Here is a 144179-nt window from a genome sequence, read left to right as displayed (position 1 = left end):
AAGTGTAAAAAAGCCAAAAATGTATGAGAATGTAAAAACCGGATGGTAAAAGACCTCAGATTGCAGTGATGATAGAACGTCTTGACATTCTAAACAAAGAGCTCTCAACAATCCTTGTGTAGCCCTGTACAGGACTATTTTTTTTTTAATCCCACTCCCACCTACAAAAACCTTAGATCCCGCAAATCCTGCAAGAGAGAGCAATTGATTCCCCCATGCTACTAAAACAAAAACGGTCAGTTAATATATTATATATATAAATGGAATTCAGACAATTTTTACCACCAAAAGAATAAAACAAATATTGCTTAAACCAGGTTAAAAAAAAAACAAAAAAAAATTTTATAACTTCTTATATAGATAACAAAGCATTCTATCCCTCACTTAAATTTAAGTATTAAATACTTTATTTAAAAAAAAATTGCTTTACATTGCTGAAATTCTATTTATGACAAACTGCTGTCGTGTATATCACAGTTGTCAACACAAATTGCACCACAATTTTGCCTTAAAAGGTGCAGATTTTTTTTAAATGATTATAAAAAGAAAGTTGTTTTAAAAAAAACAGGAATTTTTTAAACCGCTTAAGCACCGTTTTTGGAACTTTGAAACATACCATTCAAATTATTTATATGTCAGGATTATTATTGCTTTTTGAAAAACATTTACCGGAAAACTGCTCACAGCACTGACAGCAAGCGGATACAACAGTGACAGTCTGCGTGTATGTGACGTCACAGAACAATAAAACCAATGAGTATGATTCTCTGACCTGACTTGAGCCAGAGTACTACACCAGATTCAGAGCGAGAGAAATAAACATGTATAGGAAAGAGAAGCTCAAACAAAGTAATTAGCAATTTCTCAAATAAGGTACTCTTGGTAAACTAATGAGAGATTTAGTGTTTCCCCACAAATTACCACAGTCTGTATTTTTTGCCCACTCAATCCCGCCCACAGCAAAGTACATTTTACCCATTCCTGCTATTATGGCAGCGGGTCCTGTGGGACCCACGGGATCCCAATCCCACTGTAGGGCTCTAGCTTGTAGACATTCTAGGCTTCAGAGTGACACAGAGTGACAACCCTGGAATCTTATTAGACAGATGGTGATTATCGGTCAATGGAATGAACTTCCACAGCTGGAGGAGCCAAGTAGTATCAATGTATTTAAACAAAATCTGGATGGCTACATGGACTCTAATACATTACAGGGGTATTAGTCAGTTTTGTGCTTGAGAAGTAGCTAACCATGTTTTCTGGAAGTCAGGAAGGAATCTTCTGCTAATTGTGCTTTTCTCTCTCCAGATCAGCTCTGGAAATTTTTGCTTTAGGACATTTTGGCCCTCTGGAACAAAGAGACTAAAAAAAGATTCAATTTATTTAAAGCAACTTTCAATCTGAATTTTGTTAGAAGTTATATAGGCTAGAGATGGCAGTATTTTCAAAGTGTTTCAGACCTCAGGGCCTATGGCCTGCTTCTGGGCCTACATGACCTGTGTGTGCATTATCAAGTCCCTGGGAATACTATGTGTATGTGACAGCTACACACCAGCAGATACAAGGACATGCTATAGGCACACAAGTCAGCAGCACTGAATTTTGAACTTTTGGTAGACAACGGTGTTTTAGAAGTACCTCTTATCTTCACTTTTATTTCTACTCATCAGGAAACATCTAAGGGGCCTACACAGACTTTAAAATCCAATGTTGGAATCACCTTTTGATACTAAGATCACGTAGGGTTGATGATGAAACATCTTGCATTTTATTCGCACTGTAATCTACTTGTCAGAGTGGGTACACCTACACTGCAGCTAGGAGGTGTAATTCCCAGCTTAGGTAGACATACCACGCACTAGTTCTGCTCAATCTAGCCTGCAACAGTACAGCAGTGTGGCCACAGTGGCACGACAAATGTACAGACGCTCCCCGACTTACGCAAGCATTCCGTTCCGGAACGCCTTACATAACTCGAATTTTGCGCAAGTCGGAAACGTATCTCCAACCATTACGCCAAAAAAAAAAAAAAAAAAAAAAAAAAAAAAAAAAAAACACTCCTACTTCCAGCTTACCGAACTTTTTCCATAAGCTCGGATTTGCGTACATCGGGTTTACGTAACTCGGGGAGCGTCTGTACCTAGGATGGGATTGCACTCAGGCACCTAGCCTGGGCTGCGGCCCATGACGCTGCAACCACACTGCTATTTTTAGTGCACTAGCTCGAACTGGGAATTACATCCCCCAGCTGCAGTGTAAACATACCAACAGTGACACTCGCTGGGTTTCAAAACTCCATTTGCTCACTCACCCACAGCAACTAGAAATTTTGGCCAGGCAAGCAAGACGAGGGAACTACTGACTCCTTCCATGGAGGATGGGGGAGGAAGAAGGTTGAAAGGCAGCAGAACAGATCAAGTGCCACTGCTCGTATTTTCTCAGAAGATTGGGGGGGGGGGGGGAAGGAAAAGGGGAATGGGAACAGAAGCCCTACATGCAGAGGGGTAGCCAGAAGATCAAGGACTTCCTGCATGATCAGGAGAGCAGCAGTCCTACAAAGAGGCAGGGCAGAATTAATTCATGGTGTGCTGTGTGTGAGAGAGACGAACTGATTTATTGGTGGGAAATGAAGATGGGACAATATAAATTAAGTAAGCAAGGCTTTGTTTTAGAGTGGGTTTTCTTGGGGGGGGGGGGAAAGAGAGAAGTAGCACAGATATTTTTCAACAAGACTAATAGGTTTGTCATAAGAATGGTCATACCAGGTCAAACCAAAGGTCCGTCTAGCCCAGCATTCTGTCTTTCAACAGTGGCCAATGCCAAGTGCTTCAGAGGGAATGAACAGAACAGGCAATCATCGAGTGATCCATCCCCTGTCGCCCATAGCCAGCTTCTGGCAAACAGTGGCTAGGGGCACTTCAGAGCATGGTTTTGCATCCATGCCTATCCTGGCTAATATCCATTGATGGACCTAACCTCCATGAACTTATCTAGGTGTCAGGGAATTTTCCAAGCCCAAGATATTCTGAGCTGACTGTATGAGATGCCCCAGATATTTATGGCAGTCATTTTCACCGCTTCATTTTACTCACTAACTTCTCCCCCAGAAACAGCAATCTCCTTTCCAAACACTCTATACCAGTGGTTCTCAACCAGGGGTCCCCAAGGGGGCCGCGAGCAGGTTTCAGGGGGTCCGCCAAGCAGGGCCAGTGTTAAACTCGCTGGGGCCCAGGTCAGAAAGCCAAAACCCCACCGTGTGAGGCTGATCCCTAGGGCACTGAGCCCCGTCACCTGGGGCTGAAGCCAAAGTCTGAGCAACTTAGCTTCGGGGGTGGGGAGCGCTGTGGCATGGGGCCCCAGGCAATAACGCCGGCCCTGGCTTTTATATGCAGAAAACCAGTTATTGTGGCACAGGTGGGCCGTGAAGTTTTTATAGCATGTTGGGGGTGGGGGGCTCAGAAAGAAAAAGGTTGAGAACCCCTGCTCTAAACAACTTGAACTTCATCTGTTGGGTACCTAACCTCCTACAGTTAAACAGGTTAGATCTGAGGAGGGTGGGCTGAAAGGCCGGAATTGAAATGGTAAAGGGTTAAAAGGGGTGGGAGAAAACATGGAGCTCAGAAGGCTGGATAAAGAAAAGGGAGGCTTATGCGAGTTCCAGCAGCAAGGCTGGTTCTGATTAAGCTCGTATGATTGTGGAGCCACACAGGAAGCGCTCAGGGGGCCCTCAGTCAGCACCATCCCAAACACACTGGCAATCTTTGTGTTCCAGCAGCACCATCTGGAATCAGTCAGAACCAAGCAGCTCCCAGGCCCGCCCTAAAAAATCATTCCCTCTTTTAAAACCACTGAGCCTGGCCCCCTTCATTCCCCTCCTGGAAACCGCCTCTCCCTGTGGCTGCAGCAAACAAAAGGGCATCTATATGAGAGAATGAAACCCCTCAAGTGAGGCTCACACAGTGCAAGGGCCCTCTCAGCTCACAGGAGTCATCACGAGATTGCAACACAAGGGGAAGGAACAAAGATAGACAAATCATTAAGGCAGAATGGGTTATTTCTCAGCTCAACCATCAGTCATCTGTAAGAATCACTTCTTCAAAAGTAACATTAGTAACCAAGTGTCCAGTGCACTAATCACTTGTAAAGAGATAAAGAGAGAACTTGGACGCTAATCCCAACTATCTGTCAGTGGATACAGCAGCCCTAAAAAGGAGTGAAACACCCAGAAGACCTCTCACGCTGCTACTTGCTCTTTTGAAAGTTCCAGGCCAGTGCCAAATTGGCATGCAGATTTGAGAAAATCCACTTAGCTGAACATAAAGGAATATTCTGCAGTATCTGCATAAAACAGAGAGTCTCAGTTCAGTTCTTTATGGACTGGATGATCATATAAAACACACACATACCCATTACAATTAGCACTAAACTGGCAATCTCAACAGCAGTACCAAGGACTGAATGGGTCCATGGAGAGGGAACTACCCCTTCTTACCCTTAGAAAGGTTCCTCCCAATCAGGGCTGGGATATGCTGGCAGGAAGTGGTGTGGGTGCAAAGCTGCTTGTAACTGCTAATCCTTTTATATCCGCTCTGAGGATAAACAGATGACTTCAATCTCCAGGACAGTTAATATTGCACCTTTCACCAATACCACGTTCACATGTATTAATTTGTAACATGTAGAGGGATAGGTAGTGACTGTGGCATTTTACCCAGCCAACAAGCTGTTAATGCATTGATATACTTAGAGCGGTAAATCCTTCTTACAAGTTTGTAACAGTTTACTAGTTCCAGAACAAAGAAACACGTGCCTTGAAATCTGCCCCATCTTCATTCAACTCCCTCTTCCACATCAACTTTTTTCAATTAATTTTCCAGCGCTGACCCCTATTGCTACATTGTTAGTTTAATGTAAGAATTTTTTTCAAAAACATCGCTAAACAAAAATAAAGCAAAAACCAAAACCTACCACCTGTTCAGATATCAAACCAACTACAAACAGAAACTAACATGATAAACAAACAACATCACAACATTCTATAGAGTAATCTTTGCCTTTCCCTTATGTCCAGCCTCAGATTTGGTGCTATTTAGATTGCAAGTGGCTTATACCAGAGCCCCCATCTTACTGTTTTTGTAAAGGCACCAGGCACACCAATTGTGCTATGTAAATAACTAATAAATGTTTTCAATCACACACCCAGAATTCTTTTGGACACACTTCTCTGTCTTTCCGACCTCTTCCTCCTTTACAAGGCTGGCTGCTGCTAAACACAATTAGCTCCTCTGCCCTGAGATCCCTATACTGGACGAGCACGGGGGTTGCATGTCATCACTCAATATGTCACGAATGAAAAACATCAGCCACAGATAGATTGTCCATTATGACAGGTTATAGTCAATAACCCATTAAATCTAGTAATTGCCCCTCGCTGAGACTCACTAGGTCTCTATGCAAAGGGCAGGACTGAGTCACCACAGTGCAAATGACAGTTGCAGCCACTACGGCGTTAAAAGCAGGAAAAGCCACCAACAATATGGCTGTCTCCCCCACTCCCATAGGAAGAACAGCACCTCCCCAGAATTGCTCCAATCAAACTGCAGAACAAACCATAAAATTAAAAGGAGAAAAACAAGACCAAAGCTTCATTCAGGGGAGACTGCAGGCAAAGCAGGGAGGGAGTGCTGGGAGCAGAGGATTTGAATCAAGCCTGCTACAGGGAAGAAAGGAGGAAGTGCCTCAGGGAAGCAAGACAGGCCACTATAAGGAGAACTTGCAAGGTGCCAGCAGCCTGAGACCTAGAAACTTGTCTTCACTGCTTTAAAAAAAAAAAAAAAAAAAAAAAGGTGTGTGTGTGTGTGTGTGTGTTTTTAACCTTGTGGTAACTACATGCATGAGCTCTCTCAAGGTTAACAAAAAAGGCACTTTAGTTTTACTGCAAGGGCAGTTTTCCTCTCTAAGGGCAACAGCAGGCAGGAGCATAGGGTTGATGAGTTTACCTCACAGTAAAACTAAAATGCCTGGTTTTCACTATTTTTACACCTCAGGATAGCTCATGCACATTAGTTACCACAAGGTAAAAAACCCAGCTTTTTAGCAGTGTAGACAAGCCCTACGAGAAACTGTATTACAAGTGGAGAAAAGCAGGGACTTGGAGAAATCAAATTTTTGAATTGCTCCGCTCCGGCACCAATAGTGACTGCTAAAGCTCCACTCCAGCTCCGGGCAAAAACCTGCAGCTCCACTGCTCCGCGCTCCAGCTCCGGGCTCCACTCCAAAGCCCTGGAGAAAAGTATCCACCAGGTAACTATCCAGCCACCCAAAGCAGGACTTTTCTCATGTTTGATCTGCACTGGAGTGCTAGTCTTGCTTTTAAGGGAAGAACAGCTGCTGCTAGAAATTCCCAGGAGAAAGCCCAAGAGTTTGATTCATAGGTGACAATGAGATTGGGGAAGGAGATAAGAGACTACCAGTGGCACAGGGGAGGTATTGTACTCTCCTTACACCTCTAGTTCAAACCCTGTCCTAGACTGCAAGAATAAAAAAAAAAAAAAAGCAAAACTAAATCTAGTTAGAGAATTCTTCACAAAAGTTATGCTGTTTGGCACAAATACTGGGTCTTTGGAACATATCGGGATGGGAAAAGCAAAAGGTAGTGATGGCCAGATAGGCATTAAGAGGATCTCTGCAGTTAGCCCAGGACTGGAATGCCAAGCAGCTGCACGGACAGAACTGCGTGAAGGCTCAGAACTGAAGTAGTAAGGACTGCCATAGGTCAGGACTGAGGTGCAATCAGCAGACAGAAATTTTGTACAGTTCCTGCTTGCATCACAAGTCAGTACTATCAAGCATTCTTTTTGTACTAGCCCTAAGATTTGACTAATCTTCTTCTCATTAATAAATGGATTTCCATACTTGGTCCGAGTTCCACTCGCCTAACTTTAAACACACCAGAAAAGACAGAAGAGACTCCAAATTCCTGCAAGTACTGCTGAAAAGCTTCAATATTATTTTGCATCTTCCTGCGGGACAAGGCAAAAAAAAAATCCTCTAAAATCCCTGGAGATTTATTTGCATCAAGAGGTTAAATCCCCTCCCTGAACATACAGATGAAATACAAGAGAGAAGCATTCTGAATACACTAGGCTCCTGAAATTAAAGCATCATAATTCCTCCTGGAATGTGGCAAGTTTATCTGGAGGAGACAGAAAAGGGAGCTGGCCCTCTCGCTATATACACCAACATCTTAAATTAGGTACAGAGAATTTGGCAGGACAGCAGACTCCAGAACTGGGGCAGCCACAAGGCACCATGGCAAACAGCAGCTGATGGAGCCAATCGAAACTTCAGGCCACAATAAAGCATCATTGCTTTTTATAAAACAGTTTTGTAAACATAGCCAAGATTTTTATTCAAAGCCCCAGACAGTTGCAATCATGTACATTCAGCTTACTTGCTCTTCCTTCTGCATGGCTGGTAAAAAGATGTTCAGCCCAGGGAGCAAGATACTGGGACACAATCTTAGGTCAGTCACATGGTGGTGTGGAGTACTAACCACTAAACCTCCTTCTTGGGGAAAAAAAAAATCTATCTACCCTTAATATGCGTTTCAGAACAATTTCTACTGGGCCCTTAAAACTGCTTCAGGGTAAGATCGAGGACTCTGTTCTCTTCCGCAATTCATTCATTCCATGTGACATCTTTCACCTCAGGCAAAGAAAAAAAAAAGGAATCTACTTCCCTCCAGTCACATTTCTTGGCTCCCCTCCGTGTGCCAAGACACTCCCAATCCAACCCATACTGTACAGAACCACCATGTGAGAGACAGCTGCTCATACTGCTCCTTCCCCCCTCACCCATAAGCCGGGGACAGCTGGATATAATATAATGCAGCTCTATCAAGGAGTGGAGGTGCTCAAACTGAGTCAACTCTCATGAATGGAAGGGAGTGATGTCAGCAGTAGCTCTGACCTCAGCTGGGTGCCAGGAACCAAGCTCTGTTGTGCTCACTCAGTTAATTATTGACAGAGCCTTGTGCATCGGGAGGAAACGGGCATTTCTATCAATTAAATCCATCGACACTTGGGAGTTTATTTCCAGCTCACCAATCAGCGAGGGTCCAAGGGGAACTGAGGCTGCCAGTTTTGCACTGGATTTCACACATACACACACTGATTTCCTGCCTTTTGCTTCTTCATGATGATGATAGTATTATGGCTTGTTTACCAAGCACCTAGAGTACTAGCCAAAGCACTAAAGTTTCTAGCCAGCAGCTAACAGGATAAATGGCTCCCCAAGCTTGAGCAGGGATCGGTAGCACTGATTTGATGGGCAGGGTTCAGAAAATCCACTAACTCATGGAGAGTTTTGTTTTGTTTTGTTTTTTTCTAGTAAATGGTCAGGGCTTAAGCCATCAACTCCTGCATTAGCAGCATTTAAAGGTTCACATTAAGAAGTAAAAAGGTTCTAGTCCTTCAGATTGGAAAAAGAATCTCCCAAATAGAAAGACAATCTGATGCAGTGCTGAGTCTACAAAAGACAGCTCCAGTCCCTGGCAGGATGGTCACACTTTGAACAGCAGCAACAGAGTGAAATTTAAAAGATGCTGGTCAGCTGACAGTTTCATTACAGCTGTTCAGAAATCTATGGGTAGCAATAAAACTGCCATGAATCACATACATTTTACGCTGATGCTACTGCTGAGAAAGACTGGAATTATTCAGGAGGGAAAGGGACTCAACCCATGCAAAATACAGACTTGAGGGAAGAACAGGAAATTTTCTGAAAGAGACTGCTTTTCACTCCCATCACCCTTGAAGCATCTAGATGTATGGGGGGGAGGGAGCAGGAGATCTGCTCCTTCCTGGCATTAGCCAGGAAACTCATGGAGGCAAAGGAGGGAAGGAGGAAGAACAAGTTCCTCCTCTCTTCCAGTTAGAGTGGGGAGGGGGGGCTTCAAAATTTAATCAGACACCTACACCTAGAACCTGATACAAAAGACTGAGCAAGCAGAGTCCAGGGACAGCATCCTAGTAGCAATCCCAGCACTCTCCTACTTCCTAGAAGCTGGGGATGATAAAGAGGCTCAGCTTCTCACCAGGGTATTGCGCCTAGACCTTGCTAGTGCGCAACCCTTTCCCCCCCACCATCTTTTGCATTTACTTCTGGCTGGGATTCGTCCTTTTACATGGTAAGTGTCTAATACGTCTTTTAAGTCCTGACAGATAATAGGTAACCAGATTCCCCCCCCCCCCATTTCTCTTGGCTGCTGGGAGGATGGCAGCATTGTGGATTTCCCAGAATACTGTTTCTACAACCTGCTGTGCCCCCTTCCATTCTCCCAACGTTTTTATGTTGTGTGGGAGGGAAAGGTTGTGCTTAACTGGTCTCAGAGTAGTAGTTTTCCTGTGTTTGGAGGTCCCCCTTCCCTCTTTATAGTTGGAAAAGAAATGGCGTTTCTCTCCATCCACCTCTCAACTCCTGGTTGTTAGAAAGTGTACAGGCAGAACCACTCCCCATTCTCCTACCTATTTGGCTCTTTCTTCAGCAGTCTCTTCTCTGTAGATATATCTGACCTTCCACTCCTTTTTCTGGCTTGTGTTTTGTTACCCTCCCCACAGAATCATACCTAGCCTCCTCTGCAGTTTGCTATAGACAGTCATAGCAAAGTGACACTAACATGATTTCTTCAAAAGCAACAGCATCCTCCAGCAGTCTAGGCACAGGAGTGGGGAAGGAAGAAAAAGGAGAAATCTCTCTTTCCCCTCCACCTCCCTCTGGATTCCAAACAGCAGCAGGAGACTGAATCTAGTCTCTGTGGCTCCTGCTTACAAGTCTGATAAATTTCATCATTGCTAACAGGGCCCCATGCACCAGGAAACCTCTCACCAACCAGCAGAAGAGTATGCTTATCAACTATGGCCAACTTACTCCCCAAAAAGTTTGTTTAATTTCCATTCTATATTTGCTTTGATGTGAATGGTTTGGATTCCTCTCTAGGATAGACTTCCATTTTCTCTAGCACTTTTCATACCCTAGGGTCCCCAAAGCACTTTACAAACCACTGAGTAAGATCTCAGCAGTGCAGCAGCTGCACAGACTAATGCATCAGCTATTCTGTGCTCAGAGATCATTCACACATCACCTCAAATATTAGAATCTGTTTTACCGAGAGGGAATATTGGCTGTAACCCCGGGGGTTATTCCTGTTTTATTCTTGTCAGAAATACCATAGACTTTAAATTCCACTCTGGCAAGACTGATAGTATATCAATTCAATGTCTATAGGAGCTAAAGGGAGTCTCTGGACAAAGAGGATGAAGCATACACAAAGAAAGGGTTGAGTTACATTACGCACTACTTTATCCAAGCAGAGGGAGGGGCCTGGAGTTCCCTCTCCCCCTGCTAGCATTAGCCAACAGCTGAGAACAAATTCAAGTCACAGATGGCTTCTCCGGGGATATTTTGCAGCCATCTGAACTTTATGGCTTAAAAGTCAGAGGGACAAGGCAAAATAGGGACCACTAAGTGACAAAGATGGCTCCTTTTCTCTTTGTCTCCCCCATGGCTAAGTGCATCAGTCTGGAAGTTCCCAGCAAGAAAAGTGATACTCGTCACTAACTATAAACTGCACCTCTGTGTAAGTAACTGGGAGCGCTTTAGCCCTGTGGTGCTGTGATCAACAGACAATTAATGGACAGAATAAGAACTTTGAAGAGGAAACATTTAACAGTAATTTTTTTCAAACTGCTAAAACCAGCATTACAACTAATGGGAAACGGTTTCCATTTCGACAGTAGGGGAAACTCTCCCACCAGATCAGAGATGGGTAATGACTGAAGTTGCTTTGTAGCACACTGGCCCTTGAAAACAGGGGATATGGGCAAGAGATGCTTCATCTCAAATTGCAATTAAGGAATGACAAGGATAGGCTTTACAGGGTAGTATTTTCCATGAGGATAAAATAACTACAACGTAGGGTGTCATGTCGAATGTGAGTACATAAAGTGAGGAAATATGGTAGGAAGGAGTAAAGAGCATGCCTCAGGAATCCAGTTGGCCTTCAGAACAGAAACCAGACATGTGGTCCTTGCTAAAGAGGAAAGTGTGTCTTTATCCACCAGCCTCTTTACACAGATCAAGAGACTAAAAGGCCATCAGATCTTTTTTGACCTGTAGTTGAACCTCAAGTTGCATACTCACATGTACAATCAAATGACCCATCGTCATTCTCCCCCTCCTCAGAGCTCATATACACAGAGCACTGTGCCTATACAGCACACAAAGCAATGGGATCAATCACCCTAGGGCCTGGCAAAATGCCCCAGAGCCACAGCAGGAATTCAACCTGAACAGCAGGACAAGGAGGAGTGAATAATTCAGACATCCCGATGCATTTACAAGAGGCTGTCAAGGAAAGATAAAACCAACGTGCACTGACGTCAGCCACCCCATAATAATTTGCAGGTAGGGGTTGAAACCTGAAGTGTGGGGGGACACAAATTTCAAATGGAGTGCTTGTTTCATTTCACTGCAGGGAGCCCAACCAGCCAAAAAAGCACTCCGCTTTCCAGGAGAGGAACTAAGCACAACAGTCCTGCCAGCCAATGTGTTCTGAACCAACGCACACTTACAGAAACCAGCAACCCCGACTGACTACCCCACTATAACAGCATCAGAGTCAGCTAATTACACACAGCTGGTTGTTCCCTCTGCACATATCTTCCTGGGGCTTACTGCAAGGGGAAAGAGACTAAATCACATGTTCCTGTACAGCCCAGTCTCTAGAGCTTTACACAGAAGAAAACAGACTATTCCTAGTCATTCTCCCTCTGCAACCTACAGCCCTTCCATGTGGAAAACACAGCTACTCTGCCGCTCCAGTAAATATGCGAAAATCAGAAGAAGAAAAAAAACACGCGACGGGGAGGGATGGACGGGAGGGGAGAAGATGAGGGAAAGAAAGGTTCAAAGGACAGAGAAAGGGGAAAACAGTTTCAAAATTTTCAACCTCAAATATAGTTATTACCTGAATATGGCACTATCCTGCAAAGGGAATTGAGTTTCTAGAAAAGAGGCACAATCAGCACATTGGGCAATCACAGGGGGACTGGCCCTTTTAAGCGCTTATGGGGAAAGTTATTGCAGTCACATGACTAGTAGGCCCTGTGGCTAAATCGGTCCCAGGCCTAGGGATAAAAGAGAAGCTCCCAGAGAGCCAAAGGAGGAGAGAGTGAGCAGACAAATAGAAGCCTGCCTGCCTAGGAGGAAAGGACAGATGTCAGCAGGGCCAGCTCAAAGAAACTGATAAAGGGCTGCAGCCAGCCGGAGTTGCCAACACAGGCTCCAGAAGGAGAGCTGTAAGACTCCTGACACAAGGAAGAGAACATTTGCCTTAATCATAGCACAGGCCCCAAGGAGGGCTGTGGGATTCCTGTCTTATGAAGGAACAAGGTTAGGGACTAAGGAGCCAAAGGGTCTATATTCTGATAACACTTAATAAATAAGACTCCACAAGGGGGATCCTACTTTAAGTATTCTTGCACATGAACCCTGAGAAAGCCAAGGGGAGAACACCTGCAGAACCATGGTGTGTCACCAGAGGGTAAGATTCAGAATGGCCCCCAGTTGAGGGCAGCAATATCTAAGTGAACATGACTGCATACAAGTTTGGGATGTGAGAGACTCCAGCCTGGGTATGCTGCCCTCTCCACTCAGGTAGTCAGGCTGAAAGTGGGTGACTGCCCAGACCCCAGCACATCCCAGATACCTTAACTAATGGAATTATTTGTAATTTTGCCGCACTGGTAAGGATGGGAGGACATTCAGAAGGGGGCAGCAAATGTTATGATGTCTCTAGAACTCTCTTCCTCTTCCCACTGCAATGGACCCAAATCTGGAAACATTCCCAAAGGTCTGGATTCTTAAACCCAGAAAAGTTTAGACAGTTCCAAGTTTCCAGGCACTCCCATCTTTAGTGTCTATTCAACTCAGCACACCCTGCCACATCTGCCTCATGACAAAAGTGCCTCAAGGATTTCCTGAGCTAAGAAGTCTCTCTCAGCCCAATCCGGTTGCCATGCTTTTACATATCCCACATGTTACCCAGCAACCCTCATTTGGTGAGACGATGTGCACAAGCAGCAGTTATAGCAGCTGAGGCAAACGGTAGCGCCCCCTCACCATGTGCTGAACTGATAGCCTCAAGTTGGTCTTGGCCGGAAATAATTCTTTACATATCTTATACTCACAATGACTCTTCTATTAAATTATTTGTGAATGAGTATTTTAAACCATGGTGGCACCAGGCTTGTGTCAGTGACCTATACTTCTCCATTTCCATCCCTGACACAGTACAGGAACAATCACTGTTCTGTATACACAAACACATAGACTCCTACTCTAGCATCTGTCCGGAAAGTGAACTGGTACCAGAGAAGTGCTGCTGAATGGGCAGATGAAAGTGGATGGGGTCCATTGCACTTGCTGGAAGCTCTAGGGAAAAGCTCATTCTCCACCTTCATCCCTTCTCCACAAACAGCAGACTGACAATGCATTGCAGTTTGAGCACAGATGTCCATCCGGTTGTGAAGATTCCTCTGGGGCCTTGAAAAGAGTTGGGTTGCAGTTCACTGGACAAAAAAATCCCAACCTGATTTCAAATCCACAAATAACTCTCTGTAAAATAAGAAAGATAAGGAAGCTCTCTCTGGAATCCTAAGTATTCCCTCTGTTGATCGTTATTCTAGTTTTCCAGGGCTAGGGCCCATGAGGAGTTGTATCGATCCGCATGGGATCTTTGGGAAACAGCAAAGTCCATGTTAGACAGAAAGCACTAAAATTAGCTTTTAAAAACTGAACAGAAAATTGATAATTTGCACATTTAGATCAAAGAGTTTGAAAATTTAGATTCCACTGCAAGAACAGCAGCCAGCCCGTTACATTAACTCGTGAATTGTAAAGGAGGGGAAAGAAAAAGGAAGATGAGAGGAACACGAAGCTAACTTCTACTTCGGAACACACACACACACACACACACACATACATACACACACACACCTTTTAATTAACAGGAATTACTGCATCACTACATCCAGCAATTTCTCAAATGGCATGTTGGCTGTTCCGAACGAAAAGAAAGAACAGACTTGGTGAGGGAAACAAGGAAGCTTACTCATATGGAACTATCCCCACCCCGACCTTTGCACCACTGCCTCCTGAAATATTATTCACTAAGCTCATCATCCACATTTACTACCAGATCAGATCCCAGGAGATAAAAACCTAAATGTAGAGAGGAAAGTACTTTTTCAATAAGTTAGACATAGAGCAATCCTGACTAAGAGATTTAAAACAGGGCACCAAAAGTCTTCCTCCTCTTCCTGATGTACTCATCTCTAACAAGCAAGAATCAGACATACTGTGGAAGTCATCCCAACTGAGTGAGTCATTACAGCCATCCCAGAAGGGTAAGATCCAGAGGGCAGCTGGAAACAGCTGTTGTGAGAGCAACTGAAACGGGGATTGGAGAGAGAGATCTGAGAAACATGGATTTAAGGTCCAATTTTGCCCATTCTGAGAGGGCTGTTTTATTTTCTTGGTTTGGCAGAAAGATATCCCTTCCCCAATCCCCAGGATTGTTTCCTCATCCAAGTGGAACAAAACCAGAGCTGACACCATGATGAATTTCTGATCCCAAAAGAAACTCTTACACGATGGACCTTCTGCCGATTAGAGGAGACCTCCTCCAAGTGTCTCCAAGTCACGAAATGGCATCAGTTTCCCAGAAGAGAAGGGAGGAAGAGCCTTCAGAGAGGTGAGGGAAAGCCAGTGTTTTGATATCTAGAGGAGCAGGGCTTTGACAAGTGTGAATAAACTACTTCCTGTATATTACAATTCTGGGATAGGAAGCAGAGTTTCCCCCACACACACACACACACACACATTTTAGAGAACTATTGATTCTGTATAGTTTAAAACTGTTCAGCACATGGCTCCGATTCTGCTTCTATACATTCTCTTAAAGTCAGAAAGAAGGGAAGTTTACTATCAAAAGCATAAGAAAAAAATAGGTATTGGTTGCCTTTATGACCACATGTAATCTGTGGAGAGACAGAGGACTACAGTCACCAGTCAAGGTGTTTCGGCCTTTACACACACGAGATACCATGTCAAAAGTCTAACAGGGCTAGAACAGGCTGCTGCTGGGGACAAGGTGACCTGCTTGAAACCCACTTTTCTATTCCCAGTTCTCACACGACATTCTTTCCACAATAAGAAAATAGGAATTAATTTTCATTATAACCTTCAGCCTGTTAGGCTCAGCAAAAGAAGAGAAGAGGGATATTTATGGAGAAGAGGAGATGGCTGGAAAGAGGCCAGATTCATTTCTTCAACATGTATAGTTTTCTACCTTCAAGACTCAATTTTTGATGGTGCTTTAGTAACAGAGGCTAGGTCTACACTGGGGGGCGGGTCGACCTAAGATATGCAACTTCAGCTATGCGAATAGCGTAGCTGAAGTCGGCGTATCTTAGGTCGATTTACCTGGCCGTGAGGACAGCGGCGAGTCGACCACTGCCGCTCCCCCGTCGGTGGAGTTCCGGAGTCGACGGCAGAGCGATCGGGGATCGATTTTATTGCGTCTACACTAGACGTGATAAATCGATCCCCGATAGATCGATCACTACCCACCGATCCGGCGGGTAGTGTAGACGTACCCAGAGTCAGATGAGCAGATCTGCCCTGGACGGAAGTAAATCTGAATCTAAAATGAGAGATGTCCCTTCCTAATGATAGGGGTGTGAATCTTTCAATTTGGATTAGCTCATGAGCTGGAAAATAGAACACTCTCAGCCAAACCTTATTAGAAGATATCTCCAGCCTCTCTCCCCTCCATAGCTTGTTCTCTATGACAGCCAGTCTATCAGTCACACAGCTAATCAGTATGGGATACTCTCTCTCCCTCCCCCATCAGTATGCTCCTCCGATGTGCAGCAGTAATTGCCTTTCCTATTAGCCCACAGCGACAACGGCTGCCATGGCAACTGGCAATGATTTTAATAAGTCCAGTCTGTTTTCAAGGGCAGCACGCGCGTGCCGGCGGACGAGAGCATTGCAGACATGCGCTGAGGGGGAGGGGAGCCTGTCATCAGCTGGAAGGTCAGAGTTTAAAACTCAAAGGCAATCAGGGCAGCCACCAAAACAAATATTTTCTCCTCTTTTGCCACAGAGGGAAGAAGAGAGTCCAAATAACATTTTTTTTTAAAAGAGTGTCTATATAGACTACAAAGGTGGGCAGAGGAATACCAATGCCGAGTGAGCAAGGAGCCTCTGCCTACAAGAGCTATGCCCCCCCTCCATTGTTCTGCACTGAGGCTAAAACCAGTATTCAGCTGTGCTGAGTACACACACACACACACACACAGTAAGTGTAGATACCGGTTCTCCAAACACCACCGAGAAACAGGAACTTTAAACACTCTTGGCAGAACAGCCTCTCTTTGTGAGGAACAGCAGCGGCCACCTGGGCAGTAGGGAGACAAATTCTTCAATGGCCTCTCCTTACATAACACTACAAGAGAGTCTCTCCTTTCACTCCCCAATACTGCTGGGTTTCTGAAGGCCAACATGCACTTACTTGTTAAGATCACAGAGGCAAGGGAAGACTGTCACTGCACAGGCCTGAAACATATTGTTACCTCCTCTCCATTCCTGCCCCCACCTGTTGGCTCATGTTGCCTTTCAAAAATACAGATAAGCTACACCCTCTCCTTCCATCCAATCCTCTGCTACAGCCAGCTCACTGGGGGTGGGGGGGGAGAGGACATGACACGATACACTTTACTCTTTGTTGACCATCACCCTAGGTACTCCAGACTGAGTTCTTTCAGCTCGCTTCAGCCTCATGCTTAGCACCTCTGAGACATAGCACCTCAGAGACATAGCACTGCTTCTGTGGTCAGTGCTCCTAGTACTAGTGTGCGAATGCTCAAGGACTGGCCTCCATTAAAGCTTGGTCTACACTAGGGATGTTTTCCAAAAGTTTCTCACCATTGCTAATGCCGGTTGAGCATCAACAATGTTAGGAGCGCTAGTGTCTGACTGCCACCACCATTTTAGCCACCATATCAATCAGACAGGGAGCTGAAAATGATGTCGGCAGCCAGTAGACCGTCCTACACTAGAAACCCTGACATTACTAACGCCCGTGTGTTGATAGGACATTAACTATGGTGAGAAATTTTTGAAAGATAGAGCCTTCTGGAGGCACTGGGTCACCAAAGCTGTTCGCCAGCCCATCTGTCAGCTGCTATAGAGGGTCATTTTCTGCTATTCAAGTTGTCACTAATGTCTGAAAGTCTTATCTCTCGGGGCTAGAAATGGAAGAGGAGTAAACATGGAACTTGAACAGAGGGAACAGAGTGGGAAAAATACACCTGTAAATCAGCCATGTGGTTGGGCAATTGCTCCAATCTCTTACAACCTGAACAGCTTTCCTATGCAGAATACTCTGGCAGAGAGCAGGGAGGAAATGGTACAACCTTCTCCATCTCGCCATCCATCTTTCACTTGGAAGAGAGATGGAGAAAAAGTCTACACACACTGCATTCTTTTAATAAGTTACTGGGTTAGAGACACGAAAGGAGCAATCTCTAGGGATAGGGAGCAGTTCCATTATATGTATTTAGTTTTAAGTGAATTTGGTGCTGGCAAGAGTTGCTGGATTTGTAGCCCCTGGAGAAGGAAGTCTTATATTTATGCCCTGGACAAGTATAGCACAGGCAGCAACAGTGCAAGCACACATCCTCCTCCTCCACTGTGTCCCCCAACACTGGAGGTTCGTCTTTAAGAGTAAAAGGGGCTACTCACCTTTCAGTTTCTGCAGACAGTCAAAGGAGTCATTAGTGCACTTTAAGAAAGGCTGGCCCAATGATTAAGATCCAGCCTAGGACTCTGGAGACCTGGCTTCAATTCCCTGCTCCACTGTTAGGTAAATCACTTAGCCTCTCTGAGCTTCTCTTCCCCATCTATAAAACAGGGATAACAGTACCTCCCTACCTCACAAGGGCATTGTGAGAATAAATCAGGAGTGGGCAAACTTTCTGGGCCGAGGGCCACATCTGGGTGGGGAAATTGTATGCAGGGCCGGGGCAGGGGGTTGGGGTGCAGGAGGGAGTGTGGGGTGTGGGAGGGAGTGTGGGGTGTGCAGGAAGGGGCTCAGGGCAAGGGGGTTGGGGTGCAGGAAGGGTGCGGGGAGCAGCAGGGAGCTCAGGGCAGGGGTTTGGGGTACAGAAGGGAGTGGGGGTGGAGGGGGTGCGGTGTGCAGGAAGGGGCTCAGGGCAAGGGATTGGGGCAGAGGAGGGGTGCGGAGTGCAGGAGGGAGCTCAGGGCAGGGGGCTGGGGTGCAGGAGGGGTGCAGGAAGCAGCAAAGGGCTCAGGGCAGTGGGTTGGGGTGCAGGAGGGGTGCGGGGAGCAGCAAAGGGCTCAGGGCAGGGGGTTGGGGTGCACGGGGTGCAGCAGGGAGCTCAAGGCAGGGGGTTGGGGTGCAGGAGGAGTGCGGGGTGTATGAGGGGGCTCAGGGCAGGGGGTTGGGGTGCACAGGGGTGCAGGATGCAGCAGGGAGCTCAGGGCAGGGGGCTGGGGTGCAGGAGTTGTGTGGCATGTATGAGGGAGTTGGGGTGCAGGAGGGGTGCAAGGTACAGGCAGGGTGCTTAGGGCAGGGAGTTGGGGGGCAGGGTGCAGGAGGGGTTCGGACTCCGGCCCTGCTTACATAAAGCGGCTCCGGGGTGGCAGCGGCACACCAGACTGGGGCCAGGGCAGGCTCCCTGCATGACTGCCTTGTCCCCGGCCCCGCACCACTCCAGGAAGCTCTGCGGCCCCTGGGAGAGCGGGGGCGGAGGATTCCGCGTGCGCTGCCCTTGCCACGCTTCCAGGTACCTCCCCCGAAGCTCCCATTGGCCGCGGTTCCCCATTCCCGGCCAATAGAAGCTGCGGGGGGCATGCCTGGAGGCAAGGGCAACGCACGGAGCCCTCTGCCCCCCCCCCACCCTCCCGGGGGCCGCAGGGACGTGGTGCAGGCCGCTTCTGAGAGCGGCGCAGGGCCCACAGCACCACAGGGGGGCAATCCCACAGGCCGGATCCAAAGCCCTGAGGGGCCAGATCTGGCCCGCAGGCCATAGTTTGCCCACCCCTGGGATAAATACATCAAGAACGTGAGGTGCTTGATACTATGGTAATGGGGGCCAGAAAACTACCATAGAATAGAGCCGGGGCGGCCAAACTTACTGAGCCTCCAAGTTGCATACAACAATCTTCAGAAATTCAAGAGCTGGGGTGTTCCTGCCAGGGCTCAGGGCTTCAGTCCTGCCGGGAGGGGGGTCTCGGGGCTTCAGCCCCATGGGAGGTGCCTGCCCAGGCTCAGGGCTTCAGTCTCACTCCTGCTGAAGCCCCAAGCCCCAGCAGGCACACCCTACGGGGTTGAAGTCCCAAGCCCTCCCTCCCCACTGAGCAGAAGCCAGAGGTGACACATTGGGGGGGGGGGGGAGGCGACACGTGGGGTCATGTGCCCCCCACACACACACATTTTTGCCAGGGTTTGCTGGCCCCGCTCAGTCACATGGTATCACCAAGCCCCCTCCCTGCAGGGAAGCTGCTGGAGCCAGCAAGCTGGGAACTGTGGCCATGGGGAGAGACGGGGCAAACAGCTGGGAGCTGCATGGAGAGCTGCTGCTTTTGTTGCTGCCTCTCCCACAGAACAGCTGGGAGTTGCAGGAAGGGGCCACTAAGGGTAAGAAGGGGGGCATGCCTGGAGGGGCATCACTCCAGCTGTTGGGGGAGGATAAACCTTTAAATTGCCCCCCTCCCCCAAGCAGGCACCAGCTGTCTCTAACAAAAGCGCCTAGTCCCACCAGCCCACCGCAAGGCAGAAGCCCTGCGCTCTTCCACCCCTCTCCCCCCCAAGTCTGGTAGATGGAGAATGGGGGGGGCACCGTTGGGGGGGGGCACTCCATGAGCCACACTTTAACTGTAAAAGAGCTGCATGTGGCTCACAAGCCGTGGTTTGGCCACCCCTGGATTAGAGGGATATAAAGTGTTACAGTTTTTGTAATGTGGACAATGGCTAACCAGAAAGTGGACCAAACCAACCAACTCACTGGGGTTGAAAATTTTACTAAATAGAGGATTAATCCTACTAAAAAGAAGAAAGAAGCCTGCCAGGAAAAGGGAGGGTACTGAGATTCCTACTGTGCGGCTGTCCCTGAACCATGCTCAAAGGCTCCTTCAGCCTCTGGCTAGTTGGTATCTGACAGAGGAGAGAACTCTCTCCTGCCCCAAAGCCTCAACTCCTTTAGGAGCTGATAAAGGAAAAGGAATTCAAAGGACCTCCTCTACTCTACTTTTCATCCTGCATCCATTTTGGTATTATCATCCTCTCTCATGAACGGTTACACAGGGGCCTCCCTTTACTGCTGTCCCTCTGCTTTTCCCACAGCAATACGAGTGTCATGCAATTATTGTCAGATTCACTGCTGCCCAGAGGGTTCTCAACTGCAGCAATGAATTGACCAGTTTTGTTAATTTAATTCTGCTACATGGGCAAGCTGTAAGCAAGAACACAAGCAATGGAGGTATCTAGCAGCAGACTCAAGAAGACCACACTGTATAGATTCATATTTAGTCGGTATCTTCACAACCATAGTAGCTAGAGACTCTCTTTTTAATTCAAGTTTAAATTCTGAGGGATTAGGCTTCTCCATGCAAGTGAATTTTTAAACCCTACCAAGTAATTTCACATAGTGGACTGAACTGCCATCAGACAAAGACAATTTACAATGACTACTAATCTAGGCCTAATCTTAATTCATACCTCGAGGTGAAAGTCTCTGGAGTCTGCGTTCTACCCCTTGAGCAAGCCGCACTACTTGACCTGGTGTTCAACTGGAAAGTAGCAACCAAGAGATGAAAGGTACCATATCCTACTCCTAATCCCATGAGCCCTCCAGTCCTATAAACCAGCAGTTGTCATTCAGGCTATTCACAATTAATTGTATTCTTTTGCAGTATCTTGACAGTGATAATTGCCTCCATGATTAAATGACAAACTATATAAAATACTACGCTGTAATGCTTTATACAACAGATCCTGCACACACACACACAGAGGTCCCTAGCCCCAAGATCGAATAGCCCCTGCATTAGAAGAGAACCCAGGGAAGAGGGAAGGATTCCTAACTAAGAATTGTCCATAGATCTAAAACACATCCCTTCAGCAAGTTCACCGATTTACAGTTCAACTGTAAAGCTCACCAAAACTGCACCCTGTGTGCCCACTTATGCAGAAAACCATACCAAGGTCTGCATTCACACACTACCCCCCAACAACAGCAATGCCCCATAGCCACTCTTGCCCAAAGGAAGAAACCAGGCATGGGCCTTAAAATCCTGCCTCACAATGCAAGTAAAATATCCTAATAGAAAGACAAACCAAGTAACAGTCTGAACCTCTGAACTCTGCTCAGAATCCAGAAATAGGCTTCTCAAGATAAGTGGAAAGGGGGAATTGAGGTAGGATAATGACTATTTTAAACTAATCCTGAGGACAAAGGATGAGTGCAGAATACACATTAGGAAAACACTCAGTTTATACACTCATGTGTGTATTTATTATTGTAGGCAGAGTTGGTAGGGATGCCTATTTTTAAGGTTGCCTAACACATTCCATTATAATTAGACTTGGAAGGATTAGATTTGTATCAGTAAAGGTCAGTAAATGTTGATTTCACTGTGTACACACACATACACACCAAAAAAATATTTCCCATCTATTATACTTGAAATTTACAGATTGGCAAAATAAGAAAAATGTTGCTTGAGAACTTAAGAGTTTGATTTAAGGATATTTACTTTGTATATTTTGACATGTGTTGATGACAATTTCTGTTAATAGATATAAAGCTTTAACATTTTGAATCTCAACATCTACTGTCATTAAATAATTATTGTCTGACCCCCTTATCTCTCACCACCACAATTTCCCACAACTGTGAAAATTTAAAATCAACAAAAATAAATAAAATGCTTAGAAACAAACATTGATATTATTGATATTGATATTATTGATATTATTGATTATCCAGCAAAATTACCCCCCAAAAAAATCAAATTCTGCCAAACCTAATTATAAGATCCTATTTTCAGTTGTTTATGGCTTTCTCAAAATGTAATTGTTCAGGCTGAAATTTTCCATGCTAGATGTCTGCTTCAGAATTTTTAAATTTCAGCAAAAATGGTTCAATCATTTTCTAGGATTAAATTTGGGGAAAATATGTAGTTTTGTCCATGTTAAAAAAATCCATAGACTTTTTTGAAAAGCAGTAAAGCCTCCATCCTTTGGTGCAGTCTTAAAATTTGGCAGGGGCTTGCCCTTGTTTCAGGGATGTGTATTTTGCCATCTCATAAAAATCCACCTAAATTTGGCTAAATTACAAGCCTCCAGAAAATCTGAGTTCAGTAGACACTTGTTAGCTTTTGGCAACTAACTTCTCCAAAGATTCCATCGGCATTAAGCATGCAGCCCAGGAATATAGGGGCTAAGCAAGACTCTCCCTGCAACTGCTTCTGGTGCTGGGCCCAGGGAATGAGACCAAGGAGTCTCTCCCTCCCATTCTCTCAATGTTGCGCCCAGGCAGTGAGGAGAAGAAAGAGGAAGTAACTTGACTGTAATTGCAGTGGGTGAGGAGCAGAAAGGAGGCAATGACACGCAGGCTGTAACTGGTACATGCTAGAGAACCACCAGAGACCACTCATTCCAGAACCTGAAACAAGATCCAGGATTCCCGAATGTCGACATTCTTCTACTGTGAGCAAATAATTGTAAAACCTACTGGCAACCTGTCTCTCTTCTCCCCCTCTAGTGGCTCTGGTCCACATACAGGCTATCAGTTAGTTACTCTTTTGCTCAAGTGGTAGAGGTCTTTGCTGCTGATCTATAGCTCCCAGCATTGGAGATGGTGAAGGTCCAGTATGATTCCACATGACAGAAATTGTTTTTCAATCTTCTTTTTTTTTTTAACTTATGAAATTATATTCAAAAATGCTGCATTATAAAGTCAAGAATTCAAAAGTTAAGAAAATGCCAGAATTAATGTCCATGCAACCTTAATTCAGCAGCCCCCTTATGCATATGTATGATAAACTCGTTAATTACATGATCACATACTACTTTTTGCACAGTATCCCTGCCTCACTTAGTGCACAGGATGGAGGGTGCTCTGACAATGAATCATGGCTGTGTATGTGAATGAGGCCAGTGTCCATAAGACTCTAGTTTGTTGCAGAAGTTGAAGGCAAGTGGTGAATGAGGCAGGGGATTGCAGGAAAAGAAAAGAGGGCTTTGCAGTTTAGGTGTCTGAATACTGCCCTGGAGAAATAGATTCTATCCCTGCCTCTGACACAAAGTTTCCGTGTGATGCTGGGCAAGTCACTCAAACCAAACTTTTCACAGGTGGTCACTAATTGTGTGTTCCTCATTTTTTAGGTGAGCAATTTGAGACACAGAGGCTCTGATTTGCAGAAGCACACAACTGCAAGTGAAACTGATTAGAGCTGTGCACTGAACATATAAAAATGCTAAGTACTCTGAAAAAATCAGGCCTTAGATGTCCCAAAGTGGACACCCAAATTTAGTTAACACTTTTGACAATAATCTCTTTGTGCCTCAATTCACCATCTGTAAAGTGGGGATAATACCTCCCTACTGCACAGGGGTTGTTGTGAAGATAAGATCGTTAATATCTGTGAAATATTCAGATACTATGGTGAATAGTCCTATAGAAAAGCCCATGAGGAAATTAATAATTCTGTATTCAGTGCAGGGTTTGGATGGTGAGCAATAAATAATACATGGGGCCACACAATGGATGATGAGAATAAAAAGAAATATTGAATAGCTATCCATTCAAGATCTGATCCTGCACCCATTTTAGTCAGTGTCAAATCTCCCACTGATTTCAGTAGCCCCAGTGATATGGGCCCCAGTGAACACTGTCCAAATAATATGTGATTATGTAATTAAAGACCGTACCATAATGCATACACACAAAGGAGCTGAATTAAGATTGCACAGGCAACCTCCATTCTTGCATTTCCTAACTTCTTAGTGTTTGACTTTGCCATTTTAACTTTCTGTTAACATATTGCATACAAAAACACTGTTACAATGGCAGAGTTCCAATATCATGCTTTTCTTTAGTAAGACATTCACGGGATTCAGTTAGCAGCCAAGCCATAAACACATGTTTGTATGCATCTGTGCTCCATTACAACAGTTTCAAAACAAATGCATCATCTTGCTACTTACTTCACTCAATCCCTCACTGCTGGAGCCAGTGTGTTATGATAATGGAGATTTCCTCAAGTTCCTACAAGTTTTCAGGTCTGGACTAGTGGGAGTTCTGGCATTCTATATAGGAGACCCAAGAAGTTCAAGCTCCAGTCCCACATTTCCTGGACCAACATGGACTGGAAATACAGTAGACTGTTCTCAAACGTCCCAGATCACCCAGGGGTTTTAGCACTCATGTTAGAACCCCAGCTTCTCACTGATTGGATTGGCAGAAGCTGCAAGTGCTTGTAGTAAAAGTTAACAAGCAAGTCTTCACTCTGAGCCCAGAATCCTGGGGAAGTGCCACACAAAGAGTGAGTTTCCTAGAGAATCCCCCAATACTCACAAGAAAGGAGAGGTGCCTATGGAACATCCTTCATGCTCACCAAAGAGCATGAGGCTTTCACTCAGAAGTAAAAAGGCAGCAGAGAAAATCGGAGAATCCACACACAGGCTGACTTGGGAGGGGGAGACCCCATCACCAGTACCTTTTCTGGGATAAGACTGATGTAGAGCAGTGTTTCTCAACCAGGGGTAGGCGTACCCCTGGGGGTACTTGGAGGTCTTCCAGGGGATACATGAATTCATCTAGATATTTGCCTACCTTTACAACAGGCTACATAACAAGCACTAGCAAAGTCAGTACAAACTAAAATTTCATACGACTTGATTATACTGCTCTATGTACTATACACTGAAATGTAAGTACAATATTTATATTCCAATTGATTTTATAATTATATGGTAAACAAGAACGAGAGCAATTTTTCAGTAATAGTGGCTGTGACACTTTTGTATTTTTTATGTCTGATTTTGTAAACAAGCAGTTTTTAAGTGAGGTGTAACTTGGAGGTACACAAGACAAATCAGACTCCTGGAAAGGTTGAGAGCCAGTGATTCTAGAGGGTAGTGCTGAAGCCTCAGTAGTCTATGGCAGGGATTGGCAACCTTCGGCACACGGCACACCAGGGTAAGCACCCTGGCAGGCCGGGCCAGTTTGTTTACCTGCCACGTCCGCAGGTTCGGCCGATCGCGGCTCCCACTGGCCAATGGGGGCTGCGAGAAGCCGCGGTCAGCACATCCCTCAGCCCGTGGCACTTCCCACAGCCCCCACTGGCCTGGAACAGTGAACCGCGGCCAGTGGAAGCCGCGATTGGCCGAACCTGCGGACGCGGCAGGTAAACAAACCGGCCCGGACCACCAGGGGGCTTACCCTGACGGGCCACATGCTGAAGGTTGCCGATCCCTGGTCTACGGTCATCATCATCATCATGTTCCCACTATGCCTCTGGCGTTTAGGGTAGCGACGAAGCTCCTCCACTCCTGTCTGTTTCTGGCAAGTCTTTCAATGGTTCCCCAGCTGTGACCCAGGTTTTTCAGCTCAGCTTCCACAGCTCTTCGCCATGTTGTTTTCGATCATCCTCATTTTCGCTTGCCTTCAGGTGTCCATCTTATTGCTACTCTGGTGATGGAATCAGTTTCCATCCGAAGCACATGGCCAATCCATCTCCAACGCCTCCTGGCAATGATGGTGCTTATATCCTCTTGGCTGCACTATGTCAATAGATCTTGGTTTGAGACTGTTCTGTGCCAAAAGATACGGAGGATTTTTCTGAGGCAGGGTGTATGGAATGAAGATAGTTTGGACATGTCATACTTTGTCATTTCCCCCCGCATTCTGCACACTTGAAAGTACACAGCTCTGATAAATCTTGAGTTTTGTTTTGCTTTTGTATGGTAGATGGAGCATATTCTACATTAAAGCTCCACTCCCACCCCCCTCAGAGAGGAAACTGCAACCACAGACAAATTATATACCTGTGGTCCCAATTACTGCCTTTTGCCTTATACACAATACTAAATTAAGACTTAAGTGGGGCCTTGGTGGGATTTCACTCCTGGACATCACCCCTGATGGTGGCAATTACTCCAGATGTCTGCAAAACTCTTCTAAAATAACAGAATAGGACAAGCCTTGCAGAAAGCCTCAGCTAACAGAATGCATTCCAGGCCCTGGGAGGAGCCTGATCTAGATCCAGATCCCAGAATCTCAAGAGCCTCTAGGGAAGATAATTTGATATCCACAACACAGAAACGCTACATAAGACCATTTTTTTAGCTCCTCTGTTAGGATTTTAGCCACAAATAGAGGGAAGGGAGAGGTTTCAAAACCATCCCCCTCCTCTGCTTTTTAATAGTACAGGTTCGTCCCATCTTTGCACTAAATAGTATTTTTATTACAGTGGAGGCAATTATGATCAGACAAAACCAACACTGCCATAAAGGAAAATAAACAGTACTCGTCTAACCTATGTCCCTGGAAGAAAGCATCCAATTATCTTGAGCAAAGAATTCTCCCTTGGCAGAGACAACAGGGACACACACAATCAATCACACTGGTTAGCAAGGGGTGGGGGTGGGGTGGATATTCTGCTGTAGAGGAGACCCATCCAAGCAGAAGTCTGAGTCCCACACTTCCTAGCTCACATGGACTGGAAACATCCTGTTCCCACATACCCCAGATTACCACGAGGTGCTAGTGTATAGGGTCCCAGTCTCTCAGTGACTGAGCCAGCAGAAGCCGCAAGAGCTTTCTTTGCACTGCCCTATAGGCGGCCCATGTTCAAGTCTAGATACCATTCCTCACGAAATAAACTAGGAGCATCTTCCACAACTCCTGCTGCCTTACCAGAATGTTAAGCCATCTGAGCACATCATATCTGTCCATACAGCTACTGTCCCAGTCCAGTCCAGTCCAACAACAGAGCCACTTTGGTAGCATTCACTAGGTACAGTACCATATGTCTGGGTGACAAGGCAGATGACAATGGTACTGGGATCGTTCACAAGCTCCTGCCTAAAAATTTGGAGACAGCCCACAAGCGGGAATCCACATTACAAAACAATCAAACAGACATTTTTAAGTAAAGCCCAGTGCATAGCAAGGGTTACAATAGGTTGAGTCAACATAGCCATAAGTATAGAAATGTGTATATAACTGCAAAACTGATACAAAGGGTGGGGGGAGTGTTTTGAGAAAATACAGAGCGTTTTTTCTTAAATTCAGAAGTGTTTGTGGTCAAAATGAAATTCACTGGAGAGCAGAGGGAGTTAAGACCCAAAACTCAGCGAAGTGGCTTTAATCCCTAAACTGTGGGATTATCTCATGACAGCTACACTCCAGAGTCACCTCAATACCACTGCAAATGTAGATCAACAGAATGCTTCAGTGAACTGGAACTGGTTAGCTCTAATTGCCTCTCTCACTTTACTTCTGGATGCTCCTCTAATCCCTTAGCTGAAATATCTCAGAAGAGGCTTTTTACACACACACACACACACACACACACACACACACACACACGCAGTCAATTAATATTTCATATGGGGAAATTAAATATTACGTTGCCATGCCACCCAAAGCACCTGCTAATCTCCTCCCAGACCTTTTGCTCTCTTACTTTTACACCCAGTTATACAGGACAGCTCAAACTTTATCAGACTCACCAGTTGATTGAATGACAGTCTTGCCTATACTGAGAATTTTCAGCACTTCTCCCACCATTTGTCCAGCCCCAGTTTGACCCCAGCAGTACTAGCAACAGTGGAATCACTAGTGTATACTAGGCATTTGCATTTTTTCAGCTGTGTCATCTGCACCCCATGTACACTAATGTTTTCACTATAATGCTAGACCAACAATGGGAAAATCCTCAGTGTAAATACAGCCACAGATAGAGATTGGAGTAAGGCAGGAAGCCAGCATGTGACTCTGGGTTCTTACAATCCTCAAGTGACTAGTGCAGGGGTGGGCAAACTACAGTCCATGGGCCGGATTCGGCCTGCCACCCGTTTTAAGCCAGCCCTCAAACTCCCGCTGGGAAGCGGGATTTGGGGCTTGCCCCGCTCCAGCGCAGGGTCGGGGACCACTCCATGCAGCTCCTGGAAGCCGCGGCATGGCCCTCCTCCGGCTCCTACGCACTCCAATGGCCCCCTCCAGCACTCCAACGGAGAAGGGACATGCCGCTGCTTCCCGGAGCCGCTTGAGGTAAGCACTGCCTGGAGCCTGCATCCCTGAGCCTCTCCCCACGCCCCAACCCTCTGCCCCAGCCCTGATCCCCCTCCCACCCTCCGAACCCCTCAATCCCAGCCCGGAGCACCCTCCTGCACCCCAAACCCCTCATCCTCAGCCCCACCCCAGAGCCTGCACCCCCAGCCAGAGCCTGCACTCCTTCCCACACCCCAACCCCCTGCCCCAGCCCTGATCCCCCTCCCGCCCTCCGAACCCCTCAATCCCAGCCTGGAGCACCCTCCTGCACCCTAAACCCCTCATCCCCAGCCACACCCCAGAGCCCACACCCCCTCCCATACCCCAGCCCCAATTTTGTGAGCATTCATGGCCCACCATACAATTCCTATTCCCAGATGTGGCCCTCGGGCCAAAAAGTTTGCCCACCTCTGGACTAGTGCTTCCTTCTCCACAACAACTATGAAACCCGAGGTGTGAATTCAAGTGTATTGTGAAATGGAGATTCCGCAAGTGAAACCACTGGAAATAACACACAGTACCACTCACAGGGGAAGCCTGGAGGGCTCGCATTCTGGTTCATTGTGATACCCTGGTTATGAACCTCATTGGCTAAGTGGGCAATAAAGTTTTCAAAATGGCCACAACGATCCCAGGATTTCTGTGAAATGCAAACATCCAGCTTTTTCTAATTGGAAATATTATAAAATAATTGTTCATAGAGCACCCAACCGTATATGGAAAGAAAACAGCCCCCAGAAGAACCAGACCTTGATTTGGCTTCTACACTTGCAATTCCGGCTATCACCTTTAAACACATACCTCTAAAATCCAGAGAAATATTGACAGACTCTCTTGGTGTTCTACTGCATCAGTCTGATTTATCCGGGGCTTTCCTATCTTCCTGAATGAGGAGGGAAAGAGCCAGCTATAAAGAGCTTCCGGCTTCTCCACCAGTCACAGCCTTCAGTCTATTCCCAAAGGCTCCCTTTAAACTAGGGGAAGAATATATAAAACCTTCCCAGGTTTCACCTATGAGGCAACTATAACATCCATATAGAGATTCTAAAAAATCCAGAGAATAAAAGTGAACAGAGAAATAATTATGAACCAGAGGATGGTTTATTATGCACCTCCACATCAGCATGAATATGCCTGTCCACATCCAAAAACTTCTATAAACCCACAGTCTCCCAGTTAAACTCCCTTTACATCCCTCATTGAACCTCAGACAGGGGTTAATACAGAAGATGAAGCTCAGTTCTATCTAAGAATATTCTACATTCCTGGTATCCCTCATACAGAGATGGCCACTGAGTAAGTGACAGAAAGGAGGGAAGTCCAAGCCCAGTGTGCACCTTCTACAGTATTCTCCTTAAACTATCTGCTCCTCTTTGTCGGAGTTAGAGAACCTGGTAACCAGCCAGCTTCCTAGGGATGCACCCATACCACAAAAGGGTGGATCAACCAGACTCTTCCTGTCTATTACAGTCCCAGTCAACTCTTCTCCTTGCAGAATCCAACCCAGTCTTTGGAAATTTGTTACCAGAGATGCAAGAATGGCAAGAAGGAGAAAAAGCATCATTAGCATTGAAAACATCAGTGGCCTGCTTAGCACACACCTTACTTAAAGATCCATTAATGCCCAGTTAGATTTATAGCTGACAAGAGGCAATTCCTTTTACCTGCCTCACAGAGATACTGAATGCAGGTGCCATATGGGTCGTTCCCAAAAGAAATGTGCTGTAAAATAAAGTCTCCAGACAGATTTTACTAGCAGATTCATAGTACCACCACCACCACCAGTACCAGGTTCCTCATCCACAGAAGCAAAAATATTTTAATTCACAAAACAAGGCAAATTCAGATAGATAGTTACCCCCAAAATTAAGTGGAAAACACAAAAGGGTAGTGTGGGTGAGTAATTCAGCCCCTTCACAGGCCAATCAGAAGAGAAGCACTTGGACATTTTCTCCAGCGGTGGCCAAGAACCTGTGCATCCCACTTGGCTGGCATTCCTTTAATGCCACAATGAAGAGGGCAGGGAGGACATGTCCAACTCAATGTTTTCCATGCTAATGATGTTTTTCAGTTCCAATCTTCTCCCCTCATTTTCTCCTAGAGAAGGAGAAAGAGTGCACACTTCCCAGTTCAATGCCCCATTTCTCTCCTCCAACCCAGCACAAAAATAAAAGATGTGCTTGTCTCAGTGGCACTCTTCCTTCAATCAGAACAACAAGCAACCTCTTGGAGTAGTGGATCAAGGTCAAGCAGAGGGACTGGTGCTCAAGTGAACCAATGAATCACTACTTCGGAACAGCAAAACCCCCAGAAAAGAAAGTTACATTCTTACACCACAGTATTTAAATGGTTAATAGATGAAGCAACAATGCACTTGGGACTCTGTTTAAAAAGTTTGCAAACGCATCCAAGCCCTCCCAGGACACATTACTGGCCCAGTACAGCAGATATGCCACTTACAGGCCACAGGGAGACAGAAGCAGCTTATGTTGGACCTTCTGCTGCAGCTAATTCTTTCCCCCTCCCACAGCCTGATTAACAGAAATATGTCCGATTCAGATACCAGCTATGATCCGATTTGTCCCAATCCCAGCTCAAGCGGCTTTACACCACCCTACTAACAAGATCAGCACTGGCCAAACAGGGCTTATCCAGGCTGATCAGAGATGGATTAGATAATGAAACCCTAACTGTGTAAGCTGTCTGCTAGTGCCAGGGCTGAGACAGAGAGTGAAGAATAAGAAACTCAATATACTTAGGGGTTACATTAGCACCTAACGCACACTTTGTCCCCAGCATTAGCCTCTCAATATCCAGTTACTATCTTGAGTCTCTCTTTGTGACCTAGTTTTTCAATTCTATATAAACAGACAAAAAAGCATCATTAGGTTTATGGAAGAGTTACGATTTTTCAGTAATTGGGAGTTGATTTATTACAACATTACGCTCTTCTTCCTTATTCTGATTCACTGTCTACCTAACGGTGACATTAATATGTAATGCTTTAACATAAAGGAAATTGTGATAGATATGGCAGTTCAGGACCCCTTCACAACCTTTACAAGCTCTACAGGCACAGAGTCTCAACATTTTGAAGACAACAGCTACAAAGCTTAGTACCTCTGGAATAGTAACCAGAGACTGTAAAAGACCTGCAGGACCCACAACGTAAGGTCACTGGTTTCACATTATTTCTAGCTTCCATAAAACCTCCGATACTTACAGATCCTATATATGTGCAATTCACAACTTCTGCGAGCATCATGCCTAACTTTTACATGGAGGATTTGCTAAAAAATTAGTGACTTCAAAAGTTAAAAGTGTCTGGGCACTCTTTCTCGTGATGGAAAATCAAGTACTAAGTTTTTGCATTAAGGCATTTAGTTATAAGGATAAATTTCCAAAACATTAAGAACCACCATTTTTTCTAAAAACAATAACTCAAAAATTACTTGTCTGATTAGCCTCAAACTTTCCACTGGCCCACTCCCAACCACCAAAAAAAAACCTTCCAAAAAAACAAACAAACCACTCTCGTCTGGCCTAAAAATCATGTGAAACTTCAGATCAAAAGGACTTTTACTGTAATTTTTTTCCTGTGTTGCTAGAATTGTATGTCTGCCTACATTACCTGTATGGAAAACATTCATATATATTATTATTTAATATTTGTATTGTGGTAGCACTTAAAGGCCCCAATCAGGGAATAGGGTCCTATTACGATAGGCACTGTACACACACATAACAAAAATACATTCCCTGCCCAAATTTAGGTGGGCCTTTTTCATATGCAAAAGTTGCACCAGTTCAATTTAAAACCTGAGTTTATTTAAACCAGAGCAAACGCCTGTGTGAACAAACATATTGGTAAACTAACTGTAAACCAAATTAGCCACCATTATTTAAGCAAACCAGTGCATCTCATGTGTGTACACAAGAACAACGACATATGTCCTGGCTTTCAACTCCTAAAAGATGGAAGAAGTTCATATCAGACTGTTCATGTATTCATTCATAATTATCAAGCTAGATGCAATATACAAGTTTCCCTTCTATTATGAGCAGCTTTTCCAGTGCACTCACGCATAGTCTTCACACGTCAAGACCTTTATACCAGGGAAAATATCATGGCAACCAGGAATGAAGAGGGAAGTGTGTGCTTCCTGGCAGCCCCTGGAGGAGCAGGGGGCATTACAAATTGAATGTGTGATGTTCCAAATCAAGTTCAGTTGATATAATGGTGTGAGAAAGGAGGGATACGAGGGAAAATGGGGGTTGAGTGTGACAAGACAGAGAGAGAGAGAACGAACCAGGAAGGGCCAGATACAGGAGATCTCCAAACAAATACTTCCTGCTGCAAGGTAGTTAAAAAAAAAGTCTCCACCATCCAATCTGGAAATAACCAGAAAATAAAAGTGAAGAAAAATTGTGTTGGCACTTGGGAAGGGGTCAGGAGAGAAACATGTTAAATGGGACACAAATCTCCCTTCAGAGACTATTAACAAGAACCACAAACCCAAGCAGGAATAAGAGCAGAAAAAAATATGATGAATAAATCACGTTGTTTTCAAAGAGTTCCAACACATCCAGTGCAAGAAATAGCACAAGAAGCACTGAGACCACCTGCTTACTTCTCTAGCAGAAACACATTGTGTAAAATATCTCCAGAGAGAAAATAAAAATAAAAACACTCCAAACAAATGCATCTGAAAAAGGAGAGAACATTTCATTAATGATGATCAAAACATACAGAGGCAAGAAGATAGAAGACTCTTTCGTGTGTTGACATGTCTGCCTTCAAACACTAATAATAAGTGGTAGTGCTCTTTTTGCCAATCCTGGGAACAACCCACATATGATGCAGAAATACCCTCTCTTGTTTATCAGCTGCACCTCCAATTAGACATTATTTACAAACACACAAGAGCAAGATCTGGCTAAGTGTCATTGATTATTAGAAACACACATGCACAATGGCCGAACCATTTGCCTTTGCCACTCCCATCCGTAGCATCTCCCAGGGCAGCGCTGCCATTACACAGACTGTGATACAGTACACAGAAGCTACAATCAGAGGGAGGTATCCAGCCGTGTGGGAATGAAAGGCCCAGTGAAGAACAAACAGAAACAAGACTGTCCCCAGAAGAAATGTACCCTTGATAAATTAAAATAGTACATTGTGATGACGTACCCATGTGAATTCATAAACTCAAGCCCATCTATATCTATGGGAGAGTAGGCTCTAAGATTACAGACCAGATCCTCCTTGTTCCCTCATGTTATCCAAGCCACCTCTGCTCCATACACTAGTACTCCAACCCCAAAATGCCTCTTCCCATCCTGTAAACTAGCACTGAACTCCTATTTTCTATATTCTCCCATTCATTAAAAACTGGAAAAAGCAGAAGAAACAGCAACAACAACAAAAGTAGTAAATGAAGTCCACAATAAGCAGCTGTCACCAATCTGAGGCACCCAAGATAGAAATAGGCATCCAGTGACTCAGTGCAACAGACATAGTGATTTGGCAAAAGAAAATATGTTAATGGAGGGCAGCCCCCCCATTGGATACCAACAATTCTACAACAGTCTTTGCAGTTTTAGATATTACTACACCTTTAACATCAGAAAAGTCAGTACTTAAAAATCAAAACTATAGGATGGAATGGCGTATTTTTAAGGTTGTGTTAATTTTTTTTTAATAAATAGGCATATGGAACAGTAAAAGACATCAACTTGAAAATATCAGGTCTGAAAACCCTATACATTCTCTTGTTATAAATAATACCTCAGATTACTATTAACAACTAGATGAACAAAATATGTCTTTATTTTTATCCAGTTTGTTTACATTGTGCATTTGAAATCACTTTGCATGTGGTCAGTTTCACAATTTCTCTTATATAGCCCCATCAGTTTCTTCATTGTTGAGAAGACCCTTACAAAACATCAATAGAACAGGGGAAACAACCAAACAAAAACCTGAATATATTTGTTTTTAAAGGAATTAAAAAAAAAAAGCCCCATTATTTAAGAGAGTGCTAGCAAAAATAACAGTTTGAAAACTAAGTGTGCCTTTAATCGAAACACTGATATCCTTAGGGGCACTCTCCAGAATCAGCACTGTACTCTCCATTAGAATCAGTAACTTTTTGGATTATGTTCGGCACTGGACAAGGAAGAGCGAAAACACCTCTCGGAAAACTGGCTTCATTTCTGCTGCAGGGAACATGAAGCTGCTGGTGGGGAATTGACCCACGACCCAAATCAACTCCACATCGCCCTCCAATCTCATTCCCCTACCTGTCCTGGGCCAGCCCATGCCCCCCGGCTCCGGAGAGTGTCCCATCCCTGCCCAGGTCAGCACCGGCCTCCTCCTTCCCGCAGCCTACCTGGCCGGCTCCTTTCCCCCCGCTCTCCCGAGCCGGTCCCCGCGGTCATCGGCCCGACCGGGTGCCCCCAGAGGATCTGGTCCTGGTCCCGATCCCGCCGCTCCTCCGATGCAAGGCTCTCGCTGACCCACACAACCCAGTTACGTGTCCCCAGCTGGCGGGTGCCCCCCGAGCCTGCACCGACCCCCCCTCCCGCTCCGGCTCCGCCTGCCGGCCCCCCAGCGCAGCCTGCCCGCTCGGCCCGGGGCCCCGCTACCTGCATGCCGCCGCCGCCGCCCGCCTCCGCCTCTGTCCTCAGCCGCTTGCTGTGGCCGGTCTCGGCGCCGTCCCCGCCGGGCATGGGCTGCTCCAGCTCCGGCTCCCGCTTCACGCCCCGGGGGGCTCCGCCGCCGGGGAGAAGCTGCTGCTGCTGGGGCTGGGTCCCCTCCGCCATCCGAGCCGGACCCCCCGGCCGCCCCGCGTCCCCTGGGGGAGCCGCCGCAGCCGCACACTGGCGATAGGGTCCCCGCTTGTCGCGATAGCCCGGTGTCGCTGCGGGCCCGGCGCAGCCGGGGCAAGGGTCAGGGAGCGGGCTCCGGCGGCTCAGGAGCAGCACAGTCCGCCCCGCAGCAGCCGCTCTGCCGAGCTAGTCGGGCCGGCCACGGGAGGGGGGGAGGCGGCGGCGGGAGCAGCAGCCGGGGAGGGGAGGGGCCGGAGCCCCTCGGCTATCTCCGGAAACGCCAGCTCGAGAGCCGAGGCGGCACGACCCCCGCTCGGCAACCTTCGGGAATGGGGAGGGGCGGGGCCTCGGCAACCTTCGGGAATGGGGCGGGGCGGGGTCACACACAAAGCAGAGGGTACTTCGAGCCTGGGTGCCCAGAGGGTGGGGTGGGGCAGGGGGAGTCTGGGGCAGTTCTGTCCCTAGGGGCGGAGTCTCCCCTGCCCCAGCAGGGTGGCTGGTTCAACGTCCAGCACGGGCACACCCGCCGCTGCTTTGTGTAATGGTCCCTGAATGGTGAACCCCACTCAGCTCTTGAGCCCTGGGGCGGTGAGATCCGTGCCTGCCTTAGCTGCCCCGTGGTAGTTTTCAACGTGTGTTGCCTTTTAACTTCCTGGCATGTCTGCACGTTCTAAGGTTATGAGTGACAGGAGCCACCTCATGTGCGTAGCTTACTAGTCCCTGAGATGTGTATCTTTGGCATAGCCCCAATTGTTTGTCCCCGAGCTGGACTACACAGTCCCAATCGTTTCAGTCTCTCTTCATACATAAATCTGTCCAGATCTCTACTCATTTTCACTGCCTGGCTCGGAACTATCTCCATTTCTACTACATCTTTTTTGAGGTAGGGTGACCAAAAGTGAATACAGCACTCTAGGTGAGGACAAACTCTCAACTTACATAATGGCATGAAAATTAGGGCTGTCAATTAGCTACAGGTACCTGAAGCAAATAACAGAAACCAAATTAACTAGATTTTAAAAAGTTGCAAGTACTCATCGTTTTAATCACACCATTAATAAAAGAATATCAATTTAAATTTATTATAAATATTTTGATGTTTTCTACATTTTTAAATCTATAGATCTCAGTCCCAACACAGAATACACAGTGTATAGTGCTCACTTTATATTTGTTTTATTATAAATATTTACACTGTAAAAAGAAACAAAATAAATAGTATTTTTCAATTTACCTCATACAGGTACTGGAGTGCAATCTCTTTATTGTGAAAGTACAACTTACACATGTAGACATATTTTTTACATAACTGCCCTCAAAAACAAAATATAAAACTGCAGAGCCTACAAGTCCACTCAGTCCTACTGCTTGTTCAACCAATTGCTAAGACAAGTTTGTTTACATTTACAGGAGATAATGCTGTCTGCTTCTTATTTACAATGTCACCTGAAATCAATCAAATCAATATATTTGAAAATGTAAAAAACAAAATCCAAAAATATTTAAATTGGTATTCTATTATTGTTTAACTGTGTGATTAAAACTGTGATTAATCGTGACTTTTTTAATCTCACAATTAATTGTGATTATTCTTTTAATCATTTGACAGCCCTAATTAAAATATTTTCAGGCCTGTTCTTTATATGATACAACTTTACTTGTTTTTCTGTCCACTGCAACACATTATGAAGAGGTTTTTGCTGACTATACATAATGACCAGATCGTCTTCCCATGTGATTTAACAGTTGACTTAAAACCCAGCAATGTGTATGAGTAGTTCAAATCATTCCTTCAAATTTGCTTTTCCTGGCATTTCTTAATATTTAATTTCCATTTACCACTGGGCTCCCATTTACCTGTCTTTGTTAGGTACATCTGGAGTTTGTCATTCTTATCTAGTCTTGACTAGATAATTTGACTAGCTAGTCCTGAATAAATAATTTGATGTCAGGTGCAACGTTTGCCACCTCACTGTTCATCTCCTTTTCCAGATAATTAATAAACAACATTGAACCTAGAAAGAAATCTAAACATGCACCAGTGTTAATCATTTGTCGTCATCTTGAAAACTGACCATTTTTTCCTACTCTGTTACCTGTTGCTTCAGGTGTGTTGACACAGGAAAGTTCTACCAGTTGTATTGGTATAATTTTACCAATACACTTAAATCAGTATAATTGTACCAGCAAAACTCCCTGTGTGGACACTCTTATTCCAGTTTCAGAGTGGCTTTTTCTGGTTTATCTTAAACCCTTTCCAATGTGACATAAGCTAAATTGGAAAAAAGACACTGTTAGGCCTGGTCTATACTTAAAACTTCAATCTAGCTACAGTACATAGCTCATGCCCAGTGCAATGTAGTCAGGTCAACCAAATGTTCACTGTAGATGCAGCTTGAATTCTTCCATCAACGTAGCTCCCACCTCCCAGAGAGGTGCATTAACTACATCAACAGAAAAAACCCAATCTGTCAGTGTAGGAATGTTTTCACCCCTCAGCTCCCTACACTACTGGAGCACAGCTGCAGCACCATAACTATGCTGCTGTAGCATAGGCATATCCTTATACTGGAATAAGAGTGTCCATACAGGGATTTATACTAGAATAACTATATTGGTTTTAATTCTCAAATTAGGGTTTACCGGTATAACTTTCAGTGTGGATTAGCCCATAGGCCTTGTCTACATGAGAGGTGGTGTTTTTTTAAAACTGGGTGAGGCCAGAGCTTCCAACCCATTTTGTTTGCTATTTGATACATTTGCAAATAGAGACCAGTGGAAACCATGCAATTATTTACCCTTCGTTTTGTTTCAGTATCTGAAGTTGTTACATAGGAATGTCTAGTTTTGGTACTGGAATAGGTCACTGGTCCATCTGGCTGGGCATCCCACCTCTGCCAGTGACCACTCACTGATGCTTCAGAGGAAGAGGGGAAAAAACCTATAATGGATCTAGTCAGTAGTGCACACGGTTTAAGAAGTCCTTCTTGACTCCACAGATATCAGTTTATGCCCTGAAACCTGAGAATTGATTATCCTATCTCAGCATCTCTCTACAACTGTTACTATTGATCTTCATGAAGTTATCCAGCCACTGGCTTCTGAATTCCAATTACAATATTTGACTCCAGCCCTCCCATGTGCGACACTTTTCCTGATCCAGAAATTGTTTTCAAGGTCAAGTTAAAAAATAATTTCAACTAATATATTTTTGCTGTGATGTGCCAGTTTGTGAGGACATGATAATCTCTGTATTCAATAGCAGTAAACCTACATGGAATAGCACATACCCAGAGGAAGCTTAGATGCAGTTTCTGTCTGCCAGCATGCCAAGGGTAACTGCTTGGCCCAGTCGTCTTGATTAGATTCCACATGAAAAGGCATGTCGAGGAAGATTCAACTAAAGTGTTAGATGAAAGCCTTCTGATATAGGCTGGGAATGGAGAAACTAATCAGTAGGCCACTACCCCATTCAGAGAAAATAAACAAAAAATCTACCTTCATCCTAGTTTTATGCACCATTCACAACCAATTTTAAAGAGATCTTCCAGATGATGAATCCATGTAAGGACATTCCAGCAGGGAGCTCTGAAGTAGCAGCAGCTGCAGGACTTAATTGAACAGCCTATCAGCCACTGGATGGCACTGAAGGGAACTTTCCAAAGAGCTCTCAGTTAATGAGCACATGCAGAGCTAAGGCAAGTTATTGTGCCCTATCTAAAAAACTGCCATAGAGCTACCACTAGTAGGTTCTATGACACCCTCTGCTGTTAATAATATTTTATATTTCTATAGCACTTTCCATCCCATAATTTCAAACCCTATTACAACTGCTAATGCATTAACCCTCACAACGTGCCTGTGGGGAAGGTACCATCTCCACTTAACTGAAGGAGAAATTGAAGCACCACGAGGTTAAGTGACATTCCCCCAAGTCACTCAGGAAGTCTGTGGCAGAGCTAAGGCTATAACCCAGATCTGTTGACTCCCTGTCACACAATTCAATCTCCTATTGATTGTAGGGAACATGTGAGACATACCAATACTTCCTCTTTCCCCAATACTTTCCCTACTGCACTTGCCTCGTGCGAGACAAAACAAATGCCCCATCCAACATGTAAAATGCTCAATAATCACCACAACTTTGCCTTCTAGAAATGAGCAGGGCACTTGTAAGTAAATCATTGCACCTGCAAAGGACTCATGGCCAGCTGGTGTGAAAAACTCCTCTGCCTGAACATACCCAGTACCTTTTATATGTTTGCTATCATGTAGGTTTTCTACGCTGGAAGGCTTCACAAGAAAGGGCTAGAAGGAATAAGTTCTGGGATTCTACTAAATATGAATCAGAGATCAGACAGCACCAAGACACCAGTGGGGAGCCGGGGAGCAGGAGAGGAGGCACAATCTGTGGAAAGGACAAAAAGCTGGACTCCACCATACACAATAGTCACTGCTTGGAGCAGGGGTGGCCAACCTGACCATGAGAAGGAGCCAGAATTTACCAATGTACATTGCCAAAGAGCCATAGTAATACATCAGCAGCCCTGCCCACCCCCCCATCAGCTCTACCCCCTGCCCCCGCTCCCAGCGCCTCCCTCCCACCCACCGGCAGCCACTCCCCCTCCCGATCAGCTGTTTGGTGGTGTGCAGGAGGCTCGGAGAGGGAGGAGCAAGAGCATGGCAGGCTCAGGGGAGGGGGCAGGAAGAGGTGGAGTGCGGTCAGGGCCTGTGGCAGAACCAGGGGTTGAGCAGTGAGCACCCCCCAGCACATTGGAAAGTTGGCACCTGTAGCTCCAGTCCTGGAGTCGGTGCCTATACAAGGAGCCGCATGTGGCTCCGGAGCCACAGGTAGGCCACCACTGGCTTGGAGGATGGGAGTGAGGGGACTGACTTCTGGGAGCTCTAAGAAACAGTCCTGAAATGAGACACTGCTAATAGCAAATGCAAATTCAGTGACCAGTCTTTGATCCCAAGTGTTGAGATCATCAGGCAATACGCAAGCAAAAGTTCAAAGTGAGCCTTTCCCTTCCACCACCACAAGACTGAAATGTCACTCTTCCTGTGCTACTTTTGTCACTGCTCAAGATGTGTCTCCTAATTCAGCCCACCCTTTCCTCAATCTCCTATCCCAGGCCCTGGTGACATTGTTTCTCTCCTCATTCCCAAGTTCTCAGTGGTTCTGTCGCTCTCCTCAGAAGACCAGTAGGGAAGTAGTGGTTTGACCCACACTGCTTGTTGCTGCAGTTTCTATCCTGCAGGTCAATTAGAAAGTGGAGGATGGACAGCTCTTGGGCCCAGCCGCCCAGATCCTCAAAGATATTTTGGCCGGGGCCAACTCCAGGCACCAGTGAAGGAAGCAGGTGCTTGGGGCAGCCAATGTAAAGGGGCAGCACGTCTGGGTCTTCGGCGGCGGGTCCCTCAGTCCCTCTCAGAAGGAAGGACCCGCCACCGAATTGCTGCCGAAGAATGAAGCAGCGCGGTAGAGCTGCCGCCGATCGTGGCTTTATCTTTTTTATTTTTCCCCTCTCCCCCGCTTGGGGCGGCAAAAAAGCTGTAGCTGGCCCTGATTTTGGCACCTAACTCCCATTGAATTCAATGGAGACCTAAAGAACTGAGGATCTGGGCTTTGGAGCCTGATATCTCTCCCTGTGGCAGCCGTGACTGCCACAGGGTTCTCAAGCAATGCTGGGCCAGCTGAGGTACACTTTATGCCTATGCTTTGACCTTTGTAACTGAAAGTATCCCAACCTGTGCCAGGGCAACTTCCCTTAGCTAAGCATATGAATAAATGCTTTTTCTTTCTTATTTTAACTATGATTCTTACATCTTCCTTACTTGTTGGTTAAATGCACCTGCACTTGGTATTTGAGTGCTGATTGACCTGGACATCCCTGGAGGTTTATAAATTGTACCCCTTCAACTATACTGGTATAATGAAAGCAGTACAACTCCTCCCCCCGCAATGTAGATGCAGTTATATCACGTACAATGGTGCCTTGCACCAGTATTGCTTATTCCTGTAATGGAAGGGGAATAAGCTATACCTGTGTAAGGCACCTTTATACTGACTGCATCCACACTAGGGGCTGTATCCATATAACTGAATTAGTAAACCAACTCACACGCACACACCCAAAATAGTTATACCGGTACAAAAACTGTGTGTAGACCACTCCTAGGAAATGAAAGATCCTCAGGGTAGAGGAAATGGAGTTGACCGGATCGCATGCACTTGAGTTCAAAGCAAAAGGTGTCAGGAATGACTGTGGTCGCTAGCCATGTAGGTGCCACAACTGGTGCACTAGTTGGCATAAATTGAACCCTCTCCCATTCAGGGTGCCAGGGAAAAGTGCACATTAGACTACCTGATTTTTCCTCATAACAGCTTATCAAACCTGTAATAGAAGTTCCTGGGGTTTGGGGTCTGTTTTGATGGGTTGGTAGCTACCAGTATTGAGGCAATACTTTTGTAGTTTGGTCCAACCCACTTCCTCTGCCTAAATATGTACATAAACTAATTATGTTTCAATTCTTATTTCTCTGCAGTGCCTCTCAGATGCAACACCTTTTGCCTGACATACCAAAGTTTATAGTGGCTGGTTTGTTGCAGTGTGTAGAGCTTCTATTTACATGGACTTGCAGGAATACACAAACCAAACACTGATGAGTATTAGTTATAGTTTGTTTCCAGTAATGCCCACAATGTGCTAGGCACTCCATAAATAAAGGCAGGTATGTGCAGAGCTTCCACTCCACAATCCAACAATCAAACAAAAGGAAGGGTACAATATACAAGTAAGATGGTCAAGGTGATGGTCGGCCAAGTTATATGATCAAACACATTTGGTTATAATTTTTGTATGATTTAAGACCTGCACACACTTGCTAATTGCAAACCAACCTTGCCTCTATCTATTAATTAGCCTGTTTCTTGAATTAGTATGTTTTTACCATTTGGTTTACTGAACAGGGTCTTAAAGTGCCCCAATATACATACAATGTTGTTCAGATCTCTCTGTCCTAAAGCTGACAACTAGCTTCAGGAGGATTTCCCCAGCATGGATTTCCTTGGGTGGTGCAGAGCTGCCACAGCCAGAGCTGAGAAGAAGGGAGGAAATAGGGGACAGTTGTTCTGCCCCGCAATGTCTGTAAAGTTTGTGTAAATAAAGTGAAATGAAAGGGGATGAGGCCTCAACAACCATGATGTACCAGGTCCCCAAATTTCTCTTGGCGGGGCTGTCCTCAGCACTCAGCAGTTCCTTCCCTCTCTGCAGCCAGTGCAGGGGACATGACCAAGAGAGGAGGCCTGGCTGTGGTATCCCTGCAGCCTCAGGATTCTTAGCTGCCACAAAAGCCCCCTCAGGTGATAGGCAACAGTTGCAGGTTACAGGCATACAATTTGTGCCTGTGGATCAGAGAAGCATGAAGTAGCCCCAGTATCAGGGCAGTGCAAAGGCAGCTTAGAGCCATCTTTCCATGCCCCTCCTCAGCTATGCTAAACACTCCACAGCTGCCTCAGAAGTTCTGAGTCTTAATCTGCTCCACACTTTCACACTTTTCCATTTATCTTCACACGCTCATCTGAAACCTATTCAACATTCCAGACCATGCTGAATGCATTATAATGATTCCACCTGTTGGCTATTTAGCAGTCCAGCAAACATTCAATGCAACTATTCACATGAGAAACTTTACTCCTGTTTCTACCTGTTTGCAAGATCTGGCCCTTAGATTGTAGGCTCTCTGTGGCAGGATATCAGCCATAATTTACACTGAAAGTGCCATATGCATTTATAATGCTGCAGAAAAATTATTAGAAGACTGGGATGGAAGGCACCAAGAAGTACTAGAGATGCGATCTTATCCATTGACAAGTTGATATGATGCCTGTACAAAACGTATTTCAAGCTATTTGCAAGTTTTAAATTTTTACACATTTTTAAACAGCTCTCTCCACTCTATACATAGTCACACCCACCCCTCCCCCAAGCATGTGCTGAAGAACAGGAGCAAAACCCCCAACAACAATTCGTGTACAAGTCACGAAGATATTCTGGGCAAGGTTTTCAAAGATGGGAAAACTCCATTGTATATACACAATCACACATGCCTAATTAATTTACATTAACACTATCAATGCACATGAAAATTGGATGTTTGCATGAACACATAGCCAGCTAGGGGTGTAGCTGGCAAAGCGTATGGCTGCCAATTCAGCAAGGTACGTAAACATTTGCCTAACTTTAAGCACATGAGTAGTTTAATTGAAGTCAATGGGATTATTCACATGCTTAAAGTTAGGCATGTGCTTGAATACTTTGCTGAATCAGGGCCGTGATTTGTGTGCACAGTCACCGTGTTTGTACACAGATGGCAGGCATGCAAAATTGCACGCATCTGTCTTGGAATATGTGATCCTCTCTGCTGATCATCAGTGCTCTCTTATCTCCAACAGAATGAGATTATTTCAAATGCAATTTACAATGCCCACCACAAAAGTCTGTGACTACCCCTCTCCCTGAATGTATTGAAACTCCAGACACTACATAATCCCCTATAGGAAATATAAAAGCCTAATGAAATTTTAAAGACACTTCAAACATGCCAGGCTTTCTAGCCCCAATAATGGGTTGCAGATTTCCCCATAGAAAAAAAAAGGGGAGGGGGGACTGGACTGCAGCTCTTCATAGTTCTCCTCAAACCTTGGGATCTCCAGCTCTGGCTGCTGGCAGGGAGGGGCAGCTAAACTAACAGTCTGTAGCAATCAGAAACCCAGTCATATTTAGTCATGTTTTCCAGCCCCTGCTCCTCTCATTTCTTCTTGCTGAACAGCCATTTGAAAGCAGACCACAGCTACAAATCCAAACCAAAATCAAAGTGTTACCAGAAATCAAAAGGGGATCTCTCAGGTCTGTGGAGCTGCTGACAAAACTGTAGTGGAATCCCTGACTAACTGACTGACTGACAGACAGACAGACACTGAATTGGGACACACACCTTCTGAGGTTATGGGCCAAGTATACTAGATATCTTTTCTCTGACTCATGATTATCACTGCTATATACACCCGAGTCCAGCCAGGGACTTGCCTCATACATTATTATTATTTTTATTCCAAAACACAAACTATGTTAAAATGGAGTTGAGATGGAGTCGACATATCAGTAATTTAGGGTAAAATACATTATAGGGATGTTGCAATAATCCCTCAAACAAGCATTATAAACCCAGGAAATTCACTGGTAAGAGTAAACTTGTAAGAAATCTAAACATGTGATTAAGTGATGAAAATAACTCTGCCCTGGAGTGATCAGATGCAATAACCATGTGATTGTGACTGGGGCATTTTAGTGTTGTGTTCTCAGATTCAACTAAACTGATTTTTAAAGGCACAATCAATGTTTTTTTATTTTCAAATGTCCTCCCATCATGTTGTCACTACAGGTCAGAGTTAAGGTTGTTTGGGCACTTAATAGTGCATTTCTTACTTTAATGGGGTTAGGTTAAGTTGAACCTTAACACTGAATTTCCTGGGTTTGTAATGCTGGTTCAGGGCATAATGACAACAGCTCTACAATGTATTTCCCCCTAAATTGTGTCAACTTCATGTACAATATAAACCCATACAAATACAAAGAGAGAGACAAAAAAACCCTGGAGACCTGCTTGCCTCACTCACTGTGGCTCATCTCTGCTCCCGGCACCTGGTGGTTTCTTGCTGCTCCCCTCTCCCAAAGACTCTTCTCTCTGGATGGGGCCAACTGCCCTACAGCCCCATTGGGGCCTGTTCCTCATCACCATAGCAATGGCAGAGTCCCCTTCCCAGTCTATAGGCACCTCTGCCAAGAGAGGGGCTCCTTGGCCTTCTCCCTGAGCTGCCATCCATGACCCAGGGCCTCTCCCTGCTCCTAAGGGGCTTGTCAGAGTCTGGTTGCTGTAAGGTCCTCTGTGGTTTTGTGGTTAGCTTGGCAGACTCTTCGCTGGCAAACTCCCTCCTCTGCTTCTCCATGTCGTCACCAGTCTCTGGCTCCCTGACCTGTCACATGGGGTCTCCTCTGCCCAGGGAGCCCCTCCCTCAGCCCCGGCTTCTTGGCAGCCTGCTTTACAGGAAGCTTAGGTGGGACACCAACAGCTCCGTCCCAGGCACGGCTTCTCCTGCAGCATTTAGCTCGCCATCACTTTCTCTCCCCCTCCCCCCCATCGATATTACAATCTGTTTTTCCTGGGGTGCCACTGCAAGGCCCCAAGGGGACGGGGCACGAGGAGGAATAAGAGGCCAGACACAGGCGCTCACAGCAGTCAGAGCCACCAGGGCACTAATTTACTCCTCAACTGCCAATGCCTTCTAGAACCATCAGGAGCCACCTGGGGCTCCCTGCCCAGGTTCTGCCCTTTCAAGGGTTCTACAATTGACCCTCATCTTCCACAAAGGGGATCATTACAAAGCACAAACTCTCCCGCCTTCCCCTGCCAGCTCACGCTACTACTACTGACTCATTCATGATCTCTGGCAGCAAGTCAGGCTGTTCATAAATACACACCCTGGCCTCTACTTCCCTCTCAACGGGAGAGACATCTCTCATTTTAGCCCTGCATGCTTCCAGCCCACACAGAGCCTGCAGGCTGGCTCTTTCAGTGCTCTGAAATACATTAGAAATGATGAACCATGAAGTGAGGCTACTGCAATATCATTTGACTTGGGCATTTCTTGCTGCAAGGAGTTTTCAACCTATCTTGTAGGCAAAAGTGATCCGTTTCAGGGCATACTTCCTGGGGCTGAGTATACTGCCAGAAGAAGAGGAGCACATGTGCCATCTTTCCTGATCAAATGCTCTAAAATAGACTCCAGATTTAAGAGGCTCTCTCTTCACAGTCTAGTCCCCACAAAACAAAGAAGTTAGTTAGCTTGGATTTAAGGTAGGTGGAATGCAAATCCCACACAACAGTCACTGAAAAGCAAGGAAATCACCAGCTAAGGCAATCTTCATTGCCACACCTTAACAATCCTTGTCCAAACACACGCACAGGCTTCTCACATCCATAACAAGCTCCCTTGCACTTCCAACATACAATGCATAATCCTATTCCTCTTCATCAGAGGCAATCACATAGCCTTAACTCCAACCTCCTAGCTTTCCCCATGCAGCTAACACATACGCATTATCAGTGCACGTTTCAAGAGAATACATCATAATCTAGCCATGGTCAGAGTAAGGTTGTTCCTTACTTGGGTGTGACCCAAAATATGTGATGATCTACTAGACCACATGGCCCCTCCCATCTTGATACATAGTTATTTATCAGTAGACATTTATCACCTTCAGCCAGTTTTCAATCCACAGGACATTGTTGCCATTAGAACCAACTATAATTCATTTTACAGTTTTTGAATAACACTAAAATTCTTTAGTTAGAGCCAAATATTCCATCTACAACTTTCTCTTTGGCCTCAAAAATTGTAATTTAGCAAACAAAACTCACCAAAAACATTGTCTGACACTTGGGTGTAGACAGCTGGGAACAGGGAGGGGCTGTATCTCCTCCCCTCCCCCAAAATTTTTTGGGGATTTCCTTAATAACTAATGGAAACGCTGAGTTTGGGACAGAAGTGCATTTATCTCACCTTATTCAATGTGGACAAATTTAGTCATGGTACAAAACTACTCAAAGTGATATTCAACAGCTACTATTGTATTATTTTTAACGCTAGACTCCCCAAATAAAAAAAAGGTGTCTACGCCCCCATGACAAGTTTTTATAAACCCAAGCCAAATAGAGCTAATGGTGCCCTTTCACATATTTAGTTTAGTTTTTCCTCCTAATATTTATTCCATTATTTTATATGGAATGGAAGTTAGAATTATGGGGCAGTAATTTCCAGAATTACTTTTTTAATTCTGTGAAACTCAGTACTATATTTGCCTTTGATATTTGACTGCTTGTAAAGTCTGATTTAAAATCAGCCTCTGTACCAGATGATTAGAGGACAGATAATGGAATGCTGAACTTTTAAAAAGGATCCAGAGGCGATCCTGGTGATGACAGGCTGGTAAGCCTAACTTCAGTATCAGGCAAATTGGTTGAAACTATAGTAAAACACAGAATTATGGGACACATAAATGAACACAATATGTTGGGGAAGAGTCCACACTGCTTTTGTAAAGGGAAATCGTGCTTCACCAATCTACTGGAATTCTTTGAGGGTGTCAACAAGCATGTGGACAAGGGGGATCCAGTGGATATAGTGTAGATTTTCAGAAAGCCTTTGACAAGGACCCTCACCAAAGGCTCTTACTCAAAGTAAGCAGTCATGGGATAAGATGAAAGATGCTCTCATGGATCAGTAACTGTTTAAAAGATAGGAAATAAAGGGTAGAAATAAATGGTCAGTTTTCACAGTGGAGAGAAGTAAATAGCGGCGGTCCCCCAAGGATCTATATTGGGACCAGTGCTGTTAAGTTCAACATATTCATAAGTGATCTGGGAAACAGAGGAAAACAGTGAAGTGGAAAAGTTTGTAGACAATATAAAATTACTCAAGATAATTAAGTCCAAAGCAGACTGCAAAGCATTACAAAGGGATCTCACAAAACTGGTTCACAGGCAACAAAATTCCAGGTGAAAGTCAATGTTGATAAATGCAAAGTAATGCACATTGGAAAATATAATCCCAACTATACATATAAATGATGGGATCTTAATAAGCTGTTACCACTCAAGAAAGATCTTGCAGTCATTGTGGATAGTTCTCTGAAAACATCTGCTCAGTGTGCAGCGGCAGTCAAAAACGTGAACAGAATGTTAGGAGTCATTAGGAAAGGGATAGAAAATAAGACAGAAAATATCTTAATGCCCTTATATAAAGCCATGGTATGCCCACACCTTGAATATTGACTGTGTGCATTTCTGTTCCCCCTCCCCTGCCCCATCTCAAAAAAGTTATATTAGAATTGGAAAAAGTACAGAGAAAGGCATCAAAAATGACTTGGGGTTTGGACCAGTTTCCATATGAAGAGAGCACAAAAGAATTGGGACTGTTCAGCTTAGAAAAGAGATGACTAAGGGGGGATATGATAGAGGTCTATACAATCATGAATAGTGTGGAAAAAGTGAATAAGTGTTATTTACCCCTCAAAGAACACAAGAACTAGGAGGTCACCCAATGAAATTAATAGGCAGCAGGTTTAAAACAAACATAAGGAAGTACTTCTTCACACAACACACAGCCAACCTGTGGAACTGCCATGGGATGTTATGAAGGCCAAAAGTATGACTAGGTTAAAAAAAGAACTAGATACGTTCAGGGAGGATAGGTCCATCAAGGGCTATTAGCCAAGATAGTCAAGGGTGCAACTCCATGCTCTGCGTTTCCCTAAGCCTCTGACTGCCAGAATCTGTGACTGAATGACAGGGGATGAATCAGTCAATCATTGCCTTCTTCTGTTCATTTCCTCTGAAGCATGCGGCATCAGCAGCTGTTGTAAGACAAGCTACTGCAGAGCCATAGCTAGGCATTTTAGTGCCTGGGGTGAGCAAGCGTATTTGCACCCCCTACAGGCAATACATGGGGGGCATGCAAGGTCACATGCCCTCCCCCAGATTTTTGCCTTCCATTTAGCACAGAGGTTTTCAAACTGCCCCTGGTTCCTTGAGGGGGGGGGGGGGCAAGAACACGTCAGGGGCACAGCTCGGAACTCTACCTATAGAGCGCCTGGCCGTGGAGAGGGCTCCCACAGCACAGAGAGTCAGGGGCCCGAGCAGGCCGGGTGGCTCCCACCAGCTTCCAATGCGCCAGCTCCTGGCAGGAGGCGATGGTTTTCAAACTGTGGGGCGCCTCACAGTTTGAAAATCTCTGTGCTAAATGGAAGGCAGAAATTTGGGGGAGGCAGGTGACCCCATGTGTCCCCCCAACACCACACCATTTTTTCACCCCTGCAGCTTTGCGGCCTGGGCGTCTGCCCTGTTTGCCCCATCCTGGTTACAGCCCTGGCCTACTGGGCTAGATGGACCAGAGATGTGACCCAATATGGCCATTATTATGTATCTCCCTGATATGTTTAGATGTTGGTGACACAGTAAAAATGACTAGCCATTTATATACTCACCTCCCATCTGAAACAGCGGTTGTTAACCTTCCTTGTAGCCAAACTAGATCACAACCCAGCCTGGTACAACCTGTGGGGACAGGGCCTAAACCTGTTATAACTACAACAAAAAGAAGAGAGCACATTAATGACAGCCAGGCTGAAGAAAAGCCTGGGTTACTGCAGGATTTTTGTTGGTTGAACCTGCTTATAACACTGCTCAGCGCTGCTGCCTGTTTCAGCCACAACTGGACGTTTAAGTGCTGTTAGGCCCCCTCTGGACTTGGAATTAGCCCCAATTTCAGCCATTGGCGCAGCTGCACCAGTGCAAACCCCAAGTGTAGACAAGGGAAGCAGTAATTTGCACTGGTGGACTAACCAGGTGGCTTTAATTGAGGCTCACTCCAAGTATAGACCAGGCCTTATGCCTTTGTTTGGGAGGGTAAGACTTGTGCATTTCTCAGTCCCTTGTATGCAGTTACAACAAGAGGTCTCAAGATGGCAGTGGTTACCACAATTATTTAATGATTTATACATGACATTTGAAAGCATCAGGTGCTTTAAACAGCTGTAACTGTTGAGGTTGCCAGTGATGTGCTGGAAGGGCTCTCAAAGGCTCCTGGAAGCTGCCTTCACAGGGGTTGGAAAGGCAGTTCACCACCCAGCAGACACGTAGGCTAGTTGTACCACCAAACTGCATGCAAGAGGGTGGGGATGTGGACCACAGGGGATGGATTACTCAATAATTGCCCTGCTCAGTTCATTCCCTGTAGGACACCTGGCACTGGCCACTGTCAGAAGACAGGATACTGGGCCAGATGGACCTTTAGTCTGACCTAGTATGGCTGTTCTTATGATGACTTCTGTGCCTCTGATGTGCATGCACCGCATCAGGAGACTGCTAAAGCGAACCAGCACGAACACATACTGCTAAAGAAGAGAGCAGTTTCTGGTCTTTGGAACGGCCTAGATTGCACCAAATGGAAAGGATTGTCTAAACATCTCTCTTCATCCCCCTCTCCATTCAAATAACACAAGCAGGGCACTCAACTCTAACACTATAGTCATTTTTTTTCAGGAACAAAGCATAAGCATTTCCAGCAAAGGCACTTAATGTATATGTGCTTGCCAAGGGCTATTTGCTCCTACCTATTGTAATGAGAGACTTTCAGTGTAAGTGGGGAAAACACAAGTCCCTTCCCCAGTCCCTCCCCCCCAATAGCCATACCGCTGGTACATACAGCTTGCCACTGGCAAAAAGGGACCTGGTTTGGGGAACCTCTTGTTAAAATTGTTCTGTTTGTTCCCAACTTTGTATAAATATTTATTAGCTGTTTTAGAAGCTAGAAAGTCCACATTGTGTTAGCAGGAGTTTCCCATTGCAAGATTTTAGGGTCAGAGATCAAATATACGATTGTTATTTATTTGTACGACCATAACGCTAGAAGCCCAATCCCAGACTAGGACCCCATTGTGCCAGGTGCCATAGAAACACAGACCAAAAAGACAGTCCCAAAGAAATGACAATATAAGTAAATATAGTTCACACAGCAAGCCTGAGTGTGACCCCCCCCCCTTATAAATTAAAAACACTTTTTAATATATTTAACACCATTATAAATGCTGGAGGCAAAGCGGGGTTTGGGGTGGAGGCTGACAGCTCACGACCACCCACATAATAACCTCATGCCCCGCTTAGGGGTCCTGACCCCCCGTTTGAGAACCCCTGCTTTAATCAGGTCCCCAGAAATTCCCCAGATCAGAGACCAGCTACAGGAGAAACAGTGAGCTACTCTTCCAAGTACAACGTGGTTAAATGGCCAATCACGTCCCTTACACACAGGGAAACAGACTTTTTCTACAGCAGGGTGCACAGTGCTTCTGAAAAGGTGCTGCCCGCTTGTTGCGAGCAGCATAGCGTACACTTACAGCCTTAGCAGAAAGGATCCAAACCCCACCCAGCTAATTGGTTTCACGTGTTTACACTCTTTTTGGCTGGTCTGCTTCAAAGCCTACTGCAGTTGCTTATGAGAACAATAGCATTCCTTGTGGAACTGGGCAGGACAAGCCCCACTTCTGAGCCACCTTGGACTCCTAGCGTGAGAGCCTCACCTGGGCTTCAGCCCGTTTGCTAGGGCAGCCTCACTCAAGCATAGTTTCTGAGCGGCTCCCCAATGAGGAGAGAGGGTGGTGGCTAGAGGAGCTGAGAAAAAGGATCACACGCTGCTGCAATGCATGCTGCAGAGAGAATTTACTCCCAGCTGCTAAGCAGCACTGGTGGCTAGTGGAGGTGGCTCATGCAGCTGCTGAGATAAAGGCCACAGAGGCAGGAAAGGGCCCATTAAGCTTCCATAAGGGGCTGCGGTGTTGGTCCAGGGCCTGTAGGGTACAGCCTCGTTGGTATCTCTGATGCTGTGGCCCTACCAGAGCTAGAGTCAATAAAGCTGTTTGGCCCTCCCGCTGCTCAGAAGTTGGGGTGCTGTTTGCAAAGCTGCAGCCAAGGGTTCCCCTCTGGGCCACTGGTACCTCCACCCATTTCTAGCTGGTAGCTCTAGCAGTAGCATAAGCAAAGCTGAAGCAGGGCCAGAGCTTGACCCCAGCAAGGCTCCATACCGAAGTGCAATAAGTGAGAGGCTGGAAGCTGGAGCGCAGAGAGACTGCTCTTGAGGGAAAAAGTTGCCTTATTCCTCTGTCTAGCAAAGCTGCAAGGAGCTGCATGCGAGACTCTCAGTTTTCATCCTGTGCTGGAGATGAGGGAAGAGCAGCTGCTGCCCACCATAGAGCAAACTCCCTTTAATCTGAGGAGAGCCCAGAAATTTGCCTCTAGAACAAGTATCATTCAGCACTTTCAGCTGATCCCCTATGGTTTGTCAACCATGCTGTACAGCACCTATCCCAACAGGCCCCAATCCTGATTGGGGGTGCCCCTGGCCACACCTACAAAACAAACATAGCTCAGGGAGAGGAGGATGTGTGGAACACAGCTATTACTGTGGCTAGGAGACAAATTGAACTGGGTTGGGTTCAAGAGGGAGGCAGGGTTGGACAACCACAGAGGGAAGGGAAAACCCAGTGGTATGTACAGTGAGCCTGCTGGAGAGAAAGTAGATGCCTGGACAGCACTGTTAGCTGGCAAAAGCAAACAGCGTATCAATTCTAACTTGCCCCGGCTATGTCACTTACAGAACTCGAGCTAAGCAGCAGCGTGTTTGAGTCCAACCCGGAGCTCTGCTTCACAGCTCACGTCAAGACCCCGTAGGGTGACCAGACAGCAAGTGCGAAAAATTGGGATGGGGTGGGGGTAATAGGAGCCTATATAAGAAAAAGACCCAAAAATTGGGATTGTCCCTATAAAATCAGGACATCTGGTCACCCTAAGACCCAGCTTTGGCTCAGCCCTCACCTCTCCTCAGACATGTAGTATCTTGTGTTGAGGTTTTCAGTCAAATATCACCCATTCTCCTTCCCCCTCCCCCTTATACATGGCAGCCAGAAGATGTGTGTCACTCAGACAGACTAGAGTCACTTCATCTATATCTATAGTTTAGGCAAAGGGGAACCATTTGTAATTTCGTATGTTCCAAAGCAATATCGCCTTTTGAATCAATGGGGTGGGGGAGAAGAGGAGGAAGATGGGGGTTGTTCAAATTCCTCATCTAAATCCCTTTACTAACTCATTACAGTTGTCTAAGGACTATCCCACAGCATCAGCTTTCCTTGAGTAGAGCTGGCTGCTGCCCTGGTTCTTCCCAGTTCAAACATTGATACGGCAGGAAAATGGAAATTTCTCCATGTGTTTGAATAAGTGGAGAGAGTTTAATTCAGCTATAGCCATTCTGGCCACACAACTATGAGATGGGCCCAGACCCTTCGATTCAGAACATCTACCTGCTCAATCGTGGGAGAATTCTGGAGCAGGTCCTAGCAATTACCTGAGTAGGACAGTGAATCTGGTTAATCCAGGGATCGGCAACCTTTGGCACACGGCTCGCCGGGTAAGGCCCCGGCGGGCCGGGCTGGTTTGTTTACCTGCCGCATCCGCAGGTTTGGCCGATCGTGGCTCCCGCTGGCTGCGGTTCACCACTGCAGGCCAATGGGGGCTGAGAGAAGTGGCGGCCAGCACATCCCTCAGCCCGTGCTGCTTCCCACAGCCCCCATTGGCCTGGAGTGGCGAACCGCGGCCAGTGGGAGCCGCGATCGGCCGAACCTGTGGATGCGGCAGGTAAACAAAGCGGCCCGGCCCGCCAGGGGCCTTACCCTGGAGGGCCGCGTGCCAAAGGTTACCGATCCCTGGGTTAATCTATTAAACTGATGCAATTGTGAGAGGTATTTTCTTGACAGTAGAGACTTCTCGGTTTAAAGAATACTGGACCAACCCTAAGAGGAGCCCCACATCTGAATGTGTATTTCAAAGACACATTTTGAGGGCATGTGCTTTACACAGGTCTGAACATCTTGTTTTGCAGTGAGCAGCTTAAATTTGGTGAAGGCCATAGCTACATATTTATTTGAACCAGTAAATTCCCTGATTGTATTATGCAAAGTGAGTGAAGTCTTGGTTTTAACAGAATGCCCATGAGACATTAGCAAAACAGCAAGTGTTTCACATGCTGCAAAGCTTGTATTTCCTATAACGTTAGCACTGTTGTGCCCTGTTTGCTCTAGGTGCTCTCATGGGGAATTCCTGCTCATACTTAGTAAGTATTCATTGTATTTGTAAAATCTGATCAGCCATGTGGTTGAGCAATGCAGGGGCAGTAGACACATTGCTAAAGAGTGGTCTCCCCCGTGACTTGTCTTTTCTCATACAAGGCTCCAGTAACGCAAGCGTGAAGGATGCTTTTAACTGGTTTTCACATACAAAGGAACTTCTCATCCAAAATGCAAGCATTACATGTTTTGCTTTGAAGTTTAAGAAAGTTTGCAACCCCCATTAAACAGTATAGAAACGAGTTTACAAGCAGTATTGATTTGTGGGATTGGGCCCACTTCTGTAGTGGCAGATGTGTTGCTTTCGGACCTATCGCCTCTTCCACTGGTTGCCTCTGTTCTTTCCAGGAGGATCAACCCCCTCCTTTTCAGCACTTGTGTCGACAAGAATCCCCACTCCTGCCCTTGGGCTCTAGTCTTCTGCGCTCCACTGAGTGACAGCTGCTTCCTCCCTCCTCTTTGTCCTAACCACACTGTGGTCACTCACTTCCCCCCCTTTGCAGCAGCAGCTGACAATTTCTAAACGCCATCTGCTGGTTAACATAAGGCACTTCCCCTGGATTTTGCAGCCGCCACTGTACACTTCAGGGTGTAAGCCCACCTCTTAAGTGCAGCATCGAACCGTAGGTTTCCTTTTTATCTAGGCTGGATCCTTTGGCATTTTGTAGGACAACACAGCAGTGGTTAGGACGATCAGAATTCTGAAGTGCCACTTGTACTAACAATGACTTTAGAGTAACTCCTCCAGACATCATGCATACCTAGTACCTAACCTAACTGGATGGAGACCGGTCGTCTTTGATGTTATTTTCTGTCCTTGTGCCACGCTGTAGGGTAGTTTTTCCCTTTGCACACCTGGATGTGCCATGTCCATCAGTAAAGACCCCTCAACCTGCAGAAATATTCAACCTTCAATGCAACCCCAAAGGAGAAGGCACTGCGTTGTAGCACAGACACTGACCCCATCCTCCAGATTCTCGTATCACATCCATCCATTGGTATCTGAACAGCCAGGAGGGCGTGGGCGGAGAAAAATGATGGCCACGAGTGCTGGAGCCCTACCCTGGGAAAGGGGTATCTCCTTTGGAAGTGCTGGAAGGACTAGGTTCTTTGGGAAGGGAAGAGAAAGTGGGGACTCTACAGAGCACACTCACCACACTAGAAAGGTTATTCTAGCCCTCTCCATTACTCCTCTGCTGAATTGACCTTCCTATCACCCCACAACCCTGTGGGAGAAGCGGGGAGGTAGGTAACAGACATGCATTATGTCTAAGCTTAGACATAGCATTTCTACAATTAGAGCAATTACATTCTCATTCTGCAGGCCATGAACAGAGCCAGCTGGGTCAGATAGAATTTTACACCTTCTCCACCTGGATCTAGTCTTGCATAGGTAAGGTGTTATGTATTTCTCTGGCCACTCTGGAGAAAGGCTCCCAGACCAGAAGTCTCTTGGGGTACTGTAATGCTAGTTCATATTTGATAGGAAGTTGGGCTAAGAAGTGTCACCTGGTGCCTACGTGCTCATGAGGCAATACTGACAGGATAGACCGACAATTTGATTCCATATGACTGCTTCCCTTTGGCAGCTCCACAGGCTTCCTCCACTGCGTTCAGGAAAGGTGGAACAGCAACACAAGCACACGGATTGCAGCACATGGATAATCTTTATTGGTAACATCAGTGGAGCACCAGTAAACCATTACTGACTGTAGTGGTGACAGCTGAGGCATATGCTAAGGCACTTTTATATAAAAAAGGTTTTAAATCCTTTGTGACAGCGATTGGGACACAGGTGCCTGAATTTAGAGCGCTTTCAGGCATACAGTATTGGAGCTTCATATTTTTAATTATTTTTCTTTGCTCATAAGTAAGTCTAAATGCAGCATATACAATATGGTTAAGAATACAGGTAAATCCAGCAACCAGTGTACGATGTAGAAAAGTAAAGACTATCTCTATATAACCAAGGTCCCAATAGAAAGGCAGTGATAAAGACCTTTATTTTATTTTTTTAATTACTTATTACAAGAGACACAAAGGCCCTTTACGTATATCTGTGCAGATTAAAGGGTTTTTAATATACTCTTAGTCAATGGTGCAGAATAACTAACCCCATCCCCTGGTTACAGAGCAGATACACAAGAGGCTTGGACATGTCAATAAAAAGAGGGATTTCTCCTCCCTTCCTCACCCCTCCCACCGACACACATTAAATTCCACTAGATTCGGTCCATTACCATTCAATATATTTGGTCCTCAAGAGATTCTCAGACAAGCACACAGAGATTCTTCTGGTTTCTCTGTCCCTGTCACCAGCTACTGGTCCACACTACCTTAGCTAAAAAGCCAAGCAGACAGAAGCAGAGACACTACCAGGACATCATTGCACTTCCGAGATCTGGCCAGACAGTAAGAACAAGAAAGAAAAAGTCTTTGGCAAGTCCCCCAGGTGGGTGATCCTGAAAGATGCTTCCCTCCTTCACCCCTGCCTGTGAATGTGTGGGCTCTAGAAAGAAGAAAGGGTGAATTGCCATGGCCAAAGCACCCCGTTATTCCTGAAACTGCTTCCAAACCATCTGGGTGGGCAGATTAAAGAGGCAGAAGTCTGAGGTCACTGAACATGATTGCCAAAAAGCAAACGGGGGAGGGGGGGAAGAGAATAGAGGAGCGGGCTTTCTTTGCATCTATCAAACTAGGATCTGAAGAAAGTAGATTTACAGCAAAAAAAAATAAAATAATTTTTTTTCCCTAACCCCTCTCCTTCCAAGTGTAAAGATTCACCAGCAGCCACGGCACGGACAGTTCTACAGGTGTGTGTAGTCATCGAACTCTGCTGGTCAGATTTTAGAATCCCAACTCTTTGGCATTAAATACAAAGAGAACTTGGAAGCTGGGAAGAGGAGGAAATGTGGAACACAGGTGCCCAATGGCTCCAGATACACAAAACACACATTGGATGGGCTCTGTGTTCCCCAGGAGGTGGTTTGCAGGAAGACCACTGGAGGAGGGGTGGGTAGGTCACTCCGTCAGGTGTAACCTGGGTCAGATGAGAAGACTTATTCAGTAGCTTTGGCATCACCAGCATCTGCCTTGCTGTCTGCTTCCTCATCGGAGCATTCTCCTGTGCCCTTTCTGGCGATCCGGCGTGGCACGACAAATGGCAGGTCCCCACGCCTAGAGAGGGATGAATAGCAAATCAAGGCAACAGAATTCATTTACCGTCTGTCAGACATTATGCTCTGGGGGAGGGAGGGCAAAGAAGGACCTGGCCACACTGCTTCCTTGGAGAAGATGCACATCTGGTCACTGAAGTCTCTGCTTTTGGCTAGGACAGAAGCTTGCTGGGGTGGGAGCCGATTTCTCACGCATGATTGATTGCCCTTACCTGAGTTTGCTCTTGAGGGAGCTGACCTCTCTATTCATTGCATCAGCCGTTTCAGTGACATCCTCCAGCTCACGCTGCAGCTTTCTGCGGGACGCATTGGCTCGCTGGGCCTCTTCCTCGGCTTCCTCAAGCTGGCGCTTCAGCTGCTTCAGGCGCACGTTCGCCTTATCTACCTGCAGAGCAGAACGGAGAAGTCAGCCTTTCAGAAAGCCCACTCCTAGCCCTTCGTGGGGGCTCCAGCACTGCAGCAGGGAGTTACACCAGAAGGAAGCTGAGTCCCTAATGGCACCTACTCTTACTCTTTGCTCCCTGAGGTTAGTTGCCTAGACTTGGATTTATTTTAGTTTTAAGCTTTTCCTTCTGCTTCTCCTTTTGTTTCAGCTTGTTAGTGCAGGAAGCGCTGTACAAGCTGCCTCTTTCATACAACAGGGTCAAATGTTTCAGCTTGGGCTCACTCGGAAGGCCAACAGCCTGCACTACATGCCACCACTCTCCTTCCACCACACAGAGGAGACCACACAGGAATCTGCCTCCAGGATCTGAAGCAGAGGAACAGAATTTGGATTTTTAGATGCCAGGCTGAGCTGACTCAGTACCAGAACATTGTTCCAACTTCTACAGTTCATCTGTGCAGCATAAGTTACTGAAGGGGAGAAGCTGTTCTTAAAGCATCACCCTTTCAGCTGTACCAGCCATTAAATGGAACAGAGCTAAGACCATGGGCAGCCATATCCTCAGTGTTACAGAGAAAATAATGCCACCATTCTGTAACTGATGAAGCAGATGTGGCTTTACGTGGGAGAAGTCCACCAGCCACAAGCCAAACTACAGACTGCTACGCTGTGTCATTTGCACACACCTGATCTTTGTACTGCTCAGTATTGCGTCTCTCATCATCCACCTGCAGCAAGACATCCTTCAGCTTCTTCTCAGCACGGCGCACCTGTTTGCCTGCAGCCTGGCGCTCCCTGTGCAGAAATACAGTGTCAGCTCAGGCAGCAGATTATCTCCGGTGACCCTATGGGCACCATCCCTGACAGAAAGTACTCATGTATGTGGGTTAGGAACAAGATTGCACTAGTCATTACACCTCAGGGGAATGAAAGGAGACAAGAACTCCACTCAGGGAGTTGGCAAAGCAAAGGGTCAGTCTGACCTCTTTGCCAGAGTTTGAGGGGGACACTAAGGGGTCACTGAATTAGAGCTACAGTTCCTGGAATGGCAAAGCTTGGTAGGCTAGGAATTAGTGGCCTTCGCTGCGAGAATGGGGGAGGTCAGGGGAGCTACTCTTTCCTGATAACCAGATGGAGCACTCATTCCAAGAGGCTGGCATACAGCACTCAAGAGTAGGGTTTTGCTCTGTGCTAGTACATCAGAGGGGCCGGTGGCTTTTAACATGACAGGCGGTTCTGCTAGAACATACTTGGTCTCTGAGTCCAGCTGCTCTTCCAGCTGTGCTATCTTTGCCTCCAAGGCAGTGATAGAAGCCTTGTACTTGGACTTCACTGCACTTTCCATCTCCTGCAGCTTGGCCTTAAGCTCCTTGTTCTGACGCTCCATCTGCTGGCGAGCATTTTCGTTCTTCTGGGCATTGCTGCGCTCGGCATTCAAGTCAGTATTTATTTGATCGATCTGGGGAGAGAAAAGACTCAGCATACCAGAAGGGCTCTGGGCTGGAAGACTGATTTATTTCTACTCGCCAATGGATACTTGTCAGGAAGGACCTCCAGCGTGAGCAGAAAAGCTTATGTTGTACAAGTCAAGCTTGACTAACGCTGTATAACGTAGCATAATGCTTTCCATAGTCACAAAAGGACAAACTCTCCTAGAAGCCTGTTTTGGTTTGCTCAAGTTTTCATTCAAGAAACGCCCAGGGCTGAACGGATTGAGAGTTAAGTTTGCTAGGTCCCCTTCTCTGGGGCTGTTTTTGCTAGCCAAACTCAGCCATAGGCCATGCGGTATGGCAGTGACAGTCTGCCCTACAATGTAGCATCCAGCTGCCCCCATAAGAAAGATCTGCCAGAAATTATGTGCCAGTCACATGCTTAGGACAGCCTCACATTTCAGCTACCCAGGAGCAGCCTGGAGAGATTTTCTTTTCAAGGGAATGGACTGAAGCCACTTTCAGCCCAGGACTCTGCCTGATACATAGTCAGTGCTGACTGCATGGCATAGTGGGGACTGCCTCTGAAGGTCAGAAGCTCTGCTTTACATCATCAGTCCATTGAAATGAAAGATGTACCAAAATTCAGCTTTGACTAGCTACTGGGCCAAGAACCAGACAGAACTCCAGTATTTGGCTTCTGTACCACCCTTTCCCCTCCCCAGTCTTCATTTCCCCCCCCCACACACACGTACTGGAAGCTGAGCAGCTAGTAAGGGTGGCTGCCCTCTTCCCATAGTACCTGTGTAATGGGCAGCTCAGCTGCTCCTCCTTTTTTAGGTTCTGAGCATGCCCTAGCATCCACTCCCTTGTAATCTCCCTTCCTCCTATGGCCAGTCATGTTCTCCCTTCTCACTGGTGTGCCTCTCCCCCGGCTCCCATTTAGGAATGAACCTGCAGTTCTGCCTCTAGTGAAACTACTAATCTCACTCACTTTTGCAATCAGGCAGGTTATTTTAACCCTCTAGATGAGGTGGACAATATATATCATTTGTATTGCAGTAGCAACCATGAGTCCTCATCATGGACCAGGGCCTTGTTATGCTAGGCATTGTACTAACAGAACAAGATTGTAAGCTTTTTGGGGCAGGGACTATCAAATATATGCCAAGAACATTCAGATTAAGGTCTTCATTTAAAGACACTACAATGGACTAATGCACTTGGTAAGGTTAATCATTTTGGAGGATGCAGTGAAAAGTGATTTTCTATAGAGTGGGACTGTTCCAATACAATACAGAGATGGATAAGAAGCAAAATATTTAATGTTGATAGGGGACAGTCACCCCTTAATACAAAGGATGACTGGACAGAACTCTTGAAGAGTTTGGGGGACAGTCCCAGCTACTTTTCTTCTCTTACAAAGAGGTTATAACATTCCAGGGTCAGTATGAGCCATCAGTGAGCACTGAATGGCTATCCCATTTTATCTACAGCAGTGCACAGACACTGCTGTGTAAAGCACTTTGTGAATCTGTACTGTTTGGAAGACAGGAGGAAGTTCATCCAGAACTCAGTTTGGGAGTTTACAGAGCCAGCTGGTGGGAAGACCCTGAGCAGGTACCTGAAGGTTTGCTTTCTTGAGCCGGTCGTTGACCATCTCTGTGTTGCTCTGCTCCTCCTCTAACTCCTCCTCCAGCTGAGCTATCCGGGCCTCTAGACGTCGCTTTTCCTCCAAGGCCAGGGCTCTAACGATGACAATAAGAATTAAGTGCTGGATGGAGGTGATGCAGAGCAGTTCTAGAGAAAGCCTACCAGTTATAGCCTTACAAAACAGTAAGCATCTAACAGACTATTACAATACAGGCTAGAGTATATTATATGCTTATGTAGGGCACCTCCCCAAACCAGCTTCTCCTCCCCAACAAAGGGAGCTATTACTCACCCTTTGCCACTGCTGTTCGCTATCTCATCAGCCAACTCATCCCTCTCTTGCTGGGCCTGGCGCTTGGCACGTTCAGCAGCTGCAAGTTCCTGGAATGAAAATGAGACTGTCAGTGATGCAATGTGAAATTAGCAATTAATGCAGATCAGAGGACAAACAGCTACTAGTAGTGGGTGGATTCCAAGAAGTAAGAGGACTAGTGTTCTGTACTTCCACATGGACTCTCTGTGTTTGAGTCACTCTCATTCAACTAGCAAGAAAGGGCCAACTATGCGGAGGAAGTGTGTGTGTGCGCGTGCTGTGCTCAGAGATGGCTTAGGGAGCCGCATAGCAGCCTACTCCTTGGCTAAAGTAAGTGAATAGGCCCCTCCTGCCTGAATGCAGGCTCCATTACCTCCTGCATTTGCATCATCTCAGCCTCCATGCTCTTCATCTTCTTCTCATTCTCTTTGGCCTGGACCAAAATCTCTTCTCTGGAGGTGCGTGCATCATCCAGCTCCCGCATGTAATCCTTCAGTTGGGCCTGCAGAGGTAACAAAACAGAGTTCAGAGAACATCCTTCATTCTGGTCATTACATTACACAAGCAGTGGTACAAAGTAAGGAAAGCTTGCTCAGGTTTTGCAACACCAATAGGGGAATAAATTAAGGGATTGACACAAACCGGGGTTACAGAGACATCTGAATTGCTGCTGAACCTTTCCAACTGGACTGTTGCATAGATCAAGGTTCTAATGCTGTGCCACACCGCTCGGGTGATGAAAATGCATGATTCTGACAGGGAAAACCAGGTCTCCACCCCATGCCCCCACATAGGCAGCAGGCCCAGGACTGAAATCCCTCACCTGCAGTTTGCGGAGCTGTTTGATGGCTTCATCACGATTCTTGTTGGCAGAGTCTATCTGGACTTCCAGATCCTTCAGGTCCATCTCCAACTTCTTTCTGGCAGCCACAGCCATGGAGCGCTGCTTCCTCTCATCTTCCAGCTCCACCTCCATCTCTCGTACCTGGTAGGACAAACAAGGCATTAGTGGAAACCAAACAAGCCAGCACGAACCATTCATCTCCCACAAAGAGATAATCAGAGTTCACCCCCTCTCCTGGTGGGGATGGAAGGAAACAAGGGAGAGAGAGTTAAGACAGTGTTCCCTCAGCAATAAAGCACTATTCTGGTTTCTTGGATTGATGGACAGTGCAAGTGCTGTGACAATGGTACATGAGGGGCACACACCAGCGAGTGATTTGTAGCGCTAGCAATGCCTCCCAATGATAATAGGAATTCCTGGAGTGGCACTGGCTAGATCTGGAAAGGCAGTGTCCAGCTGTCCTAGGGCAGATGAAGAGAAGCACTTCCCTTTGAGTAGACAACTTCCAGGATTTGTGGCGTGATGCTGACCTGTCTGATCAGTTGTTTCTTCTTCTCCTCATTCTGCTCATCCCGGCCCTGGAGGTCACGCTCAAACTGTGCCTTCATGGCTTGCTGGTTCACTTCCAGCCGCAGCTTGGCATCCTCTGTGGCCTGCAACTCATCCTCTAGCTCTTCCAGCTGGGTCTTCATCTCCTCCACCTGCTGTTCCAGGGCTCGCTTAGATTTCTCCAGCTCATGAACCTGTAGCATGAACACACACCCACATCAGATCACCCAAATAACACAGCCACCAACTTCACCCACCCCAAGAACAGAGAGGCATCCAGATCAATAGGGCAGCAGCTCACTGAGGAAAGGATGCAAAGACCCTGCTGCCCTTCCTGCCGCATCACCCTCAGTTTCCTTGTACTAGCACCATGATGCCGCCTTAAGGCTAAAGAAAGTTGCTTGCATACTTGAGAGCCTTTAATCTGAACCTTGACCTCAGCTATTGCATTTTCCTGTTCCCTCTGATCAGGCATGCTGAGAAAATTTAAAGGGGAAGCATGTGTTAGGCCAGTCCTGATCTCACTGCGGCATGAAACACTCATGTCACGTTGCCAAAGATGTGGAAGTGCTTCAAACTCCCCTTCAAGCCTCCCCCTGCCTTATCACTAATCTTTAGCATCTTCAGATTTGAGTCAGTCTCCCAATCTCTGGCTGGCTCCCTATATTTCAAATTCCAGGCTCATCTGACACCCTCTCGTGTCTCTCCACAATGGTTAGTGGGTTTCACTTAGCCAATGCCCAGCTTGCGCCTTTATCACGCTCTTCAAATCCCATCTCTCCTTCCTGCCTTTCATTCAACCCCAATAAAAAACAAAACAATCTATTCCTACTCCTAAGCCCACTGCATGTGTTCAGTTTTCACAATTGCATTCCTTTACAGATGCTCCTACATTGCAAATTTCTCAATGAATCTGCTTAACAGGCTGGGATGCAGGTGACACACTGACAGGGAGATGTTTTAACAGTATACTTACACTCTTGCCAACATCATCCTTGGAACTCATCAGGTCCTCCATCTCTGTGCGGAACTGCTTATTGAGCCGCTCCAGCTCTGCCTTCTGCTCCATGGCTTCTTCCAGGGCTCTGGCCATGGACAGGGCTTTGGTCTCCTTCTCGCGGGCTTCTGCCTCAGCTCGGTCCCTCTCCTCTGCATACTTGGCGGAGATGTTCTTCTCCTCTGCCAACAGCTGAAGGAAGAGAGAATGACTGCTCTGAGGTTTGCTGAGCTAGGCTGATCTCTAAGTGCCATTCCAGACAGTGTCTCGGATTTGGGCAGCAAGGGTAATGCAGAGAACATGGCTCTTGAGAGCCAAACATATGGCTCCCAACTTGACTGGCAGGGCTGGGACTAGAACTCTACTGACTATAGTCTTCTATATAGTCACAGTCACTACTTATATGCAAGTCCAAAGAGACGGCTGCAAATTGCCCACGGCCTGGGTCTGCTCCCAAACACTTATACAAGTTAGATGAGGCTCAACATTTCAGTCCCCCTGGACAAGAGGTGAAACTAGAATTCACATGCAAGGAACATGAATTTCCACCAGTGCCAGCTTCCTTCTCCCCACCCCCATTATGGTTCAGAAAGGAATATGCATTCCCTAAACAGATGTTTACATTGTGGTAGGCAGTATTGGGAAGGAAGATCCTCCCCACTGTATATCCCATGACTGACACTACCTGATCAAACTTCTTCTGCTTCTTCTCCAGGTTGGAGACTATCTGCCGCTGGTGATCAAGGTCCACAATGAGGTCATCCAATTCTTGCTGCAGCCGGGTCTTTGTTTTTTCCAACTTGTCATAAGCAGCTGCCTTCTCCTCATAACGCTGGCTCATGGCCTCCAAGTCCTTCTGCAGCTTCTTCTTGGCTTCCTCCACTGCCTCCAGGCAGCCCAGGCCATCATCCATTTTTTTCTTTGTGTCTGCTACCTGGGGAGGGGGAAGAGAACAGAGATTAAGCCAAACCACAGAGACCTCTAGTGTGGGTAGGGTGACCAGACGTCCCGATTTTATCGGGACTGTCCCGATATTTGCTTATTTGTCCCGCGTCCCGACCTACCTTCGGTCGGGATGCGAATTGTCCCGATATTTTGCCTCCGCTCACAGGTGGGGCGGAGCCCGCAGGGGGCTCACACCCCCCCTGCCCCGACTCCGCCCCCTTCTTCCCTCATTGGATCCCTCCCCAGATCCCCGTCCTACCCCCGCCTCTTCCCCAAGCACACCACATTCCTCCTCCTCCCCCCTCCCTCCCAGGCTTCCACTGATCAGCTGTATGGCGGCGCAAGCGCTGGAGGGAGGGGGGAGGTGGAGACTGAGCAGAGGCATGCTGGTGCGGGGGGAGGGGGGGGCGTGGAGCTCCGGCGGCCGTTTTCCCCCCCTTTTTTTATTGCTCTGCCCCCCCCGCGTCCCGGTATTTCACCTGTGTGATCTGGTCACCCTAAGTGTGGGCGGGGGGAGATGAGAAATTATTCCCTTAGAATTGAACTGATCATGTTAGTCAGACTTACGAGGTGTGTGGGTTGAAGAGTCCCCCTTCTCCTCAAATAGTTAGGTGTTTCTAGGGAAGATTCTCTCTGATACAATGCTAAATGTTTTTAGATTTCTATCAGGAGTTTCAGTTGCCTGAGCCCTGCAAGGTCCCTGCTTCCTCAGGATAGTTTCCTTTGCTAACAAATCCAGATTGCGCCAGCATTCTCCATCTGAACTAGATTTCCTAGGAATCAGGAAGGTTTGTTCTAGGAGATGCAGGTTCTGTACCTGCTGCTGAAGGGCAGAGATCTGTTTCTCCAGGTTCCTCTTTGCCTCCTCTTCCTCCTCCAGCTGCTCTTTGAAGCTGTTCTTCTCATCCTCCACCTGCTTCAGTTTGGTGCTGAGGCTCAGCTTCTGGCGAGTCTCCTCCTGAAGCAGCTCCTACACAGCAAAGACATGGACATTTAGAGCCTTTGGAACTTTACAATCCCCAACCACCCAACGTGGATGTCAACTCATGAGATTCAGTTTAAGAATCCTACTTTCAAAGAGAAAACAACAGAGTTTAAATGACGGCTCAATGTCATTCAGCAAGTCAGCGTACAGCCAGGGAGAACACCCACAACTCCTATTTCCAGTCCTACTCTAACCATTGAAGGACACTCCTTTACTATGTATAGCTGAGATGCACAAGTGCTAGCATCTGCCTCCCGGCCCAGCCACCCAATAATCCTTTCCAGGGTTCTCTGCAAACAGCACACAAAGCTTTCCAACTCCTTCCAATAGTTCATGCTGGCAGTTAGCTGTATTCTGCCATCCCCATTTCATGATGGACTTGAATACTGAAAATCAGAACAGGTTAACGATGATAATTCTCTCTTAAGCAGCTGGTGCCTTTAACACTCCTGCTCAGATAGGTGATTGTGATCTACAAACTGTCCTAGGGCAGCACCCACATTGATTAAATCATGCTGCCACTATTTAGACTAGATGACCTAAAGGTAGTGATCTCTTCAATCTCCCTGCCAATGCACAATTGTTCGGTGGTGTATTAATATTGGGTCTAGTTTACTTTTAAGTGTTCCAAGAACACAGGTGTCAATAAGAGATAGAGCTTATTCCACAAACTGACAGGTCTTACAGTCAGCCCCTAAATATTCAACCTAAGCTTTCCCCCTCCATTTCAGAGTTATACTCGTGGACCACTAAATAATTCTTCTCCTTTCCTCAGCATTTACACCCCCAAATTTGTAGGCTCATCACATTCCCCACTTAGCCAAGTTCTACATAAAAGATTCCATCCAGCCCCTTAATAATTTCCTCTTCTGAGCAATCTTTAATTGGTCAGTCTTTCTGATAAAGAGATGCCCAGACCCGAATGCAATAGTCTAAGCATGGTTGCATCAGAGGCATATCGTAGAGCAGGGAGGTGATAGAGATATGCTGCTTCTGCATACAAAGCCCCAAACTATACTGGCCTTTTGCTGCCACACATTCTGTTCTAATCAGAGGTCCACTATCAACCTTTTCAACAGTAACTTTGGATAAGCTATTTATTATCTGTATTATAGTAACACCTAGGTCCCAAGCAGAATTGGGACCATTGTGCAGGGTGCTGTACAAATAATAAGAGAATCCCTGTTGTGAAGAATTTATAATCTAAGACCAAAAGCAACAAGTACTAAGACTATTTTCTAACTTGCTCCTTCCCAATTAATCCTTTCTGGATTATGATGCATCCTCCCTGTTGTTCAATGCCTTCCAGTTTAGCATAGTTATATTCCATCTACATGCTGTTTACTCTGCCAGATGAATACTGGGTCCAATCTGACCACCTTCATCATTCTGTAGAGTATCCCCACAACTCACCCCTTTGGCTGCAGGCCTATATACTTAAATGGCAATTATATCCAAGCCCATCTAAACAGAATAAGGTTTTCTGAAACACTCAAATGTATCTGATGTACTGCTTTCTCCTTCACTACCAAATAAGGCTACTTTGTGCAGTCACTATGGACTTCAAAGGAAGCTACAAATGGAAAGTAATTGAAAAACAGTGTGCACCAAAACCACCACTGATCTTAAAGTGAGAACACTGCATTGGCGCACACAACACTCAAGTGGGAAGGTGATGGGAATGGTTCTAATCCTGGGGTAAGGGAAGTTAAGTTTATTCCATTTACTGATGGAGCGGGTAGGAGGACAGAGGGATCATTCCTGAGGGGACCCACTCAGCGTATCACATCAGCCAGAAACACCTGATGCACAGAAGTTCATGGGTATTTAGTGCTGAGATCTGCTCTGTGCTCTACTAATGTGGCAAGTATGATGAATACAGTACATAAGGATGCTGCAACTCCCACACCTCACCTGGGTATCCTGAAGCTGTGACTCCAGAGTAGAGAAGTCTTTCGCTAATTTGATTGACTTGCTGTCAGACTGATTCAGAAGGCCTGTAATGTTGTCCAGCTCGACCTGCAAGAGAAGTTAAAGCATGCCAGTTATCAAATGGAACCGCAAACAAACAAGATGTGCAGCTTTTGACCTGTGAAAAAGCCACCTTCTTCACTGCAAACAGGATGCGTTATATGTCTAAGAGTGCCAAGGATGGAATCCTTGAAGACGACATTAATGGAACCTCAATTCAAATTTCCCCATCTGTGAAGGCCTGCACTGGCCATCCATTCTGCTGCAGCCCACGGGAGATTTTACACAATTACTCAAGGTTACAGAGAGGAGTTGTTGATACTTTTCCTTCTTACACCCTCCTGCCCCAAGACTAGATATGCCAGTTCCTCAGCACCAGGTCTCTGCTCTTTCCTGGATCACAGTATGTCTCCCACCCATTGCACTTAGTATCCCTACACGAAGGCGCCATGAGGCAGTGTCCACTGAGTGGGAGGGAGGGAAAGGTTTACCCCTCCCTTATGGAGTCAGCAGCAATAGTTGAAGCAGTCGTTTTCCACCTTTCCCATAACATGCCCCCACAGGAGCTAAGGAAAACTCATGGACCCTTACCTGGAGTTTGGTGACTTTCTCGGCCAGCTCTGTCCGCACTCTTTCACCATCCGTAAATTTCACCTGTAGCTCTTGGAGCTGGGCCTCTACTTTCTTTCGCTTGTACTCAGAGTCCCCTTTGCCTTGCAGAAGCACCTTCACCTCATTGGACAGCTCAGCACGCTCGCTCTCCAGAGCCTGCTTTGCCTTCTCAAGATTCGTTTTCACCTGAAGGAGAAAGAGCAGATTTTAGATGTAGTGGATCTTTACTCTCACTGAGGTGTTTATTCTGACAGCCAACAAATAGTGTTTCACCGTTAGGCCCTGTCTGCTTACTCAAGAAAGCAGATCCCATAGTTAGAATTCAGCACCCAGCCACTGAAAAGCTGCAGACATTTACCTACTCAAAGTAGTAACAGTCATGGGGAGAAGATAAAACTGAGGACAGTCTTGTAGTTCAGATTAGCAAATTAAACTCCCTGCAGTCATAGTAAGAGCAGGGACCAGAGGTCAGCAAGTACCATCATTGAAAGGAACTAGTGTGTCACAGCTATGCAGTACAGTTATATTGGGGGGCGAGAGGGGAGAGCACTGAGTGCAACATATTAAGAGTAACTATAATGCTTCAGGGTATATGCTGATCTACTGGGGGCGAGGGGCAGCAGCGAGGGGGGGAGGGTGAGAGAAAAACATGAGACAAATTAGTTACCATTCTGAAACTGATCGGGTGTATTTCCATAGTCCTCTGAAGCTTTAAATATTGGCCCCTGTTGTACAGCAGCTACTGTTCCAGAGAGATTGTCTGATGTTGCACTATGACTCCCGTTCTTTTACATACCCGCTTGGTTTGTTCCAGTTGCTCTGCCAGCTCCTCCAATGCCTGTGAATGTTTCTGCCTCATCTCCTGGATTTGTGCCTCATGGGTCTTTGCTTCATCATCCAGGGTTTTCTTCAGAAGAGTCACTTCCTGTTCCCGTTTTGACCTGCAAAAACCCCAGACATTTTTAATGGACAAGACCAAGGAACATTCCCCTGTAGCTTGGCATCTTTGACAGAGATAACCAGGTACTGGTTAAGAGACTCAAGCTATGAAAAGATAAACAATCCTTGAGTTATTATCAGAGTCCAGCCTTGCCCATCTTTAAATTTTGTGATTCTAAGCTCAGATCAAAGCTTAGAGAAGTGTCCTCCAGACGGAGTCTATTTTGCCCACTGGCTGCAAGAACAGTAGTTCTGGGGCCTTGTCATTCTAGGATTAGGAAAATATCAGCTTTCACAAACCAGGGAAGGTACCATCTTGTGAGAGACTGCAGTCTTAACCAGACATTTCACTCTAGCCTCTCTAAATCTCTGCAGTTGCTGAAGTACTCAGTCTTCTCCTCCCATGGTGAAGATGCTAGCACCTGGTTTACTTCACCAAGCACCACTGTTTTTGAGTATTGCAGTTACCTGAGTTCCTGCTGTGCAGCAGTTGAATCTAGCGTATCCTCTAGCTCTGTTTTCAATGCCTCCAGCTCCTCTCCCAGATCCCGCTTCTGTTTTTCTGCTTTGTTCCTAGCTGCCCGCTCAGACTCCAGGTCTTCCTGCAGTTCAGTGATCTGAGATTCCAGCTCCCGGATCTTTTTCAAAGCCATGTTCTTCTGGGCTGCCTCCTCCTCCACCCTGCATAAGACACAGCAATACAATTCTAGCCATGTGAAGCTTGAGTGACCCACACCACCTGTCTCCAGAAAAGTGATCACAAAATAGTGAATAGGAGAGAGGTTAGTGCTCTGCACTGGTTTGTGAGGCCAAGGTCCCAGTTTCTGGTCTTATTCCCTCCACAATTAAAGGTCCTAATTCTGTCTGCCACTGATTGAGAGGTGAGATTATCTAGTTCAAACTGGAGGGCAGAGGAATGTTGACAAGGTGGGAGAAGACAGAAGAGAAGGGGCCACATACTGTATGTTAATTTGTAATGTAGAATGTAACTTAAGCACTGACTTTTCAAGGTTGATTTTTGTATCTGTTCAGTAAACTAAGCTGCCCCTGCTGCTGCTCATGTCAACCCCCTTTGATGTATTGCTGTCCTGGGAAGCATGGGCATTTCACAGCATGTTCATATTCTACTGCTGCACACACGTCTGTGGCAGGAATCGGCAGTCAAAAAACTATAGTGTTAAATGCATTGATTTTACAGTCAAATAAGCTAGTTTACAAGAGCTGCCTATTCCATTCAGTTCCTACTCCGATAAGCAACACAGGGCAAGAAACTCTGATCAGGTGGCAAGGCCTCACCTAGCCAAGGCTGCTTGTAGTTCTTCCTCCTTCTTGGCCAGCTGCATTTTGAGTTCTGCAATCTGAGCCTGCAGCTCAGCAATCTGGTCATGCAGATCAGTGGAGTCTCCCTCAAGCTTCCTGCGAGTCTTCTCCAACTCCTGCCGCTGCTTCTCTTCGCGACGCAGGCGTTCTGAAGGAGACAGACAGGGAAGAGGGACACAGTAGCATAAATGAAGATATTTATTCTTAGGACACCGCATGATGCATCAGCAAGAGAGCAAAACTGAGTGACTGAATCTTTTCTAATATGGCATCTAACCACCACCCTGCTGGATACTATATGTTCTTCCAATGACCTGTAGCGTCTGCCCTCAATCTGACACTCCTAGTAGACGCGAGATCCGGAAGATGTTTCAGGTTCTTACTTTACAGCCAGCTCCCCTTATTCTCCTCCATCATGAGGACGCCTTTGCCAGGGAAGACAGTGCCATACTCCTCCCAACCTACATCTCACTGCACATGTAGCTACAAAAGTGATGCTCAGCAATAGCTCCCCTCCCTCCACAGAAAGGGAATGGGCTGCTCCAGGCTGTGTTTCTCCCAGCAGTTTTTCCACAGAGACCAATCAGAGGTGAATAAAATCTTTAAATCTGCATCCTGAACGGCACTAACAAGGAGACACTCTGGATCAACAGCAGCAGCACTAACCCCCGTGTACAGGTACCACTGGAAGCAGAAGAGCGGAGACACTCCCACAGCACGAAAAGAAATGGAACCAGTCTTTCTTCGCCATTAGTCTGCTGGTTTAGATAATTTTATTTAGACCAAAGCTCAGCTGACAAGGCATATAACCTTCAGCCAGCCAGCCACTGAATGGTTCCATCAGACTGATCAATAGCATTCCCGCTACAGTCCCACAGTATTAACCCTTTGGTAACTGGAATCCCAATGAGGCCACAGACCTAGAATCAGTCTGAGATTTAGGAAATCCTGACTGACAGGAACGCCAATACTAAATAAGCAAGTTCTTCCCAAGCCCTCTCTCTACCTTCCAGATCTGTGATCATGGCCTCATGTTTGTTCTTGAGTTTAGCCAGACTCTTAGACTTCTCCTCTTCCTCAGTTAGATTGGTTGTGAACTCAGATACTCTGTCTTCCAACAGTTTCTTCTCCTGCAGGATTTAAAAGCCAGTGTCAAATCTGGTGCTGGAATTTGGATGAACTCATTTGTATAGACTGAAATAGGCTATAATCTGTTCGTGTGTGCCGACTCCTGCCACAGAAAAACCCCAAACCCAGTCTTGGATTTGGCTAGAGAGTGGTGGCTGACCCACACTTCCTGGGTTTCCCAAATCCTATATATAGGATCATCCTATGACCAAAGATCTTCTGAGGCTACAGCACAACGGGTTGGATACAGGGACAGTGTAACCCTTACACTTTCGTTTCCTGGATTAAGAATTAAGATACTGTTTAATTTAGGTCAAGAATGTTCCATGGCTCTTTCACCGGGCTGCACAACTCATTCTAGGTTGGCAGTGTTTGAATGACAGTATCAAGTCCAACTGTCTCATGCATACCTGATTAGAAGTAATGGAAGTCTGACACCCCCGTGTCCCCACCCCCCCCAATCACACCCGGAACTAGTCATATAACCCCAGTTCAAGTCCAAGCGGCTGGGAAAATAAAGCACTCTTTTCTTGGAGTCCCAGAGTGGGTGGGGGCAGAGGCCGGAGTCTTCTGGGCTCCAGCAACCACACTTCTGCCGGACACAAGGAATGGGTGCTCACTGGCTTCAGAGGGAGGTTCACTGACAGAGTGGGAGTGGAGACTGATCTCCAGGTTTACAGGACCATTCCCTAGAAGAAATTTTACACTGACCAAAGGGAGATAAAAGTTGGTGATAACGGAGACTTCAGGATTCAGGGTAGATTCCAAATACTAGTTATTTTTAAAATAGCTGACTAGTATTTGATAGCCCTTTGAAAGTGAAGAGAGCTCTTTAGGCTATGTGCTGCTCACCATAGGCAATATAATCAGACAGAACAGGCCCACTCAAGACTGCTTGAGCACAGTACCAGTCTCTGTATATTGACCTGTAAACTGGTAACTAATTTCAGGAATGTGTTCAGCTCAGGAAGTCAGCAAAGTCACTGAAAACCCAGTTTAGCCCCTCCCTTGACACAACATACCAGGAGTGGCTACAGCTGACTTCCTGTACCCACCAGACCAGCTGGGCACCCCGATGCTGTTGTGTAGGGAGCTGTGTGTGCACCTTACCTTGGCCAGTTTGAGATTATGGTCTTCTAAAACTATTAGATCTTCCTCCAGCTTCTTCAGCTTGGCCTCTGTGGTCACCTTCTCTAGCTGCAGCTTCTGCCTTGCACTTTCCTCTTCCTCCAGCTGCTCCTCTAGTTCCTGAATAAGGCCCATGGCATGTTATTCATACTGCTCACGTGTCATCACTATAGTATTAATACAACCATTACAAATTGACCCTCAAAATGAGGGTCTCCCCATCCTCCAAACAATCACCAATATACAAGAATTCTGTAGCCACTAGTTGGATGTAGCACACTGCATTCCCATCTAGAAATATAATCAAGTACATAAGCTTATATGCAAAGTGGCACTGCTGCTTCTGCTAGAGAGGATATATAGTCTCCAGACTACCATTTTAACTAAGGATCCACCAGTCACCTAAGAGCAACCTCAGATTCAACCATCACCTAAGAACTGGGGAAATTATCTCAGATAGCTATATGTGTATTAGGGTTAGCTGACCCCAGAGCTAGAACTGTCCTATTGCTGTCTCCAGAGTCAGCAGTCTGTGCCAACTTCCTGAAGGCACGAGTGAGGTAACAGACCCTAACAAGTTAAAGTTGAGTTCAGACCCCACCTTCCATACCACTATTTTTTGCCTCCTGTTCTGTTATCCTTCCCACTGAGACAGCACCACTATTCTGATAGTCACCAACCACCTCATTCACACACACTGGTGCCATTCCCAGGATGTTACCTGAATGTTCTGCTGCATTTTCTTCTTCTCAACCTGCAGATGTTGACACCGTTCTTCCTCTTCCTCCACCCTGGCCTCCAGGTCATGACAGATGTCCTCCAACTCTTGTTTCTTCGCCGTTAGACGGGCCCTTATCTCCTCAGCCTCAGCACAGAGCTCAGTCTCTGCCTGCAGCTGCTCCTGCAGCTGCAGCTTCTCTGCTATTAGCTACACAGGAGACAAACCCAGGATCTTTAAGTTCCAAATCACTGAACCTTTTGGTGACTTTACTTTTGTGCTAAACCCCTGGTACTTTTCCTTATATTTTGCACATATGCTCTTCCTTTTGAATAGACTCTTCTCAGTGCAGGACCAGGAGTGTCCTGCTGCTAGTCACAAGCCAAAGTAGGAATGTCATGTTTTAAGTTTTATCCCCTTGCATAAACTTGTATAGTACAATCTCATATGTTACATCAACCCTTAAGAGATGTCTTGGGACCGCCCTTCCTGAGTGAGAGAGATTTTTCTTTACGAGGGAGGAGGAAAACACACAGATGTTATCCCTAAACAAAAAAACCTTCTCTACTCCAAGCCAGAGACAATCTGTTAGTGACCATGTTCTGTTTCTGTGACTCTCCACAATACTCAGTCAATGGAGATTTTAATCCAAATGATGGCTGTAGCGGAGCAACAGCTGTTCACTGTTGCAGAACTAAGAGAAGAGAGCTGGGGTACTTAAGCCAGAGAGAACTAATTAACACACTTAAGCAGGAATCCTGCCATTCGTAGATCATGGACCAGCTATGTGAAAGAACAGCCATCTAGTAATTTGACTAGCTGGGGTTTTGTGAGGGAGATTCACCTGTGTTTGGAGGGTCTCCATCTCAGTCAGTCTGTTTTCTGCAGCCAACTGCCTCTCCTTGACCTTCACCAGCTCTTCTTCCTTGGCCATCATCTCCTCTTCCTGCCTGCTTACCTGCAGCAGGGGTTTCACCTGCAAAGAGAAAATTAATGGAATGTACAGAGAGTCAATAGCAAGAAAAATAGCATGGAGAGGCCCTAGTATTCAGTAAATGGGCACTGGAAGGAAACTTACACTAGAAAACAGGCCAGTCCCAACACAAGCTTAGATAAGGTTTGTTTTAGATCGAAAGTACACCTCTACCCAGATATAACGCTGTCCTCGGGAGCCAAAAAAATCTTAGCCTGTTATAGGTGAAACTGCGTTATATCGAACTTGCTTTGATCCGCCGGAGCGTGCAGCCCCGCCTCCCCGGAGCGCTGCTTTACTGCGTTATATCCGAATTCGTGTTATATCGGGTAGTGGTGTACTGGTCAATTGCCAGGGTTTTGTTGGGACACTAGAGAATGCCATGGTAGGAGAGGTGCTGCTGGGAGGCAGAATCATTGGAGACTCCGTATAATCTACCCCACCACTAACTCTCAATGCCCACCCACCCCTTACTTCAGGCCAGGATACAGCAGGAAAGAGGTAGGTAATGTCTAGGTGCATGAAGGACCTGGTGCTAAGCCAGGAAAGACATCAGGAGAGAAGAGCGCAAGTCCATCTGCATGTTGGCGAGGGCTACTTCACAGAAAGGTCAATCAGAAATCTCATTTCACAGTAGGGGAAAATTAAGATTTACTTTGCTCCTAACTCAGCTCAAGAGCCTCATTCCTGCTGACGCCCACTTCAGTTACAGGCCAGAAAATGATTGAGTCTATTGGTAGAGGATCAGAACCTCAGGCACTCCCCCTCTTTTCTTCTACTGCTCTGGGAGGGATGGTGAACCCCTCACCACTCTAAACAACTCCAGCAACAGCACAGTTCAGCTATACAACAAACAGCCCTCCTCTTGGAAGGGTGCAGAGGACAAGGCTCTTCTGGGCTTGGAGGACTTGGAAGATTACTTTTGCCTTTTCCACTGCGTTACTAGATTCCTATGCAGCAGTGCACCTGAGGCATGCGGATATCCTGCATAACTACACTTGGAACAGCTCTGCTGGTATTATCCAGCTACGACATGGAGCAGAGACCCTGTATGGAGAAGTTTTTGTCTTGCTGAGCATGGAAAGCTCCAGTTACAGCTGTTAACCCTTTGCCAAATAGCCAGGTGAGAAGATGTACCTTGGTGAACAGCCTCCACCACTGCCAGTTACGCAGCTTCAAGTAGGCAGCACAATTCCTCTGAAGCACCTTCATTGCAGTTAGTTGCTGTTGACGTTTGGCAAAGGCCCTGAAAAATAAGAGTGGTCAGACAACCAACAAAGCCACAGGTTCCACACAGACATCTACATCATCAAGTCAATCCTCAGCCACCTCCAACTGTCATTTCCAGATTGTCCTTTCTAAACATTCCATGAGCTTTCTTTATTTCAGACCTTGACTATACTGCTCAGTATACATGGGCTGTCTTCCTTCCTTCATTTTCTTCACCAGTGAGGAAGAGCCTTCTCTCCAACTTCTGCCCCATGAGGAACAATCCTCCCAGCCTCTATGACTCACTACTCACCATCAAGAGATCTTTGTTCCCTTGCCCATGTCTCCCTTCACTACTGGTTCGATGTCTGTTTGCTCACCATACCATTTGTATGTTTACAGAAATGTGCTGTGGTTTATACTGTTCTCTCCACAGTCCCAACTCTAGAGTTTTGAGAGGCAGATGTACACAAAACATTTGTATTGCACTAGACTCTCTCCATGTTGATGGCAGAAACCCTTTTCAAATTCTCACATCTGCCATCTGTGGTTGTGATTGCTCTGGCAAAAGGCTTCCCCATTGCTTGAAGTACCTATAGACAAGAGTATGCTTTACAGCCTATAAAAACCAAGGAGGATGTAGGATACTCGCTCAAACACTTCCTTGCAGAAGTCTTTACCAGGATTTAGTCAATGCATTGCAATTTCACTCTGGTGTCAAGTTTTCATAAGTTGTACCTGAGTTTTGTAAATGCCTTAAACATCAGCTGTTGCATTTTGTGACTGAATCCTCAGACAAGAGTTAGTCCTTTCTGAAGGGAATCATTTTTAGTTGGCTTCGTAGAATAGAAGCTTGACCCAACAAGGATGAGTATGCATTTGACACACATGTACATCATGGAGTATGGTTCTTACTTTCTGGCTAGGTATCCTCTGCAGCATGCTTGGAACTCAATAATGACATCTGTGATCTTCAGGTCTCTTTCCTCCTCAAGGTGAGCGAGGACTCCAGCTCTGAAAAAAACTTTACTCTGTCCAATTCGATATAGGTTTGGATCCAGCTCCAATGCTTTGATCTAAAGAGAGGAGAGAGGGAGAATGCACCCATTAGAAATAGGAAAACATCCCTGCACTGGGACTGCTCTGAGTGATTTGTCACAAGAAACAACCGTTTACAATGCTAGAAGACATTCCTCCCCTGCACCAAGATCATCTGGCCAGTTGACACAGCTGGCTCTAGAGCAGTGGTTTACAACCTGTGGGTCCACAGACTATTTCTAAGATTTCCAAAGGGGCCCTCACACTTCTGTTTGAAATTTTCTGGGGGTCCGCAAATGAAAAAAGGTTGAAAACCACTGCTCTAGAAGGATTCTTAGAGTTCAGTCAAGCACAGGATGGGATGGAGGGGCAGAGGGGAAACATGCAGTCAGGTTTAGTACACCACACTAGAGCATTTAAGTCCACAAGACTTTAGGGAACATGTATGTCCAGGCCTGACCACTTGTGCACAAAAGACATCTTACTAGCCAGTTTAAGAAGCTACAATGAGAATATTGTGCTCCCACCCTCTGCTAGAGGTTGTAGCCGGGTTTGGGTTTAACCCTATATATTTAAATATATACTGTGCCTAACCTTCCTCTTCCCTTCCTAAACAGCACAGACTTGCTGATCCCTCCCATAAATGATACAACTCTTCCAGCTTCTTTTCCCTTGTCAGAAGAAGTGCTCCACCCAGTTTCCTCTTCCCCTAGGACCTGCCTAGCATTAAGCATTTAACAGCTGGGGAAAAAATCAGCTACATTATGCATGTGACAGAGTGGATGTGGCATCCACTACACACTAGTTCAGTTTCAGTTGGAATGCTAGATAGCCACTTTGCCACAGGCATTCCTGCACTGGCCACTTGGACCCTGCACTAAAAGCAGCTATCACCACAGGCGCCGACTCTGTGGGTGCTCCGGGGCTGGAGCACCCACGGAGAAAAATTGGTAGGTGCTCTGCACCCACCGGGAGCTCCCCACCCCGCCCCCCAGCTCACCTCCGCCTGTATCTGAGTCTCAGCTCACCAGCATGAAAAATCCCAATATGTCATTTGGCTAGCGGCGGGGCAGCTCCTGGGCAGCGCAGCTGCAGAACCCAGCCTGACAGTGCTCTGTGCTGCGTGGTGGCGGCAGCGGCGTGGCCCGGCTCCAGCGCCGCCAGCCACCGGTGCTTCAGGCAGCGTGGTCAGGGAGCAGGGGACAAAGGGGGTTGGATAGAGGGCAGGGGAGTTCAGGGTGGTGGTCAGGAGGTGGGGGTGTGGATAGGGGGGCGGGAACAGGAGGTTGAATGGGGTGGCGGGGGCAGTCAGGGGACAGGGAGAAGGGTGCTTGGATGGGGCAGGGGTCCTGGGGGGACCGTCAGGAATGAGAGGAGGGGTTGGATGGGGCGGCAGGGGTCCGGGGTTGGTCAGGGGACAAGGAGTGGGGGTGTATGGATGGGGCAGGGGTCCCAGAGGGGCTGTCAGGGAACAGCAGGGGTTGGATGGGGCAGGAGTCCCAGGGGGAGGAGGACAGATAGGAGGTGGAGGATAGGCCACAACCCCCTCCCCTAACTGGCCCTCCATACAATTTACGAAACCCGATGCAGCCCTCAAGCCAAAAAGTTTGCCCGCCCCTGGTTTAGGATGCGGCTTACCATCAGCACACAGGCCTGCTTTCCATCCATGAATCCTTTGGGAATTGAATTTGGAGTCAGGATCTCATATCTGCAGGGACAATCTACGTGTTAGACCAGTTTGACAGATGATATAGAAGTTGCACTAGACACTCCGATGAAGAAATCTGGGAGAGAATAATGCCTGTAACATATTCCCATGGAACTATGAATTTGTATAGTTTGTAACTCTAGTGGATTACAGAATACAGTGTTTATGCCCTTTGGTAGTAGTAGATAAAGCCACAGTCTTGGCTGAGGTCTTCTACCCATCATGCCAACTACAGGTTTACCACATAAGTCACAGCTTTTGTTGTGAGAGAAGCAAAGCAGCCCAGATCCAACAGATTACTACAATCTCTAGAGAGACCTCGCTCCCATAACAACAAGTGGCGAACTCCTACGTCACTGCCTTTGATATTTAAGTCCCCTGCCATTTAGAAGCAGGGGCAATCAAATTATGATTAAAACAAAGCGACTCTTACGCACTGAACATGCATTTAAACTGGTATGATTGAGAGGCTACTTTTATGCTCTGATCAGAACTTTACCTTTGTCTGAACTCCTGGAAGACGACTCTATTGGGAAAGCCCTGTCGGCAGATACGGATTCCCTCCAGCACTCCATTACAGCGGAGCTGATCCAGGACTAAATGGGGGTCCAGTTTGCCAGCCTAATGAGGGAAGGCATTTAGAAATGTTATAAAACTTTACCAGAGCTGTAAAGAGAGACTCCTACTCTGCTCATTGAACTCAAAGTGCCCATTCCAGGGGAAGCCATAAGGAAGGCCCTTACACCTTTTTACTATAGAGGAAAACAGAGATCCACCTCCAAAGTTAAGGGAGTTATAGGATTCATTCTTAGTGCCCTAGAACAGTCTGGCTGGTATTTAATGTTACAAAGCCATCTAGAAAGAAAATCATACATCTGAGCTTCAGGCAGGTATTACAAGTGGACTATAATTAAAATGACATCAGAGATTTAAGAGTAACAGAGAGGTAGGTACTACTTCTGCTGTGCAACAAATGCAGTCACCAGGAAAGGAAACTCTTCATACCCCTCTACAAAGCCTTGCAAGTGATCGAAGGCCATAGTTGTGTCCTTCACAACAAGCAGGTTTACCAGTCATCCCCTCACTCCCAAGACACTGCCAGTATTTTGCTAGCCCAGCCAGAGATCGTCTTTCACCTTCTTCTCATGATTGGGGATGATGCAGCGGACAAAGTTGGGGTTGGTGTTCCTCAGGGTAGCCATCAGCTTGGATAGCTGTTCTTTGTAGAGCTGTCCCACTGTTCGGAACATACCCTTCCTGGTTTTAAAGGCTCCTGGCAATGCTGTATCTGACATACCAGCCACCTGATCCAGCCCAACTATACGATCAACTAAAGAAAGCACAGGGAGAGAGTTAGAACTTCCACGATAGTCTGGTAGGTGAGCGTCTGCAAATAATATTTGGGCAGAGCAGGATAAGAGGAGCTGCAGGATCCTTTTTGCTTCTTCTCTACACAGATGTAGAAGTCCTGTCCAGCATTTGTGCAGGAATGGGGCAGGAAGGAAAGAAAGCAGCAGCTCACTACTGGGTCTCTGAGTGATGAATTGTTGTGTGAGATGGACACAACTGACAGTTTAAAAAAAGAGCAGTTGTATTCTGAAGAGCAAACAAAAAATGGCATAATGGATTTTGTGTTTACTACCTCAGATTCCACACCAGGCTTGGTTAGTTTCCAAGTAAAAAGATGGCACTTCTAACAGATTCAACCTGGTCTTTTTCCTTCCTACACAACGACCAGCAACCCTGACACAAATGGAGCTACAAGTTCAGCCAGTAATGTGCACGGTAATAACTCTGCTTGACCTTGCAGGGCTAGCAGTTAGAAAAGCCACATTCTTAACCCATAAACTGAGCAAACATGGAATGGAATCATCACAAACTTGGAACCCCACAATGCCATTATTCGAGTCACTTTTCAGAGGACAAGTACACTAAGTTAGATACGAGAGTGCGCTACACTTCCAACAGCCTTGGTGGAAAAAGTTGTTAGAGATCCTAACAGCTCCCTTTTGTACCACAAACACTGTGCTCCAAGGAATTGAAGAAGCCATTAGACACAGATTAATGGAGTTTCTCCATTTTTGAACAGGGCTATTTTATCAATAGATACTGGCCAAATTTTGGGGGAAGAGGCCAGGAGAAGCTATAGCACTTATCTTCCCAACTTTCCTACCCAATTTCTACCAGCCTGCAAAACTAAGAAACAAATTCCCTAAGCTCCTAATCACATTGGCTTGGTAGCATCATTGCTTCTCTGATCTTCGTTTAGATGCCAGGCAACAGCTATCACCATGTCGGGGGGGGGGGGGGATCACTACAAAAGGATATATTTTACTTGAGCACAACCTTGCTTTGGGGTAAAAAAACCTGTTGGTAAGATGAGACACCCCACAAAGAGGCAGGCTCTGCTATTCAGCTAAGGCAACATTACAATCTGCCACCCCTACAATAGCTGCTAAAAATAGGGTCAAGTCTCTCTAATTAGGGAGAAAAGAAGGCTATGTCTCTGAATGACATCATAGGGAAATCCACAGAAGAGTATCCCAGATTCTGGCTGGAACAATTCTCTTAAAATCTTGATCCCTACAGCCTACATGAAAACAGCAAAAATGACAATCATTTAAGACAGAAGTTTCAGCTAGGAACAGTACATGGGGACTGCTCAACTGCATTCTGTCATTTTTGAATGACTTCTGCAAGCCTGGCGCAGTACAGCATTCACTAGGCAGGCCATTTTCCATGCAGAACAAGTCACATGAGACTTAGTCTCTAAGTCATTCTCAAATGGTTAGCAGCTGAAGTCAAATCATTCCACTGGAGTACTATTCAGTGGAAGTTCTGTTTTTATAGGTACCATCTCAGAAACCATCCCTCAAAATCCTGCACTGAAATGCAGCATCACTGGTCTGTATTCAAACAGATGATGGAAATGTTTGCTTTTTGGCTATTCCTAGGTTTCCTTTCTAACTGTTCCTATGCAGGTCTTAGGAGTGCATGGACAGCATATGGATGTGCCTGCATTTTCAAGTATCTCACTGCAAAGTATGAGCTTTGCTTTTGTTTTTCAAGTCCAAGAGGGGTTACTAGCACGAAGCAAAGGGACTGAACAAAGAGAGAAGCAGGAGTGGCAAAGGGACAGAAGAATTAACGGAAGCATTTCTTGCATGGCTCTAGGATGCGTTACACACGACACGACAGCCGGTTTTCTCAGTCACCTGGTTCTAGATGAAGAATAGGAAAGTGTTGATAGAAATAGGCTCTCTGAACGTTCTGCATCTCTGCAACAGACAGAGACGTCAAAGAAAACCCAAGGAAAAAAAGCGATAGTAACAGTAAGAGTCAAAAGCAACAAACACATCCAAAGAGGAAAGAGTAAAACACCTAATGACACTGCAGCAAGAACACACTAGTGACAGAATTAACTATATCGTTTCACCCTCTGAGATGTCATGCTTGAATGCTGTAGCTACTAGCTACATACTGGTAGATTCAGATTTGAGCCTGGGATTCCTTGGTTAGAGAAGTAGCTGCAGTGCATGCACCAGGCTATAGGCCAATGAATGTCAACCCCTCATTTCAGCTAGAGGGGATATTTCTCTTGTGCAGTATTGTTGCCTAAGCGAAGCAAGCAGATAGCAAGTTCCAGATTAGAGCCCTGCAGTGGGACTGGGATCCCCTGGGTCCCGCTGCCATAATAGTGGGAGCAGGTAAAACACACTTTGTTGTAGGCGGGATTGGATGGGCCAAAAATATACCCCCACCCCCAAACAAGACAAAAAAAGACAAGACTACGGTAAATACTAAATCTCTAGTCAGTGTGTCAAATAGAATTTCAGCAATGTAAAGCAAGTTTCTTTTTTTTAAAAAACATTTTAATACTTAAATTTAAGCGAGGGATAGAAAGATTTGATGTCCATTATAAAAGGAGTTAAAGTATTTTTACATGGTTTAAGCAAGATATTTTACTCTTTTAGTGGTAAAAAACTCTGAATTCTATTATATATATTAACCAACTTTTTTTGTTTGGTTTTTAGTAGCATGGGGGAATCTGTCTCTCTTGCAGGAGCTAAGGTTTTTGTGGGTAGGAGCAGGATAAAAATGCAAGAAACATTGCAGGAGCGGATGGGAGGGAGTATTGCGCGTCAGAATAAAAAAAAAAAAAAAAAAAGTCCCACGCAGGGCTTAATTCCAGATCATGCTGATCTCTGTTCTCATTCTAAGGGGGAAAAGCAGCACATCTTGTTATAGAATTTTTATCAGATACCAAATTATGTTAAATGTCAATTCTTCTAGTAAAAACTGCCAACAGGAAAGAGTTTTAATCACATACCATCTTTCCACAGCTCAGACACAAACTTGTCTGAGGACTGGTGGAGAAGAGTAGCAATGTTATCGTTCAGAGGATCCATGTTCTTCATCAGCCACTCATCTGCTTTGTAATCCACCTAAGGAAAGAATCATGTTAGTCACCAAGAAATTGACTGAGGGTTTCCAAAAGTGCAGGATCTAGGAGGACCCTGCACAAGTCTAAAAACCAACATTAAGGATGTGGTTAATAGACATTGTTTGTGGGTCTGACCCTCTACTCCCCACTCTGCCTGCTCTATCTAGTGAGCACACCTGCAGAATGCAGTTGAACAGTTGCTATAGTATGTGTTGTTAAGAGCTAGGAGTGAGGCTGCAATACCAGTATGCACCACCTTGGGAGTGTCACTCAACAGCAGTGGAGGATCACTCGAATATTTGTTCACCAAGAGTCAACAAGTTGAGTTAGGTCATCTTAGTCTCAGTTTGGAGTTTGAGTCTTGCAATGTTTACACCTACTGTTTTGTAGGCAAGTCCTCCTAGCCCACAAGGTGGATGCATTTGGTAGGGTCATCTGGGTCAGGTACCTGAGTAATTATAGAAACTTCTTTCATTGGCACGTGAAGCATCAGAATTCTAAGAACAGCTAGATCTAGTTACATTTGTGAAGAATCCAGCAGCATGTTCTGGATTCACTCCACACAGCAGCCATGAGTCTTACCTTGCCAGCATAGTGCATAATGCAGAAGTCAGCTTTGTCTTTCAGCTGTTTTGGCTTCTGGAATTTGGAGTGGTTGCCTTGTTCCTGCACCACCTTTTCCACAAAGCTTTTGTCAGTCGCTTTTGGGAACCAGCACTCTTCATCCAGCAAAGCCAATATACCAGGGGGCCCCGCCTAAAACAAGGAATATACCAGAACATCTCAATAAAGACACAAATCAGCCCTACGCTACTGCCAACATTTAAACACTTTGAAAGAAAAATACCCAACCACCAAAAGCAGCTGTATTAAAATTAGATTCCCAACAATACAGAAATGGCTAATCACAGAATATCACCTGTGATTCCCCAGTTGGATTCTGGAGTGTTCCTTTCACTAGTAAGACCCCTAAACGAAACTAGGATTGTCTAGGGAGCCAGCCTTAGGTGACAGGATGCTTTTTAAAGGGAAAAAGGAAAGCTACTTGGCCACTCTCCTTACAAGCGTAGACAAAGGACATTAAAATACAGAAGGTCATTGCAGGGGATTTCACAATGCACATTAATTTAGGAATGGGTACTGGTACATCTGATCAGCATTATATTATTTGGAAGTAAGATGGAAAGAAGTGCCCATGTTCACATCTAAGTAAAATCACTTGCTTAGATAAAGGATTGCAGGAACTGGAAAGCCAGTCCCCAGCCTGTCCATGATAGCATAGAAGGCAAAAAGCATGTAATGCAGCCTCTGCTTGCTGCTCAGAAAGGGTGTGCAAATTGTTTTTTTACCGGCTTTTCTATGAGCTCGATGCAGGGCTGTAGGTCCAGGCCAAAATCAATGAAGTTCCATTCTATGCCCTCCCGTTGGTACTCCTCTTGTTCCAGAATGAACATGGTATGATTGAAGAGCTGCTGCAACTTCTCGTTTGTGTAGTTAATACACAGCTGTTCAAATGAGTTCAGCTAATAGGGAGAAAAAGGGGAGAAGTTAGAGGGGGACTCAACTTGAATGGTCACCTTTGTTAGAAGATTTACTTACTATTTTTCTACCACCACTTAGGATCACTTCTATAACAGATTAGTTTGACAAAAAATGTTCTGTGTACGCTGTACATCTGGTAGCACTACATCAATCACTTTCAGTTATACAAGAGCGTCACTTATACACTCTACAATACAGCAGAAGAGTTGAGAAACTGCAGCAATCTGGGACAAGGAAGGTCTCCCCTTTTCCCACAACCTCAAAGTTGGGAGCTCCCTTAATAGATCTGGGGAACAATGGGAGCCCAGACCCTTCTCTCCTCTCCTGACCCTCCCCACCAAGTTTTTGCTCAAGGAGCAACGGGAACCTGGGGAAGCATGGGGTGACACGGGAGAGGGTATTTTTCACCCTCTAGAGACTTCTGTAGGTCCAAGGAAGAAGTTCTGGAGTTGGGATGCCTTACCTGCATGCTGCTGAACAGGCTGACAGGCAGGAATGCACATAGGCCACAAAATGTCTGATGTTTGCATCTGACCCACTCTCCCTTGCTTCTAAGAATATTTTTAGAAGCACTTAATAGAATCCAAGGCCAGAAGTGATGTAAGAACGGCCATACTGGGTCAGACCATCTAAACCAGTATCCTGTCTTCTGACAGTGGCCTGGTGTTTCAGAGGGAATGGGTAGAACAGGGAATCATCAAGCGATCCATCCTCTGTCGCCCATTCACAGCTTCTGGCAAACAGAGGCTAAGGACACCATCCCTGCCCATCCTGGCAAAGAGCCATTGATGGACCTATCCTCCATGAACTTATCTAGTTCTTTCTTGAACCCTGTTATAGTCTTGGCCTTCACAACATCCTCTGGTAAAGAGTTCCACAGGTTGACTGCGCATTGTGTGAAGAAATACTTCCTTTTGTTTTAAACCTGCTGCCTATTAATTTCATTTGATGACCACTAGTTCTTGTATTATGAGGCGTAAACAACATGTCCTTATTTACTTTCTCCACACCAGTCATGATTTTATAGACCTCTATCATATTCCCCCCCCGCCCCCATCATCTCTTTTCCAATCTGAAAAGTCCCAGTCTTATTAATCTTTCTTCATATGGAACTTGTTCCATACCCCTAATTATTTTTGTTGACCTTTTCTGTACCCTTCCCAATTCCAATACATCCTTTCTGAGATGGGGCGACCAGATCTGCATGCAGTATGCAAGATGTGGATATACTATGGATTTATATAGAGGCAATATATTTTTTTCTCTTATTATCTATCCCTTTGCTAATGATTCCCAACATTGTTAGCTTTTTTGACTGCCGCTGCACACTGAGCAGATGTTTTCAGAGAACTAGCCGCAGTGACTCCAAGATCTCTTTCTTGGGTGGTAATAGCTAATTTAGACGTCATCATTTTAGATTATATGTATAGTGGGGATTGTTTTCCGTTTTCCAATATGCATTACTTTACATTTATCAACATTGAATTTCATCTGCCATTTTGTTGCCCAGTCACCCAGCTTTGTAAGATCCCTTTGTAACTCTTCACAGTCTGCTTTGGACTTAACTATCTTGAGGAGTTTTGTATCATCCGCAAATTTTGCCACTTCATTGTTTACCCCTTTTTCCAGATCATTTATGAATATGTTGAACCCTGGTGGACACCATTATTTACCTCTCTCCATTCTGAAAACTGACCATTTATTCCTACCCTTTGTTTCCTACCTTTTATCCAGTTCCTGATCTATGAGAGGACCTTCCCTCTTATCCCATGAAAGCTTACTTTGAATAAGAGCCTTTGGTCAGGGACCTCGTCAAAGGCTTTCTGAAAACCTAAGTACATTATATCCACTGGATCACCCTTGTCCACATGCTTATTCATCCTCTCAAAGAATTCTAGTAGATCGGTGAAGCATGATTCCCTTTACAAAAAACATGTTGACCCTTTCCCAACAAATCGGGTTCATCTATGTGGCTCATAATTCTGTTTTTTACTATAGTTTCAACCAATTTGCCTGGAACTGAAGATAAGCTTACCGCCTGTAATTGTCAAGAGCACCTCTGGAGCCTTTTTTAAAAAGTCATGTCTCATTAGCTATCCTCCAGTCATCTGGTACAGAAGCTGATTTAAAGGATAGGTTATATACTACAGTTCTTCAATTTCACATTTGAGTTCCTTCAGAACTCTTGGGTGAATACTATCTCATACGGGTGACTTGTATTTACTGTTTAATTTACCAATTTGTTCCAAAACCTCTAATGACATCAATCTGGGACAGTTCCTCAGATCTGTCAACTAAAAACGAACATCTCAGGTTTGGGAATCTCCCTAAGAATTAATTTAGTTTCTCCAAAATGGCCTTATCTTCCTTGAGTGCTCCTTTAGCATCTCGATTGTCCAGTGGCCCCCACGGGTTGTTTAGCAGGCTTCCAGCTTCTGGTGTACTTACATTTTTGCTGTTATTTTTTTGAGTGTTTGGCTAGCTGTTCTTAGAATTCATTTTTGACCTTCCTAATTATATTTTTACACGTCACTTGCCAGAGTTCATGCTCCTTTCTATTTTCCTCAATAGGATTTAACTTCCACTTTTTAAAGGATTTTTTTTTGCCTCTAACTGCTTTTTACTTTGTTGTTTAGCCATAATGGCACTTTTTTGGTCCTCTTACTATGTTTTTTTAATTTGGGGTACACATTTAAATTGAGCCTCTATTTTGGTGTCTTGAAAAAGTTTCCATGCAGCTTGCAGGGATTTCACTTTTGGCACCGTACCTTTTAATTTCTGTTTAACTAACTTCCTCATTTTTGTGTAGTTCCCTTTCTGAAATTAAATGCTACCATGATGAGCTGCTTTGGTGTTCCCTCCCACATCAGGATGTTAAATTTTATTATGTTATGGTCACTATTACCAAGCAATTCAGCTATATTCACCTCTTGGACCAGATCCTGTGCTCTACTTAGGACTAAATCAAGAACTGCATCTCCTCTTATGGGTTCCAGCATTAGCTGCTCCAAGAAGCAGTTATTTAAGGTGTCAAGAAACGATCTCTGTATCCCATCCTGAGGTGCCATGTACGCAGTCAACATGGGGATAGTTGAAATCCCTCATTATTATTGAGTTTTTTATTTTTATAGCCTCTCATCTCCCTGAGCATTTCAGTCACTATCACCATCCTGGTCAGGTGGTTGATAGTAGATCCCTATTGCTATATTCTTATTAGTCAAGCATGGAATTACTATCCATAGAGATTCAGAGGAGGGATAGCTCAGTGCTTTGAGCATTGGCCTGCTAAACCCAGGGTTGTGAGTTCAATCTTTGAGGGGGCCATTTACGGATCTGGGGCAAAAATCTGTCAGGGGATTGGTTCTGCTTTGAGCAGGGGGTTGGACTAGGTGACCTCTTGAGGTCCCTTCCAACCCTGATATTCTATGATTCACAGTTTGGTTCATTTACGATTTTTACTCATTTGATTCTATACTTTCTTTCACATATAGTGTCACTCCCCCACCAGCACAACCTTCCGATATATTTTGTATCCTGGTATTACTGTGTCCCACTGGTTATTCTTGTTCCATCATTGTATTCATCCAGTCTGACCTCCTGTATAACACAGACAATAGAACTTCCCAAAATTCCTAAAGCATATCTTTTGGAAAAACTTCAACAGATCCTCCTTTAGTGTTCTGAAACATTTTTAGTCAATTTCAAAACATTCAAGTTGACAGTGGCCCTTAAATTCCACATTGCAAGAGAGAGACACCAAAAGTCATTAAACTTCAGCCTAAAGCTAACGAACATTTGGACTCTGATCTATGGGAGGAAATCTAGAGATACAGAACCATACAGATGGTTACTGCAGTATCCACAATACACACTCCAGAAAGGAGAGCCTCAGAACATACTACAGATAATTTAAATATTTGCAACAAATTTGAAATAACACCTAGAAACTGCCCAGTTAGTGGGGCAGTGCAGTTCCCCACTAAGAAAGTCCAGTTCAGTCTTAAAAAGGGGCTAATCTGTTTCTCCCCAGACCTCAGTGATATTCTGCCAGGGAGCAAGGGCGCAGGAACATGCTGCATTGTATGCAGGAATAGAATACCTCCTTACTTCAAAAATCTCAAAGCCGGCAATGTCAAGGATTCCAATGAAGGATGCCCCCTGTCTTTTGGTCTTATCCAGGGCCTTGTTGATGCGCATCACCAGCCAACGGAACATACGTTCATAAGTGGCTTTGGCCAGTGCCTCGATGGCAAAGTCAGCCTGAGTAGGAAGGAAACAAAAACAAGAGTTATATTGTAATCCAAAACTGAATAGCTCAGGAATCTGGCATATTGGAGACTCAGGTTGGAGTCAGTGGCTTGACTGGCTTAGTGAATGAGTCAGTCATTTTGCAGACTCTTCCAGATGAAAAGGAGGGACTCAGTAATGAATGGAGGACTTGTCATACTGGATCAGATTCAAAGAAGTCCCAATTCCAGCGTCTTGCCTCTGGCAGGAGCCAATACCAGGTACTCCAAAGGGGAAATTCTGTCTAGTCCTCTCATAAAGGTCAATGGCTGTACCATGGTGACTTTTCAGGGTTCCATAAGGGAACCATAGGTATTTGTGGAGTCTGGGGCTTGTTTTCTCAATGCCTCACTTCCTGGAAGGTCAAGTTCCCGCATCAGAGGAAGAGAGTTGTATACTGAAATGGGAGGGCAGTCAAGGATGATTTATAGAATCTGACTGGTATCCTTCCTTCCCATCACCCCACTTCTAAAGAGGGTATTTGTATAGCACCCAGAGACCACACTGAAGTGTTCATCACAGGACAAGTTGAGAAGTGAAAATACACAGACTGCAGGCCTGAGAGCCCTTTGGCAGGAGGCAGCCAGTTGCCACATATAGCCAAGATAAAGGCCTAGCATGGTCTGCTCCATTTTACAACTAAATTTCTGCACTCAGGGATGCCACAGGGCATTTGTCAACACTGAGGGTGAGTATGAGCATCACTATCTTTGCACCTAATGTGTAGGAAATGCCATGTTACAGCTGACTGGCCCTTTACTGGGCTAGGGAACAGATAGCTCCATTTAATTGTTACCCCTTGGCCCCTTCCCAGCTGGGTGCATCTATAAAGGCCTGAGAGAACTCATCTGGGAGAGAGGAGCTGCAGAAGGGTAGCTGACTCCTCTAGTAGGCTCTGGAAAAGGATAACTCTCAGATAGACACCCTGGAGGGGGACTGAGGATAGTTGCAGGAGGAAAGCTGGCTTGCTCCTATGACTGGTCCTGGAAGAGGGAGCAAGCCCTGAGAATCAGAGCTCTGCAGGAGAATGGGAAAGAACTGAGCCCAGGAGGGCACAAGACCCTTTTTGTTTATGTTGCACTTGGGACTATCACCTACATGGGTTACCGGTGCCTTGCCAGGTGATGCAGAGAGACGACTGCCAGGGAGTTTCCCCAGGGGGAAACTGGGGCAGGGTGAACAGTGCCATGGCAGGCCACAAGGAGTTACCCCAGAGGCTGACTGGCATGTGCCAGCTTTGGATAAGACGCTGAGAGCCCTGAAGGGAATTCACTCCCTAGAGACAGCCAACTGCCATTTTCACATTTCCTTATCACAGGTTGCACAGTCAATATACATGGGAAATAAGAGCTACCTCACTCTGCACCACCACACAACCTTCTATATATATATTGTAGATCACTGGAGCAAATACTAAAGCAGTTTCCACACTCCATTGCTTACATATCTCATTGCAATTATCTGAGTCAATTAAGATGCTATCTGAGGCTATGGAAGTCTTTAGTGCATATGTTAATCTTAGTGCTATGTTACTACAAGGGCTCACTTACTTCTGCAGAACACATACCTGCTCTTTAGTCTGAGCTTTCTGGACGTAGTCTCGTCCCACCTTGATACGAGGGGTTAGGATTCCCCTGGTGAAGTCGGTCACATTGATACCCAAAAGGTGGGATACTTTCTGAGCAGCTAGAAAGGAGAAGAGGAAGCAAAGAGATGTTCACCTTAAGATTAATGCTCCTTTTGCTTCACAGGGAAATGACAAAAGGAGAAAGATATTCCTGGCAATCTATCTCTTAGAGAGTCAAATACCAGCAATGAATAGCTCTTAACTGAACAGGTTAATGAGACAATCAAAGAAGAGATCTAAAAACACTGGAGTGTGTTAAATTGCTTCAGGAAACACAAGAGTAAATTTTAGGTGATACTACAGGACCACTGGCCTAGTAGCACCATCAAATTAACTAACTGCACTAGGGTTACCATATTTAAGGTTTTAAAAAAAGAGGAACTCCACAGGGCCCTGGCCCCGCCCCTTCCCCAAAGTCCCCGCCCCAACTCCGCCCCCTCCCGAGCGCCCCGCATTCCCCCTCCTCCTCCCTCCCAGCCACGCGAAAAGGGCTGCCCGAGCGCTACCGGCTTCACTGTTTGCCGGGCAGCCCCCAGACCCGCTGCGCCCCCGGCCAGGGACTTCCCCTCCCGGGCTCCGGGGGCGCAGGATCCGGAGGCATGGCAGCTGCCCGAAGCCGGTAGCGCTTGGGCAGCTCGGCTCTTACAGAGCTGAGGAGTCAGGGAGCACAGCAGCCACCGGAGCCCGCTCTAAGGTAAGCCAGGGATGCCGGAAGCTGGGAGTATTTTTCCCGGACATGTTCGGCTTTTTGGAAATTCCCCCCGGACGGAGGTTTGATTACCAAAAAGCCGGACATGTCTGGGAAAAACCAGACGTATGGTAACCCTACCTGCACCCATTTTGAGGATGCATCCAAGTAGCTGAAATATATAAAAGGAATCCCAGCTAATCAGTCTATCTGCACTGGCTGAATGGCCTCTTCAGATAACTGTAATCAGTGTAAGAACGTTTCACATCTGATATGAGACTGTCCCCTCTCCTCTCTGGAGGGAAACCATTTGAAGTGGATTTGCTAAATCGTGACATAATGGTTGAAGGTATAATCCAAAAGCCATTTTTATGGTCCTCAGCAGCCTCCTATCTACTGGCCTCTTACTACAATTCATCGATTCCAAGTCCAGAATTATGATCATGTAGTCCAATGTCCCGAGTAACACCGGCCACAGAACTTCCCAAAATAATTCTTAAAATTTTCTTTTAAAAAAACAAAAAACACACCACATCCCATCTTGATTTAAAAGTGGTCAGTGATGGAGAATCACCATAACCCTTGCTAAATTGTTCAAATGGTTAATTACTCTATTAAATTATGCCTTATTTCAAGTCTGAATTTGTCTAGCTTCAACCTTCAGCCATTGGATTATATTGTACCATTCTTGCTAGTTTGAAGAACCCATTATTAAATATTTGTTCACCAGGTAGTTACTTACAGACAGTAATCAAGTCACTTGTTAACCTTATCTTTGTTAAGCTAAATAGACGGAGCTCCTTGAATCTATTGCTCTAATGCATGTTTTCTAATCCTTTAAATTATTCTCCTGGCTCTTCTCTGAACCCTCTCCAATTTATCAACATCCTCCTAGAATTGTACAGTATTCCAGTAGTGGTTGCAAATACAGAGGTAAAATAACCTCCCTACTCCTACTCTAGATTCCCATTTATGCATCCTAGGATCACATCAGCCCTTTTGGCCATAGCATCACACTGGGAACTCATGTTCAGCTGATTATTTACCACGCACCCCAAATCTTGTTCAAAGTCACTGTTTCCCAGGATAGAGCCCCCCCACCTGTAAGTACGGCCTGCATTCTTTGGTTTACCAATCCAGATTGCTCTATCAGTGAAATGTCTGCATTATTTACCACTCCCTTAATTTTGGGGTCACATGCAAACTATCAGTGATGACTGTGTGTTTTCTTCTAAGTCATTGACAAAAGTTTTAAGTACTGTGGAGTCAAGAACAGATGCCTGTGGGACACCACTAGAAAATGCACCCACTTGTACCCTTTTTAAATGGGGCAATGGAGAGAAGTCTCCCAAGCATGCACCAACAGGGTGCTAATTACACCTATTTAGAGAGAACACTTAGCTAAGGTAAATGTATCATTTATCCATCACCGATCTGCCCACTCAAGCCTTATCAAGCAGTATTTTAACTGAAACAGACTACTGAAGGGATATTTCTTAAATCCTTTGAGCAAGGCGCATGATTTAGGCTGAGAATAGGTTTTATAGGTGTTCTCATACATCTGACCACAGCTGAACACACTCAGGTCACATGGCAATAGTATAACAGTTTCAACTAGTTACCATGTTCACTTCCTGTCTAACACCACAAGAACACTGCCACATTCCTGCCCAAAGGTGGCTGCAGTTCAGCACTGAATAAAATGATTTGTACATTTATGTTTTGTTAAAGAACTTTATTAAATATGATCCCTTATCCCATGCTCTCGTAGGAAGAAGTATTGGTTGTTTTTGTGGGATTGGTTACCTGTATTGTCTGGCATAGAGGCTTGGTCTGTGTTGCGCTCTTTCTTGAAGACTATGTTGCCAAGCTGAAGAACACCCGAGATCACTCTCAGCAGACCTTTTATAGAGCAAAGGAAGGTCAGATTTAGAAAATTAAAATTGCATATTAGCAATACATGTAAGGAAGGTATGAGCAGCATGCACTGACTTTTTTCCTGTTCACCTCAGGCATCAGATTAAGAGGATGAAAGTTTCCATTGTGTAACAGTAATCATTGAAAGGGCAAAGCCACGCCAGTATTAGGGTGTGAGCCAGTTAAGGTTGGGCAGATCTTTGTTCTTTTCATCCAGCACACTTTCACCTCCCTGGCACAAGTGTTATAAAGTCTCCATTTGTTGGAACATATGTAGCGTGGCAGACTGCAGGTATCAGGATATCCACTGAAGCACCTGTACCACTGCAAACAACATACTGAAGCACCCCGCTTAGCCCTTTCAAGAATCAGCATCAGATGCTAGAACGGAGAGGGAGAATTTTCAATACTGAATATTGAAAAAAGTGTTGATCTGATGCCATCTTCATCTCAAGTCTCACTGAACAGCAAGTCTGTTAGTAGCTAACTATTTATACCACTAACTGGTCACTCTACTTCCTCTTCAAGTGGTCTCCCCCTCTACCTACTATAGCACTAGATAGTTTACAGGATCTCTGGCCCACATGTCCACAGTGAACAAAGCCTCCACAGATATTTCAGGACCGGCAGGAAAGAAGCACACATGCACGCATTGACATGACATGAAATCTGACAGCCCAATGACTGGATCTGGAGACCTGGCTTTCAAACAGAAAGCTTATTTTTATATTGTCTCATCTAAAAAGATGGTTAGAGTGTTTAGACTTTGGATTCAAACCAAATAAATGTACTGTTCAACCAGCTGCCATATGTATGTTTCTCATAAGCCTAAAAGAACATTTAACATTTCACACCCGGAACAGAGAGGAAATGGCATTCCATGCATCTCTGCAAATGAGCTACTGGAACCACTTCCATTTGCCAGTAAAGATATGCCCTTCAGCATAATTTAAAAAGCGGACATCAGGTCTCTTTGGCCACACATTAGGTTGCCAAATCCCTAACTAGACCTCAATGCAGAGATGTCTTTTCACCCACACATTGGTTCCAGCCTCCTTGACTGATTCAGGAACTAGAGGAGGACTTAGTCGAAGATGAACAAAGGATACTAAATTGAGATGTTTGACACTCTAGAGAGAAGACAAAAATAACTGAGTTTTGGCCAGTCTTAGAAAGTAGATGAAGGAAACGGTACCTTAGAAAGGCCTATCACTATGTATCTAGATGTTGGACAATATTACTTTCTGGTTAGCAAGCTGCGCAGTAAGCTGCAGAGAGGTACATTGCTTTGTGCCACTGTTCACAACTAAGGCCTGGTCCACACTACCCCCCCACTTCGGACTAAGGTACGCAAATTCAGCTACGTTAATAACGTAGCTGAATTCGAAGTACCTTAGTCCGAACTTACCGCGGGTCCAGACGCGGCAGGAAGGCTCCCCCGTCGATGCCACGTACTCCTCTTGCTGAGCTGGAGTACCGGTGTCGATGGCGAGCACTTCCGGGATCGATTTATCGCGTCTAGACAAGACGCGATAAATTGATCCCAGAACATCGATTGCCTGCCATCGGACCCGGAGGTAAGTGTAGACGTACCCTAAGCAACTCCAATCATTGGTGGAGTAGATACCCCTATGGCTATGGGCCCAAGTTGAGAAATCTAGAGTGAACAAGTGTCTTGTTGTACATACCATAGAAGGCCAAGTCTTGCCCCTGGCAGACTGCAGAGTAGAGGAAATTCTAGAGATAACACCATGAAAGGCACCCACGTGAGAACCGAATGAGGACTTTACAGGTAAGCACTATGTATAGCACTCCAACAGATTGGGAACAAGCCTGGGACATGGCAGTTTGTGTACAGTGACCTGCTGCATTCTGCATTAGCTGAAGCTATGCTGGTGAATTTTGAGATGGGCCACTCCCATACCACCACCAGCCAGCTTGCTTCTCAGATACCACTAATTGACTTGTGTAACTGGTATACTAGAGGCTGCCTTCCCCTCATGTGTTTTGAATATGTTCAGACTGTTCCATTCTTTTTAATCCTTTCCCATGCATTTCCAAGCCCTTCATAGGATCCATACCTATCTGCTCATCATCTGGGATGCTCATGATTTTCATTGCCTCCAGGGTCTCCTGAAACATATCCTTGTCTTGCTGACCCGGGATCGTAACATGCCCATTTGAAAGGAATCTGTACTTGTTGTAAGGCTCCAACAGCAGATCAGCTTAAGGGGGAGGAAAGGACAAGGAATTATTGTAGCCTTCATTATAGGTAACAAGCTAGCATTCTTTTAGGCAGTTGCAAATGTATGCGTTCCCAGGTCTACCAAAATGAATTACCTCCTTTGTACAAGCTTCTAAGAAAGTCAGTTATAACCACCTGAAGTCTTGATTTTAACGATTTCATTTGCCAGTTCCAGCTTTTTTAAAAAACACTTCCAACCATCTCCCCCCGACCCCGCCAAACCATCAGCACAGAAGTCAAGAATACCCAGCAGAGACAAAGACAAGACAGCTTTTGTTTTTCTGGCCTCTTTTACTAAAGCAGCAGTCCCCAAACTTTGGCAGGTCATGCCCCCCTTACCTCTGTGCATGCCCCTCCTGCCACTGGGCTGCAGCTCGGGGGGACAGGGCCACAGACAGGGCTAAGGGGGCTGAGGCTGGAGCCACAGCTGGGGGTGAGTCTTGGGCCGGGAAGGGAGCTGTGGCCAGGGGTCAAGGCTGGGCTGGAAGCGGAGCCGCAGCCTGGCTGTGGTGGGGGCCGGCAGCTGGGGGCCTTGCCCCCAGCCTCGGCCCAGGAATGTAGCCACGGCCAATGGCCGGGGCCAGCGCGGGGCTGGGAGCAGAGCTGTGCCGGGGTTGGGGATGGGTCCAGGTGCAGGGCTGGGAGCCGGGGATGCGACTGGAGGCAGGACCGGAGCAGAGTGGGGGCAGGGAGGGGCTGGCTGGCATTCCCTCCCCACCCCTGTGGGGGGCAGGGCTGGCCTGGGCCCCACTGCACCGCCCCCTCCCCCCCGGGGGGGCAGACCCCATACTTTGGGGACCTCTGCACTAAAGACTCAGGGTTCAGGTTTTCAGAGGTATTCAGGAGCCTAAAGATGCATATAGGCGCCTAGTGAGATTTTCAAAAGCACCTAAGCAGGTTAGGTGCCTGATTACCTTTGAAGATGTGTCCCTTAGTTCTTTTCCTGTCCCCAGCAAGTAAAAAACAGTCTTGCTGGGTGAACCAGGGTTTATGTTTAGATCAGTTGTCTTATGTTTTTCTTGTAGCAGCATTTCTGTAGTTACAAATCAGAATGCTCTTCTGCCCAGACTATTTTTTCTTTCCTCCATCCCATCCCCCTGGCACACTGCCAAAGCAGCCCCAGTGATTCTTGGATCCTACTTCCATTAGAAGCAGAGACTGCCCTGCAACTGCGTCCAGTTTCAGGTATCCTGTTTGTTTCAAATCAGTTATGGAGGTCACCACGCAGCTCTAGGAACAGTATGTTCTGCCATTAATGCTGTGCAGATGGTTATGAAGTGAGTTTTCTCCCTGCCCCCCACCTCTCCAGTCTGTCTGCTCTCTCCCACAGTGGCGGCGAGAGTTTAAACTGCTTACTTAACAGGAAGGTTAGATTGAGATCTTGAAGTGTTACCCTAACAGAGCACAGGCACACCTAGTGCTGCATAGGTGCCAAATGTTATTCTGTATTTTGTTAATTGCCAAGTTTACAATAAGATCGTTCCTGCCCTGAAGAACTTGCACTGTATTAGACAAGACTAAACATGGGACGGGACAATAGTTCACGTAAGGAAGGGTGTGGAGACATCATTGGCAGGGGTACCAATGCAGGAAGGGAAAAAAGTTAAGGAGATGGTTGAAAGGAGAGGTCCTGGTCAGCAAACAGTGGGAGGCAGTTCCAGGCTTTGGAAGAGGGGAAATAATAGGGCCTAGACTGCAAGTGTTTGGAACCGTTTGGCAGTTAGGGGAAAGGGACCCTAGTTACAGCACAAGGTACTCACTCTTCAGGTGCTCCCCTGCCCCAGACAACAGGTAGTAGAAGATATGGAAGGTTCGCTCGTCTTTGGCTTGACGGATTGCACGTGATTTCTCCAAGAGATCTTTACAGAGTAAAGGAACAGCAGAGAGACTAACAAGTAACTTCCCATTCCACTCATCTGAGGAAAGAGGTTCTATTTGGTGTCAGTGCCCTTCGAGTTGGTTGGCGTGACAGGCAGCTTAGTGCTCTGCATTGCCCTTTCAAAGCTTTGGGTAGTGCCATAGGCCGACAGCAACCCACCCTTCAACAACCTCAGTGGCTGATTAAGTTTAAGATGCACTTCTGGACTCCTGAGTTAATCCTCATTCCAAGGGTAGGACCAGGATGCAAGACTGAGTTGTGAATAAAAGGGAGGAAAGACATTTGCCACATTCCTCATTTCCCCTGGGTAAAACATGAAAGGGTCATGGAATCCAAAGTCTACTCAGCATGTCACAGCTTAAAATGCCACTTCTATCCCATAACATTAGAATTATTTCATCCAGAAGGGATTCTTGCTATAACCCCAACATAGGTTCTGAAATGCTGTACCATTTAAATAAGAGATTCCTTTTTTCACTTGCAGACGAAACTAGCGATCTTAACAGGGATCTCTCTAGCCTAAGATGACAGGTGTTGACAGAAGTCTAGGGATCCCTCTGACTTCATTGCTGTTGAGGTGGCAGACGCTATTTGGCTGTATATAGGTAGATAGATAGATATGCATGTTTCCATTCCCCACACCCTGTAAATTATTTCTATTAAGTGGCTCCGTGCAAAGGATACAAGTCTCAATATTGGCTCCCACAATGTAGCCATTGACATCAAAGTTGATTCTGATGAACTTGCCCTGAGAAAGAGATTAGCAGAAATATTACTGTTATCTTACGCTATCACAGCTAGAGCAAAATGGTAGAGGACCCAAATAACAATTACCAGCCAAGACAAGTTTTAAACAGACCACAAGCCCAGCCAGCTCACAACACTCACTGATTATGGAACAATTTAACATCCTTGACACCATAAATTACTCCTATGAGAGAAAAGGGGCCATCAAATTACATGGTTTCAGATTGCCTAGGCATCAGGAAACATGTTAAGTTTCACTCTGAAGTGGATCCCCTCCACCTCAGTTCTAGGTGCCATAAGTAGAGATAGCATTCTAGATTGACCACCATGACAGCTCAGCCCCTCTTCAACCATTTACACTTCAATTTGGTTTCAAGTGTAGCTTCCCCATCCCTTAGAAGCTTTCTACTGCCCTCCAGAATTAATGCAATATGGGTCACTAATCTCTCCTTGGGAGAAAAATGAATTTGATAGACAAACAATGGCACAGGGAGTCCTGGCAAAGGTTCAACATCTTGCATTCCAGGTACTCAATCCCATCAGTACTTTGTGGATAATTCACTGACAAGTGAAAACTGTGTCCCAGTTTCACTCAAGAGAAGCAAGTTACAGAAAAGAACATCCCAGGACTGCATATCAGGCACAAAAGTAAAGCAAGACTCCCACAACTCATTCAACTAGTGGCTTCTCCCTCGAACACTGGAGACACCAGAACTCATGCAGGACAACAATACTCACAAATCTCGAGGAGTTGTCATTCTTCACTGTCTTGGCATTTCCAAAAGCCTCCAGGATAGGGTTAGCCTGAAGCAACTGCCTCTCAAGCTCTCCCTAGACAGAAAACCAAAAGTGGATGAAGACAGCAGCTTTTAACACCTTAACCTAGAGGATCCAGGTTTCATCTCACATCAGCTTAGCATCTATGTAGAGAAGCCACATTAGATCTTTGGCGATATTAAACATTTTAGGGTACCACTGATTCTTCTTTTGGCAAGACTGAGTTCATTTCAGTATGAAGAAATATTTTCTCCTCCCCAACCAGTCAGCATCAGTGCAATACTCCCCTCTTCTGGTGTGGGATTTCAGTTACCAGTAGGCAGTCCTGTAAGCTTCTTGCCTAAGGCACATCCCACAGGCTTTCTGGGGGCAATGAGAAAGGAATGTTCTTCCCCCAGATCACATCTACAACCCAGCAGCATCCTGCCTCCCAGGCGGAAAAATAAAACAAACCTGGCTTTCAGATGGGAGGGAGCCCTGGATTCTGCACAGGATGACCTCACCAGTAATAGATGATCAGAATACAAGTCAGTTTGTGAGGTTTGGGGACAATAATCTTTGCTTGCACTGGGGCTCATCTCTACACAGACCATCAAAAGCCTCCTCTGCAGGGATGCAACAAAAGGCAACTACTGGTATTTGAGTCAAACTGCTTTATCCGCTGTCTTCCACTTCCACACGCTCCTTCTCCCCATAGGTAACAGTTCTGGGGCGGAGAGACCAGCCAGAATTGCTGTCCCTACTAAGTGCTCAATCTCTGGAGCATATACATGTTTTCCAGAAGTCTGTAAGTGGTTACTTGAACTGACTGTCCCTTCTCTGCGCTGGAAGTAGGGAGTCCCATGTATTTCAAAATTAGCCATATGCAAAAAACATGCCATCCCACATACTGAAATTGACAACTGGGTTAAGGTTTCTCTTTTTAGTAGTGGAGAGTAAGCCTTCAGGACTTCCTGATGCATGGGAATAGAGCCCAACGTTTTTGCCCATGAATGCTGATCCCAGAAGTCAGATTGCAGAGGGTGTGCTTACATGACAAAATACTTTTACGGCTCCTTTCATTCTCAAAGTGCATTTATAAACATTAGTCAATCCTCATGTTGCCTCTAGGTGTGGATAAAATAAATATTAGCCCCATTAGTGATGGTAAATGAGGCAGAGATATGAAGTGACTTGCCCAAGGTTAAAACCTGGAATTAGAACCCTGGCATTTCTACTCCTTAGTGCTGCGTTCAGGTCACAACTCTCCTTCACAAGCCTAAAGTACAGAGTCAACCATTTCTATTAGTCTGCAGAGTTACACACAGAAGAGACAGCCACAATTAAGTTTTTATGCACTTTGTCACAAGTGCATATAAGATGTTTAGTTACAGGAAGGAATAGGCTGGGACAGCAGCCATCCATCCCATAAGGTCACACTTGGCTGTGCTAAGAAGAAAACCTCAAAACTTGCTATAAAAAGTCTGTCAGTAATTTTGCAATTCTCCTGTTATTCTGACACACGTGTGAGCTGCAACACCCACGCCTACTCTCCAACAGTTTCCATCCTGTCTGAGTGATCCTGCAGTGAAGTCCTAATCCTGTTTATGACTGCAATCTGTTACTATGGAAATGAGTGATGTCACAAATTCAACATTACAACTTCACTGCAGGACCAAGGGAAAAGATCAAAAGACTATTTAGAAGAAAACAGCAGTTAGACTTTGGCATTAAATAGATTTAATTATTCAGCTAAAAAAAAAATCAAACCAGCAAGGCCAAATTTAGCTACACAAAAACTGGAAAGTGACAGTTGAGTCTCACAGCAACGTGTGCATTGTGGGCAAGTTAATTCCTTCATGTTTTTTAACCTCAGGAATGAAGGGTGCAATTAGTGACACATAGAAGTTGGTGGAGTCAGAAGCAAGGAGAAGGGGAGGGCTAGGATAGTGGGATCTAGGAGACCCACAGTAGTAGTAGGCATGTAGCATGTCAGCTGCCTGTAAGCAGATCACAATGGTAAGTGGGGGCTGGGGGGGCGTGGGGTGAGAAGAGGGAAAGGCTAAAGTTAATCAAATCAGAGACCAATCATGGGAACCAGCTTGGTAGAGTGTTGCAATGCAGCAGGAATACCAAATCCTTTGCAGAAGCAAATTCTCAGTATGCTACTATAATGCTGCATCTGATTAAAAGGTTAATGTTACCACGAAAGCATTAGCTCCTTTCCTCACTGATGTATAAACATGTAACTTGAACATTGCCTTAGTGTTAGTTTTAAGCAGGAAAAAAAAAAGTGTGCTTTTGATGTTGGTATTTAAGTAGCCCATGTAGGGTTTCAGGTCATACCTCATAGGAGGAAGCAGCATTCACACCTCTGCAGCCATCGTTTGACTGAAGACTGTTTTTGCATGGCTCATTAGCAAGGTAGAAGCAGCAGCATGCTGAGGACTATCTTTCCAACAGGAAAAACTTTTTTTAAGCTACAAAACCTTACAATTCGCAGAATTCAGCAGGAACTGCTGAGATCCTGTAATTAAGACTGCTGAGATCCTGTAAATTGCCAACCTTTCTGTACCTGTAGTTGCAGGTCCTGAGCCGATTTTTAAACAATTTTAAAAAAGATTCTGTATGCATTTGAGATGGATACAACATCCCCCTCCCTCCCATGCAAACTGTTGCAGTACCAGCTTCTAGGTCTGCTAGCCCACAGTGGGAATGTGCAGCTGGGCCCTTAGCACCCCCTCTCTCCATGATTTCATATTAGTTTAAGTTACCAACGTCTTTGATGCCCACTGAAAACTCAGAATTCCTCCTCATATACTCCCAACGTCTAAAAGATTCTTTCCAAAGGAGGAGCCATATGCCAAAAATAGCAACCTTGCCAGTTCCATGTTTAAAAATAAAAATCATGAGGCAAGCCCCCAAAGATCAGGAGATTAACTTAAAATCATTCAATTTAAAAAATAAGTTTTGGTTTCTTTTTACTTTCTTTCTGGTTTTTGAGCCTTTATGGTTCACGATTGCAAGCTTTTCTCTACAGCCATGAGAGCTACAAACTTCCTTTAAAAATAAGAGAGATTTTCAAGAAACATAATTCCAGCAGCTGGAACTTTAAGAAAACAGCACCAGGCACCACATCACTCACAATAGAAACTGCCAGAGTTGCAACATGGCATTTGCATTTCTGATTGCAAAAAGTTATAATTTTAGTTTTGAAAATAGTACTCTACTCTCCTATGATTCGAGACAGGTGAAGTGAGGTAGACAGCAAACATGGAAAGCTTCAACCACAACTCACCTGCCCCATTCCCCAATACACAATTTGATTAAGTGAAAACAGATTTTAATGGAATGCTGTATGCCCTAAATGCAGCCTCACCTTGCCTAGTAGTACTTACCACCATAAATGCAGTGAATTATTTTTTGGGGAAAAAAATCACCTAAAACATTAATCATTGCTTCAGAATCCTTGCAAGTCAACAAAAATCAGTGGAAGGGGTGTCCCCCTCCCCACCCCCCACTGCAGCGGAGAGAAGGGCTTTAGAAAACCTGTTTTTGTTTGAAAAAGTAGGAAAGCAGAGACTTGAGTTGTAAATTTAATCTCTTGACCAAAAGATATCAGAAATGCAAAAGGCTCTAGGCTACCAAATGTAACACCATTACTGTACTGCACTGCCAATGCAGGAGACCAAGAGTCATGCTCCATCCTCAATCTAATGGTGCCAGCAGCGGGGCCTAATCTAGTGGCCTTGGGGGTTAGCACAAGCAGAGTTTGCAGACTTGTTCCCTTGGGTAGTGATAGGTCGGGGTGGGCAAACTACGGCCCGTGGGCCACATCCGGCCCACCAGTCAATTTAATCCAGCCCTCGAGCTCCCACTGGGGAGTGGAGTCTGGGGCTTGCCCCGCTCCGGCGCACCAGCCGGGAAGCAGGGCAAGGGGCCACTCGGCACACGCGTGCCGCTGCACTGCGCAGCTCCCGGAAGCAGCAGCACGTCCGCCCCCCCCCCCCCCCCCGGCTCTTACGTTTAGGGGCAGCCAGGGGGCTCCGTGCACTTCCCCCAGTCCAAGCGCCGCCCCTGCAGCTCCCATTGGCTGGGAACTGTAGCCACTGGGACCTGCAGGGGCAGCCACAGAAGATGGGGTGGCCCCAGCAGCCGGGGCAGCGCACAGAGGCACCTGGCCGCACAGGAGCCGGAGGAGGCACATGCCATCGCTTCAGGTAAGCACTGCCTGGAGCCTGCATCCCTGAGCCCATCCTGCGCCCCAACCCCCTGCCCCAGCCCTAATCCCCCTCCCACCCTCCAAGCCCCTCATCCCCAGCCCCACCCCAAAGCCTACACCCCCAGCCAGAGCCTCACCCCAACCCCCTGCATCAGCCTGGAGCCTCCTCCCACACCCTGAACTCTGCATTTCTGCCCCCCCCCAGAGCCCGTCCCCCCCCAGCCAAAGCCCTCACCCCCTCCTGCACCCCAACCCCAATTTCATGAGCATTCATGGCCTCCCATATAATTTCCATACCCAGATGTGGCCCTCAGGCCAAAAAATTTGCCCAGCCCTGTGATAGGTGAACAGATGTCTCAAAGTTACTATACTAATCTGTAGACAACCTGAGTTGGAATCCGGAGTCAGGCCTAGGGAGTGTGAAGGTCAGCAGGGCTGCAGAGACTGCTCATTACCATCTAACATTAAGGATCCTGAATAGTTCTAATCCTCATTGGTAAGGCTGGTAACCAACATGGAGCCACCATAGTTACAAAGTGAGCTGCAGGATTCCTTAAGAGAACCTTCCAAATGGAGCTTGAACTCAGAAGTCATGTGTTAAGCCCAGCTAAAGGCTGGTTTATACCGTAACCAGATCCTTGGTCGGCTTAGATGACTGAAGTTTCACTTGAGAATAAGCAGCAGAAGAATGCTTAACTCCCAATCCCATGATCCTCCCCCCCCCCCCCCCAAACACACATATGCCAAGAAAAAAATATAAAAACAAAATTGTTTCTAAATACGGCTACTGACAGCCCATGGCAAAAGGTTTTGTAGAGCTCAGTGTCTGGCACATGGAAGGCTAGGTTTTTGTTTTGATTCCAGAAACCACTCATTAGAAAGGTGTCCTTACACATACATACACACACATCTGCATGCAGAGCGTATCCTTTTCATATACCCTATACACACACACAGAGCATGGCTATTAAGTTACTAAGAGGAGGTTTTTACATAGAGATATTGAAGATGTGCTTGGCATCTGGGTTTCGTTATAAAGCTCAGAAGTTAACTGCATTTCCCATGTGTGCAACTCTGGCTAACAAGCTCATTGTGTTGGAACATCCAGTACACTCAGGGCAGCAGCTTCCTGACCTTTCCCAGCAACTGCACTCACAGCTAACTTGCTGTGGTAGAAGGCTAGACAGCCAGTCAACTCCATCTGGTTAGGAACACCATGCACACTGGAGGCTCTATATGCAGTTCTAGGAAAGCCAGGTTCAGTTCAACTCCCCTTGGTTAGTTCACTATACAGGAACAGTTTCTCAAGAGCGTACTTGGGAAGTTCTACAAGAGAGACCTTGAGTGCAGACTAGATGAGTGAACTTGACATATCTGCAATCTCTAATTGACAGCATCTCACAAAAGGTTATTGTGCACGACAAAAACAGAACTGTGAGTTGTCTATGGGACTTGTTCTAGCTGCAGAAAGTGACACTGGTGTGAAGTGAAAAGGTGCTCAAATCACACAAAGGGACAAAATGCATTCCTGGTGCAGAACGTGCAGTAAACGTGCAGCTCACCTAAGAGGATACAACTGATGAGTTCGGTCATAATCCATCAAGGGGAGAGGGAGGGGAAAAAAATATTAGTAAGACAACTGCAAAGACCCTTGTTCTAATGTATTTAGATACTTTTCACCCATTTAAAAGTTCTGTTATAGTTTCAGTCAAGTCTTCAGCTCATATCTATGAACCTCTCCAAATTGGAGACTGTGCTTATAGAACAGACTTCACAACCAGCCCCAAGATACAGGGGAGTAGAATAAAGGAGACCACATCCCCAGGGTCACTTAAGTTGCTTGTGTGACGTTGTGCAGTCTACATGGTTTTATAAAAATATAATAATAAGTCAATATAATGTAACTGGGATAGATTTAGAGAAAATATGGTAATAAGTGATATAATGTAACTGGGATATGCTTCATGCAAAAGGTCTCTTGTAAGGTATCATTACAAAGTGCATAATCTACTGAGTATGATCATCTAATTTGTATAAATGTACCACTCTTGTATCTAAAACTAGAAATATAAAATGTAACTCTGAGGGCCTATTGTAATTATGTAAAGTGTGGGCCATTAATGATGGTTTGGAATCTTGATGACTCCCATTGTCTGCAGATGGCTGTTTACCTGTGAGTCTCCCTGTATATGTGTGTGCTGGCAAGTGAGTAATGAAGTCTTGCAGTGACATGTGATCATGTCACCTGAACTGGAATCCATCTTTAACCTGGTGCTTTTCCAGTGAGGGGGGGGTGGAAACCCAGAGAGACAAAGGGTTCCCGCCTTATGCAAAAGATATATAAAGGGGTGGAAGAGAAGAGGGAAGGAGAGGAGCCATCATGGAGAATCCCCTAGATAACACCTAAGCTGGAACAAAAGCTGTACCAGGGGAAAGAATTGTGCCCAGGCCTGGAAGGTGTCCAGTCTGAGAAAAACTTACTGAAGCATCTCTGAGGGTGAGATTATCTGTATTTAGTTTGATTAGGCATAGATTTGCGCATTTTATTTTATTTTGCTTGTGACTTACTTTGTTCTGTCTGTTACTACTTTGAACCACTTAAATCCTACTGTCTGTATTTAATAAAATCACTTTTTATTTAGTAATTTACTCAGAGTATGTATTAATACCTGGGGGAGCAAACAGCTGTGCATCTCTCTCTATCAGTGTTATAGAGGGCGAACAATTTATGAGTTTACCCTGCATAAGCTTTATGCAGGGTAAAACGGATTTATCTGGGTTTAGACCCCATTGGGAGTTGGGCATCTGAGTGCTAAAGACAAGCACACTCCTGTGAGCTGTTTTTGGGTAAACTTGCAGCTTGGGGACAAGTAATTCAGACCCTGGGTCTGTGTTGAAGTGGACTGGAGTGTCTAATTCAGCAAGACGGGGTGCTGGAGTCCTGAGCTGGCAGGGAAAACAGAAGCAGGGGTGGTCTTGGCACATCGGGTGGCAGCTCCCAAGGGGGTTTCTGTGATCCAACCCGTCACAGCTTGGATTGGTCACAAATTATATGAACGAGTCAGAAGACTAATATGTGATGGTTTGTAAACTGTGCCCCTAAACACACCCACCTATGAAACCAAGACACTCTGAAAAACTGCTGTATCTCCACTGAAGTCAATGGAATTATGGGAGAGAATAATGGCCCCTGACTTGTGGGGTGTTTCAAGCTACACAAAATTGTCATGGCTCCATAGTTCATTGTCTCCTGACTCCCCTATGCCCAAGTTGGTACCTAGTGTTTTATTCAGCCAGTATTAACCGAGGTATCTCCTAGTGTACCATAGCTTGTAGGTGCTCAGCATGACAGTCCAGCATCCTTGTAGTGAACACAGGCACTTACCTGGTCTTTTTTACTCTTGTGCGAGGAAGCAACATGAGCCAAATACTGAATGACCTTCTTGGTGTTCTCTGTCTTACCAGCTCCCGATTCACCTCTGCAAAGACAGAGTCTGGGATTCATTCAAGAACAAGACGGGGGAAATGCATTCACATTTTTAAACCCAATATGCTTTTCAGCTGACCACACTGCTTTTAGTTGCATTCTTGCTATTAAACATTGCTTTGAGATACTTGCCCTAACAGAGAACCTGAACACATTAAGTGAACAGTAGAGCAATCAGTACCCTGCTCTAGTCCTATTGCTCAGCCAGTTTCTCGTGACTTGGGGGGGGGGGGGGGAGGGGGGGGGGAAGTGGGGGGTTGTGGGGAAGGAGACACAAAGGCAATTAAGTGAATTCCATAAAAGGAATTCCCCTAAGCAAAAGATCTGTAGTTAACTCCTTCAGAACCAGAACTTAACAGTGTTTGGGGGATCAGTCTTACTTTTAGGCTCAGAAGAGGAAACTGCAATGTTGAGTAGGCACATTATTCCCTACAACCTCAACCTAGATAGCATGAATGAGAGCACATGGCTATTGCCTTCCTAGTTGCATTGTTGACTGTATATACACCACTGCTACTCCAGTTCTTCCAAAGTCCTTTCCCAGCATCAATAAAGTAACATCTCCACTAGGGAGTCACCTTAAGATCACCCATTTCCTGCTCCTTCATGCAGGAGACAATCCTTGTGCAGAAAGAGGGGAGATGTGGGCAGGGAAGGGATGCTAATAGTAGGATTTAAACAGGCAAATGTTCCCTTGCCTCTACAGTATCATGTGACATACTGACTCCAGTAAACCCCCCAATTAAGCCCTCCAGCAGGATTTTAACAAGAGCTGACAGCAAGACAAGCTGAAGAATGTAAATACTCACGTGCACAGAATGGACTGATCCTCTCGATCTGAAATAAAAGAAACAGGATCAGACAGGCCAAAACTCACTTCTGCCTAAACCACAAAAGCTATTAAGTTCAGAGGGTATGCTGGCACTTCCCAAAACATGGAGAGCAGAAGCCACTAAGCGCCCTCATGCAAGTGTCTTCAGAAGTATGACCAGTCACCTCTAAATCTTGGTATAGTTCCTCCTCTCTCCCCAAGTCCTAAAGATAGCACCATCATCATTTTAGTTTTACCTGTCCAGATGTATCTGTAGTTCAGCACAAAACAAGGTAATTGTTATTTTGCTTTTTCCAGGGTGTGAATAGAAACCCCCCCCACCACCACCACCTCCTGATTTGTTCCTGTGCCTCCTGAACTATTTGCTACCAAATGCAGAATACTCCATGCAACTCAAACCCTGCCACGTTGACCTATCCTTTAAAGCAAGGGAGGCCTAAGCATTGACTACAGCTTTAGTGGAGATGGGGATGCTAGAGTGAAAAAAAGTGGCTCAAGGTTTTTGCTTTAGCCATTTCTTATGTGGCAAGTTCAGGACTGAGGCACTGTACTACTACACATAAAAACCCACCACATTAAAAGAACATTAAGGTTGTAAGGTCAAATACAGGAAGTACCAGAATTAAGGTTGACCATAAACCCAAATTTGGATCCCTTGCGTATATGCACTGTGAGTATTCAATTACATTAACAAATACCATCCTCCCTCCCCCCCCCCCACACACGCACCCTCACTCAGTGCAGAATGAATGGTGCTCACTGAATGGGTAACTATTTAACATTTCAATATGTGGCAGAATGTATGATTTACTGCACACCATCCAAACCTTGCATTGAATACACAACTATTAGTGTTTAGGCTTTACTATGGTGCTATCATAACATCTTAGATTTTTAAAAACATTAGTGAATTTATCTTCACAAACACCCCTACGTCCCAGCCTCTTCCCTTTCCTCTCCCCCACCCCCAGTTTCCACCTTCCTTCCCTGGCTCCTGTTCAAGGTTCCCCCTGCATCCCTACCAGTCCTATCCTCCCCTTACATGGTTCCTACCATTCCTATCCCCATATCCACTTCTTACTATTATCCTCCCCCCACCCCCATTCCTATCTGTACCCATCTTGCCCCCTCTCCCCCCAGCTCCTAGCCTTTTTCCCTCCACTACCCCAGTATTTAATCACTTTCCCCTCCCCTGTTCCTAATTCAGGTAGCTTCCTCCTCCATGCTGGCTAGGCATCAGTAGGGGGAGACACAGCACAGGACAGAGTTTCCATGCTCAGTTGGAGCCTAGTGCTATGGTGGCTCCTAGTAGCCAGGAGTAGCAATTGCAGGGCGAGTCCTAGCCCAGGAATGGAAGATGCTCAGTTACTGAGGGGACAGCATTACTGCTTCTGTGAAGTCTGGTTTCACATGGGAGCTATGGGGATGCAGTATGCTCTGTGCAGACTGAATCTTCAAGAATTTAGCTGCCAACCAAGTCTCTGAGCATGATGTGCTGAGATTTTCAGATGCTCTGAATTAATCCAAGTTCACAGAGGTTAAGAGCAGAAGGGATTATTAGATCTAGTCTGACCTTTGTATTACAGGCCATTCTGTTTCACCCTGTTACCCATATATTTAGCCCAATAACTTTTTGACTAGAACTTCCAGAAAGACATCCAGTCTTGATTTGAAGGCATCAAGAAATAGAGAATCCACAAATTCCCCTGATATATGTTCCAATGCTTAAACAACCTGTTAAATTTGTGCCTTTATTTCTAATTTGTCTGGCTTCAGCTTCCAGCCATTTGTTCTTGTTATGCCTTTCTCAAGCAAACTAAAGTGCTCTGCAGTACCTAGTATTTTGTCCCCTTGTACACTGTAATCAAGTCATCTCTCAATTTTCTTTTTGTAAGATAAACAGATTGCGTTCTATGTGTCACTGTAAGGCATTTTCTCCAGCCCTCAAATAGTTTGTGGCTCTTTACTGCACCCTCTCCAGTTTTTCAGTATCCTTTTAAAAATTTTGATACCAGCCCTCTAGTCAGTATTCCAGTACCAGTCTCACCAATGCCATACAGAGGTTTAAAAAGAAAAAATCGCCTTCCTACTCCTGGTTATACATCCAAGGATCTAGCCCTTTCCTGTAAACATTCACCCAAAGGCAAAAGGAACATCAGATACCAGGACAATCACCCCAGACAAATTTCAGGTCCCTGCTTTAAAACATGGAAGTGGTAGGGCTTCTTAATGAAACTGTTGCAAGAGGGGTGTTTTTTTTTTTTTTAAACTAGTCAAAAAATGTATTTTCCCCTGATCTTGTCCTCAGAAGTGACTGAGCCATTTTACTGAAACTTGCCAAAAATATTTAGTGCAAGGCAGACATTGGGCATGGAAAGTCTCTGCCTAAATGGCTTAAGTAATAAAAAAAGAAAATAGGGTCTTAAAAAAAATTAAGCACCTGGCAACCTTAACTATAGGTATAACTACCTATAATGAAGTGGCAGACTCTTCAGTCACTGAAGACTTAAGATATGTTCAATGTAGTTCTTTAAGAAATCCACAGCTGAATGACAGGTATAAGGACAGACCTCTAAGCAGTTCAGAAGGCCACACCCATTAAGGTCTCCAGTCGGTCAATGGATCACCAAGGTACGTGCCAGGATTCTGCATGACTGGGCACTTGGAGGGTGCATTGGGGAATAACTAATGATTCATCTGCACATAGCCCCAGGTGTTGTATTCAGTAGGACAGACACCTGGCTGGTTTTGCAGCACATTCATATGTAGCTATGGCCTTTTGAAAACTTGTGATGAGCAGCTCATCTGCCGAAAAAGCTTACACTCTCATTTGGGTACTCGGGGGCTCATGTAGGAAGCATGTTTGAGACAAAAAGGTAACATCCCTATCCTTCATGATAAAACACTGGCAAACAGTCACATAAGCCACATGTCAAATAGAACAGAGATGATGGACACTAGAATCAAACATACACAAATCAAATGCCCTGGCAGACACTTTATCTAGAGCAGAGGTTCTCAGACTGTGGGCCATGACCGCATTTTAATGGGGTTTTCCAAGACCAGCATTAGACTCCCTGGGACCCGGGGCTGAAGCCGAAGCCTGAGTGCTTTAGCTCTGGACAGCGGGGCTCAGACTCTCCCTCCTCCCCCGGGTCATGTAGTAATTTTTGTTGTCAGAAAGGGGTTGCGGTGCAATGAAGTTTGAAAACCATTGGTCTACAAGAATGTTTTAGAATCTCATATGAGGGAGGGAGGTGGTGACACAGCAGCAGTCTAATTAATATCTTCCACAGGTGGATGGTAAGTAGAGTTTCTCCTTTTCACACCTTACTACAAAATTAGACATACCAATTGGTGAACATACAGGAAAAGCCCTAGACAATAACAGTGGACCCTTTCAGTGCTATGTTACCCCCTCCCATTTGCTTTCCCCATGACCAGCTGCAGCTGTGAGTCACCTCCGCTTTAAGCCATCAGGAATGTACCTGCGAGTGCAGGCAAGTCACAGCCGTATGCAGACACTACCATAAAAGGAAACATTCCAGTTTGGAATCTAAGAAGAAATTCTTTCCCAGCACTGCAAAACAGCCATCACTGGGATAGCTGGAATTCTTCTAATTGTGTACAGACAGACTACTCAAATGCTGTGCTGAGCCACAGGAAGTAGGATCCTAGCAGAAGACCAAAAAGAGTTGTTAAACTGCTACAAAAGCAGCTCCTCTTAGAAGTTGTTCCACTTTAAGAGGCACTTACTCTAAATTCCAGGATGTTACATATTCCATACAACCCTCTGATTTTTCTTGCATAACCATGGCCAAAGTCAAACTTCAGTTGCCAGAACTAGAGGGACCCATTTTCTTAGAGGCCCACCTCCCACATCTCCAAAACTGGTGGCACATGCAAGTTACTCATACTGGGTACAATAACTTCAATTGTTTACTACAGGACAATCACAAAAAGTAATTGAAAAGAATCTGCTTTTCAGACAGAGTCACGCCTCTGAATTACATATTTAATAAGTAAACCATTAGTCTAATTGCAGCAACAATTCTGTACTTCAGACCAGCTGGCAAAGAAATATTTCTATCTAAGCTTTATTTAGTTATTACCACAGTATCAGAGTACTTACAAACAAAAAGTAATCTCAAGGATGCAGAAAGTAATACAACCTTCAAATTCAAGGTGTACAGTAATACTCTGTAACTACTTATTACATACTTTTTTTTGCCTATGCAAAAAACTAACCATTCTTAACCTCTGTAGTCCCCAAATATCAGAGTGCATTTAGGTTGGTTCCAGGATCTGAAAGCATTTGCAAAAATATCATGAAAGCAAAAGTTGATTTTTACAAGAGATGTATGTAAAAATCCTCTATGTAACATTGTACAGTGAGATAGCAAATGGACTGAGAGTTCTGGGACTGTTTTTGCATATGCTAGTACAATGGGCAAATGGCTACAACCCCAGCTCAGGTGGTTTTGTTTTGGAGGATTTGGGGGTAGGGAGGAAGAGAAATTAGAAGGCTAGAACAGAACATTCAGTTTGCGCTAAGCATCTTAGTTACAGAACATCCTAAAAGGCCTTTATCACCCACTTCCTCTGCATGAGCAACTCCGATTTTGAGCCTGTACATCTCCATAAAAGGAGAAGTAATATAGCTTTCACACAATGGTGACATCATCTTTCCAGCTAAGAGGAAGTGTATCTGAAAGGCAAAGGCTTGGCTTGCAATCCCCAGCCTATAGCTGACTCATTAAGGCAAAAAGCTTAACCATTGCTAGATGGTACCGCCCACCTCCTAACCACTGAACATAACGTCTGGCAGGAGAGAGGCCAGAGAAAATGCCTAGTCCTCTTGGTTTCCGTTACTAAATGCTCCTCTGACACTGCTGCTAGTACATGCACTCCAATTTAAGCAACTGACTGGCTGACCAAATGATAGGATTGAGCCGAAGCAAGAGAGCTGGACTGATTTAGCCTTAAATGAAAAAGCTTTATCCATGAAGCATTTCAGTCCTGAACCCTCTTCACACACACACCTGACTTTACTATGTAAAGTTATTACAGCCTTTGCCCCACACACAAAGCAAGCTCCTTAAGGGCTCTACCCAGTGGCCTTATCTACACTTGCATTTTAATTCAAGTTTCTCCCCACAAGAGTCAGTTGCCACAGAGGTGTATTTTGCAGTGTAAATGTACCCTGAAGTACTGAAGCTTTGGATACAAATAATAAAATTTTATTTTAAGGGGAGGAATGCCCCTAGATACTCTGAACTGCATTAGGACAATTTTAGGTTCTAGAAGTATATGTAACCTCTTTAGATTCTATAGGGAGTCTTACTAGAGCTGTTCAGAAGCTTCCTTTTTAAAGAGGACACTATTGCATGTGGTTCATTAAGAGGCACAAAGTGGCTGGGAAAAATAGCCTGTCAAACTGGATTGGAGGAGAGCTAAACTGATCAAGTCATGTCACACTCAAACTCTAGAAGTGCCACACGTAATGTAAGTCAAAGAAAATACTGTAGTGGCCCCTCCATGGATTTGAATAAATCTGTAATTAATTAATCCATTGGTGGGAATGCCAGCACAGACCGACCAGTGATATTTGAACATGCATGCCATCTAGACATGCTGCAAGCAGGGTTAGAAGCACTGTGGTTAAAAAGCCAGCAGACAGTCTCTCTTAGCACTCCAACTGGGAAGAAATTTGGAAGTAAAATGTTAGTGTAGACAGAGTCGAAATCCAAGAACCAAAACCAGAATTAATATGAAGGTGACCTTGGACAGGGATAGCAACAGAACTTCTAGGAATGGACAAGAAAGGAATCAGCTGAAGTGAAGTCTCAGCTTCATGCTATCTTAAGCTGAAAGATTTGTATGAAAAAGTTAAATATACACAAGTTTTTCCATCTATTGATGGAAACAAACATCCAAGCTTATTTCCCAAGTCATTCTTGGACCAGATCCCAGATCCCCTCCTCCAGCAATTCCATGTCTGAATCTGGAAACAGCAAAATTGGAAAATAAGTGAGTCTACCTGCAATTTTAGGTTACACAAATGTTTGGGGAGTTCTGAAAGGAAAAAAAAAAAAAAAACTAGTATGCATGCTCCTGGTGCCAATACAGTATTCAGCAGAGGGGCTGACAGTCTGGGCTAAAGTGCCACATAAACTGGCTAAAACTCTTCAGCTTTGGTTTATAAGAACCAACCAGAAGGTGCGTGGTAAGCAGCACAGACCAAATGAGTAAAGGATTTTCTCTGTTCTTTGCTCTAACAGAAATGGTATTTCAAAGCAAAAAGACACTTGCAAATTAGTTAAGATTACCGAGTGTAATCCAAGAGAAGACAAACACCTATAAAAAAAAATTAAAAACTATGGAAATCAAAAGCTACATTACCCTTATCACCCAATTCATGTGTAGACACCACTGAAAAGAAACATTCTGTATGACAAGCAACCAAAAACTTAACAGTGCCTCTTGCTTTGGATTATTGTAGAGCCCTGCACAAATCGCTAAAGAAATCACTGGTAGTTTTCCTTCCCTTTTAGTGAGAATTTAACTGGACCCTTCCATGCTGTAACAAAACAAAACTAAAACTAAAACCCCCACACTTAGTCTCCCATAACCCACAGTTCTGCTGCCACCTCTAGCACCTGAACAGCTACGGAGCTGGTGGAGAACCAGTTCAGATATTTACTGCATAGCACTTGCCAAGCATTAAACATCCAGGGACATACAGGGCAGAGCAGAGAGTTCAGCACATACAAGTTTGACACAAAAAAGATGAAATGCTGGTTGGGTCAGTCCAGTCAAACTAAGCAAAACCAGAAGTGTCCTGTTAACTCAAACTTAGGAAATACGTAAACATCTGAGAGTTATAAACTAAGTAATTCATGCTCAAGTTCTATAGTATCAGATCAAGGGGACTTGGTATTTCCTATGAAATGTGGCAACTGGGGAAGGGCCTCTGTGAAGAGCCTCAATCTCCCTTCCCAAAGGGGGATAAAGGTGTTAATATTGAGTTTAAACACTTGTGATTCAACTAATCATAGATTTATTCAAATCCATGGAGGGGCCACTACAGTATTTTCTTTGATTTACATTACATGTGGCCCTTCTAGAGTTTAAGAGAGTGACATTACTTGATCAGTTTAGCTCTCCTCCAATCCAGTTTGACAGGCTATTTTTCCCCACCCACTTTGTGCCTCTTAGTGAACCACATGCAATAGTGTCCTCTTTAAAAAGGAAGCTTCTGCACAGCTCTGGTAAGATTCCCTATAGAATCTAAAGAGGTTACATATACTTCTAGAACCTAAAATTGTCCTAGTGCAGTATAGAATATCTAGGGGCATTCCTCCCCTTAAGATACATTTTTATTATTTGTATCCAAAGCTTCAGTACTTCAGGGTACATTTACACTGCAAAACACACCTCTGTGGCAGTGAGCATCAACTGACTTGTTCACACTACGGGGCCAAAAAAAAAAAAAGCAATGTAGATGTTCCCATTTGGGCTCGGAGACCCAGAAAAGGGGATGGCTCTCAGAGCCTGAGCAGGAACATCTACATTGCTATTTTTAGCCCCATAGCACAAGCCCGAGTCAGTTGACCCAGGCTCTAATACTCATTGCCGTGGGTTTGATTTTTTGTGCAGTGCAGATGTACCCTTAGATGTTTCATTCCCTTTAGCCCTTAGATTGGCTAGCTCCCAAGTGACTACCAGCAGTAAACTGGCTATTTAAGAATCACTGGGGGCTAATCTATGGAGATCAAGGAGTGTTTAATATGCCCCATATTTTTAAGACTCTTGTCCAATCCACTGCTAAAAACCCAACAATTGACCACTGGGACATGTAGGAAACAGTCTCTCACTGCTACTTGTTCTGCTTGCTGAAGTGAGACAAGCTGGCAGGGAGGGAATAGATAGAGCCAGACCTGAGAGGTGCATTAGGAGCAAGAAGAGGGAGCACTCTTCTAGGGAGAAGTTTTGAAGAAGCCATTAGGGACTAGTTGTACTCCGTTGACCCCAAGTTTTGTTGCCAATGTTTAGTGCAACATTTCGACAGCCATTTTGTGTGGTTCTTTAGACATTGGTGTCATGTCTGGACAGTCTGGCCCTACATCAGTATTTCATAGAGAAGATTGTTCACCTGCTCCAGATGCTGGTGAAGAAAGCTTCCCAACTAGCTTGAACAGACTCCATTCCAACAGCTCTGAAATGCATTTTCCAAATAGATTTACTGAAGATACTACCCTCGACTATTTAGAAATTTAAAGGCAGGTAAAAGAATTTACACACACACACACACACACACACACACACACACACACTCCCTTTTATGCACATCTGCTGCATTAGAGTAATGCTTTGCATGCTTAAAACATCTCCATATGAAACTATTATCCTTCAACTCTTCAATGCAATAAAGCCACTTCCTTTGAAAGCATTCAAACCATTAGGTACTCAAGGTGCCAGACACCAGGAGAATTGCAGCACTTAGGCAACCTGGGTATTTCACTCCTACACACCAATATGGTAACTTTATTACACTGGAGGATTTCCAAAGTTTGTCAACAAGAGCAGAATTCTGAAGTCCCTCCAAGGCCCCATAGCAGAGTAGACTGGGGATAAAAACAGCACCACTTTAAATATGGCAAATTTTCCACAATGCCTCTAGGTCACCGCAGTGCCCTGGATTAAGTTTCCCACAAGCGACTGAATCCTATTGAACATATAGGCACCGGTGCACCTTTGGTAAGGGGGGGCCTCTACAGCAGCCTGCCAGAAAGCCCAGTTCTGAAAGGTAGCGCATCAGCTTGAATACAAAAAACAAAGGGTTAAACAATTTCTGGATTAGTTTAAATCAGAATAAAAGCAATCCTTCTATCCCCACGCCTAAACCTGAACAGGCTGCATATTAAAATACCATAAACTCAGTGAAACCAAAAAATACAGAATCCAAACAAATTAACATGTAGGGCTTTCTGCTTTATCAGCTCAAGAGATAACTGTTCTCCATTCAGAGTTACCAGCTTGCTATCTTTCTCTAAAAGCATTCATACCATGAAGGATTCCCTGCATATTGGACTCTGAAAGGGGCACAACCATTAATCCTAAATGCCTCCAGTCCTTGCAGAGCACTGGGCTCTTTCATCTTCTGTTCTCAGTTCAGATTCCTCCCATACCACTGGCTGCTGCATCAAGCCTCCCCCACAGGCTAATCAAAAGGCGAGAAAGTCAAATAGGAATGTTGCTCTCCATTGCCCAGGAGGCTGGCTGGGACCAGAAACTTTACAACAGCCCCCCTCCCCCCCCCAATGTCAAACCCCAATGTCATCCCTACAATTTAGGGTTTCTGCCATTTGGTATCCTTGAAAAAGGAGACTGTTGCTTTAGAGTTACTTTGCTGCCAATACATACACTTTACAAGACACTGAAACCCACACTCAGAGCCCACTAAAACCTTGTTAAATAGATAGTGTGGTCACAGCCAGCTAGCCCATCAGTTGGGAATGATTTCCAAGCCCAGCAAGTGCACAAAGGAGGGTGGTTATAGGCCATGTTATTCTGGACTAGATAAAGAGGACCTGGAGCAATCAGCTAATTGGACAAGACTGCCACATTCATCATGTAGTTAGATTTGTTGTGGGAAAGGGGCAACAGCTGAGAGCTATTTGCCTGGGGGCAGGACTGTAACCCTCTTTTTTCCTCCACCTGTTACCTCTTCCCTTACAGCAGGCAAGGTAAACACTTAAGCAGAGCTCAAACCCTCCCTCCCTCCCCCCACCAGTGCCAAGAAAACAGACAGACTAATCCTTTAGCTTCTTGCAGTGAATCAACAATGCAAGTCTGGGATTTCTGGGTTTCAGACAGTTAACACTGCATCAAAGTTAGGAAGAAAGATGAGGAGAGATACTAGTGACCATTTGGCTACAAACCACCACGTGCAAGGGAACTTCACCTATCACTTCTAAGCCACAACTGTGTGGCTGTCCGCAGAACCAACTTGTGTAACTGGCAGAGATTCCATACAGGATGCTTGCTCTACATCCGTCAAGTGGTTTTGCTGTTAGTTATAATCAGAGGAAGCCTTGTCTTCCAGAGAATCCTGTTACAATAGCATCAAAGGAATTGCCTCCATTGTTGCACAGAAGTGAAGGTGCTTCCCACAAACTAGAAACTCTGCTAGGACAAGTCAGTAGCTTGTTTAAAGAAAACAGCTGTTGGCACTGTTGCTGACAAGGAGTAGGCAGGGAAGAGAAGGAAGCAATAGAGGAAGTGAACTGGAGATAAGAGGTTTATGGGCAGTCATGCTACCATGTAGTGAATAGAAGGCACATTTGTCCTGTCATTTGAGCAAGGAGTTTAGAAATTCCTTTGTTTAAAGAGGAAATGAGGTTCTTTAAAAGACAGGTTCCAGGCAGTGTTCTCTGGATGCAGAAGAGCAGTTTTAGAGTGACAGCTAGGAAAGGTATTAGTATTTCTCAGCAGGGAATCATGCTCTTTAACAAGAAGCACTGCCTTCCTACTCCTGGAAGTCATTGCCACCTGCTTCCACTACTCTATGACCTGCCTACACTCTTCCAGAAAGCAGCTTTTCCATTTCACCTTGAGTTATCTGTCATGCCAAGTCTCCTGTGGGACTGTACTCCAGCAGCCTTTGTTGGCATTTCTCCCTCCACTTTTAAGTTTTGTTGAGTCACTGATCTGGGCACAAGGAAAGCAGTTTCTTCCTGTTTCCTTTCCCTCCACGCTATTGTACTGTCATAGCTTCACTATGCTGGAGAGTTTCTGAGAGGCTGTTGGGGCGGGAAGAAATGGAGGTCATTAACTGTGTCAAGCTATATAAGTAAGGCCCTACCAAATTCACGGCCATGAAAAACGCATCATGGACCATGAAATCTGGTCTTTTGTGTACTTTTACCATATTCTATACAGAATTCACAGGGGGCAGACCAGCATTTCCCAACCCAAATGGGGGTCACAAGGTTATTGTGGGAGCAGGGAGGAGGATCATGGTATTTACTTCTGCACTGCCTACAGAGCTGGATGGCCGGAGACTAGCAACTGCTGGCCAGGCACTCAGCTCAGAAGGCAGTGCCCCTCCAGCAGCAGCGCAGAAGTAAGGGTGGCAATACCATATTATGCCATCCTTACTTCTGCACTGCTGCTGGAGGCGGAGCTGCCTTCAGAGTTGGGCTTCCAGCCAGCAGCCACCACTTTCCGGCTGCCCAGCTCTGAAGGCAGCGCTGCCTCCAGCAGCAGTGCAGAAGTAAGGGAGGCAATGCTGCTACCCCCCTACAACAACTTTACGACTCCCCCCACCCCCACAACTTGATTCTGGGTCAGGACCCCTACAGTTACACCACCATGAAATTTCAGATTTAAATATCTGGAATAACAAAATTTACAATTTTTTAAAATCCTATGATCATGAAATTGACCAAAATAGATGAGAATTTGGTAGGGCCCTATAGATAAGACCAGATAACTGGAAACTGACCAAACGGAATTTTCTTCCAAAACAGAAGGCAATATAAAGTTCTGCCCTTCTAGGGGAAGTGACAGAAATCCAGATTTTTAATAGTGAACAGTTGCTTACAAGATGGGGGAGTTTCAGCCTCAACCCTCCCATGCTGTCTTGTCCTAAAGTGTCACTATTTCAGACTGTCCACTATCTCCCTTAGGCACTCCTTTTAGCTTTTCTACGTCTGCATCCATAATCCAGATACCAAGACAGGAAGAGACAGAATAGTGCTAACTCTATATACATCTGGGCATTCCACAGGAATCCCCAACTGCAGGCTTTGATTCTCTAAAAGGAGATCACCTTACTGAGAGGTGGGATGCATACAGGATCTTCAGAGCTTTACATAAAAGATCCCCAAGTGACACCAAGAAATCCACTGGCAGTTTACCAGGAACCCATAAAACCACACCTGGTTTTGCATTAAATTCTTTATATCTGATGACACTATGTATGCATTCTGCTAAGTATATCCAGGAAACTATCCTGGTCAATGTATTTACTTTTAAATTTATGAAAAGCCAATACATTGTGTAGTACTAGCAAATAAGTATTTATCCTCCTTGACAAGATAGAACTTGATTGAGTTTTCATGCAATAAAAAACTGGTCTCGATGTACAGTCTTGATGTAGAGTTTCAGACCACTCTGCTCCAGGCACCAAAAACAGCTCTAGGTTTGTCCTCAGTGAATTTCAATGGTTTTATTATAAGCACGCACATACACACACCCAAGCATATCTCCCCCTCCTTAGAAGGGGGACAGGAAGTTACACTGCCTAGCGACTCCTCCACACATCCTCAGAGAGGTTTGCTGTCTTTTACAATAAGTCCTCCCACTAGGTCTTGAATATCATTTTGACTTCAAGATCTCACTAAGAAAGTCACTGTCCCATAGTTGGCACTCACCTTGCATCATACTCCTGTAGGCAGTGTCTGTGATTGCGTATATGTGAGGAGGCATCTCATGCCTCTTTTTGCCTTTGTACATCTCCACAATCTCCTCTGAGTATATGGGCAGGTTCTTGTAGGGATTTATAACCACACAGAAAAGGCCTGAGTAGGTCTGCAGAGAAAAGACATCAGTTAACAGTGGTTAAGAGTCAGACAGATCTTTGTTCTTTTAAGGGTTTCTTGCTTGAGAGGTTCTAGTGGGGCAGTGAAGAGAGACAGGAAGGCACAAATCAATACTAGAAACTGGGCAACAGCTAATACCAAGTTTATCATTATGGCACATAACCACCTTCAAGCTACCCTACTAGGTACTCCATGCTATCACGATGCTATTGTGCAGCAACTGATCTATACTGGCTAGCTCATTCCAGTTAACTGCAGGGCCCATCAAAACTAGTTTCCCCGGCTTTCAGAGATCTGAAGTTTAAACCAAGTTACACTTTACTGTAGAAAACAGATGTTCACCTCCCAGAAGCCTGGGACCACATTTTATTGTGCACTAGCTCATATTTGTAAAGCCTGCTTACTATAGTTGTCCAGAGTATAACTGAGACCCCCATGATAAGCTACACAAGGGAACAAGCATCCATAAGCTAATGTAGGGACAAGTAGTAATGTGTTGCATTAAGCACCATGGGCAGGGAGGCATGCATTTTTTCTTAATATATCACAGAACACCCGTTAACATGCATATATGGTCCCCCTGCTCAAATTCATCAGTTCTTAAGTAGAGCTATCCTTTGCCAAGAAGTGTGAAGTACAGGAGTCATGCTATCACAAACCGATGTCCAGCTGGAAAGAAGGCATACATTTTTAACATTGAGTAATTAACCATTGGGACAATTTACCCAGGGTCATGGTAGATTCTCCATTACTGACTATTTTAAATCAAGATCGGATATTTTTCTAAAAAGATCTGTTCTAGGAATTTTGGGAATGTTCTATGGCCTGTATTATACAAGATGTCAGACTAGACCATCACAATGGTCCTTTGTGGGTTTAGAATCTACGGCTACTGCTTGGTTAGGATCCTACAAAGTTGCTCATTTCCAGGAGAATTCCCTGTATGGGAGTAACCAAGGATTTATTTTCAGCAGTTTCCCCCTATTAAAGTTGCTGTAAAAAACTGACAGGCAGTACACTTCCCTAGGTAGGAGAAAGGGAAGGGGTAGGAGATCAGGAGAGGTCCTCCATACTAAATCCCTGAAGGAGTACCCAGTAAGCTATTCTTTGGATTATTTGATGGACAGCTGATACTTCCTCCTGACCCCTTCATTCAAAACAACGCTTTGATTCAGAGGTGAAGCCAAAGTTAGTTTGTGAGAGGAAATATTTTGAGGCACCACTGTAGTTCATTCACATACAAGACACAAACTTGGCTGGGGCTGCATTTAAAACAAGAAGGTCACAAGTCCAACGTAGCTTGGAATTGATCAACATGTAAAACTGTTTTGGAGTCTCCCATTTTAACAATAAAGGAATACTTGCCACCATCACTAGCATCCATCACACTAAACCCAAATTTTGGAATTTAGTTTCAACTGGCTTTAATCCTGCAGAGTTCTGAGGCAAGACAAATGTCCAGATACTTTTACTGCAATTTTAAGACACCTACCTGAGAAAGACAGGTGTCAAGACAAGAGGAAGACAGAAAGTATTACAGGTTTGTTAGTACCCAAGTCTCAGAATGCACTTTTTAATTGGAAAGTATTTTGGGCAGAAGGAAGAACGTATTCTTAGATATTCTAAGAATCCAAGCTTTGCTCCTGAGGTTTGTAGTCACTCAAAGAGCATATAGATTTTTATTGGCATGTGTTTGCTTCAGAAGGCCACCCTCTCATCCTATCTGAAATGCTACTAAAAGAATAGGGCATATCTGGCACATTCTACATCTTACACTTCCCCCACTTTCTCAAACAAAACTGTTTTGGTGTAGTAAAGAGTCCTCTACTCTAAGCACAGGGGGCATTTGATCAGATTTAGCCTCTTCAGCTGGATTAGGGTAAAGATTAGACTACTGGCAATTAGAAGAGTGGAGATAGCATCTGTTACATAGTTTATTGTCATAACCCTGATTTTCTGGATGTTGCTTTCACTTTGAATAATTAGCCCTACTTGTGTGTCTGATACTCAAGACAAAAGTTCAGGCATACGATTTTAATCCCACACGCCCTCAATGGGCATCCACATCCATTTTCACATGGCTATAATGGAAGTCTGTGCGCCAATTAGACACACACACCCCACCCCAAAAGAAAGTATGCCAACTAAGTTTTCCTGTGTGTACGGAGGAGGTTTCAGAATTAGTCTTGCATTGGAGGACACTAGACAACTTGAACACTATTTAAAGAATAGTTTCCAAAAGAGAAGACCCCAATATTATTGAAGCATCTGTCCACGATGGGATCCTACCAAAGGAGTTAGATAAATTTAGCAACCTGCTGGGTTAGTAGCTCAATGTTGAGAGGTATTTAAGTGAGGCCAAGAGAAAACTGACACAAATGAGCAGTCATTGCCATGCTTAGATAGGTTTACTGAATTTTAGTGAGCTGACTTAGCCAAGTGGGTTGCTCTGCCACAGTAATACCAGCAGATATTGGCCCTGATTCTCCGGGATGTCCAATATAGTGTTTGGACATAGAGCTGGCATGGCTCCCAGATGCAAGTGGAAGTTAACAGGCCCCATTCTGCTCTAATTTCCTTCAATGGTGTAAGGTCTGTTGCATACCTTACGCCAATGGTGGATCAGATGCAGTGAAGCTCTGTTCCACCACATCTGCCCACAGAATGCCCCAGACACACCCTTTCTTTTCCCCTATACCAGGTGTGGCTGATGCAGCAGGCAACCATGCTGTTAAGGGACAAGTTATAGTCTAACTGGAACTTGCACAATTGTTTTGCTGGAGTTCAAAGAGATGCTATACTGTAAACTATGCAGCTGCTTTTCTTGGGAATAACCATTGTTGGTTATAGCCACTATATGGATATTGTAAATAGAAACAGATTAGAAGAGAATATGCCTGTTGCGGGGAGGGGCCAGGGGTAAAGAAAAAAAAGTGAAGTGAATAAGTGGCAGCAAGTAATGCTGAAAGATTCAGCTATGGATTTAGAGTCTGCATTAGTACAGCTTCCTACAGAGGAGTGTAAGCTGGTGAAGTAGGACTGCCCATATTCCAAGCAAGAATAGCCTGGAGGTCTGAAGCTGGATGGAAGCAGTCTGCAGCACAGGAAGAGCAGCAGTTAGCAACAAAAAGAACATTAATGCTATCAGACCCATGAAGCCATGCAGCAAGGAGAAGGTTGTCATCTCCGCCCTCCATCACCACCACCAATTGGGAGAGGGCAGGGGGAAGAGAACACCTAAGGGCAGTCTCTTTTGCAGAGCAGTAATTCTCTAAGCCCATGAAAGCTTATGCTCAAATAAATTTGTTAGTCTCTAAGGTGCCACAAGTACTCCTGTTCTTTTTTCTAAGACAATAGTTAATTTTATCCTTTTAAGTATCTGAGGTTCATGGAAGAGATACTTATTACATGGCTCTACCAGTGCACGTCCCTCCTGATCTGCAGTCCCAACACAGGGATCTCACTCACTCTGCTACTCCACTCAGTCTGCCAGCCTTACCAAGGAGTGCAAAAGTCATCTTAGGCTCTTTGTATTGTCAATTTTGCCCCAGTCTAGGAACTGAACCCAAGTTTCCAGAGATTAAAGGCTAATGCACAAAGGTGAGACCTAACAAGTTGCCTCCACTGCAGCTGTGCTTTGCTTCAGATATCACTGCCCAATATTATAGTTCTGGAATTAAACCTCACTGGTGTTTTGGTTGATGCACAGGGCAGACTACAATCAGGTTTACTCTTTAGCAGTTACACTATCTCTGCAAGGCAGACAGGAGTAGACTGAGCATGTTTGACTCAGGAGACAAGAACAGCTTAGGCAGGAAAAAAAGGTTTTCCCAGGGTCTACCCTCTGCTGATGTGGTTGCTGGACTGGAATATTTGTAAGGTTTTGGATTTACTTTCTGCTCTGGACCCAGGACGCACACTTAAGGTGAGCAGTGGGGAAAACAAGTTACCAAGATGAGCTACAGAACATGCTTAGGACAGGAAGGGTTAAAGTCAAGCTCAGTTCAGAGACTGAAAGCAGATAATCACAACCATCAGCAAAGTCATCTAAACCAATCACCATTGTAGAAACAAATCTTTTCAGTTTGACACTGATTTGCTGTTTCCAAGTTCCTGAAATGTCTGCCACGCCCTGATCAAACATCTTAGGGTATAGAATGTTTTCACCTCTCTTAGCCAGAAGTCTGGGGGAGAGCAATCCGGGCGATAAAAAATAACCCCCCCGAATGAGGGATGGTAGCTTTATTGGCGATAAAACGCTGTCTATACTGGCGCTTTTCAGCACTAAAACTTTTGTCGCTTGGGGGGGGGGGGGAAGCTCCCACACCCCCGAACGACTAAAGTTTTAGCACTGAAAGTGGCAGTGTAGACAGCCTCAAAGTCCCCACTGTAAACTTAGTCTCAAGCTTTCCCACCCCCCTTCACAGGAAGGATAGGGGAAACACCCCCCCACAAACACACTTCTCAGAAACAGAGCCCCCACCCGCAGGAAGAGGCAGAAGCCAAGAACAAAGCTGTGTTGTATTTATGACCTTTCCAGAGATCTTTATGCCAGAGATAGTTTGTGCTTGCTCTCTTCCTGTCACGAAGATTAGTGCCCAGCTGCTGTCCAGTGGAAGGATTTTAGCCCTTCACCTTAATCACCTGACTCACTGGGGAGAGCTGCTGGCCAATCTGATCAGCTCACTTCACTAATGGGCAGACTCATGTTTTTGGATGGATTGGTAGGACCAAGTTTCTCTCTAGCATAATGCATTACTAGTTAGGTTTAAGAAGGAAATCTTACTTCCACAAATACCCTTTGTGAAACTGGTTATGTGACCATCTGTCTGATGCATCACTGAGGGGACATCTCAACACCTGTGAAATGGCAGCCTATTGCAAGGCAAGTAAAATATTTAAGTCACTTAAAATTGACTACCTACCACTAGTTTCAAGACTTGTTAATTCAATTTAGGAGGGAGATATTATCTAGGATACATACGATCCATTTACACTTTATTTTTAAATTTAATAGCTTTATTAGGAAGGGAAAATATACCCATTTCTCAACAGTACACGGCACAAGTACCGCTTTGATTCTGAGCTGCACGACTCAGAAGTCACAGCCTGGGGAGGTGGGGGCAGGTGTGGTTACACACAATACCAATCAGCTATTCAGCAACCTAGAATAACTAAATGTACTGAGCTCCAGCCAACACCTCATCATGCCCCCTGACATCAGACAGGGAGAAGGCTGGCATGGAGCTTCTACACCAGTTCTATACCTTGAAGAACCCCCACTCCAACAATGGTATTCTGTAGCAGCTGCCTATGTCCCCTGTGCCTCTGGAGTAGCATAAAGGTGGCCACAGCATCAGCCAGAAGTGGAGCCAAAGACTGTAGGTTAGGATTATATTACCTAGAACAGTGGTTTTCAGCCTCTACATTTGCTGATCCCTAAAAAAATTTCAAATGGAGGTGCGGACTCCTGTGGAAATCTGAGACAGTCTGTGGATGCCCAGGGGTCAGGACCACAGGTTGAAAACCACTGACCAAGAAGTTGGTAGTTCAAAGGACTTCTTACAGAGGTACATGGCGGGAGTGAACATATGCCATTTGTTGCCCTAGATTAGATTGCTTATCTCTGCTAATGGCTACAGAGATCATCTTTGTCTTGCCACAGAAGTGGTAAGGAAGAGGACTAGGCCTCTTTGGGTGATTAAGTAGCAGGTACGTGAGAGACACTATAGGAGACGTATTGTTAGAAACATGCTCTTGACATTTGGAGAGGTCAGACAAGGTACATGAGAGATTTGAATTTTACTGGTTGGTGTTCAGGGGAAAAAAAATCAGTCATCTAGATTTTCTTTAGAACTACAGTAACATTAGTGTCCTCAATAGATCATTGGGCAGCAGACATAACATACTAAAGAATCTACTTTACATTACCTAGAGACACTGAACATCAGGCCTTAATAGTAATATCTCCTGCTAATTCCAGTGCTGACCATTTTGCTGCTATTCTGTATTGTCAAATAAGGACTAGGACCAAACAAAACTGGAACAAGTTTCTCCAGATGTAAGCAACCAGTGCATTAAAAACCACCACATTACCACTGAACCTAGTTCATCCTATGCCCCTTGACAGCCTCTGCTTTAACAGTGACTTAAGGGATAGACTTTTGTGCACTGTTTGATGCAAGTCAAACAGGAACTACAGAACCAATGCGGATTCCAAATCCTTATCCTCTAGCACGCCCCCTTTGGGCACATGTAAGCATGTCAGCAAGCCTGGCTCTTATACCTTGTTCCTTGTGATTGTGCATGACTGTCATAATCATCTACAGAGATCACTGTCATTTCCATGGCAACAACCCAATAAAAGGTTGCTCTTGTAAATTTTGGTAGGTGGGAAGAGAATAGAACCTGCCAGTTCAGATAGCTATTTCTCATTTCATCCACAGAAAGAGACTCTTCTGGGGTACAGGATGTTTGTTACTGGAGAGGGCACATGTGCTAAAAACCTGAATCTCAGAGGGAGATTAGACAGCCAGCTTGGCATTAGCATTCCCTTCCACTGAGGTTCCAGATGTGGGAAAAGCAAGCCAGATGTTAGGTATATATCCCAAATGGGGTTTTGTTATTTAGTACTGTTTTAATCAGGCTTCCTGTTTACTGCTTTCCAAAGTCTTTTTTTCTAGCCAAAAGCAAGTTAATGATATTCAAAACATACTCCAAACAACGACACTCAAACGCCAACATCCAACCATTTCACCACAGCATTCCCTGAGGGATCCATTCTACCCAGGGGAGTTGTGGGGCTGAAGAAGCAGCAGTGTCACATAAGAGTTTCATATGGGGCAGTGTAAGGTTAACTATGCATGTTTCGGAAAAGTTGGTTGCAGCAAGTTTACATGGAATCCCCCAGTACAGAAGATTGTTACTTACATAGATGAGCCCTGAGTAGTATCTCTCCTTCAAGTTGTGCAGCACAGAGGCCTCATTCAGGCAGGTCAGCTCTGCCATATCTTCCACTTTAGAGAATTTGGGTGGATTCATCTTCTGGATGTCATCTTTGTTTATTCTCACTTTCTTTCCATTTTCTGCCAGCTCCACTATGGCCTCATCTCCCACTTCCTCCTTCAGACTGGCCGCTTCAAACCCATTCTTCTCCGATGGGACCCACACCAGTTTCTTGGCTGCCCAGTCAGCCTGAGCCAGGGGGTTGTTGATGAGGTTTTTGTCCACATAAAGGTACTTATCAACTTCTTTTTGAGCCATGGTGACTTATGAGTGACCTGAAAGAACAAAAAAAGAAGTCAAGTTTTTACAATTTAAGCAGCATTATGAACTCCTAGAGGCAAATAGACTCTACCCTGGCTTAGGTCCCTGGCTATCAGAGCCTCCCCCTTAAATTTGTTTCAGTAATCACAGGTGGCTTGCTAGAATTACATACAAGGTCAGGTTTCTCCTCCTAAAATGACAGGAAAAGAACAGACTTTTGAAACATTGAGTATTTAGCATTTGTAAAATATATATTTTCTATTCCCTAGCAAAAACAAGTTAAACTGAAATTAAGGTTGTAAACATGTTAGACAATTCGGAAGCACCAATCCCTATAGTAATTTACTGACAAACACCTAGATAACTACTTGTTCGCATTGCAGTTAAGACCAGATTTCTGTACTATCACCACCACTATCTAGGCCAGAGGTGGGCAAACTACGGCCCGTGGGACCCTCCTGCCCGGCCCCTGAGCTCCTGCCCCGGGAGGCTAGCCCCCGGCCCCTCCCCTGCTGTTCCCCCTTCCCCGCAGCCTCAGCTCACTGCACCACCGGCGCAATGCTCTGGGCAGTGGGGCTGTGAGCTCTTGCCTGGCAGCGCAGCTGCAGAGCCCGGCCTGACCTGGTGCTCTGGACGGCGCAGCTGCAGCGCTGCCAGCCACCGGTGCTCCAGGCAGCACGGTAAGGGGGCACGGGGGGGTTGGATAGAGGGCAAGGGAGTTCGGGGTGGTGGTCGGGGGCGGGGGTGTGGATAGGGGTTGGGGCGGTCAGAGGGCGGGGAACAGGGGGCAGTCAGGGAGAAGGGGTGGTTGGATGGGGCAGGGGTCCCGGGGGGCAGTCAGGAAGGAGAGGAGGAGGAGTTGGATGGGGCAGCAGGGGGCAGTCAGGTGACAGGGAGGAGTGGATGGGGCAGAGGTCCCGACAAGGAACGGGAGGGGGGGGTTGGATGGGGCAGAAGTCCCGGGGGGGGGGGGGGGGGGGCCGTCAGGGGGCAGGAGCCAGGCCACGCCTGGCTGTTTGGGGAGGCACCGCCTCCCCTAACTGACCCTCCATACAATTTCAGAAACCTGATGTGGCCCTCAGGCCAAAAAGTTTGCCCACCCCGAGGCTGTTGACAGAATTCACTACAAAACAGTTTTCACCAAGCCTTTTAGCTCTCTCCTCGCTCCCCCTCCATTTTGAAGTCTTTTTGGTATTTCCTGGTTCACTGAAAATGTGATATTTGATGTACTTCAGCATTTACGAATGTCATGGATTGCCTGGGTTGAGCTGGCAGTTACCCTTTATTCCTTGAAGATATCCCAAAGTGTCTCAAGATACATTTTAAGAAGAGAATTTAAAAGGCGGGTTAAGAATGCACTAAGTACTCCCCATAGCCAGATTATGGTAGAAACCCAACACAAATCTGGGCTTAACTCAGTTTATTTGTGCTCTGCAGGTCATCTTTACAGGAAAATACTGTTGAAGACGCTGGTTATCAGGGTACAGAACCCTTCTGGTTTAAGAAATATTGTGGTCACTATCTTGTTTAAAGATCATCATGTTTTTGTAGCAGTGACATAACTGAGGCCTAGTGATGGAGAGATCACTGACACTGCATCAGGGAGAACGTTGGGGATTTCTAGGAGTGTGTATAAAACAAAGTAATTTGGATTTAATCTTTCATCAAAACTATCAGAAATGCTTCCGCCAAGCGCTTTCTGGTTCCTAAAATGGGATTTATGAAAGGCACCATTTGGTTGGCGAATCAAGATTCTAGTGCGCTACATGCACCAGGGCTCATTAAACCAGAGAAAGCCAGACACTTCACAAAAACACCAAAAGCCTTACCCCTTAGAATCCGTGCTCCCCCACCTGTCAGTCACTTAACTCATTCTGATTTTGTGCAACTTTGTCAGAATTTTCAGTTAGCCAGAAAAGAGAAGAAAAAAGGAGAAGAGGCAGAATGGTCGGTGCATGCAATAGGAGGCCGTCAAATACTGTTACAACAGTTCCTCTTCAGGTATCTAAACAAATCCTGCAAAGCCACCTGGGCACAGCAGAGTTTCCCAAAGAAACAACAGGCATTAAGAGCTTCACTGCAGAAGCAATCTGGCCCCAACATGCATTGGGATCAACTTAAAGCCTAGCATCAGGCACATGCAACAGCAAGAGAAGTCTGGGAAAATGCCAACTATGGTATAGATGGGCGCCGAGGCCCAATCCAGCAATGTGCGTGCATGCAGGGAAATTCCTTCTAACAAATGGATAACTGTACTCTTGCTTTGTACTGAATGCTGTACTTGTTCCTGCTCTGCAAGTTTTGTAGCCATCAGTAAGGAACAAGTAGTCCACATATAGCAATATCACTTGGACTCAGATTTAAAATCTACATCTTAGACCAGGGGTCGGCAACCTTTCAGAAGTGGTGTGCCGAGTCTTCATTTATTCACTCTGATTTAAGGTTTCGTGTGCCAGTAATACATTTTAACGTTTTTAGAAGGTCTCTTTCTATAAGTCGATAATATATAACTAAACTACTGTTGTATGTAAAGTAAATAAGGTTGTTAAAATGTTTAAGAAGCTTCATTTAAAATTAAATTAAAATGCAGAGCCCCCTGGACCGTTGGCCAGGACCTGGGCAGTGAGAGTGCCACTGAAAATCAGCTCGCGTGCCGCCTTTGGCACGCATGCCATAGGTTGCCTACCCCTGTCTTAGACCATGAATGCAAGGAATTAAACAAGCTTGTTTTAAGAATACACTTGAGGCTAGAAGACTAAGTAGACACAAGCAGGGCCCTTGTGATTTGACGGTATTCTAGGCCTTATTTCTGCAGCAAGACAGGTACAACCTGCAGTAGGGGCACCAAGGAGACAACCCATTACACCCACTGTTGGCTAGATAGCAGCAGGAGCAAAGGTAGAGCAACAGTGTTTGTAATCCTACAGTGCTTAGTCAGCACACACCTGTAAATGAGGCCACCACTAAAATGAGAGCCAGCTGTCAGACCATTCTAGCACTACACCACACTCCAGGACATCTGGCCTGAGAGAATACACAGGAAGGGGAAAAGTAGTCCAGGATCTTGGAAGAATGGGTTGGTGATTCAGTATGAGATCTTGCAAATCTCAGGTGGCCTTGCATATCTACTACAGATTGTAGGCCAGCCAAAGGGTTAAAGAAAAAAGGAACTAAAACGTTCATTGTGTCCATGATCGTATCAGGTTTGGCAAGGCAACAGATGTATTCTAACCTCCATTACACAGCTTCCTGCAAATGCAACTCCCAAGAATTTAACCAGTTGCCTTTTTTGGCTATAATCAAGCAGGGCACCAGAGGCTGAGTGCTTCAGCTAAATTAGGATTCCTCAGGAAATGATTAAACTGAACACAACTACATTCTGAAGAGCTCTACATTCAGCCTAAAATACATATTCCTGACTTCCTTTCCACTCAGAGCATACATTTGCTACAGTCTGGAGATTCTTCTCCCTCACATTTTGAGGTAGAGATGAACACCTTTTGGCTAGGAAATGGGATCACAGGTCAAAAGATACCTCACCCAGGTATGGACCCTTTCACAATCAAAGAAGATGACAGCCACATTAAGGAGACTGGTCAAAACCCTTATTGGGTTTCTCCTCCTCCATCTCACACACAGTAAGACTGCACTCTTCAGCAGTGAGATGATTGGAGTGCACAATACCATTTGATAACTAGCCCTCCTAGCCCATGGCTTCAGCATCTATGGTACACTTCTGCCTCCATCAGTTATTCCAGGTTGTGCATTGTGCAGGAGGGGCATGTAGAAAAATTAGGCCTCCTGGGCTGGTGCTAACACTAGTGCCAGGACTAAGAAGAGGTTGTTTGCACCACTAATTCCTGGGCAACCCTTAGCACTGCCCTACCTTGTGCTTCCTACCACAACTATGGGGCTCACAGTAGGAGGGAATTGCCTAGACAGAGACTGCTCCAGTCACATCACCTACTGCCCCCAATCCAATCCTTCACTGCTCCAGCCTGTTTCTGACAAGCTCCACAGTACCTCCTGAACCTGGGACCTCTGTGGTGATGTCTACACTACCGCAGTGAGTCGACCTACACTACGTAGCTGGAGTCAATGTACCTTAGGTCAAGTTATCATGGGGTCTACACTGTGGGGGGGGTCAACAGGAGAAACTCTCCCATCAATTTACCTTACTCTCTCTCATCAGGGTAGAGTATAGGGGTAGGCTGGAGAGCAATCTGCTGTCAATTTGGTGAGTCTTCACTAGACCCGCTAAATCGACCGCTGGTGGATCGATCTCAGAGCGTCGATCCCGGTTGTAGTGTAGACAGCCTGTGATAATGCAGAGGTCCCCTGTGCCAGTGTTATTCCCTGGGAGCCTTGAGTTCCCAAATTCTATGCAGTGGTGAGGCTATAGGCCAAAAAAATTCATAGTTACCCAAGTGCCTGCAGAAGATCCTAGTTCAGGGAGGGATGCAATTATTGAAGCCAGCTATGTACAAGTACCCAATGAACTACAATACTAAGAAATCCTATACATGGATGAGTATGAAAGATGTGAAACTTTATATATTCATGAGCATGGCTATCACAACACTCTGCTGTGACTATAGGCTGATTTCCACGTGCTGAATCCTGTTTGCCAGAGAAGCTGATGTGGTAATTAGAGAGACAGCATCAACACAGGCAGTCATGCTTAAAAGCCAAACAATTAATGGGTGTGCTGAGCAGGTAATCATTCTTTCTGGGAAAGACACCAGCTACTAGTGTTGCTCTGCAAGTGGTTTGTTTGCTCAGTAGTTTGTTTTGGGTGTAGACATGATTGTGTGAGGCATGGACATTTTATATATACACACACATATTATATATACACACACACGTATATTGGGCGATAGTTCAGATGAGAAGATAATTGTGCTGTTTGTTGCAATACAGCCTATAGACAAAAAATGTAAAAAAAAGTGTCAAGATCAAAATCTCTAAAAAAAAAATGTTGGAGTTTAAAATCCTCCTTCCTGGTGTTGTTTTCAGAAATGGTACACAAGGGAATGTTACAGATCTATTAACACAGTAATTCCCAAACAGTGGTCCATAGTAGTCTGGAGAGCTGGTTAGTCAAGTGTTGTTTACTTTCTTTTATCCAGGTGCCAAATCACATTGAAAGAAATCTACAAACACATTCCTTTCCATGTAAGTAGTTGTGTGATTATCACAATGATGTGGTGCAATTTCAAGTGGAGGAGAAGTGGTCTCCACAGTCACGAAAGGGAGAGGTGATGTCCACAAGATATTAAGATAGTCCACACTATGAAATAAAAGTATGAGAACCCTTTATTTATGCATTTCCTTCCAGATTCTTCTGAGCTGACTGGACCAAACATTGCTTTTTAGTTAAGACACTATCTGTCCCCCTTAGGAACTAGGAGGAAACATGCATTTGTCTCAAACACTTTGGTCTACAAGGGAATCACACAGACTGAAGTTTGCCTTAGGTTTTGTACACATTACTACTTACCGTGCTATAACTTACATGCTTGGGGTGTGAACAAGCCACCCCCGGAAGCGATGCAAGTTGCACTGACCTAACATAATGTTGTCCACACCAGCACTTGGTGGGAGAGCTACTGCTACTCGCGGGGGCTGGAGTAATTAAGTTGACAGGAGAGCTCTCCCCCATTGGCTTAGAGCATCTGCACTAGCAGTGCAGTAAGCTCTGTAGTGTAGCCATAGGTTTAGCCTTCCCACGGATTTCCAGTTTTAGGGTTTGAGAGTTAAGGAGGTTCTCTTCCCCACACCCTTTTACTCCAGCAGGACTATCAGGTGCCAATATAACAATTCTACAAATTGAAACTCACCTTGGCCAAAACAAAAAAAGATCTAAAAGTTGCCCCCCTTGCTGAAAGCCATTGCCTCTAAGTTTCAGAACTAAGAACTGTTTCAAGACCTTTAAAAGAAGCCAGCGTTATCTGTTTGTAATTTAATCTTCCAGAACTATTTGCATTACCCCCTCTCCCCCAGTGTTTACTTTGTCAGCAGCCACAGAATTGTTATTTTTGGGATTGAGCCACGGCTCATCAAGATGGGCTTGGACTATACTAAACTATCTAGGTAAAAGCAGAAGTAATGTTAGACTGAAAATAATCAAAGAGCACTAACAGGAGTTTTGCATCAAATTTACTGTAGTACTTGGAGGGCGGGTTAAACGGCTAGTATTAAACCAGGAGACTTCTGATTTGAGTCTTCCAAAGTTTTCACTAACTGGAGATTCCCAAACTAGTCCCATAGGTGCTAAAACAGAATTTCTGGGGAAAAGGAGTTACCATGCTGAGGCAGATTTGTCTCCTTTCTTATCAGAGAATAGCATTTAAAGGGAAAGAGGTTGGTCTTATAGTGTAAGTCTTAGACTGGGACCAGTTCCTGGATTTGCCACAGATATCCTGTGTGGCCTTGGGAGGGTCACAGGTAACATCAGCTCTATCTGTAAAATGGGAATACTACTTTCCTACTTTAGAGTCTTGTCAGGATAACTTCACTGATGTTTGTGAGGTGCACTGGTATGGGCCATAGAATACCTAGGTAGAAGTAGTGTAGTGTCCGAAACAGCTCACTGTAACAGAACATCAGTGTACATGCTCAGAATTGGAGCTTGTGCTTCCCTTTCTACATGCAGGAATGATTTGTCTGGAAGCTTACCTTTTGATAAATTTAATAGTGTCTTACTAGATGACTAAGAAAATTTCATAGGAAATTATCCTGAAGTGTGTTTAGTGACCTTTATGGCAGCATTGTAGAGGCAAGATTAGAAAGAGGGGGAAACGAAGATTAGCTTGTTTTAGGTAAGTGTTACGGTCTAGATAAAAAGACTCACTTTGTGTATGCAGTTCACATTTTTAGGTTGTCTGTATATTTGAACAAAGTTCACAAATGTAAGTCATCAGTTCTTTGTTGAATTGTCCCACAAACTACTCTGTAGTTACAACCCACTGAATACATCAGCTTAGGACCTTCCATCAAGAAGGGCAAACTCCAGGTCTTGTTGACATGACAAGATTCTGTCATTAGAGAACTAGTATTACTGGCGGATTAAGATACAATTCAATCACAGCTAAGAATCTCTTCCCAGTGGGAGAACTTGGATACTCTTTGCTAATGTAGAATGTTTAAAGAATCTGACCTTGAATAGCCTGGCTGATCTGAAACATTCATCAATAGACATGATAGGAGTCCCATTCAAACGTATGGCCTGAGCAATCTGTTCTTGCCTCAGTTCTGCTGATAGAACTATTTCTCCTTCCCCAGCCATCTGAGCATAGTTTATCAAAACCAATAACTAAAAGATAACCATATTTAAGAGATCTAATTATATAGCAGATGGTGCCGAACTGGAAAGTGCAGTATGTAGGTTAAGCAAGTGGTGAGAGTGTTAAAATGCATCATGTGACTATGAACTGAAAGCAGCTTCTTGCAAGACTGCAGCATCTACTATTCATTATGAATGTTCCTCTGAATTTGCTGAGGAACTGTTTGGCCTCAGCTCCTTAGGACTGATTAAGAGAGTGGGAAGATGAACAAAGAAAGAGCAAAAACAAGGTTATACCCTAGTTTGTAGATAGGACTGTAGCTTGAAACCTCAGTTATCATTGAAGAAGCTAAATTTAATATTTCATGTCTGTTCCTAGGAGAACAGTTTTCTGGATCTAACTACTAGCCCATCAAATCCAGTATGCTCTATAACATACATAGCCTGATGCTACAGACAAAGCCAAAAGTCATAGTGCACTCAGTCAACTGTCTAATGCTGTAGATCGCAGTGGGGTTGGAGGTGGGGACAGGAATTCCATCCTGACCCTAACTACACAGCCTCCTTAGAATTTAAGAGGTTCTTCATTATGCTCATCTTCACTTTTTTTTTTTTAGGAGGTTGTGTCGCTACACAGCTTTGTTCTTTTTAATGGAGCTTTTACTTAAGACTTCCAGAAGTCATTACTAGACTTGCTATAGTTACTCCTGGGGGAATTCTGCACCACTGCACGCATGCAGAATTCATGTCCCCCACAGATTTCTTTGCTTCCCCACAGAAAAATGATGGGGAAGCAAAGGGAAGCTGAAAGAGTGGTCATGCGCCCCTCCCCAACAGCACAGGCATGTCATTTTGGGCACCCAAAGCAGCCGGCAGAGAGGTAAATCACCACGGGGGTTGGGGGGACGCTGTGGATGCCTTGGTGGCTCCTGCCCTGCGCTCAGCTGCTAGTCCTGGCTTGGATGGGGGTGGCGGAGGATGGGACTTGCTCTTCCCCTGCAAGAAGCGGCTGGAGGTGGGTCAGACCTACCCCCAGAAAGCTCTCCCGGTTGCAGGAAGTTCCGACCCCCTGCTTCCTGACCCTTTCAACCACCACGGGAGGATTCACTATAGAGGGAGATGCTCACCCACCCACCCAACCCCTGTGCATCTGGACCTCCCTATATCCGGACCCCACGAGGCCCAACACCCCCTGCAGCCAGAACCCCTACACTGAGCCCCCTACACCTGAACTCATGCCCCACCACACCCAGACCGCCCCACCGTGCCCTACTCCCCCTGCATCTGGACCCACACCCCTGCATCCAGGCCACTCCCTACTGAGACCCCCACACCCAAACCCCCACCCCACCAAGCCCCAACCAGCTGCACCTGGACCTCCACCCCACCAAGTGCTTGTGCCCACTCTCCCAGCACCCAGACTCCCTTGCTGAGCCCCAACCACCTTCACCTGGACCCCCACCCAGAGTCCTATTCCCCCTGCACTTGGGACCCCCCCCCCCAAACGAGCCCGTGCATCCAAATCCCCACCGCATCCGAACACCGCACCCATATTGCCCCACACAGAACCCTCTCACTCCACACCTGGATCCCCCCCACACTAAGCCCCTCCATACTTGGAGCATGCCACGCTGAGCCAGTTTGCTCCACATCTGGATTGGGGCCCAGGGCTGAGCATGTGTGCAAGACTCTGTCCCTCTTGCTTGCTATCCTGGTGCACCTAGTGCAGAGGGGCAGGATCCCAGAGTGTTTCTGGGGCAGGCCCAGCCCTTGCACTGTGTCAGGGTCGGGTGCAGCCTCACTGCCAAGTCCACTGTCTGGGGGTGGAGGGAAGCTGCAGGGTGATCTCCCACCTCCGTGCAGCCAGTGACCTGTGCTCCCCACTGCCATGCTGGAGCTTCTATATTTATTTGACAAAATATGCAGAATTTTAAAATATTGTGCACAGAATTTTTATTTTTTGGCACAGAATTCCCTCGGGAGTATATAGTTCACTGTTGTCCTTTCTAGTCACATCCTGACTCATCCAAGACATTGGACAATGATTTATTTCGTAATTGGAATGTAGATGTTTGGTGATTTTTGTTAAAAATTCATTGACATTAGGGCTGTCCAGACTTGCCAGCTGCAATATTTCTACTACTGTACATTAAGTAAAAGGCACAGCATTAATATGTGCCCCACTGGCCATGAGAAAAAGTAATCAAGAAACTTTGAGGGCATTTTGGCATCACGTATTCAGCTGGATAGAGTACACGCGAATGGGGCAATAAATATGCGAGGTATCAAGAATCTTAGTGACAATAGGTTAAAGGGAGTTGGACTAACTGGAGGAGAGGGGTAAATTAAACACTGATGAGAAATTTTAAGTTCTAGGGTCCAATATGGCAACTTCAAGACACAACCGTTCCTACCCTCCTGGAAAATTAGTTCATTTCACATATGTGCACTACCTGATTTATACAAGGTTTAGATAGTGAATGGCAAACTGGATTCTGGAAGTGGATAGTTATGGCCAAAAGAGAGACTTCTTTCTACCTTTCCTCCCTGTACCACGCAACAAGGAATTTCTCTGATAAGTAAATCTGAACTAGTCTACTGTCAAGGTCAATCATGAGATAGAAAGACAAGTGTGTGTGTGTGTGTGTGTGTGTGTGTGTGTTACAGGTTCCCTTGAAAGGTCTCCAGCAGGTATTTTCAGAATGGTGAATATGGGATACATGCTTTTGGATGACCAGCTTTAGAATTCTCTTAATTTGATCTCAAGCACTATCTGGTAAGTGCATGAAGCAGCATTTCCACCCTCTAGTATAGTCCTTGTCACAGGAGGGTTGCTTTGGGACATAAAGGTTTTAAGTGGGAATTCCCAAAAAACACAAATCATACAACAGTAAGACACTACCATCACAATTTATCTGGGTGAAGGCAACGGTCAGTCACATTTCCCACCCCACGCAATAACACTGTTCAAACTAAGTCATATTACACTTTATAGTTGACTCAATAAAGCTAACTAGGGCTTACAAAGCGCACACACTGGTGTTTGAAAATACCAGCTGCTGTTCACAGGGGGTGGCCTTATCTTAACTTTAAGATCAGTCTTAAATCCAGCAAATCTAGGCTGGCTGCCACCTAACACTGTTCATTTGAAATAAATATTCCAAGATCACTATCCTGCATTACATGCTTTCTGCAACTGTTGTTTCTTATTAGTGATATACAGTACATGCTTTCTCAGCAAAGGAGAGAATCCCTCTCCCAGAGACAGCATGCCCACAAGGAAAACATTCCAGAGAGAGAACACATACTTCATGACCACTGGACAGAGTAATCCCACTTACGGAGATAGCAGTAGTTTAGAAAACTGCAGCCCATCCCTGCTGCTCAAACAGTATTGCTGGGGGATTGTTGCCTCAGGAGTCAGAACAAACAGCAAGAACTTTGACCAGACATGTAGAATTCCTCAGGAACACTGCATTAGAGGGTGTAAGGACTTTCAGACAGTTTTAGCCCCTTGTTATCTCAGGGTCACTTTTCTCCCTTCTCCAATACTTTGCATTAGGGCTGAGACACTTTGGGGTGCTGAAAAAAGTTTAGTCAGATGCTTTAAGTATAAGAACCCTCCAGCTACTCACATTATTGTAGTAAATACACATTTGCTTGTCACAGGAGAGGGCAGGGATTAAGTTAATTACATCTAGTTTGAAGACCGGGAAGAAAAATAGGGCTGGCTACTTTTTGTGGAGCTGTAGGGCACAAGGCCTTACCAAGGAAAATATTGGTACAGCCATATCATCCTGGCCTCTAGGTACAGAAATTCAATGCAATAGCATATCAGAGAACTTGTTTTTATCTTCCATACCAATAATATTTCAAATAAATATTCTAATATTTTTCCCTATCCATATAGAATGAAAACTTGAAGTTGTTTGGCAGCCATGTTCACATGCGATTTCTACAATGGAAACAGGGTCTACATCTCACCAGAAACACTATGGCTGGCTTTGTAATTAGTTCTACTACACTATGATAGTCTATATACTAGGCCTTTGTGCCAAAAGTTGCCCACCTGCGTTTCAAATGGTTCAGCTCCACCATTGACAGCAAATGTGGAAATGTTGGACAGAAAAGCCTAGTGTAGCTAAGGCTTACAAGATCCAAGTTTGATTCTCAACACCACTCCCCATGCAGTCAAGGTTTGGGAGATCCTCCCTTGGAAGCAGAGGTAAGCTGCAAAGAGGACTCATTAAGTACCTTCTGGCCAGGAAAACAGCCAAGACACTAATAGAAAATACTAAGCAGCCTTGAGGCTCAACAGGTATGCAGGGGCCAAGTGAAAACAACTTCACCACCTATAAATACTGAGGCCTGGTCTACACTACAGAGTTCGGACGATGTAAGGCATCTTATGTTGACCAGCTCTGTAAGCGTCTACACTAAAATGTAGCTCTCATTGATGTAACTCACCCACTACACTGACTTAACTCCACCTCCAAGAGAGGTCTAGCTCTTAGGGTACGTCTACACTACGAGATTAATTCGAATTTAGATAATTCGAATTTGGGAAACAGATTGTATAAATTCGATTGTGCGCGGCCACACTAAGCACATTAATTCGGTTTTTAACCACATTAATTCGGTGGTGTGCGGCCACACTACCCCATTAATTTTAACCACATTAATTCGGTGGTGTGCGGCCACACTACCCCTAATTCGAATTAACAAAATCGATTTTGGTGCTACTCCGCTCGTCGGGTGGAGTACAGAAATCGATTTTAAGTGCCCTTTAATTCGAAGTAACTGGCTCCGTTGTGTGGACGGGTTAAGGATTAATTCGGATTAACGCAGCTAAATCCGAATTAAAGTCGTAGTGTAGACCAGGCCTTAGGTTCACATAATTAGGCCAACACAGTTAGGCCAATATAGTGTCAGTGTAGATACTGCATTGCTTACATCGACTGTTGCTCCCTTTCAGAAACAGTCCCACAATGCCCCTCACTGGCAGTTAAATCCTAGTGAGGCTGACACAAGGAGCGTAGTGTGGATGTGTAGAACCCATTCAGTTACTGCAGTGGCTGTATGTCAATGTAATTTAGGTCAACTTAATTTTGTAGTATAGACTTGCCTTCAGACTCTGAAGACATATCTAACATCTGCAAGGCTTTGCACTGCTCCATCCCTGCATACTTATCTAGTTGAACCCTGTATGTACCCCACACTTTGTTGTTTCCACTTGTTTCTGCTACACTGAGCTTTCCCCTGCCCTGTCTGCCATGACCTTAAGCTAACTTGCTTCTTCTGGTTAGTCTTCCAGCCCTGACCTCTACCTTTTCCCTCTTTCCAAAGAGGAAGTTATTCATTTTTAATAAGGAGCCTAGCTGTGCACACAATAAGCCTCTCAATCTTTTACTGATTTAGAACGTGTCCTCCCAAACCCTCCTCTTAAATGTTTCTAGAGCAGTGGCTCTCAACCTGGTGGTACGCAGAGGTCTTCCAGGGGGTACTCAACTTGTCTAGATCAGTGTTGCAACCCCCAGGGGGGTCATGGGACAAATTTAGGGGGGGTCCCAAGTGCAAGGGCCCTGTGAAGCTAAGTTACATGCTTCAGCTCTGGGTGGTGACAGGTCTCAGGCTTCAACCCCGCCGCCCGGGTCTGTGACTTCAGACAAGGCTCACAAGTGAAAAACAGGCTCAGGTATCACACTGAAATGTAAGTATAAAATAAATCAATTGGAATATATAAATATTGTAATCATATGATGAAAATGAGAAAGTCAGCACTTTTTCAGTAATAGTGGCTGTGACACTTCAGACACAAAAATACAGATTTTGTAGGTAAGTAGTTTAGGTGAGGTGAAACTTGGGATACACAAGACAAATCAGACCCCCTGAAAGGGGTACAATAGTCTGGAAAAGTTGAGAACCACTGCTCTAGAGCACTTATCACCATAAATATCTGAGCGCTTTCCCCACATTTTTTCACCCCTTTTATGTCTCCTTTACTCTGGAAACTCCATAGAGCATATACTTTTACTAGTCTGAAGTGCTAGTGCTGCTCATAAGTAGTGGTCTCCAAGTACAATAAAATGGGGAGGGATTCAACTCAAGCACCAAGAAATAGCAAATTCACTCTTACAGGAAGCATGTACACCCTATAAAATTTCATGTCCCCCTCACTGTAAGGGCAATAATTCGGAAAATATAATGTACCAGACAGTTTCAGTGATAAGAGAAAAAAACAAAACAAGAGGAGGAAGAAAAATACGAGCGCATTCTTACTCCTCATAATCAATGAGTAATAGCCTTCCCACATGGACCACAATAAACTTTAGCCTCTCCACCATAAGTGTGGTGGATGGGGTAAGTCTACACAACTAATCCTCCCAGTACCCAAACAAGCAAGAGACTGTATTTGTAAGCTAGATGCAGTAATTGTCAGAGTAGAGACATCACCCCACCATATTCTACCAATACAGTCAAAAATATCAGTTTCAGATATAACCTGCATCTGCCTTTTTGGCCTATATTGAAGAATCATAGTCCATACTGTCATAATCAGATGTGCACAAGGGAAAATTTAAAGTATTTTACATGGCAAGAGAGAAAGAACTAGACAGAGTTATGGTTGATACAACCACATATTTCCAGATTTAATATTTACAATGCAATACATATCTGCATATATCTATTTAACGGTTATTAAAAATCACATATTAAGGCTTACTGAAGTTATTTGGGAATTCCACTTTTAGGTGGCTGAATCATGACAAAATGATGCATCCGAAGAAGTGAGGTTTTTACCCACGAAAGCTTATGCCCAAATAAATCTGTTAGTCTTTAAGGTGCCACCAGACTCCTTGTTGTTTTTGTCGATACAGACTAACACGGCTACCCCCTGATACTTGAATCATGACAGTACACGAGTGTCAATATTACACATGTGCATTTCACGTTGCCTGCTATACAATATCTTAAACTGCAAGCTCAAGTGCTTCTGTACAAGACTTGTGTGTCAGGAAGTTAAAGCAGATAAAGAACATTTTAGCATGCAATAGAAAGTTTAAACTTTTATTATGTTCTAGTATTAACATTCATACTGCAATAGCACCTAAAGGCAATAACCAGTTTGGCACCCCATTTTGCAAGGCATTCTACAGACATAGCATGACAGTCCCTGCCCAACAGAGTTTACAGCCAAAAAGCCCTCACTATTTCATCCTAAAGTTCACCTGGGAAACCATACCATTTTATAGACAGTTACCAGCTACATTTTGGGGCCGAGGGGTTAACAAATAACTGTTTTAGTTACACTTTAGTTACACAGGGTGCAAGATTAAACTGCCACCATAACTACTACAGCGTTGCTGTAAAATCAGATCAGTGACTCCAGTTCACTTCTGCTCAAAGCAGCACCAAGCATGCCACTAAAATCACTCAGACGCAAAAGCAGCCATCCTCTTAAGACGAAAAGAGCCTGCATTCTAACAGTAAAGCCACCTGCATATCCTGCACATCCAGGTTGGTCAAGAGATAGCATAAACTCAAGTAAACAGGCGCATTTAAAGATCATATCTTAAATTGTGTTGTATCACTAAACCCAATTACAGAGAAGTAAACTACAAGAATACGTTTTACTTAAGAATAAACAGGAAATTGCAATCTTGATTATCTAACAAGAAACACAGTTCCTAGCCAAATACAAGAAACCAAAGTTGTAAGCTTTGCCTACACCAAAGATTTTTCTATCAAAAATAGAACCTGCCTTACAAATCTGAGTATCTGCTTTGCATGCATTCAAATGAGAACTGTAGTTCCTGTGTCTTAACCTACATCGTATCATGTGGATTTCTTGCTGAGATTGATCAGTAAAACTGTAGCTTTTGATGAGCAGCAGAATTCATGCCGATCTTGATCATGACAAACGTTCCTAAACTGTTAAATTTCTCTCAACATGTACTACTGTTCATTTGTTACAGATTGCTGCTGGTCACCCATCCACCTGGCTCTAGACTCTACTCCTTAGTAAAGTGCTTAAATAAGCTGCTTGTGTACATTGTAACTAGATACTATTTTTCTTTTGAAGGAAGATGAAACCTCAACTCCCAGCAACACAAATCCCACAGGAGTTATGAAATATGCCTTTGCATACCCTGCTCATACCACCTTTCCTCATCCAACATAATGCATATCTATTACCTATGTTTCCTGCTACTGTATGAAGTGTTGTTGTAACCCTGTTGGTACCAGGATATGAGAGACAAGGTATGGTAACATCTTTTATTGGACCGACATCGGTTCGTGGAAGGTACAAGCTTTTGAACTATACAGAACTCTTCCTCAGGTGTGGGGAACTATTATTTCAGATAAATATGCCAGGGAGTTCTATAGCTACAATTTTGTTGTGCTTAGACACAAAGGTGACATTGACATAAGCAATACATAATGCAAGAGCAAAAGAACTAGTTTCTGAAGTAACTGGCAATGAAATTGTTCAGAGTTTTATTAATGGAAAATTGCAAACTCCACTACCTCTTTGGTCTTCTTTAAGAAGCTCAGGGAAAAAGCAGCATGCTGCCTGGGAGAGTAACAGATTCAAGAGGCAATGACTGAAAGCAAGTACATGGTGTATGCTGTGGAGAGAATCTGGGTTGGTATCAGATCAGATGTTGCTATGCCACTACAGTACTCTTGGATAACAACAGGAATCAGTGTTGAGTTCCGAAAATGTTGATCTTCTCAATACAAGTTCCCACAGCCACCAAGTGACTTAAAAGGGAAAGTGTGCATGAAAGGGATAAACCATAATTAAACATGGGCACAGAGATTAACACAAACCTGTAGTTAATGTACTCCTAATTTACTAGGACACACCCATTGGTAATAACTTCCAGGGTAGACGTTGCATTTGCATGTGACTACATACAGTTTGTGTTATTGGATAACACTTCAAGATAGGTTGTTCGTTTCCAGATCCTTTTGCACAAGACGACTGAATTAGTCCTACCGGATGGCGTGCTCAGACCAAAAAGAAACTGAAGATGCAAGGTCACCTCAAGACAGCACACAACTAGATTGATTGCCAGCAAAAACAATGCTGCTGCAGGCAATGCAATACTATTACAGCTTTATCCCAGCCCACAGGAATTACTGAAAATGAACACAAGGAAAATTTTTCTCTAACACTTATTATGCAATGCAGCTGTTTGCATATATGCTTTAAAATTGCAAATAAACATCAAGCAAGTGGGTTAACAAAATATACACATTAGAAGCCAGGAAGAACCCTCAGTGCCATCTAGCATTCCTTCAGATTAAGCATTGCACTTACAATGAACAAAACCACGTTCAATCTTATGTTCGGTCTTGAGGATTCAGACATCTTTCAGAAGAACTTCACACTAGTTTCTGGACCTTGAAGTTTAGCTGTTAGAAAGCCTCTCCTATAAGACAACCTGAAGCTGCCTTGCAAGAATGTAGACCTACTACAGAAAGATTTTTGCATCATAACTCTTAATTCCTCTTTAAATAAATCCTAGATTAACCGTAAGAGTGTGCCTGTACCTCCAAGCAGGTCCATTTTATGATCTCACCATGGTAAAGTCATACAGATCCCTAAAAGTTACATAATCTTGGGCAAGAGAAAGATTCAGAAGGCTACTCATACTCAAGAGTCTTAAAGTCATTCCAGCCTAATTAGAAGGTTAGAGGTAGCAAAACTCAGAACAAACTAGTCACACTGTTCATCTCCCAGCAACTCAGCATATTGAGACGGTCATGAGACAGACACCTCCCACAGACTGGTGTCCAATCAATGTCTGAAATAATTTAGACACTATAGCAGCTTTATCTCTCACATTTTCAAACAGCTAGCCACGCAGGCATGTACATTCATGTTCTCACCTTCATGGAGATAGTTTGGAAGAGAATTATCCTATGAAATAGGGTTTGTTGCATCATTTAATATGGCATTTTTAAAGCAAGACCAATAAAATAATGCTTCGTGCTTTCATGCTGCCTGTTACAATACTAATACTAGGCCTCAGCAGTCAGACTATGAGCTTTTGCATTATCAGCATGCTTGACTGCTTTAAACACCTGCAGCTTTTGACTACACAGAGGACATTAGAAAATCTTGCAATTTAAGAGAAGTACTAGTTGCCATTTACTACAGAGTTTTAACACAAGACCTTCAGTCCCCTGGCATTTGTCATACCAGGGAAACAAATGCTTAGGAGGACATACAGGGTAGGTTTACACTGCAATTA

The 144179-nt window shown here is 45.1% G+C and overlaps 2 protein-coding genes across 13 annotated transcripts in view; both read right to left on the bottom strand.

Moving 5' to 3' along the window:
- Positions 1-35450, bottom strand: part of RBFOX2 (RNA binding fox-1 homolog 2) — a 241746-nt gene extending 206296 nt beyond the window's left edge. For all 11 annotated transcript variants that reach the window (XM_024200552.2, XM_024200551.2, XM_024200556.2 and 8 more), the window contains exon 1: positions 35082-35450. In XM_024200552.2, coding sequence (XP_024056320.1) covers positions 35082-35258 — 177 coding nt within the window. In that variant the 5' untranslated portion in view covers positions 35259-35450. The remainder of the gene's footprint in view (positions 1-35081) is intronic.
- A 20269-nt stretch (positions 35451-55719) lies between these two features.
- MYH9 (myosin heavy chain 9) lies at positions 55720-126641 on the bottom strand. 2 transcript variants are annotated; one of them, XM_029912810.1, is made up of 41 exons: positions 126294-126641; positions 119196-119352; positions 106733-106760; positions 105822-105915; positions 98197-98289; positions 97396-97459; positions 96593-96691; positions 94669-94812; positions 92477-92572; positions 89923-90041; positions 88176-88328; positions 83876-84049; positions 83109-83282; positions 82413-82527; positions 81298-81360; positions 79219-79412; positions 78582-78703; positions 78013-78082; positions 76252-76412; positions 75265-75373; positions 73999-74130; positions 73158-73364; positions 72419-72556; positions 71187-71310; positions 70157-70328; positions 69329-69541; positions 68718-68862; positions 67901-68107; positions 67253-67357; positions 65171-65323; positions 64094-64342; positions 63388-63600; positions 62393-62605; positions 61842-62003; positions 61392-61520; positions 60998-61086; positions 60677-60800; positions 58873-59081; positions 58309-58417; positions 57450-57622; positions 55720-57238 (listed from the first exon to the last, which is right to left on the bottom strand). In XM_029912810.1, the coding sequence occupies exons 1-41, from the start codon at positions 126624-126626 to the stop codon at positions 57121-57123; spliced, it is 5946 nt and encodes a 1981-aa protein (XP_029768670.1). In that variant the 5' UTR covers positions 126627-126641; the 3' UTR covers positions 55720-57120. The 2 variants fall into 2 exon arrangements, with proteins under 2 accessions (XP_029768670.1, XP_029768671.1); XM_029912811.1 differs by lacking the exon at positions 81298-81360.
- Between the last annotated feature and the right edge of the window lie 17538 nt (positions 126642-144179).

Source organism: Terrapene carolina, unplaced genomic scaffold, assembly GCF_002925995.2.
Source record: "Terrapene carolina triunguis isolate 2854851 unplaced genomic scaffold, T_m_triunguis-2.0 Scaffold247, whole genome shotgun sequence".
Lineage (NCBI taxonomy): Eukaryota > Metazoa > Chordata > Testudines > Emydidae > Terrapene > Terrapene triunguis.
The sequence above is the reverse complement of the archived record's forward strand: the minus strand, read 5'-3'. Positions and strand labels throughout refer to the sequence as shown.

Bases quoted from the DNA above. Each gene is read 5' to 3' on its own strand.
- MYH9 (XM_029912810.1), bottom strand. From the start codon at position 126,626: ATGGCTCAAAAAGAAGTTGATAAGTACCTTTATGTGGACAAAAACCTC. The intron at 83,283-83,875 runs GTAAAAAAACAA...TCCTTGTTTTAG, and splicing joins TCGAGCTCATAGAAAAGCCG to GCGGGGCCCCCTGGTATATT. The intron at 57,239-57,449 runs GTAAGGGCAATC...ATCCCTCTCTAG, and splicing joins TCCCTCAAGAGCAAACTCAG to GCGTGGGGACCTGCCATTTG.